The following is a 144,179-nucleotide window of genomic DNA, read 5'->3' as shown; positions in this document are numbered from 1 at the left end:
ATCCCTGTGGAAAAGGGCCACGAACACCCGATACCCGCCACACGTAGCACTAATAGTGACTCATAACTGCCCTGTTATTCACGTAACTCCCTCATCCCTGTGGAAAAGGGCCACGAACACCCGATACCCGCCACACGTAGCACTAATAGTGACTCATAACTGCCCTGTTATTCACGTAACTCCCTCATCCCTGTGGAAAAGGGCCACTAACACCCGATACCTGCCACACGTAGCACTAATAGTGACAGCGGTAGTGACACATACCTGTGACTTTTTACTTCACATTGATAAACAGAGCTGTGTTACCTACCTTTCTGTTTGTAAAGTAAACTCGATAGATAGTGATACTACCCGTGTCTGTAAGGAACACCCCTCCCAGGCTGCTTCCCAGATCGCCATGTACAAAGCAGGAATCCACAGTAAAGGTGGCTCATTAGATTTTGTTGTGCCATTTTATTGTCCCCTTCTTAGATCATGTGACTGATTAGCTATTTATAAATGTAAGATGATTTACTTGTTATAATCAGGAAATGTAATGTCCGCTTTGTCCAATCACCAGTTTTACTTTCAATTCATATTTAGTGGGTGTGAAATGGGGTTTGATAATTAAATTTTATTTATTTTTTCAGGGATATCATGTCAATTTATAAGGAACCTCCTCCTGGGATGTTTGTGGTACCAGACCCTCATGATATGACAAAGGTAGATGTTCCTTTTACTGTGATGTTTGAAGAATGCAATGACATTTCAGAAGATGATATTTGTTCAGTAGTCTACATCAAGAGATTTGTTATGCTTTACATCAGTACACAAGGTTAAAAACATGTTGTAGGTGTAATGTTTTATTACAAGGCTGTATGACTTCAGAGATCTCATGTGCTAGGTGGTTTTCCCAATCTGAATGCCTGTAAGTTGAGTTTTCTCCACTGGAGGCTGGTGATCTGTGCTCTAGCATGAAGAGCCCCCTTCCATGTCCTCCTACTATCCAGATTGAAAGTCATGGTGCAATGAACTGTTAATACTGGGACTTTCCAATCTGCTGCTGATGTGTCAGCAGTCAATGCCTGAACAAGTTTAGACTGAAATCAACAAATAACCTAACCTAATAAATGCCTAAAAAGTTGAATAGGAGGTACCTATGGGCAATTACAAAGTGTGTGATTCCTTCAGTTACCAAGGCTAAGTCCCATTATAAGACTATACTGAGGAGGCAAACTCAAGTTACAAGATGGCAATATTCTTGTTTTTCAGATCCATGCGCTTATCACAGGCCCTTTTGATACACCTTATGAAGGCGGATTCTTCTTGTTCTTGTTCCGGTGTCCTCCAGATTATCCCATTCACCCACCTCGAGTAAAATTGATGACAACTGGCAACAATACTGTGAGGTTTAATCCCAATTTCTACCGCAATGGCAAAGTCTGCCTGAGTATTCTAGGGTAAGGATATACTTTGACTTCTCTCTATTTCACAGTCCCTGACGTTTATATTTTAATATAATGGTCAAGAGATGTGGTCTCTAGCCTGCGGATGTTGTTCAGCAACATCTCTAGAAGTCCCATGGTGGTTTGACAGATGCACAGAGCCTTAGGTTGTTGATCCTTGGCCTAGTGTACAAGTCAGAATCTTTACCAGTGCTATTTATTTTCTTCCAACACCAGTACTTGGACAGGACCTGCATGGAGTCCAGCTCAGAGCCTGTCTTCAGTGCTCATCTCTATCCAGTCCCTGATGACTGAAAATCCTTATCACAATGAGCCTGGCTTCGAGCAGGTATTAGATTTTTTTTTTCTATGCCCCCCATATTTTCCTTGTATCTAGTACTTCTTTATAGTGTCTTGTCACTCTGCGTGTAATATTTACCCTTTCCTCTTCATCAGGAAAGACATTCAGGAGACAGCAAGAACTACAATGAATGCATTCGTCACGAGACCATCAGAGTGGCAGTATGTGATATGCTAGAGGGGAAGTGCCAGTGTCCTGAGGCCTTACGGTAGGTCTTTCTGGGCTCTTTTACTGTAAAAAATAGCTTTTATTATAGGTCTTACTCAGTAAAAAATGCTCTAAAGCCATATTTTCAGTGCATTATCTTATAAGAGAAAAGTAATAGCTGTTTCTTTAATTTGTGCCTGGTTGTCCCCTGCTACTTGGAGACACTGCAGTATACCTCTTTTGGTGGTTCTTGCTTCTCTGCCTCCATATTTATTACAGTATGACTTGACAGGCAGACACTGCTACATTTCTTTTATGTTTTTAATGTTGCAACTCTCTGAAAAACAGTTCCAGAGAGGATGATACATTTAAAGGGAATTTACACGGATTTAATTTTATTGGTTTGAACATGTTTTCCTGCAATGTTTACATTGCTTTAGCTTTATGCCTTCCTTTTGTGTTTTTCACCATAGCCTTTATATGTACAAGGCAGAGTTTTAATTTTCGTTACCCTTTTGTTATACTACTCTTGGATGCTGAGCGGTGTTCTAACGGCAACCCAAATAAAAATGAATTATCCGAAGGTGGATTCTCCTCTGTTTCTTTTCAACCATAAGGCAGTACAATGTTTGAACATCGTCTGATGCGTACTGCGTACTTCTCATATCACAATGACCGGCGTTTACGCCAGCACTCTTTATAGTGGAAGGAGCAGGGTCCCCCAACAGCAGTCGCAGTTTGTGGCTCCCAACTTGTCTCCATTATCCTCCTCACATCTTGACAATTACAATTCTCACAAGACAGGTTGCTTTGCCCTTACAAGATCAGCACGTGCATCTCCTGAAATACTCTGTATTGTTTTGAGAACTTAGATTGTTGGTCTGATTAGCTGCATGTTTGTCTATCCTCACCCATATAAAAACTGGGGACATCCAAATAAGTAGGATATAAAGGTTGAATAGAAAAAGGTGCTCCTGACCCTAACTAAATGCACTATAAAAATATAGTGGATATTATTTGAATTTTTTTTTTAATATAAATGAATATTCTGCTAATCTTTATGTGGAAAAATAGGTGCTATATGAACACCTCCTAGCTAATCATCATCTGTCAATGTTTATTTTAGCATTGATTTGCTTCACATTGCCTATAACCTTAAGATCCTTTTTAACACAACCTGATCACAAGTAAAATGGAATTATTTTTTATACCTGGTTGACTGAATGACAGTCGCTCCTCATGCATTTGGAGACAGTGTTATGTCACAGAGGTATTTGTAACCATGCATTTAAATATGGATGAGCCACAGATCTGTGAAACTGTTCATGTTTGTCGCTTCTCAGAAAATCACTAGCAACAGCAATGAATAATAAATGGCTGGAGAAAGCAAAATAGGAATGTGGCATAGCCCTAAATGTTACATGTCTTCACCTCATACTATGTAATGTTTGTCAACTGCACTTACTTTGTCGTGTGATCTATAATGCACTATATGACCCACCTCACATCTCTGTCTGAGTTTTGTTTTCTATGCAGTACATTGCAATAATGACACTGGTTTGTGCACGTTTATAGTGCACTGTTCACCTACACACAAAATGGTTAGTCCTATTCTGTGAGCTGAACCAATATTCATGACTATAGCTTTTTATTAGTGGTCTAATGAAGCATAAATGCTTAAATTATGTCACTGGTCTCTAGAGAATTGATAGGCTGCATACTTATGAGTATTGTTCACTCTACACAATGGCTCCTTACACTGTGAGGTGACCGATGTACTGTAACCATAGATTATATAACATCAATATGTGATATGACCGTAAGAAGAGAGCTCATTACCTCATTTCAATGACTTTCTCTCACTTTGTTACAGGAGTGTAATGGAGAAATCCTTTTTGGAATATTATGATTTTTATGAAGTGGTTTGCAAGGACAGATTTCATCTACAGGGACAAAGCATGCAGGTAATGTGATGTAATGTGCAGAGCTCCTCATTATGAGTGATAGACCATTAATATATACTGAAACTCAAGGAAAGGAGGTACTTGTTCATTTCAATTGAAGAGGCTAAGGGAAAGGTGTATATGCTATAACGAAGTCGCAGCCACTGGAGCTGTATGTAATGGTCAATTTATGAAAACACTTCCCCTAACAAAGAGGAGGCAGCAGTGGGTTGCCCTGGGCAGACAGTAAAATGTATCATTGAGGGGGTAAGGAAGTTCAGTGTGTCTGTGTCTGTGTCTGTGTCTGTGTCTGTGTCTGTGTCTGTGTCTGTGTCTGTGTCTGTGTGTGTTAGTCCCAAAGGTGACAGAGTATTTGAAACTAGACCTCCACTGAGTGATAGACAGAGACTGGATACTGTTCTAGTATGTAAGTAACTTCCAGTTCAAAGTTCTTTTGTATTTTATCAATTATGCAGACAGTGCAAACATCTTGTTTATTTTTTGGGGTGTGTTTGCCTTTTTTTCTGTCTAGGTTTTGGTTACTTGTTATGGCTCTGAATAGCTCTTTGGCGTATTAGCAGTGGAAAAACAAACAAATCCATTTTTAGTGCAGGCAAGCATCCCATCCCCCTGTCCTCTCATCGGTTATGACATCCCTAGTGCTTAATTTTATAGTATTGCATAATAAGCAATCACACAAGCTTTAGCAGAGAAGAAAAACACACATACACAGTAAATTGGATCACCAGTCTGGTTGTGTTTGACCAGATATCACAACCTGTGGGTGGGGGCCAGGTCTTTTATTTATTTGTTTATTTGTTTGGTGGGGGCAACTGTCGTGTACACTATATGGACAAAAGTATTTGGCCACGCCTGTTAATTATTGAATTGAGGTGTTTCTATCCGACCCGTTGCCCGATGTGTATAAAATCAAGCACCTAGCTATGCAGTCTCCTTGTGCAAACATTTGTGAAAAAAAATGGGTCATTTTGAAGAGCTCAGTGACATCAAACGGGGTACTGTGATAGGATGCCACCTTTGCAATAAGACTGTTTGTGACATTTCATCCCTGCTGAATATACCACAATCATCTGTAAGTGTTAGTATTAGAAAGTGAAACAACAGCAACTCAGCCACGAAGCGAAAGACCACGTAAAATCATAGAGCGGTTTCAATGAAAGCTAAGGCGAATGGTGCATAAAAGTCGCCAACGCTTTGCTGATTCCGTAGCTGAAGAGTTCAGAACTTCCACTGGCATTAATGTAAGCACAAAAACTGTGTGGCGGGAGCTTAATGGAATGCGTTTCCATGGCCGAGCAACAACATGCAAGTCTCACATCACCAAGACCAATGCCAAGCGTCGGATGGAGTGGTGTAAAGCACACCTACACTGGACTGTGGAGCAGTGGAAACGTGTTCTGTGGAGTGACGAATCACACTTCTCTGTTTGGCAGTCTGATGGGCAAGTCTGGGTTTGGCGGATGCAGGGGGAACATTACCTGTCTGACTGTATTATGCCGACTGTGAAGTTTGGTGGAGGAGGGTTAATGCTTTGGGGCTGTTTTCAGGGTTTGGGCTAGGCTCGTTCTCTCCAGTGAAGGGCAATCTTAATGCTTCAGCATACCTAGTCATTTTGGACAATGCTATGCTTCCAACTTTGTGGCAGTAGTTTGGGAAGGCCCTTTTCTATTCCAACATGACTGTGCCCCAGTGCATAAAGCAAGGCCAACAAAGACATGGTTAATGTGTGTGGTGTGGAAGAACACCCCTGGGATGAACTGTAAGGAAGATTGCGAGCTAGGCCTTCTCATCCAACATTGGTGCCTGACCTGATAAATACTCTATAGAATGAATAGGCACAAATTCTCACAGAAACACTCCAACACCTTGTGGAAAGCCTTCCAAGAGGAGTGGAAGCTGTTATTGCTGCAAAATGGGACCAACTCCATATTAAAGTAAATGTATTTGAATACAATGTCATTACATTCCCTGTTGGTGTAATGGTCAAGCATCCGAATACTTTTGTGCATATAGTGTATGGAATTCATTTTATTAGGAACTGCCCCTTAAGGGTTGCCAGATCAGTGTGGCACTTACACTTCTAATCCCATAAGCATTGCAGTTTTAGACCAAACTCAACCTTATAATAGCTCTGATTTTTGTCAGGGCTGTCCCGATTCGTGGGCACCCCAAAGGAGGCAGGGGCTATTGGAAAGTGGTTGCGGCTTCACAGATGTGGATCAGGGGAGGGTTAGGGAAGATTTGGGATGCCCCAAATTTAGATTTTTTTAAATGTTGGAAGATTTGCCAACTGGCCACAAATCGTTATGTTTGCATCCCAAATGGCTGGCAAGCCCATTCAACATATGACTGATTTCTCTTTGTATCATTCGAAACTTAGGGGAAATGTGTTCCGATGATGTCGCCGATCTAACACTGTGTGAGCATTGGCCCACTACACTTTTTGCATACCATAGGATTCAGACCAATGTGTATAGTTTGGCTGTGCAGGTGTGTTACGAAAATTGGCTCACTTGTTATGAGTGTCCAGATCTGACTTGTATGGACCTATTTAGAGAACTAGCTTTCACAGACTACAGAGCAGAAATGGGGATGGCGGGAAAACAGTTGGTCGTATAGTACCTCCAGTTCTTCTAGCATGTCACTAATAGGGGTCATTAAGATGAACATATACTAACATATATGAAATGATCTGTAGAACCTGATTTTTCTGTAGAGCATGATTTGCATATGATGATTTTCCTGTAGTGTGTTCTGTGACAGTAAGGCTACTGGAATGTTTAGATTACAGTGGGTAGGGCTTAGCCTTGGGCACTAAAAGTTGTGTGTCTACATGCTGACGAGTCTCTAGTCCTTATTACTGGCTGACTATTTGGATGGTGGCAATTATTTCTTTAGGGCCACACATACTGGAAGCTATCTGCCATTTTTAAGTTTCATTATGACATTCAGTTCAATTTTTACTAGTATGCCCAAGAAACAGAAGCTTGATGCCTACACTGGCATCTGTCCAGTTAGATGGTAACAGCAACCTAACTTCAGCGCTGTTCATATTCAGACTCCATAGGCATGTTCTGCACAATGTGTGGAGCAGTGATGGCCATCCTGAAACACTTTAAGGCTGCTTTGGTGCAGCCCTCTAACCTTCAGAATGGTAGCATTTTACCTTTAATCTCAGTAATGTTAATACATTTAATCAAAGAAAGAGACATCTTTCTGTAATAACATTTCAGCAGGCATTTTAAACAAGTGTTACGAGCTATAACAAATATGACGAAGCGGGAAGGAGTTGGGGGACGCAGGTGTAGGCTCGGAGGGCCGCATGTTGCCCATCACTGGTGTGGAGGAACAGGGATGTTTTCTCTGGATTTCTGCTTTAAGTTAGTGACCTTTTTGTATAGTAAAAAGTTTGGTGTCTTACATGGGTTGTGCTTTGATTTCAGGATCCATTTGGTGAAAAGCGAGGACATTTTGACTACCAGTCTCTGCTCAGCCGTCTGCAGCTTATCCAGCAGAAAGTACGGGAGAAACACCGGCGGGAGACTGTGGATATAGACTCAGAGTCCAGCTCTTCTGAGACAGAAATGGACGTTCAAGGAAGTTCAAACCCCTAAGTTGTGGGAATATAACATGTAGAGCATCGAGTGTCGTTACTTCAGACAGTAACCGTAGCTGAGATATCCTGGATTATGCTGGACAATAAAATACTTTGTTTTACACAAAGCCAGTTCTGCTTTTGGCTGCTGTTTTGGAGGCAGATTTAATCGATCTCTGCCAGTACCAAGAGGAGACGGCCTGTGGCCATTTTATAGGTAACAAGGCCTGGGCTTGGATGGATGGGAGCCTAGATGAAAGATGAAGGCAGCACTTTGTCACCAATACTTTCTTTCTTGGTGAGATGGTCATTTAACGGCCCAGACAAGCCAAAGAACTTAATCGCAAGTGAGCCAAGCCTTGGCCAGCTACAGGATTAACCACAACAGACACCATTTTATGTTCGACATGAAAGGAAACTCCATCTTTTTATTTGACGTTTCCATCCTTCAAAAGCGCACTTTGTCTTTTACCTGATGGGTACTGTCCATTTAGCTGTTATTACACGTTTGCTGCAGGAATAAATCAAGGCTTCTATGTATATTTTATTTTGTAACCTTTTATTTGTGATGGCTGTAAATCAGGATAAGCAATGTGAATAATTCTATTATTTTACTTAAAGTTGTAAGAAACATAAAGAAAGTCTTGGGAAAGGGAATGGCTATAATAAAAGTATTTTCTTCATTATGGCTCATTCACAACTATGTGTTTAGGTTATCAACCAAACACACCAGAAACACATTGAAAAAAAACAAGACCCTTTGCCATGAGTTGAGCAGGACTCGATTCAGATGCATGAATGAAAAAACTTGTGCTAATGACACAGAAACTGGAACATGGTGCTTTGGAAAATGGACAATGTAATGTGAGATATGGTTAATGCAAAGATATGTATACAGCCATAGAAATTGGTGAGGGACATCTAGAAAAACTGTTCAAAAAGTAATTTATTTTCTTCATGGTTACCTGTGGAATAGTTTTGCTAAGTGTCTTCCTAATATACCAGCATCTATGACTGAGGTTGTAGTACTCTGTATTTAAGTAAGTAGGAAGTAGCATTTGGACACCTTCACCGTAATGGTGGAAGAAAAAAATTGACACTGATTTATTTTGTTTTGTTACTAAATCTGCTGTCCCCCTCATTTATACTTTGAATTATTCAATGTTACAAATAACAAAACAATTGGTGTCTGTCTGTGCAACAAGCTTTGTATGGCGAGATTATATTCAACTTTACACTGAGGTAATTCTGTACTGGTGGTTCTTTGCACTTGAATACTTTCCTTACTCTTCAGCACAGCTTTGTATTGGGTCAGCTACTCCACTGCAGTAAATTGTGATTGAAATGGGATTCTTGTAGACCAGACTTAGGAGTATATTTACTAAGCTGTGGGTTTGAAAAAGAAGAGATGTTGCCTATAGCAACCAATCAGATTCTATCATTTATTTAGTACATTCTACAAAAAGACAGCTACAATCTGGTTGGTTGCTATAGGCAACATCTCTACTTTTTCAAACCCGCAGTTTAGTAAATATACCCCTTAGGCTCTAAAACTGTTGTGGAATTATAAATCCCAGCCTTTGCTGGGAGCTCATGGTAGAAGATTTAATTCTACGTCTGCTGGAAGCTCGCTGGTTGGCTGTCTCTGAAGTTGATACATTAATAGAAAGTTAACTAAAAATAGAGTAATTGGTAAATGCAATGATGGGGGGCTGCATATTGTGGCGATGAATGGAAGGAAAGTTTGCAATGGCGAATATATTTAAACATGTTCTATGGGAAAATGCTAAAAGAAAAATAAGCCATGGACAATTTTGTTTTTAAAATTATTTTAAGTTGTGAGTCAGCAGTTTTGTAATTTAAAAATTCGCAAGCATTGCGCATGTTTTAGGAGTATGGGGTGGCACAGGGGTTAGCGGAATTTGTATATTCTCCTCACATGGTTTTTTGGGTTCCTCCCACAGTCCAAAAATACATGGTAAGGTAACTGGCTTCTAAAAAATGAACCAAGTGTCTCTGTATTTCTGTGTCACAGAACTTAGACTGTAAGCTCCACTAAGGCAGCGACTGATGTGAATGATTAAACATTCTTTGTAAAACGGTGCATAATATTGTTTTATAAGAACTAAATGCTGAGGCCAAATCTGTTGGTAACTGGAAGGTGCCCTGGAAATAGAACTGCTTATTCAGAGCCCATTCCCAATACAGTAGAAAAGGGGAGACAAGTGTAACATGGACTTCTGGTTGACAGGGTCCCTACATTATTTTATTTTTTTTAACTTTTTTTTTCTACTTTTTTTTTCTATGCCTGATGGGTGGTGGTTTATTATGGTGTGACTGTTTGCCTCCCTTCTATGATAGCAAAGGTTCACATGTTAATGGAAGTATGTGTGGCTGGGTTTAAAACGACTGCTAAACCCCAATATTTTTTTTAAAAAAATATGAACCATGGAGTTGAAATACATTGTTCAAGGTTAAGCTGTCTTTCCTTTGCATCTCTGTGACTTTGTCCCCAGACCACTCCAACCAGCTAATGCTCTTACCGCATCTTTAGAACAGTGTTCTGATGGGATCTCATGCACAGCAAGTCTGAGAAACCTGTTACAAACATGCCCTGCTTGGTTAAACACCTCCCTCCTAACATAACAACCTGCTCTAGAGGAGAAAGAACATGATGGACAAATTTAGTTAGGTATAAACACTCCAGTATTTAACATTTTATCCAGCTCAGTAATACACAGCCTTTGAGAGATTATATATAAACACACATTTTAAACGAAGGCTTAACTTGCTTTTTACTGAAGGAAACATACAGCTAACATAATTTATGAGTATAGTGGTCAGTCATCTTGGAACTGTATTGTCTATCACAACATATTTGAAGAGCTCTCTTTAACACAAGATCAGGGATAAAATGAGTAACTGGAGTGTTTTTGATGATTCCAACATGGAATTAACGTTCAAAATCAGCCATGTCAATAGGGGGACCTGATACTTTGTTAGTGATGGGCAGGTGGATCAGAGTACAATAGATGTTTTCATTCACACAGGCTAAGTGCCTGTATGTAAAGTTCCCCAACACAGATAAAATACCCATTTAGGGTATACCAAGGTCAGTATGATCAAGGCCAACCTGTTAGCGACCAATTTGGCAAAAAGTTTGAGGTTTACGTTGAGTAATGAGATAGGCCTATGGCTCGAGGATAGAGGTGTTCTCGTCTGTCTTTGGTAATGACTACAATGTACGCTCTTTGTGGTGGTCTCGTCAACTTTCCTGCTTTATTGAATGGAGTTAAATAGATCAAAAGAAGGGGCGTGAGGACTGGGGTATTTGTAATATACGGCCAAGAAGCCGTCGGAAGCCGCTGTAGATGAGTTCTTAAGCATTTTCTCTTTAACACAAGATCAGTGATAAAACTAGTTAATGTGGAACTTCGTCCATAACTGTGGGGTGTTTTTGATGATTCCTTCATGGAATTAACTTTCAAAATCAGTCATATCAGTTTAAGTTCCTCTGCAGTTACGTCAACTTTGAAGGCAGATTTAATTGTTGTTTGGATCAGTTTCCTGAGCTCATATGGCAAGCTCACGTTCCTGTGAGTAATGTTTGATCTTCTAGCTAAGGTACTAGGAGGGGGGGGTCAAAGCAAGTGCAAATTGGTCTCATTAGGCAGCTGCGAGAAGAAAAAAAAATATCATAACCATATGTAAAACAGTAAGTAACCAGAAACCAGGCTTTAAGTGCAAACATAAGGAAATGAGAGAGGGAGGGGAAACAGTCCATGACAAAATAAAAGCAAAAAAAATGGGAATGGGGCATACTAGAGTCCTCTACGAGAGGACACTAAAGAGCATGGCAAAATGGGAGGTTCTCGGTGCATCTATCCCTGTTCTAATAGGGCTAAAATGGAACCAATGAGTAACACAATCAACTGGGAGGAGCAAGGGTGCAGCTACAGAACCAGTAACAACAAATAACATAAATAAGGATAAACCTGTGTGATGAGGATCAATATTCATTTTGAAGAATTGCTTGAGAGACTGCAAATTTCTGTGGGTCTTGTAACGTGGAGGGAGGAAAAAGGTGGAAGAAGGTCCACAGTAAAAGAGTGAGTGGGGAGGCTGAAGACAGTCTAGTCAATGAGTTGCAGGCTGATCCTATAGAAAATCACGCTTGGAACCAGTCTGAGGGGGGAGGCGGACTACTATGTCTCTCGTGGTTAATCAGAAGATGGTTTGTCTTAAGAGCACTGTGATTCTGAGAGGCATTGTCGGTATAGGCCTGCAAGGTATTTCGGAAGGGAGTCCATATCAATTGATCCAGGGATGTTTCTGAAACATAATTTCTTCACATGCGATTCTCAACATCCTCTAGATCAGGGGTCAGGGAACTTTTTTACCTTTTACCCCCAAATATATTTAGATACACCAACGTTACACCCTTGATTTGAAAGGAAGGAAATAATATATTATTAATTATTGGAATTCAAAATTTTATTGAATCTATTCAAAATTTCTTTGAAAGCTTCAACTTCAAAACTTCAGGTTTTGGAGAAATGATGTTGCTTCATTTTTTATACAAGAGCATCAATATTGGGGCATTTTGATGTCAGAGCAGTCTTCAGTGTCCAATTGATTTCTCTGCTTTGTTTTTATGTACGTAAGAGTGGAAAATCCTTGTTTGCAAAGGTAGGTTGTTGCAAAAGGCAGCAACTTTTTGACTGCCTCCTCATGTACAATGTTGAATGCCTTTGCAGCTGCTGACATCCAAAAATATGACAGATCTGCTTTGCTTTCTAATGCAATACATGCTTCATTATTGCATCAAAGCTCAAGAAGTGCCTCTGCCAACCCTTAAGGCTCTTCTGATACAACAGCAATTTCACATTTAAAGGGGACTACAATCCAACAGACAGCATGTGAATCGGCAGCATTACCCCCAGGAATTTTATTTTGACCCCATTTGGGGTAATTTACCACTGTTCCCTGACCACTGCTCTAGGTGTTCTTTCAAGGACTCAAGTTCCGTGCAAATAGCAGTGAGAGTGTTTATGCGAGGGCCAATAGAAGATATGTCTGCTTTGAGATCTTGTAGAACAGCTTGCATTTCAGATTTAATTGTTGTATGGGTCAGTTTCCTGAGCTCGTGGGTGAAGCATATAACTCCTGGAGTAGGCGATTCCTCAGTGTAGTAGACATAGACTGGTGCTGAGCTTGCAAGAGAAGCTGAATCAGTCATTTTGGCCCATTTTCTGAACATAGGAGTATGAGGAGCAGATTTTTTGTATTTCTGCGATATGGCTGATCTCTAGGAATCACAAGTTCTCATGAGTTATAGACAAAAGGTCCTATAGAGTCTAAAACAAGCCTAGGGCTGGGGGAGAGCAAGATCCACATCTGGGCATGGACCTAAAGGTAGGTTAGCGATGAGCACACATAGTGTGGGGAATGGCGCTACTTGCGTCATAAAGGAAAGTAGGTTGCATAGGTGACAGTACTGTTATGTAAGGAGGTTGTCAGGGAGTTATTGAACTTGGAGTTTTATCGGTAGTACAAAGATATGTTGAAATCTTCAGCACTCTCACATCAGCTACAGATATTAACTTTAAAGCTGTATTCTCGTAGGCAGCCACACGAGTGCAGTAGAGGCACAGAGTAGAATACAGTTAGCTGTTACCCCCAAAAGGATATATATACCGGGTTTCAAATCAGAGATATAATGCCTAGTAATTTTACTACACTGAAACATCACCTGAACCTATGTGACAGGGAAAAAAGGTATGTTTGAGGGAGTGGTATTTGTGGTATAGTACTAGGGAACAAAGTATGGTCAGTAACCAGGTAGGATATGATATTCAATAAACAGTCACAACAGTCTCTTGGTAAGCGTATCCCTCAAATACAAGATGGAGTCTTGTCAGATATGTGGCAGGAAACCAGAAGCAGAGTCCAGGAACAATATCTGGAGTGATAACACAGAAGCCAAGTGCTAGTGATGAGCTAGACAATGTGAACAATAATCAGGAAGGAAAAAGCCAGGAATGACCAGAGGAATAGGGTTAGGGAGACCACCAGAGTAATGTGGGGGAGCCAAGAACTCCACAGTTGATTTAGTAAGCATTCACCATTGTGCTAAGTCCCTGGAGGTGAGTGTCTTATTGCTTGCCACGGTGAGTAAGCAGGATGCAGAGGTGGGTCGCCCGATCCGCTAGATTGGCAGAGGAAGCAGGTGTGATATGGCGCCCGTTATCTCCTGGGAGAGCAACGCATTGAACTCGGCTATCGCTGGGTCAGAGTCCGTGCAGACAGGTGCTGGTGTTATGATTCATAGTGAATTCAGGATGCGGCAACAGAAGTAGAAAAACCAAGTGTCTTTATTTAGGCTAAATATGTGAACTAGGATTAAGTTCATGGAATATGCTGATTTCAGGTAGCAGAATTAATAGGTATACTCCAATACACAAATATGAGCAGGTGTGATGAATAGCCGGAATAGTTCACAGAAGCAACAAGTTCCAAGTAATGATTCAAATGGCAAATACAGTTTAAAATGCAGGAACAAGTAGAGTGTTACCTAATTGCCAGGAGGCACGAGGCACCAGATTAGGGAGGCCGGGATAAGGACTCCAGTTAGCCAGAGGCACGAGCCAGTCCAGGGACGCAGGACTAGCTGAGTCCAGTGACCAGGCAGAGGTCAGGGCAACAAGCGTATAAGCAGAATCCTGTAGCCAGGCAGAGGTCAGAGTCACAAGCAAAATCCGATAAACAGGCAGAGGTCAGGGTAAGAGGCAGGCAAGCAGAGTCCGGTAATCAGGCAGAAGATCACAATGGGAGATCAGACAGCAGTAAAGCAAAACTAGAACAGGGTATAAACAGGAGACAAGCAGCAGCCAGGTATAAATGATGAACTGCACAGAGCACAGATAGTGGCAGGTACATGAAGCCATGAAACAGGCGCTGGCACAAATTAGGTAAAGAGATTAACTATTACAGGAGAGGTGCAAAGTTCAGGGGAAAACAGCAGCACCTCTGGTGGAATTGAGATACTGCAGCCACATACAAAATACAGGCAGAGTCCTAACAGTTGGGGGAAGCATGATGTCCGAGTCCCTGCATTAAACTGCGGGTCGCAGGTGGAAAATCCCTAATGGGTGATTAATTATATTTTTGATGCAGAGCTCTGGTGAGTTGCCACCTTCTCTGATGGCTGCCAGGCCATGCCCCACATTTTTGTTTTATGTACAGAGTGGCTCTTTATTAGGAACTAATAGTGAGTTGATTCTCCATTTGCCTTCAGTACAGCTTTAATATGTCAGGTCAAGGACTCGGCAAAGGGAAAGTGTTACACAGGGATTTCAACACGTCAGTTACACAGTGTCCAATCATTGTTGCAAATTAGCCAAAGGTGGATCTCTACTCCAAATAGTTTGTTCCATCTACATCCAGAGATGCTTGCTTGGATTGAGAGCTATATTCACTCATATTCCTGGACCCATTCATTGGTTTTCCTTGTGGGTTGAAGCATTATCTTGATGGAATGCATCTGAATGTAAAAGTATTCAGATAACATAACCGCCAGTGCAGCATGCATGCAATGACAAATGCCAGGATGGACCCATCGTATGATTCTTTTCCACATCCTAGTCCTGAAAAGACAGAAACTGGTATTTCTCAGACCAGATAATGTTTTTTTTTCAGTTTTTCATGTTTGTGTTCATTAGCTCACTGCAACCACATTTAATTTTTCACTGACATGAGTGAAACTTTGTTGAATTGTTGGTTGCCATACCTCATAAGTAACAAGACATAATCGGTTGAAAATTATGCCTTTCTTTGCACCACTGTTGTCTTAAGCAGTTAGTTGACAGACTGCAGCCTCTGTGTTACTCTGTAGAAGTCATGCCAGCTGCCATCTGCCCTGTTCATAAACAGCCTGTTTCTGATCACAAGACCACAGTTTTCTTTAAAGTGCCTAAATATTTTGTGTTGCCAGTTTTCTCACACATGAACCTTGGTACCTATCTACGCTCATAAATATCAGAGTCTATACATATAATGCAGGCACTCACGGAGCAGTTAGTGATATGGGAAGGTCAGGTGTACCTAATAAATTGGCCATGCATAGTGAGATGATAAAACAAAGGCTAGCTCTACAGGAGTGATGTATGAAACATCTCTAGTATTGTATGCAGCCAATCTGCCATTTTTAAATGGCCCTCCTGGAGAACCCATGTCTCACAGTGACAACCATTAAAGATGGTAGCTGTGCTTCATTGCTGGACCCTACCCCATGCTCAATGATAGCCTAGAGGCCCAATTTGGGGATCAGGAAAAATTGAATATGGATTCTCACCATGATTGCTGCATACAGTGCTCAAACTGAACTTGTTTGTTTCTAATGTGGATTCACCAACCTTGGAGAAAGTTTCTTCTTTTTCCAGTCTTCTCTTGTGTTGTCTCAATAAATACACACAAAATTAAAGTATATTTCTGTATTGAGAAAGTAAAAGATTTATGAAGTACAGATAATATTGAGGAACAGTGACTTGCATGGATAAATGAATAGTTTTCCAGTGGTATAGTAGATATATTACAGCATGATTTCAACAACTATTCATTTACATTAGCATTATTACTCAAATGAGACTGTTTCAAATATAATATAATTGGTTCTCAGAACAGTCTCTAATTATCCTATTATAATATACTAGAAAGTCTCCGTATTTAAATATTCTCCTGCAATTACAAACTCTTTGAATACTATTACACTTTAGGCGTTCAATTAACTTATTTTCAGTTACATTTTTCCTTTATACTACATATATCAGTCGAATACTCCTTCATAAATACTAAAGAGTACATCTTCAAAATACTAAAACCAACATTATGGGACTCATTTAACGTTGGAATTACTGAAATATTTTAACATATGCATTTGCGTCCCCATGAGAGGAGGAATGGGGATGGGCAAGTGTAGGCATGGAAGAGTAAGGAAAATTGTAATTAACTAATTACAAATTAGTGATGGATGCATCCCCAGATACAGCTCTTAGGAGGCGTATCTCTTGCTGGTACTGGGGAGCTGGTATAAAAATACGCAATGATAACAATGAATATCGGCAACACTAAAGAGGTTTGAAACCATCCACATTTGCCAGTGGGCAGGATAAGGAGTATGATGACACCCCCTGCCCACTCATGGTAACTGGAGAAGACTCCAAGGCGGCTCCATTAGGCCATTTGCATCATCAAAGGGGCCGGGCACGCTGTAAGACAACACAAATTTCATCATTACTCCCCTGCCCACTCAGTGTTCACTGTGATGGTCGTGGTTTAAATTGCAGACAGGTAAAAACCCTTCCGGGAGTTCTTGCCGTTATCCCTGGAGTGCGGGAGGTCTCACTCTAATCAGGCAACTATGGGCTAATGTTACCATGACAACCTACAGAAACAAGTATTCTAATATACACATGAAGCTATTTGAAGGCACAGTACATACATATACATTATATATATATATATATATATATATATATATATATATATATATATATATATATACACATACACAAGTTAACCCGTGCATGATACTCATGGATTCTAGTCTAATCAAGCTACTTAAGGTCTTAAAAAGGTTCTTGTGATGCATTTGGGCCTAGCTCAGGCCTCCTCAGGGGAAGAGCGTTACTTCCCGACGCAAGCGCACTTTTTAATGTGTGTTCATGAGGTAAAATTACCTCACAAAAATGAGTTTGACCCCTCAACTCATAAATTTAGCCTTTAATACCCCTCCCACGGGGGGAAGGAGGGGATGATGGAAGTTAACTGACTTCACTATTCTAATTTTTTTGTCAAATAATGTCAGTATACCAAATTTCAGGTCAATTGGATGAGCCCTTTCTGAGAAAATAGTTTTTTCCACACACACACACTAACACACGCTGCTAGGCTTTTACTTTTATATATTAGATAATGCTTAGAATTTAGTAGGTCAGTGTAGTATATAACTCCGCCCAGCAGGTGGCGCTGCAGCTTGAGCACTCTGTCACCCGGTAGTTTTTTCCACACACAGACTAACACACGCCGCTAGGCTTTTATATTATAGAGATATATATATATATATATATATACACACACACAATATCCACAAAAGTTAGAGTAAGCCCAGATTATTTGTTTACATATTATGCAGAAAATTAATCGGCATCATACACATATCTTCATCTACATGGAGGAAACCTACATATTTGCAGCTTAGCGTAAACTAATATGTTTACACTACATTATCACTATTTTTGCCAATGTATCCCTGTATATTATAATTTAAATAAAAATATAGTTATTGTAATATGCTACCAAAGAGAGCCCTTTCTTTTAAAAATCATATGTAGTCGGCAAATTAAAAATGAAAAGATATTCCTGGACACATTCGATGGCTAATATGTGAAAATGGGTCTGATGGTACAAATGTTGCTGGTCATTAAGGAGATAAGGACAAATTACTAACATATACAGAATAAATACTGATAGCACCATAACATTAACAACACATAAGTTAAATCAGATAAGTAAAAAATTACAAAACAGATAAAGATAGGTTCCATAGAGATCTCTAGTTTATAAATCAAAAATGATATAGAGCAACTAGTACATAAAACGCAGTCCCACCTAAATATGAAATATGTTTCTTAGAATATACACAGGCGCACTTAAAAACAGTGTATGAGCCGTACATATCTTAAGATGTGCCCGCTTTACACCAGGCATACGGCACAGACACTTACATCCCACTTATGCACATTTGTTTTATGTGCACAAATACTCACTATTAGGCATCAATACAACTTAAAAAACTCACCAATAAAGCAGAAACAACTCCCAATCTGTATTAAAGAGAAAGAAAAAGCATAATATATGCCCGATTAATTAAATAAAAGCACCAAACAGCAAAGTAGTTCACTAGTGCCAGAGACTGTCATCATCATCCGCTATTTGAAATACAGGATAAAACTGCTCTAACCTTTATGACTTGTATATGACATACCTAATTCTACTGTGTGTGATGCACCTGCTGATTGAGTAGTGTACTTAATATTATAATAAAGACTAAGTGCTACTTGATATAATAAATGAACTTAAGCAAGAAATTGAACCAATAGGGTATATGTTGTCCGTAATGTATTAACAGCCCAAAGTTATTTAGTTCCACAACTTAGATTCCTAAAATTCCAGATAGTCAATCTGATGCCAGTTTTTCCAACTATTTTCTATGACTGTTTCAGAGTGGACACCTCTAAACTCAAGCAGCTCCTGATAATTAGACGTACCTGGAATAGGAGCAGTGATCTCAGAATTAAATCCTGTTAAGATCATCAGCTATTTGCACCTAACCCTGACAACCCGCCAATATGGTTCTCTCAGGTGTATATGCGGCGTTTTCCTGGTCTACATCTGATGGCGATTGCATGAACACACCCTAACTGTACTCGGCTTATGTCCTGCTTCTCCAGGCGCAGGCTGGAGTTAGTAGCAGAATTACACACATCCGGATGGGTGCATATATGTGCACCCACTTTCTAGGCATACAGAGAGCAATTTTTGCACAATATAAAATACGCAAACTTGCCTAGTACTCGCTCAACACGGGCCAAAGTGTCTACACACAACATCCATTAAATAAATTTATATTTTAAACGAACAAACTATTAATATTTGCTGTTAAATTCAAGGATAGGCTGACACTATGTGTATAACACTATACATTACCACTCCAGGGAAAGAAATTGCGAGCCAGTGTAGACCACCAGTACAGGTGGAATCCATGCCTCATTCAGTCGGTGTTTGTGAACTTGATGCCGTTCCGATACAGGACATCATAGGTGAAGAGCACTGACCAATCATGGCTCTAGACATATAAGAAGCATCTGTGTCTAAAGCTCTAAATTTCAAAACTCTCCTGTCATCTGTGGAAGGAAAATCAACTGTGATTGGTGCTAAGTGCGGGATGAAAGAGAGCTTAGTATCTTCTGTTCTGGTTCTTGAGGGAAGGGGCTTTACCATTAAAATATGTGCTTGAGTGGACATCTTGTAACTAGAGGGGACATAGATATATAGTGCCTGATTCGTTAAAGAAAGTAAAGCAAATAAAAGGAGTGGGAGGTAAATTTAATATGTGGGGACAGATTTATAGTTGGGGTAGGACATGTGCTAGATCAGTGTTGGCTAACCTGTGACACTACAGGTGTTTGTGAAACTACAAGTCCCAGCATGCTTTGCTAATATATAGCAGCTTATTGCTGGAAGGGTATGCTGGGACTTGTAGTTTCACAACACCTGGAGAGTCACAGGTTAGCCAACACTGTCCTAGATCAACTTTAAATTTCAGTGTACAAATAAGCCATCAAGTATTTGTGTGCTACATGAAAAACAGTATTTAACTTATGTGCAAAATAATAAACTAATTTGCACCCCTTGCATTGTAACCTGGTCTGTCCAGGAGAAAATTTACTCCCTTTGTTTTGCCTTACTTTCCTTTATGAATCAGGCCCATAGTGGACAGATTCAACCAAATAGTCACTACTATATGCTATTTTCCACTGTTTGAAAAGAACATATATTTGAAACTTCTGAAATAGATACTGAAAATAATCTTTATATAATCTTTACTTTGAAAACAATGTATATTTTTTAGATCTTCTCTTGATTAACCTGGCGTCATTGAGGTTGGGTCATAATGACCTGGTACATTTTAAATTAAGTTTATCTTTTTACTTAGTTATGCAACATTGCCAAACCTCTCAGTAGCGAGTTAAGACCCCTCCCTACCCATATTCCGCTACCCCTCAGTCAGGCAGCGTCAGCGCAGAGGACTAAACCTCAATGTCGGTGTAACAATTTCATGCCATTTTAGTGTATGTGATGTTTTATTTATTCCTTTGAGTAGATGTTGCAGACGAGCTTTGTTCCACATATGTGAGCCGCAATTCAAGAAAACGGCTGACTATTTTCTATTGCACGCTAAATGTCTGGAAACAATGTGATCACAATATATCTGTATAATAATAATAGTGTGTCGCAAAAACAACGTAAATTCACCAAAACCTTGGGTCTTGCTTTTCTAAATGAACACTTGAGCATCCGCAAAGATGTATTTAGGTTACCAGGATAAATGTGCAAAAGAATTAAAGATTTCACTGGACAATCTTCAGAGGCGCCACCAGCCAAAGTACCAGGAGTTTGAAAAAGATGCCACGTGTGTCCTGCTAAAAAAATTGTAAGACAACTCATACATGCCAAGCGTGTTACAAATTTATATGCCCAGAACACCTGATTTCATATTGCAGTGATTGTAGTGATAAGCTGGGTGAAACTGATAAGTTGTAAGACTGATTTTGTTTTTGTATTGTTTTAATTTTCAAAGATCTCATACTTCGTTAAACTTTTTCATTGAATTTTAGATGAAAAGTTTAATTTTTGTTAAGATATTAGCAACACAGAAATTGTCTATTTTGGGGATTTTTTGAAGACTACGTAAAAATAAAAAAAACAAACTTTCCCCCGTAATCACACTGGGTTAATAAAAACATATGTCACCAGTTTGGTTTGGGTCTGCCACAAAAAGACTGAATGGGGTGATAGTCTACACATGCCAGTTGCTCTCTGTGATAAGGGGCTAACAATGGGCACAAGAAGACACCCCTGTTGAAGTACTAGTGGATTGTAAGAAAATGAGTTGTTCCCTTTAATAGGTCCTATGTTCTATTACATTCTGTATTGATTACAGAGTTCAGTTCCTCTCTTGATTTATGTACTGGTGGTAAAAACATGTATGGTACACAGAATAGGAATGAATGTGATGTGACATCTTGAACTTACTGATCCATAAAATATTCCAAGATTTTATTGGTAGAAAGTATAATATATTAATACACAAGATTGCTCTTTGTTCAGACTGGTATATGCCCCATAAGTCCATGTTGGTCCAATATTACATGTCTGTGTGCTCCTGGAGACTTGATAAGACGGAGAAGGGATACTTCAGGTAGCCTGCACCACTGTATTCATGACATAGTTGTGGTTAAACTCTGGCAATAAACTCCTGTGCTCAATCAGCATCCACCTTGTCCACACTCACACCTCTCCTTGGTTTAGTAGGAGAGCTGTGGAAAAGAATGGGAGCTGGGGGAAGAGTGCACCATTCAGAAAGAGATACATGAAGGACCGAAGCATTAAATGAAGGCAGGAAATACATGGCAAATATATGTTCTCCAGTTCACATGGGAGGTAACCCAACACAAAATAGAATGACTTTCCCTCAGAGGCTTTTTTGCAGACAGATTAGTCTGAGGTAGTAGAGACTTCCTTTATTAGCTCCAGGTGTCAGGGAGGTCCCTCTCTGGACTCCTCCGGGATAATTGGTTTAGAATAAAGTTCAGTAAATAGAGCTGGCAGCCAGTACTGGGCCTCCCCTGCAGCTTGCGAGTCCAGCCATGCCAAGCCCTCTTTCAGTAGATGTTCCTGTGTGGTCACACAAATAATGATCATTGCACCATTTCTTACCAGATTAGAAATAAACACATTTTAATACTGTTATATGCTTGTATTCTGCTGATGTGACTATTTTAGTAAAAAGTCCCCATTTAAGATGACATTTACATTCTTAAAAAAAAAAAAAGAGCCAGTTTTTTCTTGATTATTTAGATTACTTTAAGTTGCACCCCAATGACATGAACACCTGGCACTCCCAAGTCTTATAATATAACCAGGCCGGTTTATAGTGGCAGAAGTGGGCCAGATGTATATGAGAGTAAGCACCATCACTATTACATTGCTGTTATATAAGTTGAAGTACCAATGCTTGTTTATTATATTAAGAAATATTTTTTTCAAAATAGGACTATTGCTGCAGCCACAAAAACCTTCCTACAAGTATTTAAAGACTGTTCCTATATATAGCCAGCGTGTGCATGTGCATCAGAAGTGCAGTTGGTGGAGACTCATTACAGATGGCATTCTGTTCTGGCAGCATGTATAATTATGCATAACTATACATATATAAGGAACCCACAATGATGCTAATCATTTCAGTTACATGATGAAGCTGGAAGTGAAATTTTTATATAGTATGAATGGTTTATTCAAACATGCAGCGAAATCAATGTTTTTGGGCGTACTGCTCCTTCATCAGGAAATACATGTTTGGATTGTATTTTCACTATACAAAGACTGTATCATTGTGTCTTGTTGCTAGTGTCTGGCATTATACAAGTTCAAAGATGGGTACAATGGATTTCCTTGATGCGAGGACCAATGACTGACCAGAAGGAAGAATGTAGTTGCACATTCTGAAGTTTGGCCATATATTTCAGAACATCGACAGTACCTAATTTTACATAATTAGCCTGGTAATAAAAGCCAGGTAAGAGGTGGCAGGACCACTTTAACTTGAGGAGAACATTTCAACAGGTGTATACAGAAAGCTGCTGGATCTTTAAATAAAGAGCTGTCAACCAATGGGCTATACATAAAGGCCCAGATATATTAATCTGATATCAAGCTATTATGATTAATAGTTTAATCCGTAAAATCTACCTATACATGTTTTATATTATTTGTCCCAGAAATGCTTACTTTTATTCACCTTCCATAATAAAAACAGAGGGCGGAGATATTCAGCAGCAATCTACTGTGCTACGGTAAAACTAAATTAATAAGGCCATTATGGCTTAATTTTAGGAGAAGATAAAGGTAATTACAACACACTTCACATGATATACAATATTAAGACATTTAAATGCTGCACCAGATTTTTAAACACTCACCAACACATGTATAGCTCTTTCTTTCTCCCAGTTCAAACTTGACTTAATTTCACTAACTGTTACATAACCATTTTTCTGCAGGACAAAAAACAAAACAGCAGAAAGCAATTATAATAAAACATTTCTGAAATACAAAATGTCAAACTATTATTTTCCAAGGCAGAGAATCAAAACTATAAACAAGTCAGTCGTTTTAGGAGCTCAAAAAACATATAAAAATGCAGACTAGTAAGTAGTTCACTAGGAAGCCGTGACCTCAATGACACGAGATCCAGCCATTCCGATCACTTCCGGAGTCCCTGAAGCATACGCAGGCTGATAGGAGCTATCTGCGCTCATATTTCAACCACATTATCTAGCACGTCTGATAATGATCCTATAGTTTTAGGACAAGCTACCATAAGTTGTCTTCTGATTTGCATAAACATTTTCGGAGCAAATTTGTTTCAGAACGGAAAAACCATAAATGACCATATAACTTTACCAACCTCTGCCAGCTGTAAGACCACTGTGTGATCCATGTTCAGCTCTGCAGGAACTGACTGCACCAGGTAAGATCCGCCCACAGGGATGATCCCGAATCCACTACCTAAGACTTTTAATTTTTTGATTGCTCTGATGATATCATCCCTAAAACAAGAAATGAGGACAGTGACACTGCTGCATCTGCAGGTTACAGCTCCATGACACTTGAGGGATACTCACTGACTGACATCCTGAGCGAGCTTTCCTCTTCCCTTCAAAACCTGCTGGTGGAGCTCAGACAAAGTTATTAGACCTAGAAAAGAAGATGGAGAGGAAATGGTTGAACCCATAAGCTCAGGCTTGTGTGGGTTCTTATGGTCAATTAGGGTGACTAGGATACGCATCCAGCCATTTGGAGAGATCTGCAGTGGTAATAGTTAACCCTCTACAGGGAATGCTTACTATACAATCTACAAACACTGTACAGCTCTTTAGAATATGTCATTTAAAAAAAAAAATTACGATAACAATGATATTGTTCATATATTGATTCTGCATATGGAGATGAGCCTGCAGTGATGGGAGAAATTTGGTTTTGGTGGGGGGAAAAAAAAAGAAAAAAAAAAAAAAGTGATTGACTTTTTCAGGGAACAATTGATCACCTTAATTTTGCATGACAACCTATTCACACGTGTGTGTGGGACTCTAGTAACCTAAAGTGCTGTCTTGCAATAGTTTTTTATTGTTTTAATGACTATTACTATTATGTTAACCTTATTTAATTGTAATATTGGTTATGTTGATGACTCTCTCCTACTGCTATTGCTAGTACCCATATTAAATAGAGAATCAGAATTAAAATGTTAACATTTCTTAGAAATAAAAACTATAATCATCTATACATGAGAAGTTTTGATAATTTTTAATAAAGTTTGATGACCAATTAAATAATATGCAATGTAAACTGATACACATTAGTTGTCCAAATCTGATTTAATCCTCAAGGCTTATTAATGATAAAGATGTTAATATGGAGCGCTACGCTCCGTCTCCCATCTTGGTAGTGGTGTCCCCTGTGATCTAGTGAAGACAGAAAGTGGGGCAGCCTCCAGCCGTCTGCATCGCTCTTATGAGCATGCACCGAACTCAAGCTGCATGTGTATATGTATATATCATCTGTTACAATAAGTTCTGATATAAAACCAACAAATTGGTTAAGTCGAAAAGCTTCTTGTGGTTTAACATCTACAACCAATGCCAGTGACACCTATTACATATAACAGCACAAGTGCCCTGATAGTAGGTTTCTGCCAACAGGTTATGGGCCCAGGTGAAAAAAGCGCTTAGATGTAAAGAATAAACACTTCACCAACATTCAAAAATAAAATGAAAAAGCTATCAAATATTAGGAAGCACAGGCCTGCCTACATTATAAATGTGGATGGATCATTAACAGGAATGCCTAACTCCATATGAAGTGGTTGATCACTTATAGCATTTTCCCTTCCGTACCGCAAATAGGGGGTGTCCATCCACAAGAAACCCTGATTACCTGAAGCTAAAAGCCGGACCACAGAACACTGTGCATTTTACCTGCAGCAGTGCATTGACTGCATTACAAGCTGTCCATAGCTATATAATAGCTTCCAAACAGCTTTATTGTGAGCTTTGCAGCTTCAGATAACAGGTGAGAGTGTGAGGGGAATCCTGACAGGGGAACTTGCAGTACAGAGACTTAATTTTGTTTGAGAAGGGGTTGTCCAAAACTGTCCTACAGCCTATACTAAATACACTGGTCTAACTTTTTGGTTTCATTATGTGTCAAAGCTTTTCTATTATTCATAATTGTTTATATTCATTATGCCTTGAATTATACTCCGCTAAATACACACAACTGTATCCATGGAGCTGTACTGTGTCTAAGGGCGATGAAAATAAACAACCCTATCTGGATGACATCAAGGTCTTAGGTAAAAACCCAGAGGAAACAACATAGATAAATCAACTGTATATAGGAAGAGTTGAAGGAGACATACACAAATCAATCATTTTTGTTGTATACTTTTTCACTTATGCACTAAACTTGAAGTGTTTATAGGAGTTATGCTGCTTCTACCTATGGAATATTTATCATTTCTGACCTTGGAGCACTAATCCTGAGTGATGATGCTTTTTAGTGTTGTCTCCTCGAAGAAGTGACTTCCATGAAAAGATAACAAAAATGTAGCTTAAAGATAAAAAACTGGGTTAAAGAATATTTATGTGTAAACAATGTTCTAGCAGCTGAAATAAGATAGATACATAATCAAGGGTGCGAAGATGGTCTAAATGTGTTTTGTCTCTGCCTTAGGTTTCTAATGGTTGCTGTAACAATGTTCTGATCCACACACAACTAATCAGAACCATTTCTACAGCAACCATCAGAAACATATAGAGAGCTATAAAACACTCTTATCACAGCTGTTTGACAACTGAGAAAGTCAGAGACACTGAAACACATTTTGTACATCCAAGCACATTTGATTACCTATCTCATTTAGCCACATTTAACCTGTTTTACTTTTCATGGAACCCACTTATTTGAGAAAACTAAAGAGGCTCACCTTGTATCCAATAAATGAACATTTCTGATGATGGACAACTCCTTTAACAATACCTTTAATTTTGTGTTCTCAGTATCAGACAGCTGACAAGATGAAATTAATGGAAGGTGCTGCGGAGTATGCTGGTGCTATGTAAATGTTAAAAATAATAAATATAATAATAAATATTATAATAATACTAATGTAGCTGAAAGATGAACAAGATCCTCTACTGTTGTATTGTTTCGTACAAGATATACTTTCCATTGCAAATCTAGGACCTAACACTCACCTCCATTGTGGTGTTTCAGCGCCAGACAAACTTCAACTATCTGCACTCCGAGCTCGTAATAAAAGTCTCCGACACCCAACATTTCTGACCAGAATCCTTTACCAGCTGAGAAAGCAAGGAGCAATATTTACTCAGGAACCGTCTTGTTCAAGATGGTTAGGAAAAAATGGCGGATAAAACATTCCATACATTTTTATGGTTACTATACAAACCTCTAATTCTTTGTAGGGACATCCAATGACATAATAGGGATTATTGCCAGTTATAGCTACACATTAAGGCTTCCATTAAGAAGGAATAATTGTAAATCCTACTTTAATGCAGGGACATCAGCAGTGCTATGGCCAATACGTTTTGTGACAAAGCAATATACTTATACATTTTAACTAAGAGATTGCGTGAACTACAGTTAATTAATCTGCTAAATTATAATTTCTTGAAAACAAACCACTTCTTGCACTGGAGACAACTGTCCATAAACTTACAGGCCAGAGGATCCACTCCAATTGTTGAACACATATCTTGAAACTGAACTCTGAACTGGGGATTCTTGCGAATTTCTTGCTTGTGTTTACTGGCAAACTCTTCTAGGTTTGTTTTGAACATTTCTAACTGCTTAGACATCTATAATAGAGATAAAAACAAGTTCAGATGAATGTACAAAAGCATTTGTTTAAATCTAACAGGCATATATATGAATGCACAATTTCTTTTGCAAGCAAATCTTCAAATTGATTATGTATATTAGGCTTGGGAAACATTTGGCTTATGAAACTACATGTGCCAGAAAAACCTTCTATCCTTTGCAAGCCGATATCTTAGTGTGTCTTTCATCGGGTACCACAAACAGTCAAGAGGTTCTCAGTTACAGCGCATAATACCCTCCTTATGTATCACAATATAACACAACTCAACCTGTGTTTTAAGCTAGTGTTCTAAAGCAGGCTTCAGCAAAAAACTTTGACATTTCATAGGTCCTACATTTTAGACTTTTAGATTCTAAAGTATTTATTGAGCCCTGATATAAGGTCCTGCATATTCTTATCTGAGCAAAGCTGGTAGGCCCTGCGAACAGATTGGAAACATATCAATGAACTGTAGTCCTCTTCACCTGTACAAGCTGGTCCTCAGCCAAGACAGTCCCGCGCTCCTTGTACTTGGCCTGAAAAGAGAGACATTCAAACTTTGGTATGTGCAATCAATAAATAGTATCAATATCAATTACTTTCTTGTGAGTCTTTGAGGGATACTTGGTTACTTAATATAATGTGCATTAGTAGAAATATGTTAAAAATGTTTTATTTGTTTTGTACATTCTTCTTTTTCTTCTTCAAAACTTTCACCATTTTGATTTCCAATTGCTTTCCAAAGTTATTCTGTGACACCTCAGTGGAGGGCATGCAACAGCCCTCCCCAACTATGAATGTCAATTTGTAATTATAGTCCAAACAGCCCTTAAATGACATCATTTTATACAATAATACATATTAAACAGATAGAGAGACCCAAATTTTAAATCCTGCTCATGCAACACTTTATTCTACTCCAATTACAAGTGTTTTCATATAAACAGATATTGTATAATGGAAAATGTGTGTCCCTTTATATATAGAAAAGGACCATGCAAAGGAGTGCATATTCGTGGTTAGATTGTGTATTTCTTCTGGTTAAATGTACATATTGAAATCAGGATAAAATAAATCTCTCTTTCTCTGGCAGGGTAGAATGGGGTTGTAAAAGTCCGGACTGAGATAGGTCACTTAAAGTAATTATCAGGTAATAGAAGAAAAGATCAAGGATGCCTAGTTTTCTCACTATACTCCTGGGTGTATTATAACTCCCGATAATGGCTTGTTAAAACATATTTAAGTTGCTGCAAATCCACAATATCCAAGATATAAAACAGCTTTTTGTATTGTGCTTTAAAAAACATTGTAGTGACATGTTTTTGACTTTAGTAAATGTACTGCTAGAGTGTGCCTCAATAAAACCCAACCCTCTTTACCACCAGAAACAGTACACAGTTATAGCAACTGAGGCCAACATAGACCATTTGGCATTACAAATATGCCACTGTCTCACTTTATAAAACATGTCTATTAGTGTTTCCTTACTTAATGTATACTTTCCTTATTCACAATGTAAATTATGATGTAATTTTACAAAACTTTCACTTTCTTCTGTGACCATGAGAACAACACTTTGTTTTCATAATGTGAATACTGGTAAATACAGCAGCTTCAATACCAGATTGCACAATTTATTAGCTTTATAACTTAGTTTTGCAAGATTTAGGAAACATTTTTGTACAGGCAGTTGTGCACTATTCATTTGTACACTTTGTTCCACAGCTAATGAAGAAGACAAAGCAGAAGTCATGAAATCTGAATAGGGCCAGAAATTTGTACTGATTCTACACACTGTAAAGTAGCAGCAGTCTTTGGGCTACGCTCCAGCGGCTGTGCAACTACATATCCCAGCATGCCCTGCTGACCAAGGGTTATGCCGAGATAGACAGTTTCACAACAGCAGGGAAGACTCAGGCTGCCCACTTAGTGAGTGGGGAACACTGGGTACAGCAAGAGCCCCCCTCACTCTAACACATAGAACATAGCAGGAGACCTCCTGGACTCGGTTATTTATGGGCAGCCCGTTCACCTCCGCCAGCTTCTTCTTGGCTATCGCCCCCGCTCCCACCCCTCTCCGGTGCATGTTGGAGCTTCAGAGCAGCACTTCCGTGAGTGGACGTCACCAGTGTGTGACACCGATGTCATCCACCGAATACATTCACACTGGACTCCTTCTAAACACTAGGAGATGAAGTGTTTATTAAATACTGTCTTTTGCCAGGCTTATGAAATGAAACGGCGACGGCCATTTGTTCGGAGACCACCTAATGTTCTCGCTATTCATAGCATTGCGGCCGGGTGGCGCTACAGGATGATTGTATAGTTCAGTAATGCTTACATTTTTCAGCCGGTGTTAAAATAAATTCTAAGAAAATAATTAAGACAGAAAGCCTTCAGGGTTAATGTTTGCCTTACATTAATTATTTGCATTTCTTTATACACATCACATGCATTTGCTAATAATCATGCTTGGGTTGAAGAGTTTAAGTTGGGATCATATACCGGTTATGCTGCCTCCTACAGTGAGATAATACTTTGTACTAATTGTAATACTTGTCATACTTGCCTAATTTTGAATTCTCATTACAGGGAGATTGTACAAGTTACACATAGCACACAGTGTCGGACTGGAGCAATGATAGGGGCCCATGAAATAGTTTGTGCGACATTGCAAAACCTGAAGGGGTCTGCCCAGTCACCAGCGCGGCGGATGGAAAGTAAATTAACTGCCCCAGTGACCTCTCCTGAGCGATTCTTCTCCTTCTGGCATAGTGTCAAAAAACAAGGATCATCACACAGGTGACTGGGGCAGTGATTCTGATGTCCTTCCAATGCATAGGACACATGATGGGTTAAAAGTGGAGGTAGGGTGGCGGCAAAAGATTTCTACAGGGGGTTTTCCATGTCATGCTACCAGAGTCGGCATGATCTACCATCAATGGCTATCATTTTAGTCTGTGTGAGGTTGCTTTCCAACCCCTTCCCATCCACTTCAAATACATTGGCAATGCTATGTGCACTACTGTGTTAGTTGCCTGTGATGTCAAGTATATATGGAAGCTCTTCAATCAGCTGGAGAGAATAGACACAGACCAAATTCTGTATACAAGGAATATTCTCTGTTTATTGATATCAAGATAAGAGGCTTTATAGCCTACTGAATATACGAATCCTACGTCATAAGCATACAATAGTCTATGGGATGCACTGCGGATTAACTATCTCACGTATTCTTGAGGTTTTTAAGTTTCTCCCCCTTCTCAGAACAGATATGTCAATTGTTCTTATCCCAAAGGGGGCTGGAGGTTTATCTCCTGTCTGCCATATGCAACGTCATGGGCACAGCTTCCACACTACAAGCTGAAAATGAAACTACCTATTGTTCACAAATCTTGCTACATTCTTACAGGAGTTCTCTGTGTCAGCTTAACCTCAAGGCAGTGGGCTTTCATCTTGCAAAACTGCATTTCAGCAGAAAATGAATAATCTCTTTTAGCAAATAATATATCTATGCAAGTTACAAAAATGGCTAAACAAAGCCTTTATGAGGCCTTAACAAAAAATCATATTTAACATTTTCCATCTTTTATTAAATTTTCTGCTTACCTCCTGCAATCTATCCTGCCTATCTCCAGAACCACATTCTTATTGTCGATCATGCAGGTGCTAATACACATGTATCCTGCTAAAAGGCCACATGTATAAGGTTGCTCCCCTTAGAGAGTTGTCAACCAATCAATAAGCCTGTGATCCTCCTTGTCCTAACTTGATTTATGAGGAGATGCAATTGCAGTGAGCATTTATCTAGAAAAAAGTCTCTTAATAAGTAGTCAATGAATTTATGGTAGTTCTGCAAGTTTTGCATGTTCTTCAGTCTTTAGTTTCTTGTTGCAAACTGTGCAGTTCTTTAGCTTTGCTAGTGGGAATAATTCATGATGCTTATCGTCAGGTCTGGTTTCAGCGGTAATTTCTGTGATCATCAGAGGTTCAGGATTTTCAGTGGTTCCCTTTTTGGAGAGACAAAAGTCAAGTGTCAGTAACTTCTTAATCAGCCATATAATTAGTTTCATTATCACATATACGATAAACAGGATTGCCAAACCCTTTGCTACTAATGCCAATATTCCCAATATCCAACATGAATCATTACTGACAACTTTCCCAATGAGGTTATGCATCTGCAAAAAGGCATATTTAGAGTTTACTCTCCTATGAGTGCAAATTGTTGAGCACTCCTTCCCCTTCTGTTTCTGACAGTGGCATATTTTTTTCTGAGTACAGCCAGTTTTTGAGACTCAGAAGAAACTGCACAGAGCAAGAAATATTCGTAGAACAATTAGAGAAAATGAAACATAATTTTTCCCTAAGAGGATATGACATCAAATCCTTAGAAAGCGCCCAAATGAAAGTCTTGAAAATCACTAGAGATGAATTAATATACTCAGAAAAAAAGATACAGCCATCCAATAAGAAAAATGACTTATTATTTATTACAAAGTATAATTATAATTACAAAAAGATAGAGAAAACAATTCAAAAACATTGGGGTATCTTATTGAAGGATCATATTTTGGCTGAATTTCTTCCTGAAAAACCAAAGTTTGTGTATACAAGATCTTCTAACTTGAAAGACCATCTTGTTAAAGGCACTTTTTTAGGACAGAAATTAAATACGAATAACAATAAGGGTTTATATCGATGTGGCACCTGTCAGGCTTGTAGAAATACCACTAGAAAAAATCCCAAAAGTAAAATCACGGAGTTAAAGACTAATGGTCAAACATTTACTATAGATCATTTCATTACTTGCCATTCTACAAATGTCATCTATATTTTAGAACGCAAATGTGGGTTATTCTATGTTGGTAAGACCACAAGGACATTAAAAAAAGAGAATAGGTGAGCATTTATATAATATTAAAAGAGGATTGGGGTATAGATTCCATAAAACCTACATGGAAAGATAGGAATATTGATAAGAAGTTATCTCAGATGGAGATGCAATGGATTTTCCTTTTAGATAGTCTCATTCCAAAGGGTCTCAATAAAGACTTTGAAGTCAAATGTTTTTTGTAGAAAATATCTGATAGGAATTTTTATATGTAATAGCTATTTAACCTATACATTTATGATGTTTAATGACATTAGGATAATACTGTGGGATGGTGCAGAATGTATAAAGGTATCGTTAGTGTTTGTTCAATTCCAGTTTTAATTATAATTGAACCCAATAGAGAAATGTTATTTTATTTCCGAGATTTATACTCCAGAGGATTTTCTTTATTAAGATGGGTTATGCTTATAAAAGCATTTATGACTCCATGCATTATTGCAGTCTGATGGATACTTACCTGGAAAAATTATCGTACATTTAAATGTGATATGATATTGATGCCTTAATACAAATACAGCTAGCAACTAACAGTCATTGCTATATGTATCACTACAATGGTTAATTTTCAGTTTCAATTTTAACTGGTGATAGAAACGAACAACGATATGTCATTTCCGTTTTTGGGTAACACGGAGCAATATTGTGCCTTTAATTGGAACGTTAGTTATATTGTTATGCACGTTTTGTCGCTATCCAATAACGATTGTCGAATCTCGATTTGTGTTTCCAACGCACAAATATTTATTCTCAAAAAGTAGCAGAATAATTCAAGCAAAATAATAATAAGTACAGCCGTTACTTATCGCAGGCGCTCTGGATGCAGTGAACAGTCATTCAGGTCTGAAGTCTGTGGTCAATGTGACTGAACACTAGATGAGAGCTACTGCTTATATGCAGTCAGAAATACAGTAAAACAATGCAGATGGTGTGGCTTGCTTCTATTGGTCCAGGTTTCAGGAAGGTCCAGGAGGTTGTAGATCATAGGCTAGTTCAAACTAAAGAATCCAAAGGTGGGGGTCATCTCTCGAGGGGATGTGCTCCGATCTTCCCGCCAAGACTCCAGTTTCAACGAGTCCATTAGCATTTTATAGTCAGTATCACATTAAAGGTTTATTCCCTAACATCAATAACTGGAGTATGCAATGTGCGATCTATTCACCGAATGAACCGGACAGCTGCTGATGTAAAGGGAATTAATATGATACCAGACATGATACATTTCCTTTAACCTGTACCATATTTATTACTAATATGCATATAATTTATGATATTACACATAAACACTACTATATTTCGACATAAATAACTATGTGTTGCATCTACAATTAATGTGTATTATTTACAAATGTGTGTGTTTGTGCGACTCTATACAAAAGTGTAAAAACTGTTATTGCCACTTGTTGCGGCTGTACACGCCCTTCCACGCCATAGCGTGCTCTACGCATATTTTCAGACAAAGACAACCAAGTTTGCTTGATATTAATTGAAATGACTTTATCCAATTTGCTGACTTCGACAATATCCATCAATGATCTTGTAACGATACGTCATATCCGGTTATCCGATTATATAGTTCCAATTGGATTAATAAGAATCTAATGATTTGTAAGAATATTAAGTAAAGATACCTTTTACGCTATGTATTGTTCTTGTAAGTATTTTTAACACCAATGTATTTTGTTTGATGTTCATTATTATATGCTAATTCTGGAACTCCAATTGGAGACATCCGGTTTAAATAGGACTCCGTTTAGTGTGTCAATCTAATCTCCTTGAGAAAGACCGCAGTAGCGGTTGAAACGCGTTGGAAGCTCTAAATTATTATTATCGTTATTATTATTGTTTATTTGTTAGGCGCCACAAGGTTTCCGCAGCGCCATAAGATTGACTTATTAACGGTTTGGAATACACCTGGATACATCTCTGAAACCTTATCCATGGACATGGAATGAGATCGAATACTTTTTCAGCTATTGGATCCATAACATGCACTTTTGGTCTGCCTTTTTGGTAGCAGTATTCCCATATACTTTATTGTGATTTTATTTGCTGATATATGTTTTTAATATAGGCCCTATATTTTATGGGATGCATTAAAATTTTATCGTAACAATATCACGCTAGATCGTTTTATTTTTTATTCCTATGACCATACATGTTCTTATTGGCTAAGTGAAGGAAAATAAACAGAGATAAGAGATCTATCTGATTACTCGTGACTGCACATCTACTACCCTATCAGAAAGGAGAGGAAGGAGAAAAGTGCTTTAAAGGCTTATGATCTGACAGTTTCTGGTAGAAACCCATTTCACACTTATATTCCTCGGTGATGGTGAGGTGTGAGTCACATATGAAGATTACACTTGTTCTATAATCACTTAATTGTCAACATCTAAGAGGACTGTATACAATCAATATTTTGGACTATTGAAGAAATCTTATGATAATTTATCAATTTGACCATTTGATATATGTTCTTTAGACCTTTGATAATTTAGCGCTGAATATCTTGTATCTTGTTATTATCTTTACCTATCAGCAGGGCCGGATTAAGGGAATAGAGGCCCCTGGGCCAGGGCCGTAACTAGGGCTGTGCGACAGGGGCGACCGCCCAGGGTGCAACGCTGAAGGGGGGCGCAATTTAGGAATATTTTAGGTTAATTTGGTTAAAATTGAGGGCTAGGGGGCGGCATTTGTCTTTCTCACCCAGGGCACTAGAATTCTAAGTTACGGCTCTGCCCTGGGCTAAGGGGGCTTCCATTCCCCCGTGAGGGCCCCCCCCCCCCCGTGATCCGAGCTGCCAGCGCCTCCCCCCGGCACTTACCTCCTTCTCTGGCGCGCTGTACGCGCTTTACTGAGGAGATCTCGTGAGAGTGAGACTCACGAGATCTCCTCAGTAAGGAGACTACAGCGCGCCAGAGAAGGACCGCAGTGAAAGTGCCTGCCGCCGACTGATCAATACTGCTGCTGAGCACTTTCAAGGGCCCCCTGGATGCCATAGGCCCCTGGGCTGTAGCCCAGTTAGCCCTATGGTTAATCCGGCCCTGCCTATCAGCTGTTCTTTTATTTATTCCAGTGGCCACGAATGATATATCTGTCTTGATACCATCCACTCGGTGTCTCTCCTGGCTCTCTCCTGCACTTCCTTCTCTACGGCCTCGGTAACACTATTTCCTGGGTTCTCCCCAGCCAGTGCACATCTCACGACCCTCTGTTTGTCTGCAGCCAAGCCTGTCCCCACCACTAGGGGCAACAGTGAACACCAGACGTTTGGAGCAGACTCCGGGTTTTGCTTTACTGGCTGAGGGGTTCCTAAGAGGAAGAAGGAGCAGGATGGAGAAGGAACTAAGAGGAGTTTGAAGGAGGAGGAGAATGATAAAGAGGAGGATTAAGAAAGGAGGAAAGCGGAAGAAGCAGGAGAAGGAGAAGGAAGAATGAGTAAGAGGATGATTAAGAAGAGGAAGAAGGAGGAGGATGGAGGAAGAAGAATGATCAAGAAGATGAATAAGGAAGGAGGAAAGAGGAAGAAGCAGAGACAGGAGGAGGAAGAATGAGAAAGAGGATGATTAAGGAAGGAGGAAAGAGGAAGAAGCAGGAAAAGGAGGAGGAAGAATGAGAAAGAGGATGATTAAGGAAGGAGGAAAGAGGAAGAAGCAGGAGAAGGAGGAGGAAGAATGAGAAAGAAGATTATTAAGGAAAGAGAAAGAAGCAGGCGAAGGAGGAGGAAGAATGATCAAGAAGATGAATAAGGAATGAGGAAGAGGAAGAAGCAGGAAAAGGAGGAGGAAGAATGATAAAAAGGATGATTAAGGAAGAAGGAAAGAGGAAGAAGCAGGAAAAGGAGGAGGAAGAATGAGAAAGAAGATGATAGAGGAAAGAGAAAGAAGCAGGAGAAGGAGGAGGAAGAATGATCAAGAAGATGAATAAGGAATGAGGAAAGAGGAAGAAGCAGAGACAGGAGGAGGAAGAATGGGAAAGAGGATGATTAAGGAAGGAGGAAAGAGGAAGAAGGAGGAGGAAGAATGAGAAAGAGGATGATTAAGGATGGAGAAAACAGGAAGAAGGAGGAGGATGGAGGAGGAAGAATGAAAAAGAGAATGATTAAGGAAAGAGAAAGAAGCAGAAGAAGGAGGAGGAAGAGTGAGAAAGAAGATGAATAAGGAATGAGGAAAGAGGAAGAAGCAGAGACAGGAGGAGGAAGAATGAGAAAGAGGATGATTAAGGAATGAGGAAAGAGGAAGAAGCAGGAGGAGGAAGAATGAGAAAGAGAATGATTAAGGAAAGAGGAAGAAGCAGGAGAAGGAGGAGGAAGAGTGAGAAAGAAGATGATTAAGGAAGAAGGAAAATGAGGAGGAAGGAGGAGAAGGAAAAAGGAGAAGGGTAACTGGGCCTTAATAAGTGCCTTCCCTGGTGCAAATGGACTGATCCAATGTAGTAGAGAGAAGAGGCAGGTGATGCCATGCAGTTGAAGCAGAAAAATAAGGCAGCTGGTTTCAGTTACCTCATGCAGGTAAGTAGCTGTGTGGATATGTAAACCGCTCTCAGGCATGTGTTCTGTGTGTTCCTCCTACCGTGGAGGGATGAAAGGAAATCTGTGTAAAGTGCAGCCGGAGCACAGACTGTACAACAGAGAGTGCGTTTGTGACTGTGTATTATATGGCTGCTACTTTGATGCTCTTTGCATTTTGTTGTGGTCACTTGAATGATCTATATATAAATATAAAGCAGTCCTCTAGAATGCTCTCTGCATTGTATATAAGTACCTAGAATGCTCTCTGTAGTATATAACAGTAAATAGGATGCTCTCTGTATTGCATATCAGTCACTAAGATGCCCTCTGTAATGTATGTCACTAGTCCTGGGCAAATTAATATTGCTATATATAAATATATAAACCTTTGACTTACTCAGATATTTCTCCTTGAAGATGCATGTGCAGTCTCCTGTCTCTATTGACATATTTTACTCCACACTAATTTGATTGATACCATTTTTAAATACACTCTCCTATTTCACTTTCCTCAAATACTGCACCAACCAGTAGTAGTGAATGCATAATGTAAGGAATAGTATGAGGATATAGAGAGGCGGTTGGAGGGAAGCCGTAATCATGCCCTACATGATGCTGCTCACAGGCCCTCCGGCAGTACACTGCTGCTCATAACAAGCCTTTCTTCATTTTCTGCTCATTAATGTGGCTCTGTCCATACTATGTGCCTGGCCACAGTAAAATATTATAAGAGACATAAATTGCAATAAAAGAGCCCTTGTTAGTCAAATTATCACGGTAAATAGCAGGAACAATTGTTTTTTAACAAAGTGCCATTGTCTTACTCAGCAACAGGTAAACTATTGTTTTCAAAATAACCACTATAATATTACTGCATATTGGACTTTTAAGCTGCTGATGTGTGTCATTATTTAAGCAAGCCGAGTAATATATTTAGTATGATTTCAATAGAAAAAAACTGCTTTTGCCTGCACACAGTGGAGAAAACCATTTTCTGGCTGGAACAATATATATGGGAATGCAGCCTATTAACTCACTAGAAATTAATGACATCACCGAGAATGCATCCTGTATATTTTCTAGGACCCAGTGACATCACTGAGGCTCTTCTCATGCTCATGAATATTGATTTAGTACACAAAATGGTTGCCTCTATGTGCCCCATGATGAGTGTCAGTTACTTAAATGTGTCCTTACTGATTTTATAGACTACATTGAAATAAATGTAACAATGCTTTAGCCCATATAATGGCTGTCTACACTGTGTATGTGATTAGTACAGTCTATCTATGGAATGCCCTGAGCCATTGCTATATAGCTTTGTTTAGACTTTTTTTGTGTTTTCTTTTGCTATTCCCCATATACTTGTCAATAAATACAACAGAAACCACATTTATTTCTCATATGTATGTTTTATTGTTTGCATTGTGAATACATATTGAGCGCTGGTCACTACTCTAGCTTTAAACGTTTCTACCGCCTCTCCAGCTGCCATTACTGAAGTCTGATGACTGTGGTTAGTATCAATAATTATGGGAATCTGTGGAGACAAAATCATGTTATCAGAAAAAAGAAAGGCTAGTGGCAGACCCAATATACTTTTCTCTTCACATATAAGTGATAATATGATGAGTGAGAGAAATCCATGATAATGGAAATGCTTATATCTGCTAATTTAATGGGCAATGTAAATGTTTAAAGTCCAGCATTAATTACTGCTAACACTGCAATTTAATTATAAAACTTAAGTCAGTGACTTGGGACATTGGGAATACTTTCTGCAAAACATGGCAGAACTAAGTGAGCAACTGGTAAATTTCTGTTTAAAAATAGGTGTTAAGACGCACAAGAAAGAGCATTTTTCTTTCCTATTCCTCCTTAATCGGTCAAGGTCATCATCAGAATTGTTCCTGATCTTCATTCCCACTGTACTGCCACTGTCTCACCCCTTTAAAATCTTTAATTTATTTGAAATTATTATTAGCGAACTTTTACTTTCACTTTTTCCCTCTTATTGCTTGGTTATTGACTTGGTTGGGTTATCTTCAAACTTGGTAAATGTAGATGTGTGAATTGAAACTCACCTAGCATTGCACAAATCCATTGCCATGAGTAGATCTAAGGTTTCTTGACATACCGCTACCTTCACATCATTGTGGACGCTGCAGAAGATCAAACAAGACCATAACAAAGGAGTTATACCCTATGTAGAATGTAGATTTGTGGAATGTGATGTGTGTAGAGAGGGCTGAAAATTTCCTGTCTCCCAGTGTATCTATGCTCCAGAATTTAGGACTGAACTTGGAGCTGTGTAATGTACCTATGGTTCAGGCCAGATTGTCTAGGAAACCGCATGTTACTGGAGCTACCAAATGATGTTGATCTCCCAGAGTGTTTCTCTCTTTGGGCCTCATTTACAATGTGTCACATTTTGAACATGAACATAAGTGTAAAAATGCTGTCGCAAAAAATGCATACCTACCTGGGTATGTTTAGTCACATGTATGTCAAGTGACAAAGTTGCATTGTCCTATTTGTGCACAATATAACAATGTAATGGAGCATCATATACACAAGAGAGAATTTTGTCATGACAGTGTTGTTAATAAAAGGGAGTCTATTTTTCCATATAAATTGTAATGAAGTACAAACACCCCACATCTGTCGGTTACCATTTCATAAATGAAATGGGAATCTTCTATCCTGCTGTGGTCCAAATGGAAATTACAAATAAGTCATCCAAGTAGACAGCCACAACTTAACATAACATAGCCGTAACGCTGATAATCTAAGTACTATCAGCTGAAGGGGCCAATAGGAAAACAGCCAACCAGAAGCAGCGAGACAGTACTACTTGTGTCATTATAATCTGTATATTTTTGTCAGGTTTTCCAGTACCCAAAAACAGTACTCCTCCTAAGAGGTGTATGTGGGGGTGCGTCTGAGTCTCATTAGTTCGCATCACCAGGGGGAGTGGTACACTTAGATGTACACGCCGTTACTGTACTTCACTGACAATTGCCTCTAGTGCTCAATTGTAGGTAGGGACCAGCTAGTGTCAATTGTAGCTATGTGCCAGGCAGTATGTGAGTGTAAGACTAGTTTAAGATCTATGTGTGCTTTCCATAAAGACTGGAGAGAAATTGATATAGAGTTACAGCTTAACTGTACCTGAAGAGAAAATCTACCTAAAGGATCATCTTGCGCACTAAAGACTATCTGTTACTACATGTTTCATAGTTAGATGTAGTCAATAGGCCTGGTAGAAGAAGTGCATGTATTGAGTCTAGCTCTCAACACAGTTACTTGTAGTATTGTTTCAGATTAGCTTGTGTTCATACAAAAGCACTAGAAGAACACCACTAACAAGTCTTTCATATGTACTAAAAATTATAATTTTATATTTGTTGATGTCAAGGTTTTGATCCGTACCAATATCTTGAGTAATACTTGATAAAGACATTGGTGCACTAAAATGCATTCTTGGCACCAGGCTTTCCACTGCACACCTTCTCCAGCAGTGCCACATGTGGACGTACTTGGCAGACTGTCTTAGCAAAAGGGTACATGAGTATAATCATAGCAGACTCAAGAACCAATTTACTTTAGGGGAGAACTGGAGGTCTTACCTATGTTGTAATAAAATATGTTTGTATTAAGCCTTATTGCCTTACCTATTCATGTGTTTATTTTTCAACAGCCATGGCACGAAGTTCCTGTTTTCTTCAGACTCGTCCATTGTGTCTTTGCCCAAACTGAGCTCTGGGAGTTGGAAGTCCATCTGTCGCTTGGTAAGATCAGACATGTTGCTATGGAACAGAATAATTATTGGTTAGACAATACAGAAGCTTTCTAATAGAACAGGATGATTTTGGTACACAGTCACAGACTTTAAAGTACTGTAACCTAAATAATGATTCTCTTAAGTTTGACTACCACAGGGGAATATATACACAAGATATACTTTTATGTAATCCTTCTGTGTAGACTTTGGATATACTAAGGGGATAATCAAAGCTCAAAAGCATTGAGGAGAGCTTTAGGAGGAAATAAAGGAATTATGGTGAAGAGAAGAGCAATAATGGTATCTGTACTGAATGGTGAACTCTGCAAGCAGATTAATTTAAATGAAGTTTGTGGTTCATTATTTACGGCTTATGATTGTGCGCCTAGTATTTGGTATATTCATTGTGTAAAATAAAAACTCGGCAACATACTCGCTTTTCTTCTCTCTTCTGCCTAGCAACCAGTCCACAAAATTCTTTTTGAGCATGTTATCAACCGATCTGCTGTAGTCACTGGCGAGAATAGCCTCTGAGTATCGTCTCTGCATGGGCTGTGCTACTTCACTGCTAAGTGACGATCTGGAAGAGACCAGAAGTAGTTGTAATCACAAAGTTATATATTTAGATGGTTAGATTAGCCTTCAAAAGGTCTAATGGTTCCAAGACCAGGTTTGTCAATAGACCCAAAAAGTGTCTGCTTGGGACACCAGTAGAGCTGGACCGAGTCATCCAGTCTTGTTATCATGGCTTTGTTGCTGACCCCACGCACATGTATATATCTATACATGTAGTTTAGGTTACCCCAAAGGTACAAAGAAATCCTTCTAACCATCTACTTTAACCTCTCCATTACCTATAATAATGAAATTGCCTATCCCGAAACACTCCCAAGTTCTTTAATGTCTTTTTGTAGACAAGTATTCAAAACTGTACCCTATACTGGAGATGTGGTCTAACTTGTGGCTAGTAGAGTGGAAAAGTTATATTTACATCATATGCATTTATTCTCCTTTTTGTGACTGTCTAGGATTTTATTCACTTTAGCAGCAGCTGCCTGGCACGGAGTACTGTTACTCAGCATTCTGTTACTAATATTCCTAAATCCTATTCAGTCTTCACTTTACCCTAATTTACCGCTAGTCCGCTTAATATGTAAGTAGTACAATTGATACTATGGCCTAGGTACCATTATTTATATTAAATTTAATTTGCCATTTCCCTGTCCAGTTTGCCTTTCTGTCCAATTCCTTCTGTAGTGAATTACTATCCTGCTTTGGGGTAATAACCACAAAGTTTAGTGTCATATGTAAAAATGGACCCCTTACTTTCTAGACTATCTACAATGTCATATTATTTGCTGAATTAAGACTGAATATATTCCTCTGAAGAAGATACCTTATCGGTAAGGAAACACGTCAGGTAATCAGTCACTCTGACTAACTCAATAAGATCCAGAATTTGATTTATCAATAACAATCACAAAAAGACTGCTTTAAGCCCTATTTCCAAGCAGCAGAATCCCAAATAAGAATTTTCCCTGCAATACTGGAGCTCTCTGGGAGAGATCATAGAATGTGCTTATTAAAAAACAGTTGCTATCAAACTGCTGGAATGCGTTGAGACCGGCCCCCTGAAGGACAGCCCTAACTTACTATTCATCTACACAAGGAAGGTCTTTACAGGAGCCCATGATTGAGTTCCATTTTGCATATGATAACAACATTGGGTAAGAGCTGAATATATGCAGTATATTGCTGATTATAACTGCTGAACATTTTTCCATGCTGGGACACAAATAATATCCATCTGCTTTGCGGCTATATGTCCAGACGCTCCAAAATTATTATTATTATTTTTTTATGATTAACACAGAAGGACTGAGGAGATGGTGCTGGATTTAAATCTCCATCTATAAGCATAGAGGTTTCATTGACTGTTGCCCATTATTATATGGTCTTTATAAGAGTGCTAGTAAATGATTTTAGCACAGAGAAATAATCATTACTATCTGAGTGTGGCATCATTATATGTTGGATTATATGAAAATTACAGCAAACTGTGTCTCACTATTTAATATTACTTTTTATACAAATTTTTATTATGTGTTTATATTATAAAATAATTTTATTCAGTATTAAAGTGGGTCAACTACAGCACTGTGTTCTGTTTTGTCATTAATAAGAAAAACTGAAAAAGTCAAGGCCCTTTAGTACACAGTCTTCTCTTTTTTTTGTACTATACAACCAGTTACCTAACCATGTTTCCCAAGTCCTAGCACTTGCACCTCAATTTCTGCTGCAGTATTTCCCAGTTTTACCTGTGTAACAAGTCTGTATCACCTATAAACTATATTGGCCTCAGACCAATTCCCGATGCTGGTAGCTTTTTTTTTTTTTGCTGTCCACTGTATTGGTACATTTATCATCATCATCATCTATTTATTTATATAGTGCCACTAATTCAGCAGCGCTGTACAGAGAACTCATTCACATCAGTCCCTGCCCCATTGGAGCTTACAATCTAAAGCCCCTAACAGACACACAGACCGAGAGAGACTAAGGGCAATTTAATAGCAGCCAATTAACTTACCAGTATGGTTTTTTTTCGGACAGTGGGAGGAAACCCACGCAAACACGGGGAGTACATACTAACTCCATACAGATAAGGCCATGGTTGGGAATCAAACTCATGACCCCAGTGCTGTGAGGCAGAAGTGCTAACCACTAAGCCACCGTGCTGCCTTATCATTGTTTTTCTTTTGCCATGTAATATATAGCATCAGTCCACTAGGATAGTATTTACTACAGATAGGGTTTTTAACTCTAGACCCACATGTCCAGTTACCAGCTAGATTTACATAGATTGCTATCACTGCTGCACATGGCATCAAAGCAGCAAGTACCATTGTGCACTCCGGAAATTGGAATGAAGTCGATTTGTAAGCTTCTTTAGCACTGACAGCCTAATATGTAACCACCTGCCCTCAGGAGCGGACTGGCCCGGGGGGCAGCGCCCCCACGGGCCGCTCGGTCAGGCCGCTACTCGGGCTGGGGGGGTAGGCCGGCCGGCCGTCCCCCTGATGCAAAATACAACACTTTCCCCCGCGGCCGCATCTGATGAAATCAGATGCGGCTGCGTCAGCGCACAGGCGGCCACATCACATGACAGGGGATGCGGCCGCATCATCAATGACACGGCCTCATCCCCTGTCATGTGATGCGGCCGCCTGTGTGCCCCCCGTGCTTCCCTCTCCCAGCCCGCGCCTGCCTGCCCTCGTGCCCCATATGCTAGAAGTGATATAGAATTTCTCCATTACCTTGTATTAGTTTCTTCACCACCTACGGTGTTGAACACTATAAGAGTGAAAAAGAAAGCTAAACATTTTGGAGTCATCATTTTCTTTGTGAGCTGTAAGAAAGAAACATAAGTAGTTAAATGAGAAGTTTTTTTTATCTGTGTTTATTTATTATTAAGGTGACTTTATTGTTACTGGGTTGGTATATTGTTATTATGCTTATCACAGATTCTGTTATTATGTGTTTTACCTTATGTAATAAAAGATAATTGCTCTTAGATAAAAAGGAAAATCATAAAAACTCTTAGGGGTATATTTACTAAATTGCGGGTTTGAAAAAGTGGAGATGTTGCCTATAGCAGCCAATCAGATTCTAGTTCTCATTTATTACATTCTACATTCTACAAAATGACAGCTAGAATCTGGTTGGTTGCTATAGGCAACATCTCCACTTTTTCAAAACCGCATTTTAGTAAATATAAACCTTAGTGCATATATGGACTATAGAGGTAATGATATACCATGTATATGGCAATCAGAACTGTTAGAACTATTTTTAGAATCATGGTACATTTTTGGTCCTTATTTTCTATAGCTCAATATATATTCCGCAAATTGATCCCTGCCCCAGTGGAGCTTGTAATCTAATTACGTTACCACAAATACAGAGGTTTAGTCAGAAGCAAATTAACTTCCTAGTATTTCTAGTATTTCTTTGGTCATAAGATCTTCTGCAGATTGTATATATTAGGATCCAATGCTACCCAAAGTGACACTACATTATATATATTGAGTAAATCAAGTCAACTCTATCAGTGCCGTGTGTCATAGGCAGTTATTCAATAATAACATAGTATTTATGCGTTGAAGTTATCTTTAGTGATTGCAGAAAACACACAGCTTTCATTGTTGGTCATCTACAACTCTCAGTAGTTGTTACTTTTGGTGACATTTCAATGCGGGAGTTGTATGGCACCCAGCAAGCATACTTTGTCCAGCAATGCGCTATAAGTTATATTGTTTTCTGTGGAACAGTATATTACATGGCTTATTAAAGTCATTTAGACTAATAGAGTAATGCAAAATAATAAGTCATTGTGTAAAGACTCTGGGGAGAACTTACAGGTTATCATAATGACATACACATACAACATACATGTTTAACATGTAACTTTCCTGAAATGTCCACCCTGACCCACGTCCACCGGCTGTAAAAGGCTTCATTCCGAAGCTTTCTGGAGACACATAGTTTCTACACTCACAGCGTGCCCCAACTCATGCACATCAGCCAGGTCTATACCTTCTGCAATTGGAAGGCTTTTAATGGATAATTTATATATATAGTGTTGATAGGTACCATCTAACCCCCCACATTATATGCCTGAAGAGTGCACTCTTTGGGTAGTCTCCAACCATACACTGCAAAAGCCATTGAACCATATCTTGAACTGATGATTTCTAATAAGACTAGGACAAACAGTGCAACTTTAATTGATGACTCTGCACTTATGGCTATATTAGTGTTAGAAAGCAAATCTCTACCCTCCTAGGGCAAGGTCTAATTCACCAATCTGCTGCCGTAAAATACTGGCTTTGAGAATGTGAATACTTTTTATTAAAATGTAACAATCTTAGTTATAAAAACTGCACAAAACACTTTTACACCTTATTATATGCACTTTTACAAATGCCTAGTTACTGTAAAAACCAAAGAAGTCAGATGGTTTTCATGATATACTTAATTCTGGGTCTTTAGAATTATTACAACTCTTTTATTAGCCCTTACTAATTTCTAGATAGTTTTGGAGATTTATCTTATTATATATCTATATTTTTGATCTTTATAACAGAACCAATAGCAGTGTTTTATATTTTTAAGGGGGATAGAGGTACTTATGAAAATATAGAAGACCTAAGCAAGAGAACAACTGCATATGTCTACCGTATAACCAAAAACAAAAATAATAACGGCAATATACCACTTACCGTGACCGGTGTCTTGTACTTCTGACTTTCCTGGTGGTTGACAGAACTTTATATACTCTGTGACAAAACCCTATTGGCTGCCCAGAAACATGCTAGCTGTACAAGGACTAAACTCATTATTCCTGCTTCATTCGGGCCAATTGAGTCACTCTTCCATAAAACATGGGGTCTAATGGACAGTTAATTAAGGTAATGTGAGTTAGCTGATTGTATGAATATTGTGTGATGTTTATAGAAGGGTGTTTTGAAACTCACATATTACAATAAAACGGTTTCCTAATCATACCAGTCCATTAATCAATAGATAATAAATATGTGCACTTCATTGGATAGATAACAGCTGTTTATTACATCAGAGGTGTATTTACTGTACCCAACATCCAGTCTTCTAGAGCAAAGCATAAAATGTCCCACATATAACAAGAGATATATTATAAATAACTAAAGACATCATGGAAACATTTATTGAGATATTGTACAAAACACAATTATTACATCCCGATGTCATTTCAGAAACAGAATGGTTTATTAATCACCAAAAACGAAAGGACTTGAAATAGTATAGTGACCGTTTCATGAAGCTATAAGAAAATCATTGGCCACATTAGGGAGTTTGTGAGTGCTGTAGATAGGACACTAAGTAAAGGGGTCTTACAGCTGTCTAACAAACAACTGTAAAAAAAAAGATGGGTGCATTGAGATTGGTAGCTTGACATGAACAGTTCAATTGAAACAAAAGCAAGAAAAACTCTGCATTTTAAACTTCATGTAAAATACATCAGTTCATAAATGCTAACATGAAAATGGGTATATTTTACTGACTAACATTTATGTCCACATTTTATTAACAAAGCTGCTGCCATTGTGATCTCCCCCAAAATGAGTATTAGCATTATTTAATGAAAACAATGATTAGAAATAATGTTTTTCTGGTTTAGCTCCACTTAAAGATGCAAAATATGATGTGTTCTATGAAAACAAATGGATAAACTAAAGATGGAAGTTAAAAGCAACCTAGTTGAGATTATGATGGCGGAGTCCAGGTAAATAAGTTCCAATGGGGCAGGGGCAGGTGGGAATTGTACATTTTCTGTATATGGCTGCATACTATGGTGGCACTATACATACATACACACACATACATATATATATACATATATATATACATACACATGCATTCACACACATACATATATATATATATATATATATATATATATATATATATATATATATATATATATACACATGCATACACACACACATATATATATATATATATATATATATATATATATATATATATATATATATATATATAGTAATAATGATAATAGCTGGATGGAAAAGAACAGTCTGTTATCATTGGGATACACTAGGAGGACAGGGCTATTAGCAATTAGTTAGGCTCTAGTCCGGGAATTGGTGCACCTCAAGAAACAGCAAGAAAGGGAAGCTGTCTAATAATTTATTAAATACTAAACTCATTATGCAGGGTCATCATTACCTTCTGTTTCATGTCAATGTATGCTATGTGTTTGTATGATGATATCCTCAATGTACGGCACTGAGTAATATGTTAGAGTTTTATAAATAAAAGATAATAATCCTACTACTAATAATGTCCCTCCAAATACGAAAGAAGGAGCCAACAGTTTCTAGAACAATATGTTAAAGTTTAAAAATTGGATGAAGGTGGTAATTAATAATTTCTGTACACTACAATCAGTTGCTGTGTGATTCATACGCAACTTAGTTATTATAATCACATTTAAATATGTTTAATGTATTTTCTATCTTTTAATGTAAAATATATTGTGGCTAATTATCGTTTCCATCATTTAAATTACAGCAAGTTTGGTAAAATTGTGTTCGCAATTTCATGGGAACCTTTCCGGTGTTATTCCTGTGTGAACGCTAGTTATAAATAATATCAGTTTTCATACACTAAATGGCCAGCTCACAGGAATCATAAAAAACAGTTTATACAGGTCTAGAGGGGGGAAACTGGAGAAGGACACCTGGCAGTTTCAAGGAACAATGACCAGAGGAATCCACCAATGCCACGTCGAGTTCCTGTGAGGTCAAGACCCTTCAACCTATGAATGAAGACCTTAATACTGTAACTGTGTATCTCTGTGATGTCACTGCCTTTTACAAGTGTACTGTGTATAAATTGTTCACCTCTAGCTTTGGAAACCAGAGCGTTCTGATAGAAGCTTAATGTTAGTGCTAACAGGCGCATGCGTATGCGTACCAAACCTTGTCTTATTATATTGTGAATAAAACCTGTGCTTTGGAACCACAGCGATCACGTCAGAGAATCTTTATTGGTGACAATTGTTAAGGACGTAACAAATATTACCTGCAGGTTAAAAAGAATAGGAAAGTTAATGCCTATGGTTTTCATACACTTTTGGGCTTGGCCTCAAATACTGACTTTCAGCACTATTGTGTACCATTAAGTCCATATTATACAGCATATATTATTGTAATATTCTCAGGTTGAACCTGCTGTGCACTTATGTGGGTGACCAAAATGTCTAGTGTTACTCATGCTCCAGGTGATGCTTACCTGAATCGACCGCAAGGGCACAGGGTACAGATAATATAGTAAGAAGAAATATTTTCTGTATCGCACCCATTTTACAGCATAAATAGAAAATTCTTCAACTCATATTAATAGGCCCAAATATGTAGGTATCAAACATGGCAATATTCTGTCTTTTTTTGGGTGCATTGAAAAGACAAGTATAAAAACAGGAGACATAGTTTACTTGTGTGTTGTGCAGTCGCTACATGTTTACTGCTTTCTGTAACTCTGCCTCATTCAAAAATAAATATACATGTGCTGTGCAGTTGTTTTACTCTGCTTTGTATCATTTCTGGAGAATTGCGGTAAAACCCCCCAGAAGAGCACAACATCCATGATGGATAAACTAAAACCAACTTACCCAATATTGTAATTATTGTGTAGTCCACACATTCAATGAAAGATAATAGTAGATAATATCAAAAATATGTTTAGAAACATAATATTTGTTTTATTATTGCAAGTTGCAACATCATTAATAATTACAGCAGTTTGCTGGTTTTGGCTATTATTAGCCATTATTAAGCTTGATCCTTTTTGTTTATTATTTTAAGTAATATTGTCACTCACTGATTGTGGGATTGCAAAAGGATAATATCTGTCTCTATATAGGATAACTTATGCACTATTTGTATATATGATAACACCTAGATTTAACAAAGACTTATGTCTAACAAAAAAAATAACATTTGCTTTGAATGAGTGCTGCTTATTGTTTAAGTTCACATCCACACATGTTTAGACCATGCTCTATCAGAGCTGGTATAAGTGCTTTATTGCCCTGTTAAGTGCAGTGATAAGGTTCTGCTTAAGTGGATAGATTCCAGCCATTAAAACAAGGTCTGGTAGCAATTGCAAATCTACCTGTTCATGTGGTGTGACAAGGCAGCAGGGAGTATAATAAAACTAGGGACGTTACAGTGTTATGACTTGCATTAACACCCCCACAATATGGAACATAATTTGTTTAAAAGCCTTTAATTGTGATTTAAACAGATAAAAATCACTATTCGGGCGAAATTTAAGATTGTGTCAATACAAGAACCAGAACTGGATCTTGGTCATAGTAACCAATCATCCCAAAGGAAATGTCCACTCAAAGTTGTTGTTTTTTTATTATACTTCTACCAATTGATTATGACATTACTTTCAACCATTTTTATTCATTTTTTGTGCTTTAGTATGGTTGGAAAACAACATTTAAACATATCGGGCCTGATTCATTAAGGAAAGTAAAGCAACAAAATGAGTAAGTTTTCTCCTGGACAAAAACCATGTTACAATGCAAGGGGTGCATTTTATTTTATGATTTTGCACATAAGTTAAATACAGGCTGTTTTTTCAGGTAGCACATAAATACTTGATAGCTTTATTTTGTACATTGAAATGTAAAGTTGATCTAGGACAGTGTTTCCCAACCCTAGTCCTCATGTTTTCCATATCTCTCTGCTGGAGCACAGGTGTAATCATTACTGACTGACACATTTTGAAAGATCCACAGGTGATACTAATTATATCACTGGTCACCTGGAAAACCTGCACTGTTAGGGGCAGTGCTGCCATCAGAAACTGTGGGGCTTAGTACTAATTAATCTGGCGGGGCCCCCCTCCCCATACATGTGCCCCCCTCCCCATACATGTGCATCCCTCCATCTTCGCCATACATGGGCCCCCTATCCCTCATCACAGTACATTCCCCCCCACTCCCTCATCACAGTAAATGTCCCCCTCTCCGCAATCACAGTAAATATACCCCTCTCCACCCCACAGCTAATGTCCCCCTCCCCCCCACAGTTAATGTCCCCCTCTCTCCCCCCCACACGGGTTAATCTCCCCCTCTCCCCCCCCCCAATCACAGTTAAGGTCCCCCTCCCCCCCACAGTTAAGGTCCCCCTCTGCCCCCCAATCACAGTTAAGGTCGTCCCCCCACAATTAAGGTCCCCCTCTCCCCCCCTTCCACAGTTAAGGTCCCCCTATCCCTTCCCCCTCCACAATTAAGGTCACCCTCAACCCCCCTTCCACAATTAAGGTCCCCCTCTCCCTCCCCCCTCCACAATTAAGACCCCCTTTCCCCCCTTCCACAGTTAAGCTCCCTCTATCCCTTCCCCCTCTACAATTAAGGTCCCCCTCAACCCCCCTTCCACAATTAAGGTCCCCCTCTCCCTCCCCCCTCCACAATTAAGACCCCCTTTCCCCCCTTCCACAGTTAAGCTCCCTCTATCCCTTCCCCCTCTACAATTAAGGTCCCCCTCTCCCTCCGCCCTCCACAATTAAGATCCCCCTCTACCCCCCTTCCACAATTAAGGTCCCCCTCTCCCTTCCCCCTCCACAATTAAGGTCCCCCTTAACCCCCATTCCACAATTAGGGTCCCCCTCTCTCTTTCCCCTCCACAATTATGGTCCCCCAGGCTCTCTCTCTCCCCCCTCCCTCTACAGTTATGGCCCCCCAGGTTCCCCGGGCTTTCCCTCCCCCCCTCCCTCAAAAAAAATAATAGCTTATTTACTTACCTTCTCCTCCGCGATGCTGCAGCTCTGCCTCCCGGTCACTGATACACTGGGAGTGCGGCGTGCGGTGACATCACCGTGCTGCGGTCCCAGCCTATCAGAGTCTGGGAGGCAGAGCTGCAGCATTGCGGTGAAGGTAAGAAAAAAAAAAGGGCAGGCACGGTCGGTGACTGCAGGTCCCGGACAGTTCAGGGAGTCTGGAAAGACGGAGAGGTCTGTCCGGGTCCCTTAGTCTGTCCGGGCCCCTGACAGCAGTACTGGCCATACCCCCCTGATGGCGGCCCTGGTTAGGGGTACTTGAGGACTAGGGGCCTGATTCATTAATGTTCTTAACTTGAGAAACTTCTTATTTCAGTCTCCTGGACAAAACCATGTTACAATGCAAGGGATGCAAATTAGTATTCTGTTTTGCTCATAAGTTAAATACTGACTGTTTTTTCATGTAGCACACAAATACTTGATAACTTATTTGTACACTGAAAGGTGCGAAGTTACTAATTTTTTTGCTTTCCTTTCCTTAATGAATCAGGCCCATTATCTTCTCTGTAGCAGAAAAAGTATGTTCTTTTTCTTAGGTTGGAGATTTGTTGAGTACTGACAACCCTCGACACTCAAGACACATTAAATGTTAGAACTGCATGTATGCTCCCCCCCCCCTGCCCTCTGTGTCAGAACATTGGAAGTGGTGCTTGCCTCGTTCAAGCTTCCACATATGACTAAGTAGGAAAAGCGCAAAAAGACCACGCACAAAACGCTAAAAAGCTTTTAGTGTCCAATGGGGAGATTGTTACCTATGTAATATACAGTGTAGTAATATTGTTGCAGCAAAGCAAAGAAGCAACTCAAGTGATTGCGATTGTTTAATAAAATATTCTTGAAATAGTCTTGGATCAAAATGATATGAAGGTTCAATTCAGCAAAAAGCCATTGCCCTTATCTGACATACAAGTGAAGGGATGGAAGCGCAGATAGAATCTAATGCCACACCTAAAAATGCTTTAACATATATATTTTATCAAAACAGGATATACTTTTGTCACACTAAATATAAACTTGTATAAGTCTTTTCTGGATGGAAAACTCTTTAGAAAAAACAAATCCATACATGGTATAAGATCAGTTAACACATGCATCTGTGTCGATCATGTGTCGTTTCCTGTCTGTAAATCTAAAGACATTTCTTTGTGTCACGTGCACACTTTTAAACAATAACATATTCCAAAGTACAGTATGATATGGCTGCTAATCAAAATGGCTACGATATAGCAAGCTCAATATTATTACTTTCACACCTGTCAAGTTCTAGGGCTAGATTTACCAAACTGCTGGTTTGAAAAAGTGGAGATGTTACCTATAGCAACCAATCAGATTCTGGCTGTCATTTTATAGAATGTACTAAATAAATGAAAGCTAGAATCTGATTGGTTGCTATAGGCAACATCCCCACTTTTTCAAACCTGCAGCTTAGTAAATCTAGCCCCTAGTGTGAGGGGGCAGGGAGTCGGTGCTTGTGAGAGCCCAAATTTGTTTCTTTTTAAACTTATTTGCGATGAAAAATACAAATGGGTACAGGTCTTTGTGCACTGATGAAGTACACTGTAACATTGAGTAAAGTACTTTCAATGTATTCACAAGTAAAAGAAATTACTTTTTTGGTCGGCTTCATCTATATTATTATGTTTCTGAAGAAATGGGGCAGTTCTACGAGAAGCGTTGAGCTAGTTTATATATGAGATGATGTACCACTACTGTAAATGATAAGGATATTATAAGTAACCAAAGTGTTTTGTGACTGCATAGAGGTGCAATCAAGGATTTCAGAGGTTTTCTCTAATATTTATAATAATTTGCAGTAGGGGTTGCATTATTCCATATATTACACTTGTTTTCCAAATGAACACTGATGTGATGAAATCAGAACTCACCAATCATAAGCAATGACATTAGAATTCATAGTTTATACACAAGTGCATATGTTAGCATCACTCATGTATTATATTATCCTATATAATCAATAACATTATTGATGGCAGGGATACTTCTGATCCACACAGCCCTATGAGAGACATACATGCTTCCTTGACATCTTTCTCCATCTTACATACAGAATACTGGTGAGGATTCCATAATGATAATAACATCTGGAATGAAATCGTAAATCAGAGGGGACGGGATAGGATAATTAACCTTGCTCAGAAGGGAGAATTCCCAGAAGAGTATCTTGTTTTTCTTCCCATATTAGGAACCAAGAAGTGGACAACTGCAGAGGATATCAGAGTTTTACAAGTGGACCGGATGCAGAAAACGACAGATGGGTAGGACAAAGTAAAAATTTCAAAACAACTGATATTTTTTTTCTTTCCTACCAGATACATGAGATTTAGGATCTTAGATTTAATTGTTGAGGGATAATTTACAGGGGCGTACCTCAACATGTGTTGATTTTTTTTCCTACTGTAAATAAATAAGACAAAGGTTTTTTCATTGGACATGCCGACGTGAAAAGGACCTTTAGCTTCTCACCCCTTTGTTACTTGATATTCTGTACTAAAAATTGCATTACCATAATTAATTCCAAACTCAACTATATATATACCCTATTGATCACCTGTTCTAAAACACAGTTGTCTGTCAGTCTAACTGTAATGATAGACAACTAACATCAGGGGGAATGATGAAGAGTATATGGGGCATATTCAATTGTTGGCGGTTTCCACCACGGAAAAAGTATTACTGTTATTACGGTAATACTAAGCCGGATTTTAGCTCGCGGCTCCCTGAGCCGCAAGCTGAAATCCAGCGTGAAATGTACCGTAATAACGGTATTTACGTGCACTATTACCGTAATGATGATAATAGTGCGTGCGCCGCGTTACTTTAGGCAGTAACACCAACAATTGAATATGCCCCTATAAATCTATTATTTTATAACATAAGAACAGATTCAGCCACAATAGAATTAGAAGGTGACTAGGCACAAAACTCTCCTCCCCCCCACTAGAAACAGAAGGTTTGTGTAAGTCCTCATCATCATCATCTATTTATTTATATAGCGCAACTAATTCTGCAGCACTGTACAGAGAACTCATTCACATCAGTCCCTGCCCCATTGGAGCTTACAATCTAAATCCCCTAATATACACACACAGACCGAGAGAGACTAAGGGCAATTTAATAGCAGACAATTAACCTACCAGTATATTTTTGAAGTGTGGGAGGAAACCGGAGCACCCAGAGTAAACCCACGCAAACATGGAGAGAACATACAAACTCCACACAGATAAGGCCATGGTCGGGATTCGAATTCATGACCCCAGTGCTGTGAGGCAGAAGTGCTAACCACTAAGTCTTGAGTAGTTGGTTAGAATTGACATGTGAAAGGCTGTGATCTGTTTCCTGTGGAAAGGTATTATGTTATGTAGCAAAGAGCACAAAGGCTCTGTTGGTTCCTTGCTCCCAGCCTGATAAGACATGCAGACACAGCTCCTGGCTAGCAGGAAAAATGTTAGAATGGAGTTTTGAATGGAAGGTGGTCGAATCTGGATGCATGACTGTAGAGTATGTGAGAATGAATGATTATTTGTCTTTGGTCTGAGATATGGAAATTTGTATACACATGGTAAATGTAAATGGAATAAAATGGTGAAATGGATAAAATGGTGTTAGTGTAAGAGTTATTTGGAGCTTGTGTTAGTTTCAACTTTGGTTTGGTGTGGATAGTGTTACATAACTGCATGTCTTGTACTAGTATTGCAATGCTGTGTAGATATAACATAGGTAATGGTATGGTGTTAGTCTGATTTGTATGTGATTATATAGTCTAATAAGAAATGGGCCCTGTTGCTATTAAAAGTTGCATTGGCAGTAAATTAGGCCATTACAAGTACATGTGGTTATGATGGCTGACAATGTGTTGACTGCTGTAATTCTGTACAATTCCTGGAGTTTCTGTTATATTTGGGATGGATTGTTGGTTTAAATGGTAGCATTTGTGACAAAATATATTTACAATAGATGTCTTTTGTGTAGTATGTCTTGCTGGCTCTCACTAAATAGATGTATTTTGTGTAAAATAGATGTCTGTGATGGATATACAAGTATATTACTAGAGGTTTAATAACTGGGCCCTGTTCATTGGTAGTCAATTAAATATTGTGAGCTATTTCAGTTCTTGGAAAAAGGCTAATGCAAATTGCAAATGCTGTGTAATGGAAGTGTATGGTTATAGTTTGTTGTTTAGTGTAAAGGTGCAGTAAGTGCATGCAAGATATGCATGTTAAATAGAACGGTTGTTTTGGAAAAGTATTTAATGGGAAAGTGAAGAAAACTTGTAGATGGTATACTGTTTATTATATTACTGAGATTTTGATTTAGATGAAATTGGAAAGCCTGCTATGCTACCACTGAACAGTGTGGCTGAAATCAGGAGTTAGATGCATAGCAAATGATTGGATTGTTCAGGAAGTGGTCAGAATGTAATATAAAGTTTTGTTAACATGCGCATTTCCAGCTTAAACAGCAATCCCAAAAAGTTTGTGCAATTTGTTTTTATGGGCGCAGTTTCAAAATCCAGAATGAGGGCGTGCTGTGAGTATATTTGCAACGTGGCCAAATAAGTGCATATCATTTAGTTGCCCCTTCACATTTTCCGGCCTCTCGGCACACTTATAGTGGCAGAGTGACCTCTAAAAAGGGAGTAGACCTGCACCTTGATGTGCGTTGGGTGGATCATTTAAAAACAATTGGGCAAATTTAAGTTTCTTTGTAGAGCGCATTGAGTGCACTTTATAAGTAAAGCCCAAGCTGTGTAGGCAACATGTACTCATTAATACAATACTATGTAAAATAATGCTTCTTTGTGGTATTTACAATTGTACTTCTTTTGTTAAAATATGCGCACATAGTATAGTGGAAATAAATAATTCAAAGTCTCATATTTTCACAATGTGAAATTGGATAGATTAATTGTAATTATTTAACCTATATTTAATTATATTTACATGAAATAAAATGACACATTTTTAATGAGGCATTAATAGTTGGTGTATATTAGCTGGAAAATATAAAGCTTAAGATTGATTGTCCTCAATTTACTGCATCTTGTATTTTGTAACATTAGTTTTAGAGCTTCCTTAATAGTGTTTTTTTTTATGGTTGATTGGTTGGTTGTTTAAGTGATGCATAGTAAATTTGTGGTGTAATAAAGAAGTGCTAAATTACACTGTAAAGTAGCAATGGGTCCAGAAACCAAAAGGTCTGCATGTATCAGTGTATTTATATAGAACACTGAATATTTATACAAACATTCAAGAATTCAGTAATAGAGAAACATACAATACAAGTAGATAAATAAAACTGCATAGAAGACATGTAAGAGACAGAAAGGAGAGGTCCCAAGCAGGGCCATCTTAACAACATTATGGGCCCCAGGGCAAAGCAGTGCACTGGGGCCCTAGATATAGATATAGATATAGATAAATAGATGTATACAGATACAGATATAGATATAGATATATAGAGATAGATAGATGTACTTGCTCAGTGACCCTTGAAGGTTTTTTTTGCAGGTGTTTTTCTTTTGCAGGATTATTTATTCTCATTAAGAGCTGTGCCTATGGGGCCCGCTTGCCCGTGGGGCCCCCGGGCAGCTGCCCATCGTGCCCAATGGAAAAGATGGCCCTGGTCCCAAGAGGCTTACAGTATGAGAGTTATTGGAAACCAAACAAACAGAAAGTGACTTTTACACATAGATTTACTAAAGGGCATTTCTTTGGGTGATTTTAAACCACAGCACATCGCTGGTGGTTCAGTGCTCCAAGCCACTGCTTTTACTAAATGGCGGTTTGAGACTGAAATGTTAAACAGCCAGTAAACTGCAGACTGTTTAGTCAAAACCGCCAGAAAAACCACCAGAAAAAAGACGTTTTTTAGATCTGTTGCTACACGCTGTTTGAACTATCTTGCCAATCACAGCGTAAGAGGAGGCACCATTATCTTAATAATTATGGGGTGAAACATTGCTTTATTGATTAAAAGGGCAAAATGAATATATAATTAACTTATAGGGGCCAACTTAATTTTTCATTATATTAAGATACAAAATTATAATAATACAATATAATGAAACATTTAATAAAATTAAAGTTTAAAGTTAAATACGAAAAAAAGACAATGATGCTCCTCTTGTTTTCTGAATAACAAGATGGCTCAAAAGTATGAGCTATTCCTCTAATGCAGGAATCTCACCTCTCACAACGACCTGTTTTTTTTCGGGCTGTTTTTCTGATGGTTTGTGAAACTGCATTTTAATAAATTTGATGGTTTACATTCTTATCATGCTAAAAATTGGGCCTGCGAGCTGTAATGTGACACCTGTGGTTTTCTGGTGGTTTCTAGTGGTTTTGCCTTCAGTAAATATGGCGTTTTTTTACCGCCCTTTAGTAAATCTACTCCTTAGTGTACATGTAAACTTGAGCCAAAAAGGCCACAAGCCAAATGGGTTTTAAAAATGCGCGTGGTCAAGATTTTTGCGGGCCCCTCGGGAAATATGGTGCCGATGCTTGTGCAGAGATAGCATAGCCTTTGTCATTGTGCGACTGGAGACAGACACAACTTGACTACCAGTTTGAATAGGAACATGAACATATGGTCACTATTTAAAGTGCACCAATTACAGAAATTGCAGCACTATTTTTAAAGATGTAAATCACAGGGAAATGTGAAAAATGCAATGCAAGATTCCAGGGGGTAAATGTATTAAGATTAGAGTTTTGCGGCGAGATTGAAAAACCAATCAGATTCTAGCTATCATTTATTTTGTACATTCTACAAAATGATAGCTAGAATCTGATTGGTTGCTAAAGGCAACATCTCCACTTTTCAAACCCTCAGGGAAACTCTCAGCTTGATACATTTACCCCCAGGAATCATAAGCAGCAATAATAGGTGTTGTGGTAGATATGGGTCCCAAGGTGAGGGAGTCCGGAAATGTCAAGTAGACGCTGACACCTGCTGGTGAAACCAGTAGATTCTGCAACATTCTCAAACTGGTAAAAAAAAAAATCACCCTGCCCCCCTATTAAGTCCTGCAGGTTGCTGAAATACGTTTTTCCAGGGCATCTTCATTTCATAGCAAATGTTTATAAAATGATAGATTAAATGGCTGTGAGTGGGAGTAACAATAGAAAGCTTATACAGACTATATTCAAAATTTCTCCCGGTGCGATATACTTAACAATTTTACCAACGACTGAAGAAACAAAAGTATCGATCATATATACACACTATACACATTTTACATGATTTACCTTCTGATCTGTGCTCTTCATCTGTCATTGGCTGAAAAGATCCTGACTCTGCACACTCCATAGAGATCTATGGACACTGCTGGCCATAAGTGCATACACACTGCAGAATAGGAACAACATCGTTCCATCATTGAATGAGATTTTTAGTATGGTTTAAAAATCGAATCATATAATACGATGTGCTTTGGAACGATAATCGTTCATCATTGCAGTGTATACACTAATGCGATATCGGGCCGGTCGTTTATCGTGTAATTGGCCAGATAATCAGCTGAAAACTCTGTAGTGTGTACCCAGCCCAAGTGGTCACCCCTGTCTTTGCAGTGACACACATTGCCTTGGCTTTTAGCTGGGGAGATGATCGATGGAGACCCATATCTGGAATGTAACTTGGTACAAGGGAGTAAAATGCATGGAACGATAAGAGGAGAATTTTCAGGTATCTATGACATTTTGACAAGAGACTGCTGAGGCACTTGAGTAAAGAGATGACTGATACAGCATGATCATAAATGGTTAATATTACATATTAAGTAGTGCTGTACATTGGGGGGCCTCATGATACTGTGAGAGTTTGAAAAATAAAATGATATATCCATATAAGTAATCATTATGTTATAGTTTTAAAAGAAATTAGTAGATATTATACTCGGAATGAGAAAAGACAAAGATTAAAGCTTTGAAAAATGATGCAAAAGATGTTCTCAGAGAACATGGACAAGCCAAGGATGCACAGCTGAATGTTTTATGAAAAGTAACATTAAGACAGGTGGCAAAATGCCTGAGAAGATAAAAACATAAGAAATATTTGTTTAAAACTTACAAATTGCAGAATACGCATAATGTATCATTAGCTTGTTGTATTCATAATTTGCTGCTTTCTAATTGGTTGTTACGCTTCTATACCTCTAAAACTTCTAATTGGTTGTTACGCTTCTATACCCCTAAAAACTGTTATGTATAATTATATGATTTATTTCTGGAGTAAAGCAGTTTCAGTTTGAAAACCAGACACTTGTGTGGTCTCTTATTCTGTGCTCCGATCGATCGTTACTATAGATATCTGATAAACTGCTGACTGACTTATTTAATTACAGGTGGTTATTCTGTCAACATAGGTAAAGAACCCCAACAATACCAATACATAGCATAAAGTTACATAGATCACACAATTTCATCTTTGGTTTTCATCCTTCCTAATGATGGGACCCTTATGAGAGCATTCAAATATTAGGTAGGTTTATTGCATGTGCTTGCTATGTTATATTACTATTATTGATTCAGAGCAGTATGCATTATATTACTACTGATGATGTATGTCTTACATTCCCCCATATTATGCAGTGTCTATTTTCATGAGGTTGTTTTATATTGTGAACAGTTTTAATAAAAATTCTGTTTGTTTATTAAGCTAGAAGCCCTTTTTATGTGTTTTTTACTGCCATATTCTACAGTATCTGTTGCTTAATATTTTTATTTTGAATTTTTGTGCCTGGCAGGGGCAAACGCTGGACTTGTAGAGGGGGGTTTCCACACCACGCCGGCGGTGGGTGTGACCAGCATGCATGGGGGCGTAGCTATAATTTTAGACAATGCTTGGCTGCTCTCCATCTCTTCCTATTCCCATAATATACATGGGCAATGCTGTGTGCACTACTGTTAGGTGCACGCAGCTCTCCCTTTTCAAGCAGAGCTGTGTGAAGCGGGGGCAGGGTCCAGTCACCTCAATTATACAGTGCCCCAGGCTTGGTGGGGAGTTTCCAGGCACTAGGAACCCCCCCCCCCCTCGGTTTGCCTATGCCTGGTGCTCCTTTTTATCTTTAATTCATGCAGATATGCTGCTGCAGGAAAGACACATTTTATTAAAGGGATAAATAACAGATGTGGAGGTGTATTTATTTATTTTTTAATATGGAAAATGCAACTTTCACTTTTATTAATAAGACATTGTTCTCCCTGATACATCAGACCACATTACCATATTTATACACAACATCATAATGTGTTAGAGCATACTTTTATGACATTAAGGGGGAATTCAATTGGCCGCATTACTGCCGAAAGTAATGCAGCCTGCGCTCTATTACAGTTAGTACGGTAATCTTCAATGCTGATTTTTGTTCATGAATCAGGGAGCCGCGAGTAAAAGTCTGGGTTAAAATTACTGTATTAACGCTCATAGAGCGCAGGCTGCATTACTTTTGGCAGTAACACGGCCAAATGAATTCCCCCCTGTGTTGTCAAAAAATAAGTTAATGCTACTTCTGTATTGAGTATTAACACACATGCCTAACATTTGCGTTTTCTACACTTCCTGGTGTAAGTACTTTTCTGTTTTGTGCTATTTGATTGGCAAGATGAGTCTCACTTTAGATACGGACGCTTGTTTTCCTACGTACGCCAAGGCTCATATGCAGCCGCATCTTAAGGGGTTTGACTTTCATTTAAGTAGGTTTCTATTCTCAACCTTGATGCTCTTTCAAGAATACATTTTCCCTTTAAAGCAAAGTTTATGAACAATATGATATAACATGGACCCTTTCTGGGTAGAAATTGAGAGGAAAACCATAAAATGTAATTAACTATAACAACACCACGTTAGTCATGTGGATGAAACTCAGCTTTTATTGTAAATTGGAAAAGCTGCAAAACTGGGAACAGGTTTAATAGGGGGCAGTTTAAATTACCCAGCAGTTGATTAGCTTCAAGGGTTTATCAGTAATGCACAATCAACTTAATTTATATAGTCTATTACATTACAACTTCATGTCTCTATAAGTATAGGCACCTCTGATCTTTACAGATTCTATTTCCTCTGGCTAGGTGCTTATGGATTACTGAAAAACAAAATATGGAACCTATATTTAAAGTGTAAGTTGCCCTAGTAACTCTAGGCCTGGGTTACCAACTAATCCCTTTATTTACTACTACATATTGGTTCTGAGTGGTCCGAGGAGTGCTCCAAAACAGCGCTCCACATACTGCTAAATGGGGTATGACGAAAATGCCTTCACATAAAATAATGACAAGTAAGAAATACCTAACGTTAGAAACAGTGACGGTCAAGAAATCCCAACACCATAATAACCTATATGTAACAAATGCTAACACACATAAAATACTGACAATGTGATTGCTGACACTTAAAATGCTGACAGTCTCACTGCCGGAATTAAGGGGGCAATGCGAGCAAGTCCAGTGGCTAAACAGCTGTCTGTATACAGTAAAAATAAAATAAAAAAGAGAGCGTGGGGTCCCCCCTATAAACACTATTAACCCTAGTGCTGACAGCTTACTGTTGGTTGCGACAAAATCTGTGATAAAATGTGTGTGGTCCCTCCAATTTCTCTGCAACCAGCACTAGGCAAACCGGCCTGGGTGGGTGGTATTATAGCAAGGGGACACACAGCAGGGGACCCCTGCCATAATGACAACCAACCCAGCCTGTTCAGCACTGGAATGGATTCTCTAGAGAGTGTGTTGCGCAAAAGAATTGTGCAGGCCCCCCTCTAGAAATAACCAGTCCAGTACTTAAAGCAGGGCTCTTCCTACACCCCTGGGGTGGTGAGTAGGTTAATAAAGGGAAACAATAGAACACAAAATTATAAAACACCATTTTAGTTTGTAGAACTACAAGTCCATACCAGCCTGGGCTGCCATTAACAGTCTGGGCATGCTGGTGCTTGTAGAACTACAAGTACCAGCATACCAATGGCTGTCAGGGCATGCTGGCACCTGGAGAACCACAAGTGTCACCATGTCCTGACACCCAGGGCTTGCTGTGACCTGTAGCACCACAAATTAACACCACAATACTTAATAATAAAAATAATAAAACCCCTAATATAAAACACAACACCCTCTTTATAACATTTGTTTATTAAAAATAATAAAAACAAATACTTACCATCATATGTCTTCATCTGTTCTTCTAAGCTTGCAATCCAATAATACTTGTAACCATGTCCAAAACAAACCATAATATTCCCAAAGGTCCTGTAGCTGTCCAAACAAAAAATAATTCCAGATCCAGGAGCAGTTCAAAAATAATAAAGGCCAAAATAAATTATACTCCAAAAGTCCATGGAAATAATCTTCTTTTCTTCGATCTTTTCCTTCTGTATCCAAAATGACTTGAAAAATCAAAGGACCCTTTAATATATGAGTTTTTATATTTTTAATAAACAGATGTGGTTATAAAGAGGGTGTTGTGTTTTATTTTTATTTTAGTGGTTTTATTATTTTTATTAAAGTAATGTGGTGTCAATGAGGGTGTTATGCTTTATTTAACATTTTATTTTGTGGTACTACATGTCGCAGCCACAAATAATCTCCAAGTGCCAGCATACCCTGGCAGCCTTGGGTATGCAGGTGCTTGCCCAGACTGTTAATGGCAGCCTGGGCTGACTGGGACTTGTAGTTCCACAAACTAAAATGGTATTTTATGTTTTTTCATAATATTTTTTCACTTCACCCACCACCCCAGGGGTGTAGGAAGAGTCCTAGTGCTTTCAGCACTGAGCTGGGTATTCCTAGAGGGGGGATCCGCACAATTTTTTTGCAGACCCCACAACCTAGGGAATCCAGCCGCGTGTCCCCTTGCTACAGTGTCACCCATCTTGGCTTTTTTGCCTAGTGCTGGTTGCGGTGAAATCGGGGGGACCCCACACATTTATTACCACAATTTAGCTGCAACCAGCAGTAGGCTGTCAGCGCTAGGGTTAGTAGTGTAGCCACTGGACCTGCTCACATTGCCCCCTTAATCACCAGCAGTGTGACTGTCAGCATTTTCAGTGTCAGCGATCACGCTGTCAGCATTTTACGTGTGTCAGCATTTCTTACAGGTTTTTATGGTGTTGGGATTTATTGACTGTCACTGTTTCTAACGTCAGGTATTTGTTACTTGTCATTATTTTATGTGTCTGGATTTTTATGTCACTGTTATTGGTGTTGTACATCTGCTGAATCCACATCTATCCCAATGGTGGCACACAGATTGAGCTCTTTCTTGAACAGCTTGCACATTGCACTCAGTTCCGCTTCAGCACACTCTGTCCCTCTCATTACACTCTGCCCCATTTTAGCACACTCTGCCCCCCTCATTACACTTTGCCCCGCTTCAGTACACTCTTCCCCCTTCATTACACTTTGCCACGCTTCAGCACACTCTGTCCCCCTGAGAACTCTCTCTGTCCCCCTTCTGCACGCTGTCCCCCTACATAAACACAAATCATTTCTAACCTGGGTCCTGTCTTCTTTTCTTCTGTCGGCAGTCAGTTCCTCTCATCGCAGCTCCTCACTGACATCATCGGGAGGTGATGATGACATCATGCCCGACAGCCAGTGAGGAGGGGGGAGGGAGGGAGGAGGAGAAGAGAAGAGCGGGGGGGGGGCATCAGCATCAGTGTGGTGTCGGCACAGGTGAGCAGAATCAATAATAATAGTAAACATTCACTTCTCTTTCCAGCTGAGCCCGCTTCCAATTAGAATGTAAGCTCTCTCATGAGCTCCCTACCCTTCGTTTTCTAGACTGAATTTATTTTGTGTACATTGTATGCCTTTGTTTTTCGGATGTCCTATTTCCCATACTGTACGGCGCTGCAGAACACTGTGGCACATTCCAAATCTACAATAATAATAATACTGAACCTAGGTTTTGCGGATTCATAGCTCGACATGTACACACATATTTCATACTTGCCAACTCTCCCAGAATGTCCGGGAGACTCCCGCATTTTGCGAGAGTCTCCCGGAGTCCCGGGTGAGTGTGGCAATCTCCCGAATTCTGCCCACTTCACTAGGAAGTGCCCACTTCCTAGTGAAGTGGGCAGAATTAGGTCCCAAACGCAGCGATTCCCGCTGTCAAATGACGCGTTTTGCGTCATGCCGTCACGGGGGCGGGTCCAAAATGACGCGCATTTTGGAGCCCCGTCCCCGTCACGCCCACCTCCCATGACAGGCTCCCGGAAACCAACTATTCAAAGTTGGTAAGTATGACATATTTCCATGACAGTTTGTGATTACCCTCATAGTTAACTATTTATTCTTAACAGCAATTATTGTAACCAAGTTTACATATACAGGGCCTGATTCATCTTCGGAAGTAAGTCCCTTTGCGTGCCGTGTCTTGTGTGAAATTTCTCTGCGCATGCTCAGAAAGGGACTTTACACCAATGAACGCAATTGAATGAAATTCATATGTGAACGCAAATGATACATTATATACATTGACTGTACAGAGAATTTTACCACACACTCCTCTGTCTCTACACCACTAACATGAATAATTTCTCTATCACAGACACACAAAAACATATAACACACTCAGGGCCAGCTTAAGGGCCACATGGGCCTGGAGTTGAAATTCCCATCTTCCCTAATATGAAGCACTTAGCACTAACTGGTTCATGCAGAATTTAAGGAAAATGAAGAGAGAGAAATATGTCCCAATTGTCCCTTACGTTGGAACAACAAATTTACAGAAAAACAGTAAAATATAATATGGGGGTCACATTTCACCCCTTAACAATATGGAAGGATTGCCACCAGTTAATAAAGAATCAACTTTTAATCCATCAATTAAAATGTAATAACAACCAGTAAGGAATTAAGTTACTTATAATTATTACAAACTAATCATCAAGTGGAAGAGAATTCTTATTTGGCCAATCAAATCATGAAGCATACCAAGGAACTCATGGAGAAACTACATGTAAATGTCAGCTGACATTTGTGTGTAACATGCTCGTATTGTAAAACCATGTATATGTTTGTTTGTAGTAATTAGAGAACCAAGCCCACTCGAACTTCGGCGATCCGAGTACCGAGCCGGCTCGGCTCAGTACTTTCACGCGCCCTCGGAAGTGAAAACGAGGCAAAACATCATTGTTGCGTCATCCGATCTTGCGAGTTTTGGATTCTATAAGTACCGCCCTCCACAGCAATCCAGCGCCATTTCACAGACAGACACAGTCTAGGTGGCATTGCTCCATTGCTAATTGTCATTGCTGAAATAGAAATAGTAGGTCTGTCAGTGTTTTTCAAAATCTGCAGTCATATTGTACTGTGTTATTATAGCTCACACAGAAACAGGAGAGGTCTCAGTGTTGTTGCCAGTCTACATTCGACGTGGCATTGCTCCATTGCTAATTGTCATTGCCGAATTAGAAATAATAGGGCTTTCAATGTTTGTCAAAATCTGAACTCACATTGTACTGTGCCATAGCTCACCCAGAAATAGGAGACGTGGCAGTGTTTAGTGCTGAAACAGAAATTCAAATAATAGAGCTGGCAGTGTTTTTTGAAGTCGCCAGTGACATTCTACTGTACCATAGCTCACCCAGAAATAGGAGAGGTGGCAGTGTTTAGTGTTGAAACAGAAATTCAGAAATATTAGGGCTGGTAGTGTTCTCAAAAGTCTCCAGTGACATTCTACTGTGCCATTGCTCATACAGAAACAGGAGGGGTGGCAGTGTTGTTGCCAGTCTACAGTCTACATGGCATTGCTCCATTGCTAATTGTCATTGCTGAAATAGAAATAGTAGGTCTGTCAGTGTTCTTCAAAATCTGCAGTCACATTGTACTGTGTTATTATAGCTCACACAGAAACAGGAGAGGTCTCAGTGTTGTTGCCAGTCTACAGTCGACGTGGCATTACTCCATTGCTAATTGTCATTGCCGAATTAGAAATAATAGGGCTTTCAGTGTTTTTCAAAATCTGAACTCACATTGTACTGTGCCATAGCTCACCCAGAAATAGGAGACGTGGCAGTGTTTAGTGCTGAAACAGAAATTAAAATAATAGAGCTGGCAGTGTTTTTTGAAGACGCCAGTGACATTCTACTGTACCATAGCTCACCCAGAAATAGGAGAGGTGGCAGTGTTTAGTGTTGAAACAGAAATTCAGAAATATTAGGGCTGGTAGTGTTTTCAAAAGTCTCCAGTGACATTCTACTGTGTCATAGCTCATACAGAAACAGGAGGGGCGGCAGTGTCCTTGTCACTCTCCAGTCTTCAGTAACATTGTTCTTGTCACTCTCCAGTCTCAGTGCTGTTGGTCACACAGAAACAGGGGTAGCAGTGTTCTTGTCACTCTCCAGTCTACAGTCACATTGTTCTTGTCACTCTCCAGTCTCAGTTATGATGATACTAATCCCTCTACATCATGTGCTAAAGTCTATGTTCAAGTGCATATTGGAAAGTCAGGGAAACAAAACTGTAAAAAAAAAAGCTTGTACCCTTTTTTTTTTTCTTTTTATTAGAAACATCTTTTTTTCAGTAAAAAGAGGGCATTACAGAATATCGAGAGGTTAATAAAAAATAGATAACACGTGTTTACATACAGCAAAACGCAGGAACACTCTCATACAAGCTTGTACCCTTTTAAAGAAAATAACACCTCTCTAATAAATGTGAAAGCTTACCAGTGGCGGATCTAGACTTTTCTTTTAGGGGGGGGGCGCTTTACCGATGAGTCCTGACTCCTCCCCCTCTCCAGTCCTAACTCCTCCCCCTCTCTAGTCCTAACTCCTCCCCCTCTCCAGTCCTAACTCCTACACAAACTCGTGGTAGTGGGACCTATATATCAGTCAGCCATTTTAAATCACATGGAGTCATCATTGTCACACAAATTAAAGTTTTCTATCTAATATAGATAAAGACAACAAAGCAGTTGCATTTTATAAACCCTGGAAGCACTATCACTACTTTAGGTCACTATTTTATATTTCGCTATAATTTACAAATCAAGATTTATTTACATTTTTTGACAAATAAATAATAAAGATTTATTTTTTCCTTTTTAAATGGTACACTTAAATAAACACACTGATGCTGCAGCTGCCATGGAGGATACACAGAAAATCACCTACAGCTCAAACTTCATAATCCACTCTCCTGCTTGCCCCCCTTTCTAAAGAAATCAGTAACACACCATAATTTACAGTGCTCTCTCTGTGATAAGCCGCCCCAGACCCCCCAGACAGACTGTAATAGAGTGTAATAGTGTAGTGTGATAATGCCTGCTGCTGCCGCCGCCCAGCGTGAATGAATGAGAAGGCTGGTGATTCACTGCTCCCAGTCTGCTAGGTCAGCCAGCCCAGCACCTAGGTGTGTGAAAGTGGAAAAACCAGTCCATGTCGTGGGGAGGGGGCGGGGCGGGGGCGGGACTGCCCGCACAATGCGTCCTGTTGGCAGTGAGTTTACAACTCAAACTAAATGCAGCAGCAGTGTCTTAGAGTGTCTTAGTGGGGGGCGATTGCCCCGATCGCCCCCCCCCCCCTGGATCCGCCCCTGAAGCTTACTGTAGAAAAACATAAAATTGCCAACATGCCATTCTACCCAAAAAATTACCAAGCATACCAGCATCAGCTAGATCCCAGCACCTGCAATCTACACTGTCATCCTCACCCTCATCAGTGTGTACATCATCCTCACACAATACTAATTCATCCCGCTGGAATCCACCATTGCAGAAGTCTCTGTAATTTGATGTAATTGCCGGTAATGGCCTTCCTCGTGGAATTTGTAGTTCATTTTACGACAGAGCTGTCACGATTTTTGGGCAAATCTTTTAGACCAGACCAAATGTCAAAATGTTGTGCTGACTCTTCTGCATCACCACTGGGTATCTCGGGAAAGCTAATTTTTTTCCTAGCAGCAGTTGCCAAAGAAACTGAGGGAGGATGAGTCATTGTGTCATGTACCTCTTGAGCTGTCAGCTCGCTGACCAGGAGCTCATTGCATCTCTTGAGATCTGGGTCAGCTGGAAAGAAAGAGAAGACATAGCTCTTAAACCTAGATTCATGCACAGTTGTCAATATGTAGTTATCTTATTTTAAGATGTGGATAACTCTCGGATCCTGGCAAAGCAAATTCAGTACTTGATCTACAAGTCCTACAAAGTTAGCGGAATTGCTTAGTTTCATCTCCTTCTTCAATTTCTCTAGCTTCTTTTCCAAAAGTCTAATTAGATAAATCACTGGACTTAAGCAGTGTCTGAACTCACTTCACAGATGACTACTTAGCGTGGCTTCAGCACCTTGCACAACATGGAAAGTATTATCCACTGCGCTGGACTAAAGTCCATTCAGCCTCAAATTCGATTCTTTTTGCAGCAGCTGCGAGATTGCATGCTGTTAAAGAATGCTGAAAATGACCCGGCTTCACTAAGAGGCATACCGATAACAACCTGTTTGAAAAACTAAGGGATGTCATTGCAACATGGCTTATCCCGTTTGGACTCTCCTGAGGATATGTCATTTATGATAATGCCACCAATATTGTGAGAGCATTACAGCTTGGTGAAATCCATCATATTCCCTCTTTTGTTCGCACAATCTACTTGGTAGTACAGAGCTTTTTGAAAAATGACAGTGATGTGCAGGAGATGCTGTCTGTGTCCCGAAAAATTTCAGGACATTTTCGGCATTATGCAACAGAATGTAGGAAATTGCAGTAACTGCAAGAACAATTATTTTGCCCTGCCACTAACTGAAGCAAGAGATGGTAACAAGGTGGAATTCCACACTTTATATGCTTGTGAGAATGGAGGAACACCGAAAAGCCATCCAGGCTTACTCCACAAGCCATGACATTGGGAAAGGAGGGGGAATGTATTTTAGTCTAGCGCAGTGGAGAATACTTTCCGTGTTGTGCACGGTGCTGAAACCATTTGAAGTAGTCACCTGTGAACTGAGTTCAGACATTGATAGTGTGAGCAAAGTGATTCCCTTAATTAGACTTTTGGAAAATCACCTAGAAAAATTTTAGGAGGAGATGAAACAAAGAAATTACGCTAAGTATGTCGGACTTGTAGATGAAGTACTTTAATTGCTTTGGATCGAAGGATCGAAGAGTTATCAACTTCTGGAAATCATATCACTACAATTTGGCGACTATGCTTGATCCTAGGTTTAAGAGCTATGCCTTCTCTTTATTTCCCACTGTCCTAGATCACGAGAGATGCAATGAGCTCCTGGTGAGCAAGTTGACAGTTAAAGTGGTACCTGACATGACGGCGTCCCCATCTTCAGTTTCTCAGGCTACTGCTGCTAGGAAAAAACTAAGCTTTTCTAAGAAACCCAAGAATGATGCAGATGATTCAGCAGAACATTTTGACATTTGGGGGTAAATGTATCAATCTCCGGTTTTGTCAACTCGCGGGAGTTCGGCGAGATGACAGCTTAAATTTAAAGCTGCGCTGCCTTGTAAAGGGAAACTTCACTTTACAAGGCAGCGCGGCTTTAAATTTAAGCTGTCATCTCGCCGAACTCCCGCGAGTTGACAAAACTGGAGATTGATACATTTACCCCTTGGTCTGGTCTAAAAGAATTGCTCAAAAATCGTGACAGCTCTGTCAAATGTAAATGAACTACAAATTCCACGAGAAAGGCCTTTACTGGCATTTAGATCAAAGTACAGAGACTTCTGTAATGGTGGATTCCAGCGGGGATTCATTATTATTGAGTGATGATGATGTACACACTGATGAGGGTGAGGATGATGACAATGTAGATTGCAGGTGCTGGGATCTAGCTGAGAGAAGAAAGTTAGCTGATGCTGGAATGCTTATTAATATTTGGGTAAAATTACATGTTGGCAATTTTATGTTTTTCTACAGTAAAGTTTCACCTTTATTAAAGATGGTTTTTTTTCTTTAAAAAGGTAAAAGCTTTTTTTTACATTTTTGTTTTTAACATTTATGTTACAGAGACTTCTGTATTGGTGGTTTCCTGCGGGGTTGAAATATTATTGTGTTAGGATGATGCACACACTGATGAGGGTGAGGATGAGGCTGAAGGTGATGACAACAACATCTTGCCACTGTAGAGCGCATTGACAGCACTGTTACCTTAGCTGCCTTAAGCCCATTGTTACCTTGTTTTATGGGGGGCCCAAATAAACTTAGCACTTCAGCCACAAAAGTTGTATTTCTTGTCGCTAAAGTGCTTGGTTTGTTAAAGTGTGCATGTCCTTTTTAAGATCCATTATAAGGATGGGTGGTAGGGTCCCAAGGACAATTCCATCTTGCACCACTTTTCCTTTCAGCTACCGCTGTGTGCCAGTGTTACCTACATGTGCTATAAGTGCTGAAGTTTGTTTTCAATCATCCTTTCAACTGCTTCTCTCTCGTACGTGTGATCACATACTTTGTTTTTCACTGGGTTCACCATCTCCAACTGTGTTGTAAGAGTGCGCTGGGTGACGGCGATCTCCTTGACTTCATCTTCCAAATCTTCGTCTGCAGGGGTCAGTAACACACCCATTTGTTTTCTCAAGTCTCTTAGCTGTTCTTTAAACTGGACATATTTATCATCCTACCTCAGGGCCTCCTCTGTATTATTCTTCTGAAGCGCAGTGTATCTCTTGTGAACAAGCTCTCTTAAATCTGGGATCTTATCCGGTGGGTCAAGTTTTAATTTAGGTACGGTCTCCTCAACTCCATCTATATATTGGTTTAAATCTCTGTTCAATGCAGCGTATTCCAAGATGATGGATTCCATGCTGTCCACATGTTCCATGTCACAGTCTGTCTGAAGCAGATGTAATGCCACTCCAGCTGTAATATCCATTCATGTGTCTACATAAGTATGGCAGTTCTTCAGGTATGAATGGGAGGTATCCAGAGAGGAGAAGGAGATTAAAGACGCAGCACAAGCAGTCCTGGTTTAATAATGTAGAGTTCATTGACAGCACTGTTGGGCTTAAGGCAGGTAAGCTATTGGTAGCTTGTTTTGTGGGGGCCCAAACAAACCAAGCACTTCAGCCACAAAAGTGGCGCTCCTTGTCGCTGGAGTGCTTCCTTTGTTAAAATGTACATGTACTTTTCAATATCTTACATAAGGGGGATGGTAGGGCCCAAGGACAATTCCATCTTGCCCCACTTTTCTGTTATGCGACTGCTGTGTGGCAATGTTTCCTAGATGTGCTATGAACTGCCGTGTGTTTGTGTCGTTGCTCTGTCGCTTAGCATCTAGGTCGCTGCATTCTTTGTCCGAAAGTGGATGAAAATAATATTGTGACCTGTGAGGTGGTCATAATTGACTGTAAATTAGTGTTATTGAGGTTAATAATAATGTAAGAACAAAAAAAAGAGCAAAATTATTTGATTTTAGCATATATTAGCTATTTTTCTAAAAAATACAGATCCAAAAGCAAAACACGTAAGGGCGGTTTTGCCAAAACCAAAACCAAAACATGAACTTAATCCAGATCCAAAACCAAAACCAAAACCAAAACGGGGGTCAGTGAACATCTCTAGTAGTAATCTGACATTGTATCAGTTCTGGGGCCTATTTATTGAGCCTTAAACCACACGGAAACAGGTGTTGTTTTTTTTTAGATGTTTGGTAAATATGGTAACTATATGTCCATCAGACAGTAGATAATATTATTTCCAAGTATTGCTATTCATTGTTACTGCTATTACCTTATATACAAAATTGTAAAATATTAATTAATACATAAAACACACTTCATTCTGCAAACATATTAAAATGTCATTACATTAAAATTCTACATTCAAAGTTAGACAAATTGCGCCGTTCTCTCTTACCCGATCTTGCAGCGTAGACTACCTGATGTCCTCTCTAGCTTCTTCTTGGAGCGTTGTTGTCAGCTAGCTGGCTTATGGAAACTTGGAGTCATGTATTGAAAATGTGCAAAAATTGTATTATAATGCAAATTGTTAACAAACCTCCAAACACAACACTCCATTTTGACCAAATAAAACAACCCTCTAGTACAGGCATATGTAAACAATAATATATATAAAAATTATTTATAATCATATACTAACTTCTATGTGAAGTGTGTCACAGCAACAAGAGAAGGAGTGAGGTGTGTGTAGAAATCAGAGTCTGCCGAAACGGCCGAGTGTATAGAGGAAGAGAGGGATACCCAATCTATGCAAAGAGAAGCTGGGTGTAGATTTGCATAGAGAGGTCTTGCAGAAAATCCAGTCACCTAAGCAGCCTGAGGGAGATTATACAGCAAAGTGAGCCTATGTGCGAAGAGGGAGACTGTTCACATGCAATTCGCTAATAGTGGCAGAGAGGGACAGCTAGCAAGATCAGGCTTGCTGTTAGTCCATGACCCAACAGTGGCTAAGACTCCCATCTTCAAAGGAGAGAGATAAGTAAAAAGAAACACACCAAACACTGTGATACTATTAACATAGCACAAATATCAGAGACTGTGTTACCTGTCAGATATATAATGAAAGTTACCAACGTTTCAACAGGTGCACCAACGTTAATTAGTTAACCTCACAAACTATTTAATATTGGCAGGATTATAACTAATGTTAACTTATATTTTCACACTGTGTGTGGGTGCGTTATGGGAGAATTTGGGGCGCCAGTGAATGTATGTGTGGGGGACATCTTGTTGTTTATTTATTACTGCACTGTTGCCTTTGATTAATATCTTACCTGCTATCCCATTTATCCCGTTCATAATTTTTCCCATATTTAAATCTGACTCTCCCATTTATTTTCCCCAAAATAAACACCCAGTTGATTGTTTGCAACCACAGTGTGTGGTACATTATTATTTAGAAGGTCAGTGTGGTTGGGTACAAGGGGCTTCCCGAGTCAACATCTGGTGGATTCAGTCACAGTCCAAATCACCATACTGTGCAGACTTGGGTGGAGGCACTGAAGAGAGAAGAGAACATTTCAACACCCCTTTCATTGTACTAGGGAAAGGGGTGCTACATAGAGACACAGAGCGTGAGTCATTAAGGAAAGTAAGGCAAAAAAAGGAGTACATTTTCTCCTAGACAAACCATGTTACAATGCAAGGGGTTCAAATTAGTTTTTAATTTTGCATGTAAGTTAAGTGCTGACTTTTTTTCATGTAGCACACAAATACTTGATAGCTTTATTTTTACACTGAAATGTAAAGTTGGTCTATGCCATTCCCCACCCTAAATATGGATCTGTCCCCACATTTTAAATTTACTTTCCCTTCCAATGTAACATGGTTTTGCCAAAGTGCAAAGTTACTACTTTTATTGCTTTACTTTCCTTAATGAATCAGGACCACAGTGTATGAAATACTAAGCCAGATACATGTCAAAAGCCAAAATACCACCAATTTTGTTTACGCATTGTTACCAACATTTTCAAGTTTGTAGATTGGGGAGGGAAGCAACGGAGGAGAAGGAGCAGGAGGGAGGACAGGTAGTCACAGATAGAGGACAAACCTCAAAATGTGAGGCAAAAGGCTCAATCTGTGAACGGGGGTGGTGGGTGTCCGGACACAGGGCAGGGGATAGATGTCATACAAAAGAGAGGTATTAGAGTTAGATCACAGTTAGAGGTATGGTCAGGGAGCCCAGATCTGATGTAATTTGTTTGGTTTTTCTACACAATACCTAGGCCCAGGACTTATTTGCCTGGATCATTGAGGCTTTTTGTCTTGTCTGAACCTTGAACCAGGTTTATTAGTGTTCACTTCAACTGACCTTTATCTAATACCTTGACTGTATAACTGTATATCCAATCAATATATCCTGGACTGCCTTTGCCTTCACACCATTCCACACATTAAGATATGAAGTGCCCACACATATTCACAGTCTTGGATACAACATCTTTGTATATTGTTTGTCATTTGTTATCTTTTGTTACCTTCATTTGTGCTGGTTTATTTGTTCATTGAAACATTCTCTATTTCATACTGTTGGATGTGTTTGGGTGTAGTGGCGGAACTACCCATGTTGGTGTGCTTACTTCAGCTACGGGGCCCCAAAGATGAGTGGGGGCCCATATCCGCCACACGCCATGTAACAGTGGTAGTTCTGCCACGGCCTGCACCTGTATTCATGACAGTGAAAGCACAGGGACACCAAAACCAGAGGGGGAGGAAGGACTGTGTAACCCTACCCCTACCCCTGGCCTGGCAATATAGTGTCCTGCCCCTTTATAGATGTATGCCCTCAGACCTAGGATTGTATGCTATGAAACCAAGGGTACCTTACCATGCTGATTTGTTAAGGAGAGTAAAGAAGTAAGGAAGTGACAGATGAAATTTCTCTGTGAATTAATTCACACGGGCTGTGATTAGAGAAGCTGCTGGGCTTTAATTTGATTTGCTTGTTAATGTTTGGATTGTGAGAGAGCTGAATTTAAGCACAACAGAATATATTTGTAGTGGAGAAAATCATAAAGAGATTTGTCCACAGCCATTTTGCAGAGTGAGAACAAACACAGAGGAAATGTTTTTGCCCAATAAATCAATGCTTGGGGTTTGAGCATGAAGAACATTTCAATTTTAATGGAGCAACTTTGTCAAGACATATTAAAACATAGTTATAGTTTTCCAAAAGAATGTTTACATCACAATGATTAAGTAGAAGAAACGGCAGACTTGATAGTGCAGAGATATTGGATCAATAGAACACAAGAATTATATGATAGGAAGGGAACATTAATATGGCAGTTAACGACCTGTTAGGATATCACAGAAATAATGATGTTGATGATGTAGTAGTAGTAAAAGGTATTATGGAGTTTATTGCAGTATCAAAAGCAGATAGGAAAAGCACAAACTCTGTGGTAATGCAGGGATGAGTAATTTGCCCCAAGGTAATGCAGGAATCATGCAGTAGTATTCAATCTTTTGTTGCAACAGAGATATAAACAATATCTTTGGAGAACTACTGGTGTACATTTGTACAGTCTGAGGCAATGTAAATATGAACAATGTGTCACGAACACGTTCCCAGCTGCCTTGACTTTGGGGTGTTTGCTGTATGAGGTCACACACAATCCCAGCTCGCAGTCTCTCTCTACCTATCACACAGGTTATAGACCTACTGAATCGCCCCCTATACACTTCAGGTTTTGCCACCACCTATTGAATAGAGGCAATAGGGACCCAATATACTGTCCCACAATGGCACACAAGGCTTCTAGCTACCACAGGCTAACAAGGCCCCCACCAGCAAACAAAGGGTTAACTTTTCACACCTCCAGACTGTTACACAAATGTAAATGCAAGCACACAGTAAGCTTGTTAATCAAATGTATCAACAAATCACACACTGGCATTCAAAGGGTTAACTTGGTTGAGCTATTTCTTCTTAACAGGCTAATGGATTCCTTAGAGTATCAAGGATGCAACATATTAAATTATAGATTTAATATACATAAGTACAGGGCATTCAAATATAAAATAACAATTAATAAAAGTAATAAATAGTCGTAACATACACAAGCAAAACAGTTTAAAATAAAAAGGATTAAGTATAACTTACATTGAAGTGGTATATTCTGGCCAAGGGAAATTGGGTTTGGAAGATGGACAGCTTATCAGTGTGAATTGATTTCCCAAAAGTCTGACAATTTGCTGTACCTGGTCTCAGCCTTTTAAAAACACTTCCACATCTTTTCCTACCCCCTGGGGTTGTGGCCTGTGACACTTTTTTCAATCACCATTTTCATGTTGCCTGAATTACTAACCAATTCTACTATGTGACCTAACTTTTCTGTGGAGTGTCACACAGATCCAATTTTATTATTACTAAATCCCCTATGAACTTGCCCATTTTTTTATATCAAACACGCCCAGATACAATGTAGTCGTAGAGTTTATACTCATTCCTTAACTTCTCTGTGGGGCAGAATTCTGAATTTGACATATGAGCTGCCCTTCATCATGCTATGGAGGAATATGTGGTTGATCACTACTTTTATTGATTTTAAGTGGCATATTTTAAAACTGAATTCTATTTGTCTAAATAAAGTATAGCCAAGTTAGCAGATGGGCTCTGTGATCCAGACATCATGCTGAGCGGTTCCTAAAAGTCTATTCAGGTATCAAACTCCATCCCAGGCCAGGCTATATCTCACAGCAGGGGCTCTTTGAAGCTGCTACAGTTGACACTCCTATCTTCTCACAATGGAACATACAACAGACTTTCTGTCTTCCCGTTTTACACTTTAATAGCTCAATTTATCAATAGATTCATTTGATATAACATATTTACACTGCAGTTATGATTTATCCCTTAGTCCCCACAATTATATGATGGGTTAACCCTTATAAATAACCGTAAGCTCTCTATGTTCACGACACAATGTCTCTGAAGTAACTCTGGTGCAGGTTTATACAGTCTAAGGCAATGTAACATATAAAAAATGCTCCTGAAGAGATGCTGGAGCAGGTTTACATAGTGTCAGGCAAGGCAAGATAATAAACAATGTCTCTAAAGCAATACTGGTGCAAATTTATCCAGAGTCCAGTAATCACTACAAAGCCCCAAAACAGAGCAATAGATAGTTACTGCAGTCTGTGCCTGGGGATATATTAATACATGTAGATGCAGATCAGAAAACAGGAGTTGGGAGACAAATATAAGCAGACCTAGGAAACAACAGACTTGTATGAATCTATTCAGGTATCAGAAGACAAATATAAGCAGAGCCAGGAACCAGCAGACTAGTATGTTGCAATCCAGGTAACAGGAGACAAATAAATGCATATTTATTTGTCTCCTGTTACCTGAATTGCAGGAACAACAGGTGCAGGGTCAGGTACAATTAGAACACAGGTACAGAAACCAGGAAGTTAGCTGTTCAATGCTATCGCTGGCAATGAGTGCATGACAGTCTTCCAACCAGCTCATAGAGGAAGACACAGCTGTAGTGATATGAGTTCCCAGCAGGATGCAAGACAGATTTAACCCTAATAACACATATGGGGAGATTCAATTCAGCGCAATGTGTCTCCGGAACCTCCACGGAGACACATCGCTCCAATGTTATGGCAGGAATCTTGCACCCCATAGAGGTGCGCAGAAAAATTAACGGAGATTCCTACTGTAATTGCAGGCAATGTGTGTGCAGTCGGACATTGCGGTGATGTCTGCACGGCACATCACAAGCAATTGAATCTCCCCTTTAAATAGGAAGGGAAGAGGAAGATAAAAAATTTTGCCAAAATTCAAAGCAGGAAATAATGCTGGAATAAGTGGGAGAATGTGGAGTTGGTGGACTATAATTAAATGCAACACCAAATGGAGATCGAGCAAACAAGCATAACATGTGGACATCCAAAGAAGTGAAAACTTGCATTAACAAGAAAGAATACCTTCACTCCTTCCATGAACAGAAGAATGGGGTTTGTGCAAGGACAGCCTGTCATAAGACAAAGCAGCTCCTGGTGCACTGTCAGTGGCGCACGCAGGGGGGGTTTCTGAGTCTCCAGAAACCCCCCCTGCGCTAACTAAGTGGCCGCTATAGCTGGACTGTCCTATACAGCAGCCGCGGCGCTGTCAAAGAAGCGTCCGCGGCGGTGCTGTAGTGCCACGGCTGCTGTATAGGACAGCGCTAAAGAAACGCATGCGCAGCAGCTCTCGCGGGGGGTGGGTTTTTTCGCCCCTGACTGTTAGTTTGCCAGCCAGGTCTCAGTGATAGCCAGTGGATGGGAGGTAAGATCTCAGTGACAGCCAAGTGAAAGTGAGATCAAAAAGTCATGCAAAATGACTATCTTATTAGCTAATGAGCGGGTACTTCAGAGTGCACATGAGAAAGGAAGAGATGGATTCACAGAAGAGAATAGTTATTCATTTTTTAGGGTTTGCTCTCTTTCCTAAAGACATCCAACATGAAATATGAGGGCAGAAAAAAGGGGATAGTGTGGGTTTTAAGAATTGGACATTGGCTTTAAAAGGTTGAATGGAAGAGTACTAAAAGTTGTTGTTGGTATGCAGCAAACTAAAAAAACAGGCAAGCAAAGTAAGTACTTGACGTATTTGTTGAGAATTTAAAATTTGACAGGTGTAAGTACAAATTAAATGGACTTACCAAGAAAAGACTAAAACGGACACCTTCAATGCAAAATTCCCAGATCTTTAAGAATTCGAAAAACTCACAGGCCTGTCCAGACAGTTGAATAGCACCATGATTGTGATGATATCTGGGTACAGACAGACTATCCTCTATGGTATGATTGTGGCTGAATATACCTATCAATGACTACTGAGTGGCTACTCAACTGATGATCTCTTATGTGGAACTTTGTTATCAGGTATCTTGGGCACCTGAATGCATAAGGAATCACTCAGTAAGTAGTAAAGGGTAAAAATAGCAATGCTTTATGGTTGTGGGGAAGGTTCCTCTCAGTTAAATAGCAAAGCTAACAAATCAAGATAACCACACCAGTCTCAGTAGACATACACATAAGGATAAATACACTGATAAGACATAACATTAAAACAACTGACAAGTAAAGTGAATTAAACTGATTATCTCCAAAATTGATTAACGGGATGTTCCCATTATGCAGTGGTTAGGTTAGTACCTACCAAAAGTGGTCCAAGGAAGAAGGCAAGCCAGAGGAGGCAGTGTGATGTTCTGGGCAATGTTCTGCTGGGAAACCTTTGGTCCTGGCATTCATGTGGATGTTACATCTTATAGATTGTAAGCTTGTAAGCAGGGCCTTCTTACTTCTCTGTCTGTATTACCCAGTATTGTTTTAATACTGTGTTTGTTCCCAATTGTAAAGCGTTACAGAATTTGTTGGTGCTATATAAATACATGATAATGATATTGATGATGATGATGACAACACCACCTACCTAAACATTATTCCAGACCAAGTACACCCTATCATTGCAACGGTAATCTCCGATGGCAGTGGCCTCTTTCAGGAGGATAACGTGCCCTGCCACACTACGTAAATTGTTCAGTAATGGTCTGAGGAACATGACAAAGGGTTCAAGGTGTTGACCTGATCTTTAAATTTCCTAGATCTTGATCCGATCGAACAACTGTGGGATGTGCTGGAAAACAAGTCTGAGCGATAGAGGCCCCACCATGCAACTTACAGGACTTAAAGGATGTGCTGCTACCGTACCAGATCTAACAGTACACCTTCAAAGGTCTTGTGGAGTCTATGCCTTAATAGGTCAGAGGTAATTTGGAGGCATGAAGGGGAGCTACACAACATTAGGCAGGTTGTTTTAATGTTGTGGCTGATCGTTGTACAGCACACTAAGTGAGATTGGCTTTACTTATAACCTTGGAATTTCTATATTTTTTCCCAGTCCATCTCCTGTGTGCCTATATTCTGCTTCCTGGCATAGGAGGGATTAATCTCAGGTGTCTTCCTGCTTTTTTTGTGGGCCCACATGGGCAGTTAGCTCTAGAACTGGTCCAGATTGTGCTTAGGCAACTTTTTTGATATATCTCCTGACTGTTGCTTCCAGTGCTTCAGTCCAATGCAATCAAATGACAGAATATTCCAGACCTTCCTTTGATTATGGCCAGGAAGAGCCATCTTTATTTTAACACACATATATTAACTGAGGCAAAGACACTCACCACAACTACTATTAGATTCCTATCTGATGTGTTTTCTTTTAATGCTACAAACTATAAACAAGTGCATAATCTGTATTATATGGCATCTTCTGATTAGACCATGTTTGTGTGTAATATACAAAAAACATATCCAGGTTTACATGCTGTACCACCATTTTACCACATGAGGGCCTACAGAGAAAGAGAAAAGAAAAATGTGTTGAAAGCACAAGCACTGTTGTAGAAAAAAATACATAAATGTAATATCTAAGCTATATCAAATTGCAGAAAGCAGAATTTGTTATTTAAATGACAAGTTTGTAGCCCCCTTGAATTTTTGTTGCATTTATTTAATGAGACTAACCTGTCGGGTACTCATTACCTGATTAAAAACTATTTGTGTTGGGGCTCTCGCTACTGATTAAAATGCAAATACTGCTGTTGCGGTGAGTTGACTCCCTCAACAATTATCAAAGGAAAAAAATTATGTATGTACAATTTGAATAAGCTATGTGAAATTAAATAAAAATTATCAATGTTCAGTTTTAAACGTGGTACAAAGATAGCTTTTAGACAGAGACTAAGGGCGATATTTACTAAACTGCAGGTTTGAAAAAGTGAGATGTTGCCTATAGCAACTAATCAGATTCTAGCTGTCAATTTGTAGAATATATTAAATAAATGATAACTAGAATCTGATTGGTTGCTATAGGCAACATCTCCACTTTTTCAATCATATCCTAACTGTCTATATGCCAATAGGCCTCTGTGTCTGGAAATAAAGCTGATGTTTTTATCACTGAGAAAAAAAAATCCCTTTTTGCCACAATTTGCAAAATAGTACCCCAGGGCAATTGAGCTATACTCAGCTGCCCGGCGATACAGGTGGTAAGGGTCAACCTACCACTTCTCCATGCCAGTCTCGGCAGATATATGCATAAGTGCAGTGGAAATTAAAATTCAGATTTGGGCTTTAGGTTCCACTAATATAAAAACATATATATTTTAAAGCCATTACATATTAAAGAAAAGCTTTATTCAATGAATAAAGCATATTCTAATGCCTTTCATCTGTTATCACCATCCTAAGATGGCAATAACAGAACAGGCGTTGCGGTGGTAAATAGGCTTCACCATGCAAAAGCAAATGATACTGCGGACGGGGCTTGCCGCCGGCGCTAGCCCTTTCATGTAGTGGTTGAAATAAAGAAAGCTCTATATCATGCGCAAACTCCTACTTTCACCCACTGGCCAATCAGCACCTATCATCACCATTTATTTATATAGCGCCACTAATTCCACAGCGCTGTACAGAGAACCCACTCACATCAGTCCCTGCCCCATTGGTGCTTACAGTCTAAATTCCCTAACACACACACAGACAGACAGACAAACACAAAGACTAGAGTCAATATTAGCAGCCAATTAACTCACTAGTATGTTTTTGGAGTGTGGGAGGAAACTGGAGCACCCGGAGGAAACCCACGCAAACACGGAGAGAACATACAAACTCCTCACAGATAAGGTCATAGGGCCTGATTCCTTAAGGATAAAGAGGTATCTTATTTCAGTCTCCTGGACAAAACAATGTTACAATGCAAGGGGTGCAAAATAGTTTTCTGTTTTGCACATAAGTTAAATACTGACTGTTTTTTCATGTAGCACACAAATACTTGATAGCTTATTTGTACAATGAAATTTAAAGTTGATATTTGTGTGCTACATGAAAAAACAGTCAGTATTTAACTTATGTGCAAAACAGAAAACGAGTTTGCACCCCTTGCGTTGTAACATGGTTTTGTCCAGGAAACTGAAATAAGATACCTCTTCATTTAAGATCCTTAATGAATCAGGCCCATGGTTGGGAACTGAACTTGTGTTCTGTAAGGCAGAAGTGCTAACCACTTTGCTACCGTGCAGCCCCTAAACCTCTATCAAAAACCATAGCGACAGGAACATCTGCAGTGCATATAAAGGTTGTACAAAATGGACTAAACCGGTAAAACTACCGTAACAAAGCTATATATTCCACACAATGTATTTTTCCTGATGATATACAAGACAAAGTTCAACAATATTTACATTTAAACAACATATTGTACATTTGCTGGATATGAAAAGTGACAGACAGACAGCAATAGGGACCCTGCTAAGCTATTGTAAGGTTATAACCAAACCGAAAAGAAGGTGAAAAAATTAGATAAATATATTATTCTAATAACTTACATTTGCACATCATATCAAATCAATTTAAGAATTATTTTTTGTCTGAATGGTTTAACCTGCAGTAAATTATATGTGCGATAATAACAGGTACAAGCTAGAATCTCATTTAAACTATTAAACAAACTACTAGTGACAGATGTTATATGCCTAGAGGGAGATTCTATACAAACTGTCAATTCCTGATCTGTGCACAATTATGGCTCCCCCTAAGTAGCGCCTTTACTGTAGTTCTGCTTCACTGTTCTAGGATAATTGAGGCTTGATGTTTGACAAATCAGCAGTGGAATATTCTGTATGTAACTCCATTAATAGTATATATATAGCAAGAGCTGCGAAAGGTGCAAAAGTTAACAACTGATGGTAGAAGCTAGGTAGATTTGGGATTTCCTAATAAAAGGCGATCAGTGTTCACTCATGCAGCTCGTACTGCGCCCATGTGTAGAAAGTTATGCTTTATTTTAATGGGATAAGACTTGAAAATATGGGCAGAAAGGAAGCATTTCTTGGAGGGGTCCCTGGACATTGCCACATAGCTTCTCCTGCTAGCCTGCAAAATGAACGCTTATGAGTCATGCTATACTTTCAATTTATGCCTTTTATACCATCCAGGTACATGTGGGTAATCACGCATATAAGGGGAGAAAAAGATGGTTTTGAAAATAATGATTACAATAACAACAAATAAAAGCAATACCTGACTTACATTGTAGACACTAATAAGGTGCTTGCAGATATGCTAGAAGAAGTTTGGGTATGTCGTTGCTATGGCCGCCAATTACCGGAAACTGGAAGTGACATGTGCGGTTCACCTGAATAAGAACATTAAGTTAAAATGTGATCACTTTGGAACAATACGTTAAAGCACATGGGGGCTTGCACATTATTAAATTATCCACACATGGCATGGCAAACAGTACATTTATAATTGAATGAAATTCCATTTCAGAAAACTACCCACAGAAAGCCTCTTTTGATGGAAATGGGTTCTGTATCAAAAAAAGGGAGGGGTGTATATATAAATACACAGAGATATATAAAACATCAATTCAAAGGTGGGAAATACAACTAAATAAATGGAACATAAGACATTAAACCAGGATGAAGTTTTAAATTTATCATAATTAGAAATAACCCAGGATGGAATCCACTTTTTATCCGAGTTTTATTGGAGTTAAAACTTTGCCCTTTCAAAGTTACCAAATAATTTTAATATCTTTGTGGTTTACAGAAAATTAAAAATATACTACCAAACAATAACAAAGAATAAAAAAAGATTACTTAAAGGAAGAAAAGAATAACATTAACTTCAAAGTTAACTTAATTAATTCATAATCATCCTTTTACTCCCATTGCCAATCCGGTGTTGTTAACTGTAGATTCCTTTTTTCAGGCCTTGGGGCTCTTGTATGATGATTCTGACAAAGTCGCTTCGGCAGAATCTAAACTTAGATCTTTGAAACAGGGACATCATTCTGCTGAAAAATACTGTACAGAATTTTGCAGATGAGCCTCAGATTGTGGTTGGAATGACCCAGTTCTCCGCAGTCAGTTTCATTTGGGTCTCTCTGAAGAAATAAAAGACATATAGGTACAATATCCAGCTCCTGATTCTTTGGATTCCGTTATGTGTTTGGGAATTTGCATTGACTGGCGAATAAGTGAAAGGAGACTGGAAAAGAAATCTTATCCACAGAACTTTTTCTCTATCCTATCTCAAGGTCACCTAAAACAGGGGATTCTGAACCCATGCAGACAGCTAATTCTCGTCTTACTTCTGAAAAGAGAACTAGGTGCATTCAACAACGATTGTGTATATACTGAGGTGAAAAAGCCATTTGTGATCACTTTGGAACAATACGTTAAAGTTAAAAGAGTACATGGGGAATTGCACTTTATTAAATTACCCACACATGGCATGGCAAACAGTACATTTATGACACAGTTTGAATATATGCCAATACAACCCTCTTCCAAAGGGTATGATCTAAACTATTCATAACCTATTAGTAACTGCAAACCAGTCAACTACTCCGACATATCTCTGGGGGGGTCTCAGTGCCCCGTCCCCTTTTTATTTTCTAGCAAGTGTGGGCTACATGTCCCTGTCGGTAGAGACCAAGCAAAGGAAACTGCCCAGCCATTCCGAGTTTAATCAGAACTGGGGGACATATATATAGTGTGCGGATGCAATCCCGCACCTGCTAGGGGGAGGGGATGATTGCCCCAATCGCCCCCTTCCCCCTTGGGTACGCCACTGATTTGCTGCTGACTAAAATGGACCCAAGTGTGTGCATGTGTTGTAGGGAATTTAGAATATAAACTGCATAATGTGGTGGCGCTATATAAATAAATGACAATTAATAATAGTAAAAAACAAACTGAAATAAATATCTCTCTCTCTATATATATATACACACACATTACATGTATAATTAAAAGTCTATGCAAAGTATACACAAGGTGTATGTAGATAATAGTACTAGATATGAGAATGCTAATACATGGAGACAAGTTAAAGTGCACCTGCCAGCTCCTGACTACTACACAGGAGCCCGAAGCTGTTATCGACAGCTGGGTTCTAGGCAGGGATACAGTTCCCGCCATAGCAGCCGCATAGGGCTCGGCAGTGTTTATACAAAGCGAAGGCCCTCGTTCTGCTCTTCAGTGCTTCATACGTCATATTTTTTCACATAATACAGCTCTGCTGAAAAACAGAGCAGAGCTGACCTCCCCAGAAGCGACAAATGGATTTTGGAGCAGGGAAGGAGTGGCGCAACACTGCACATGGTAATGATGAGTCTCATTACCTTGTGTGCACATCGTCTCATAACTCCTGCTTTAGTGACAGATGTGTTAACCATTTAATTATCTCACAGCACTGTAGCCTTAGCTTTCATTTCAGGTGCTATCTGTGTTTCTTCCTGTGTTCACATGGGTTTTCTGCCACAGTCTAAAAATAAACTGATTGGTTAATTGGCTTCTCACTAAAATTGGCCCTTGTGTGTGCCTGTGGTAGAGAATTAGATTGTAAGCTCCACTGGGGGCATGTCCTGATGTGCTGAATTTGCACATTGTAAAGCACAGTGTAATATGGTGGCATTATACAAATCCCAATTGTAAAGCGCTACGGAATTTGCTGGCGCTATATAAATAAATGTTGATGATGATGATGATGAAAGGAAAACAATAAAAATAACCAATTCCATTGATTTACCTGTCTAGTTTTGTCTATTGATGATTCTACGTTACTGTGAGACATTTGATGTCTAAAGCTAAAATCGTCAATTGCCCCACCATTAGCTTTGTCAATATATATTGAATTTGACTAACACTGTAGCATTGATTGCTACATATATTGTTCATGCTGATGGGTATATTTTGTTGTGAACACAATTGTCCTTGATAAAATGTAACAAAGAAAAAACAATATAGGTTCAGCCTTTATACTTTATCTCCAATTTAAGCCATTATTATTTTGGACTTGAAGTGGTAGGTTCCAATATTATATATTATGAAACATAGCACATTACACTGGCAGAAGAGCTGTATGGAAATGCAGGTTTGCAGATCTGTGACATGCAGGCTAGAGCAGTGAGATTACTGGTGTCAATACACCATCAATTTGTCTCTGGTTCACCAGTTAGGTAAATGTATATAAAACTACAAACTAATTTACCTTTATGAGGGGAGTGGGAGGTGAGAAATGGGCAGAAGGGAATAACAAATATTTTTTTAACTGTACACCCTCATTAAACTTTTTCCAGTCTTGTGTATTTACTGGCCATATGTCTTTTAGTATGGGATTAACATGAGTGACAACACATGGCATATTAGGTAATTCTGAACTCAAGCTTTCTTCAATATTTGCCAGATCACAGAGAGAACCAATAATGCCTGTGGCCACAGGTCAAATGCATTTTCAGTCAGAAACTATGAAATTCCAAATTAATTTTAAACACTTTCAGCTGTCTCCAGTGGTGAGTGGGGACCTACACACCTGGGGGTTTCCAGTCAATATAGTCTAAATCAGCCAACTCTTGTATGGGTTGTCCTTATGTTTCCTGGGACCTCCACCATTACCAGAAGCCAAGAACTAGACCGCAACTCTTATGAGAAGGCCACCACTGCATTTGACAGAATTCTACTAATTCAACTCCTCGTCCTCTTTTGACCTGTTGAATTGGCATGGGCAGAATTAATTCTAAGCTGTAAAGGTAAATCTTGGGGTCCCAGGAGGCAAAAAGAGAAGAATGGATGCACAATATTGGACATCTCTTCTAATAATACAAAAAAAAATCACAGCTTAATCACAAATGACTATTACAAATTAATGGTTACATGTATATTAAGACCATTAGCCCAAAATGTAAACAGGGTAAAAAAAAAACCTAAGCACATTTTTTTATGGCAGAAGAGGTGGTGTGTTCTTACTTAGTGTTTGTTACTACTCTAGTGAGAATGGTAAGAGCGCCCAGGAATTATTTCTCTTCTCTTTTTTATTTATTTGCCGCATTATGGTCTATTGTACTTAGAGTTGGATCATAGGTGGCTCTTACCTGATGCATTACTATTGGACCAAAATAGTCATTCAATGAAATGCTGGAACCCTGACAAATGCTTAAGCAAATGTAATCTTTATATATATAGTGCAGGGAAGCAGGAACTCTATAATGGGCACTAATTCTGGATTTTGATTTGGTTAGCCGGTTTGTAAGGATTCAGTTAAACTTTTTTTTATTTAGCTACAATCCCTTAGGTTTCTCCCAGATCTCCAACATAATTCTGGATTTTGATTTGGTTAGCCGGTTTGTAAGGATTCAGTTAAACTTTTTTTTATTTAGCTACAATCCCTTAGGTTTCTCCCAGATCTCCAACATAATTCTGGATTTTGATTTGGTTAGCCGGTTTGTAAGGATTCAGTTAAACTTTTATTTAGCTACAATCCCTTAGGTTTCTTCCAGATCTCCAACAGAATTGGATTTGGTGCATAGCTACCAAAAAGCAATGGGAATATATAGGGCTGTTGGCTAATGCAGTAACAGTGATGACGAACAAGTTATTACCTAGTGCATTAACATATAGAATAATGTACCCCCTGCAGTAAATTATAAGGATATTAGAAGTTGCCCAAGTGTTCCATGACCATATAAAATGATTTTATACAGGTTATAGGACTCCAAGATGACTTCAAATATATGTCCTAAAAGGGGTGTATATATTATTCCTTTTAATGCACATGTAATTAAAAGAAATATGTGTTCAGTATCACACAGATCTACACTGAAACAAGGATTCGCCCTGACACACAGACTGATACGCAGACTTGCACTGTTGTAATGAATCACACTGTCACAACAGTCCTCACCACCACTTCTTACCTTTCTTGCTGCTCTGCATGAGATCGATGTGATGCTGCTGTCATCTGCACTCCTAATAAGGTTGTAGCAAGAATTGAGCCCAAAGATATAGCCTGTAGGAAGATTTCCTGTACCTTACTACACAAGTTGCATCCTTGGGCTCGGTAGTTGCTGTGGCCATAAATTGAGCTCATGGGAAGTAACAGTAATTATTAGTAATAGTGATAACTCATAGTCACTGTCTTGTCTCTGGTAACCACCTCTCACTCCCGCCTAAAAGACTTCTCCCGTACTGCTCCCCACTTACGGAATTCGCTACCACGCTCAATCAGACTTCAAATCTTTAGACGCTCTTTGAAAACCCATCTCTTTTTTAGAGGTGACCTTATCCCCGATAACACTATTCACACTAATGCACCATCACAACTGTCCCAATCTCCACTCTGAACCACATTTACTCCTCTTGTTTCAGCTGTGCCCTCTTCCACTTAGAATGTAAGCTCTCTAATGAGCAGGGTCCTTTATATTCTTTGTTTTCATGTCTGCTTTATTTTGTCTACCTTGTATATCCCTGTTTTATGTATGTACTGTTTTCCCTACTGCACAGCGCTGCAGAGCACTGTGGAGCCTTACAAATCTACAATAAAATAATAATAATTGCCCAATATCAATTTATGGCATGGGTCATAAAAGGTAAAACGCTTGAAATCTCTCTTTATGGTTACATCAATATCATCAGTAATATGCAATATACAGATCTCTCACATTTTGTGATGTTTCTGAGATATCTCAGGACATCTCAACTGCGGGACAGATGAGCTGGGGTAAGTGTGAATGAAGGGAAATAAGCACAAAGGAAAATGTCATGTCTGGTATGTAAATGCAGGGCAACTTTTGACTTGTGTGGAGGTAATATTATATTTGTAGGAAATTCTGGTAAGGAGATAGGTCAGTGTAAATAAACTCTACCTTGAATTGTGTTGCATTTATACAGACTTTCTAGGTCTGACATCACAGTGAGGGGTGGGGGTGGGGAGTGTTGTGGTTACCTGCAGCATCTTTAAAATGTCCTGTAAATCTAACAGATATGTACACTTTTGAGAGTCAATTTCATATTAAGAAGTATCCTGTTATTCATGCCCTCCAAGCAGACAGAAAACTGATCAATCATGAGTTTACAATTTCTGCTATTTCTTTTTATTTTACAAGAAACTATTGTATTATATCGTTGCATGTAATTTTGTTAATTGTTTTTCATCTTAAGCATTGTGGATTTATTTTCCATATTATTTTACACTTAATAAGTTTAGGTCTCTGTGTTCTTACGAGTTCACATGTCAGACTTAACTTGATATTAGGACGCTACATAGTTGAAACAGAGGAGATTATTTGGTTTAAATAACTGATGAAAGTAAATTTTGATAGATTAGTTTAAAGGGAGATCCGAAGGCTTCCTGAGTGAGCTCTTCAGAAAAATACTTGGTGGGGCCATAATTGGTAAGGCAAAATTAGTGTGTGAGTTTTAATAATATTTAAACAGACCAGGTGGTTATTTTTGATTAACCTCTTGTCACACACACACATCACACAGGCTCAAGTGACAGCCGTGACACTGTGCAACAAACAGTAGGTTTTCATGTGGCTTCCGTCATTGCCAGTTTCCTGACTATTGTTAATGTGTCCTAGTCCTGCTATTAGTCATTTATGCTACAACTGTTTACCCATCATTAAACTCCAGAGTTAATTAGAGTTTTGGATAGCAACCTCTGCTGTTATTAGTTAATAGCAGTTCAGCACCTGGCTTAGTACCTGATAACATGAGAGACAGCATCTAAGTAGAAGAGATTAATGTGGTCACTGGGGCTGGATAGCCATTACATTCTTTCAGTTTATCCATTCTGAGCCTGATTTATTAAGGAATGCAAATTGCGCTTTTCTAAAATGGACACAAAATGCAAGTGTGCACTTGCCATATGAAGACAGACATAACACAATGCAGGTTACTTACAATGCCTATTTATATATAAAGTCCCATCAGAATGCAGACAAAGAAGCAAAATAAAGATTAAATTATTAAACACATTAACACCTGTTAATAATATAATCATTACTGAAAATATATTTTTTTTTAAAAAAAGTTTTTTTTTAATATAATCTTTTTTACATGAAATACACATGAATGCAGGATTCAGGATGTTAATGCCTACTGTACATAAAATGCATTTCTACAGTTGCCCTTGATTTCAAACACATTTTTTAGCATGTATATGCGACCGTCATCTATCACTCACCACCTAAACGAGTCCTGTAGCTGGTGCAAGTAGCTGAAAATCACGCACCTAAGAGATGTCCAGAACTTTAATCTGCGTGTGCTCAATCTTGGCATGCCCTTACTGTACATTGACTACCTGCATACTCCCCTTCCCTGGTGTATAGTCTCTGGGCATGTGCAGATCAATATTACACTAAATACGGCACGTAGAAGCATTTGCATTCCTCAATGAATCAGGCCCTCTATCTTTAACTTTACTATGAGGCCACCAAAGCAATTTTAACCTATACATAATGCAACATAATGCACCATGCAGTATGGGTCAAGCTGGAAGGCATGGCTCACATTTAAACTATTTACCTTGAAGTCAGTTCTGAATGTTCTTTCCTGGGGTTCCCAACAGTCACTGACTGCTATAGGCAACATCTCCACTTTTTCAAACCCGCAGCTTGATAAATTTACCCCTAACAGTATGTTAACTACTTTCGGGCCTTAGTTGGATGCACAGGGAATGATGACACTCACCTCAGCTTTTAGAATGAGCCTTCATGAAAAGATTAAGTATGAGTTAGCCTCTATGGACTTACCAACTGATCTAGAATTCCTAATCACGATACCCATGCATCTTGTATTCAGGAAAGGTATTCTGAGAGGGAGAGATCAAGAAGTGTTCATCACCTAACCCCAACTTTCAAAAAGCTCTATTCAAAATGTCTTCTTTTCATCCAAAAATATTCACATGCAGCTTAAAAATTGGTGCCCAAATACATTGGACCTTGCAAGAATCCAAGTAAACTCTCACATGTGTAGTACCAATTAGAATTACTGCATAAACAGATCCTTCTGTCTAAGTCTTTACAGTCACCCCTTTTGGTCAGAGGTAAAGATGAATTTGACATTTTCAAATCCTGGAATCCAGATTATCTTGATAACTGTTAGATTTCAATGAACCTTCATGAATTTCCACAGATATTTTCCATTCAGGCATGGTTTCAATACATTCTGGAGTCACTTTGTGAGAAAGTGAGTAATGCCAGATTTAACATTGCTTGGATCCTCTCTCTTGCCAAATTAACCACACTTGACTACTGCAGTATCATTCTGTTATCAAGTGATGCTGTAGGTCTCCAGGGGTCTCACAGCCTTGCTCAAGTTCCCTTTGTTTTTTTGGTGATTCAGGTTCATCCTTAGATTTTGTTGCCTGGTTCTGTTTTCGAGTTGTCTGCAGCCTCACTCTCTCCACTGTACCACCTAACAAGTTTCTGATGCCCCAGTCTTACTTTCTGCAATACTCTACATTCTTATCTCATTTTTAGCTACTGCTGTGTTGAACTCATCACTTTCTCCAGCTTCCATAATAAACTCTACTCAGCACCTTCCTGTATCAAACTGTAGAAGAACCTTGTTGCTTTTGTGGACTAATTTTCTGTAGAATTCTGTACTCCATGGCCCTGTTGCACTGCTGAAACTCAACATCTTCATCTGTATCTATTATACTCCAGAGCCGCTAAATAATTGTGAAGATAATTGTATTCTAGCAAATTCTTAAATTTTCTTAAAACTCAGGCCTAGTGTGGACTTGCTGTACTCCTCAACCAGCTGTCTGCAACATGTGCAGATTCTTATAGTTTTCCTCTGGATCTTCTGCAATAGGTAGGCTGTACTTTACACAACCTAGTAGTCCAAATGTACTGACCATGAATGATGTGGAGAGGCACTGGAAATTAAAACATATACAGTAAGCAAAAGTGTCGTAGTTGTTTCCTGGTATGAGATTGATTACAGTTAAAATGCACAGATACCAGTACAAATCCAATTGCTACCCTTTGCAGACCTCATTGCACAGGTCCCATTGTCTCTTAAAACAGATATTGCGGTGTTTGGTCTCAGTTACTATCTAGCTGGAAACACAGTTCCAATCCTCATCGTGTGATGAATATTATATATTGTATCATTCTCTATGCTTTTCATCATCATCATTGTTATGAATGTCCAGACTGTCTCAGATACAGCAATCTGAACAGCTGGCCGTGACTTGCGTCACCTTAGTCACTTAGCAATGAATACACCTTTTCTGCCACCACAAAGGATTTATTGTGGTGTCCTTACGTTCACCAAAACCACTTATTAATGTTTCATACTTAAATCACGTACACATGTAGCATGAGCCTTCCTGGCCTTCGTAATTTCACAAAGAATCACGGAAAACACGTTAGATTAAATTTATTTAATCTGCAAAATGTTTCCAAGGCTTAGTTACAAAAATTAATAACAAGACATACAATATGTTGCACAAATAAGTTTCAGAAAATAAAATAGGAAATTAAACCAGAGTCACTACTTACTAAGTTAAGTGTGTGTGTGAGGGAACACAGTTGAGAAATATGGGACATTGCAGACCCCTTCATGGAAATGCACACATTATTGCGTAAGGCAGAAGATTTTAAACCTTTCTCCACATAGCTCTGACGCCCCACCTTTGGAGTTTAGCTGTCAATAAGGACAGATTGATCTCCCAAATGCAACAGGGCTTTCGAAGTGAGCTAGGGATGTCCTGAGCTCTGGAAGGTTCACAGGACCTGATTTCTCACCTCTGCTCGTTCGACTTGGCTGGTCAGGTCCACATCCTCTGCATACCAAAATAAACTCCCCAGAGCTGCTTATCTATCTCTGGATAATTTCAAAAGATTAATGACACTTGCATAGGTTCAAACTCATGTCATTTAGCAAAGCACACGTTGAGATTACATTACAAGGTTACATAAAATATTCACATTGTCATACATGAATTCAACAGAAAATAACAATCAGTCATTAGATATACTACATAATCACCACAATCATCATCATCAGCTATTTATATAGCGTCACTAATTCAGCAGCGCGCTTTTTCGTTATTCACTATTGCTCTCTTTTGTTTGCATTGAGGAAGATATTTTCACGTGTCATTATTTTTTAGATTTTCCTTCTGCAATGGAGATAAATACCTTTTATGTATCCCCTACTCCACTTGGTCCTTCAGTGCACCTGCTGGGGAGATAAATCTTTCTCAATTTCAAAAACGTAGTGCCTCCACTTGGGTTATGTTTATCTTAGAGGTTGCAAATTTTGGGTTGACTCGGGAAACCATTGCCTAACTCCGTATAAATAATTTGTGATTACTCACACAAACTCAAACCAGGAAAATGGGGATAAGCCGTCTGCAACGTTTAGTAAAAGTCTGTGTAACTATTCACTAAGTGAAAAGTATTCAATTTCAAATTAGGCTGCAATCCATGTAACCATGAAATTAAATGACATACAACGCTACAATGTCAGAGCAAAAATTGTTTAACTGAACATTGGCATTGAATATAGACAAGCGAAAATGACATACTATGGCAACAGTATTAGCATTGGTCAATTAGCAGGTTCAAGATGACAATGCTTCATAGTTGCCTACTCCTGCGGAATGTTCGGGAGACTCTCAAAATTCTGGGAGTTATCCCCGACTCCTGGGAGAGCAGGGCAACCTCCCGACTACTCCACTTTCTCAGTGAAGCGGACAGGGTGCAGGCTTTCGTGACGTGATTTACAGCGAATCATGTCATCTTGATGCTATAGACCGAAAATGGTGTCATTTCGCAACAGTGATGCTATTCCTCTAGCCACCCCCAGGATATGGCAGTGAGATCTCCCCTCCCGGAGGGGAGATCTCCAATGTAGACAAGTATACAATACTTCCAAATGACTATTTGTTTTAGGCTAGACCAGTTATCTAGGCTCACAGGATGAGGCTGTGTAGCAGCAACAAGTTAACTGTCACACTCTTGGCTAATATCACTGGGCATAGGCTTGAAGAGGGCAAGATTCTTAAATAAACTTATGAGCTCACACCTTGAAATGAATAACATCCCATACAGGCAATATGGATGAAATGGAACAGCTAACACTCTCTGAGTTGTAAAAGATAAAGTAGCAGCATAGATTGTTGGATTAGTATAATAATAATAATAATAATAATAATAATAATAATACACCAGTATAAATATTCATGTAGCCATAATACACCAGTATGCTATTATGTCAATTTACTAATTGAAGGTTGATCTGTTGACACACTAAACAATCTACTACTACATACTGTTAGGTATATTTAATATCAGAATGCCAACAGTGCATAATATCTACTTTGTAATAATATCTACTTTGTACCACAAGATTCCAGGAATCCTCTGGAATACCCTGTTATTATTGCTGCTCTTGCAACTAGAGAGCGGTCCTACTATCGCTTATAAGTCTCTTGCTATTGACGACAATGAAGAATATAACTCTCACTCTGAAGATTACTATAATGGGAGTTGTAATCCAAATAATAACAGAGATAAAGACAATGACATGGATAGTATTCCCAGAATATTGTTAAGGCTCCAAGTATGAATGCAATAAAAAATATTGATAGTTACTGCAAACAGAATGCATAGGAGGGTCAGGCAAGCCAGGGGTCAGAAACTATTATTATTATTAATTTTTATATATAGGGCGCCACAAAGTATCCGTAGCGCCGTACAAGGACAAACAATGGCACAGTACAAGGTGAAACAGCACAGTACAAGTAACAGTAAGCACTATAACTCTGGGGGCTCAGGCACAGCATGAAAGAGAGGGAGGGAGGGAAAAAAGTGAGTATAAACAGGTAACTATGGCCCAAGAGGGTGGGCACGGATGACAGGTTGAGAGTCACTGAGGGGAGCGGAGAGAAGCGAGAGGAGACAGAGGGCAGAGGGACCGAGAGGAGGTGAGCTGAGTAGCTGGAGAGCGCAGTTAAAAGTGATGGAAACAGAAGGTAGGAGAGCCCTGCTCAAAGGAGCGAACAATCTAAAGGGAGGGGAAGACAGACAGACACATGGATGAGATGGAGAGACAGGAGAAACGGAGACGGAGTCGAGGAAGGGGGAGAAGGGATGAAGGGATGAGAAAGAGAGGTAGCCGACCGGTGGGAGTTTAGGCATGAGACTGGAAGGCTTTAAGGAAAAGGTGGGTTTTTAATGTTCGTTTGAAAGAGGACAGATTAGGGGAAGTTCTGATGGAGTGGGGGAGCTTGTTCCAATGGAGGGGAGCGGTGCGGGAGAAGTCTTGGATACGTGCGTTAGAGGAGGTAATCAGAGGGGAAGAGAGGCGACGATCGTTGGACGATCGCAGTGAGCGGGAGGGAGTGTGAATAGAGATAAGGTTAGAGATGTAGGGAGCAGTGGAGTTGGCGAGGGCCTTGTAAGTCAGAGTGAGGAGCTTGAAAAGGATTCTGTAGGGGAAGGGGAGCCAGTGAAGGGCTCGGTAGAGTGGGGATACAGAGGTGGAACGGCGAGAGAGGAAAATAAGCCTAGCAGCGGCGTTAAGTACAGATCTAAGGGGAGCGAGATGAGAGAGGGGGAGGCCGATAAGGAGAAGGTTGCAGTAGTCCAAGCGGGAGATAATCAGAGAGTGGACGAGAGATTTGGTGGCATCCTGGGAGAGGAAGGGCCGAATGCGGGCAATGTTGCAAAGCTGGAAACGGCAGGATTTGGCGAGAGAGTGAATGTGAGGGGCAAAGGAGAGAGAGGAGTCGAGGATGACACCTAGGCAGCGGAGTTGAGGAACAGGGGAGATAGATGAGTTGTCAACAGTGATGGAGAGGTCAGAGGGGAAGGAGGTACGAGAGGGAGGAAAGACAATGAGTTCAGTTTTAGCAAGATTGAGTTTAAGAAATCTAGAGGACATCCAGGAGGAGATGGCAGAGAGGCATGCGGATACCCTGGAAAGAAGGGAGGGAGAGAGATCAGGAGAGGAAAGGTAGAGTTGAGTGTCATCAGCATAAAGGTGGTACTTGAGGCCGAAGGAGCTGATAAGTGCACCCAGAGAAGAGGTGTATAGTGAGAATAGTAAGGGTCCAAGGACAGAGCCCTGAGGGACCCCGACTGGAAGGGAGGAAGAAGGGGAGAGAGAATCAGAGGTGGAAACAGAGAAGGAACGGTCGGCAAGGTAAGAGGTGAACCAGGAGAGGACAGTACCGGAAACCAGGAATTCCACAATGAAACTAGGGAGTAAGCAGGAGCAAGGTCAAACGAAGCTGGAGTCTTGGGTCACAGTCAAATGTGCAAAACGATGGAACAGGCAGAAGTCATATAATCAGGAGAACAACAGGCACAATAACAGGGGAGTACTGACAGGGACCAGTAGCAGCAAACAATTGATGAACTGCAAGGAGCAATTTTGGAGGCAGGTATATAAAGCAGTGGAACAGGTGCAGGTGATGATCAGGGAACGAGGCTAACTTCTGCATGCAAGGTGGAAATGTCCAATGGCCAAACAGCAGCACCTCTGGTAGCATAGAGGAACTGCAGGCCAAAAACAAATTAGAATCAGAGTCCTAACACATATGAGGGCAGATTCGATTCCCTGTGGTTTTTTAGAACAACGCGGGCCGCACTTTATTACCGTTGCAAAGGTAATTTTAGTCTGGATTTTTGCTAGCAGCTCACAGAGATGTGAGCAAAAAAATCAGCAATGAAATTACTGTATTTAACGGTAATCATGCACAGCCATTACCGTAGTAAAGGTAATAGTGGCCCGTGTTAGTTCTTTAGAACAAAGTGGGTAACTGAATCTGACCCATGAAGTTCTTGGCGAAGGGTAATGAAGAGTACTCACTTAAACAAAAAAAAGGATTGATAAGTGAAAAGGATGAGAGGAGAAGTCTCAGCAATTCGAGACCAAACCTGGGGCTATAGTATTCCACAGTACTGGTGGTTAGCCCCATGTATGGTGCTGAGCAGTATATAGTTGTTAATGTTGTGTGCAAAGCTTCTGTCACATACCATTGCAGTTCCTTCAGTTCTCAGTGCCTAAAGCACCGCCACTGCCCTAACTTGCTCTTCTGTCCATGATCCTCTAAAGGTGTGCGCACCATAGTACAACTTATCGTGGGGCTGCATGTGGATATCGCTAAGCCTATTTAAGACACTTTAAGACAAATTATCATGTTCTTGATCAACAAGGTATCCTGTGCTTGTCTAGGCCTTCTATCCATATAATACACTAATAAACTATTAATAATAAACTATTGTTCTAATTATCCATTACTGTCATAATATGGTTTCTGATCATCTATTGATAGTGACCCTGATGACTTTGATAGTAACTCAGAATCCGACTGCCTTTTCAGCTTGTCTTCAAATGCATCTTCTGTGTCGAATCTCGAACACAACCGTTTCCTTCCATTTCCGACAGTTGCCCACTAAGGCTATCATGGAGGCTGCAGTAAAACCCATTACCAGCTCCTTTAAGGGGAATTCCCTTCCTGCACATTATTTCCTCCAGGAAGTCTGTTATTATATGTTTCCTTTGTAACACTGCTTATAAGCATCTGTAAATTTTGCTAAATACATTTGCCAAGTACTTAAACTGCATGGGGCACTTCTGGAATTAATGTATTAGTGAAATACCCTCTGAGGTAATTTTACTGAAAGTTAAATTCAAAGTCATTAATAGCATTAGAGATATTTCAAAATGATGAATAAGATGATATCAGACCACACAGTGTGCAGTGACTCAGTACAGTCATATCTTGTGAAAGAAATTACTTCAGTCAGTCTTACCTCATGAGAAGTTCTGTGAATGTGAAAAAGATGACAGCAATTGCAAAGATGACATCCCTGATTGTCCTTCCCTCAACATTGTCCTGGAAACCAGTGGATACAACTGTTATTTCCGAACACTGTGAATTTCTTCTAAATACAAATGTGCTTATTATTAAATCAATAGTCTTGCAATCACCTGTGTGTTTCACACATGAGGGGATCCATTCACCTGTACCTCAGATTAACTTGACTGTTAGCTTAAATGAGCCCTGTAGAATGATGGACACAATAAATCTATTGGTGTGCTTGACAAATTTTCCTGTTTGAAACACATATCTGACTTTAAAAAACAGCATTCAGTATAACATTGCGTTTTAAGATAAACTACAGATCTGCCTGAATTTTGCAAATTACACCAAAACAAGTCATAAATGGTAATTAGGGTGTTCTAAATTATTCCAACACCTTGGACAACATGAACCAAGGATAAGAGAAAGCAGTCTTCCAGTTTGTCTATTGTGCTGGTTTAGGACCCTAAACTTCATTGGGGCAGCATGATGGCTTAGTGGTTAGCACTTCTGCCTCACAGCACTGGGGTCATGAGTTTGATTCCTGTTGATGGCCTGTGTGGAGTTTGGATGTTCTCCTTGTGTTTGTGTGGGTTTCCTCCAGTTTCCTCCCACACTCCAAAAACATACTAATTGGTTAATTGGCTGCTATTAAAAATTGACATTAGTCGCTCTTGTTCTGTGAGTGTATGTTGGGGAATTTAGACTGTAAGCACCAACGGGGCAGGGACTGATGTGAGTGAGTTCTCTGTACAGTGCTGTGAAATTAGTAGTGCTACATGATGATTGATACTAATTAAATATGTTAATTGAGTTGTTGCTGCATACATATATAACATACTAAAAATAAAATATATTAATTGCTAGACTCTAAGTTTAAAATACATATTTTGTAATCACTCCTTGGCTCTCTCTCCACCCCTCACTCCTCTTTTATTTCTCTTTTCCTCCCTGTTTTCCCCACCCTCATGAACCCCCTCCCTATTGCCACTTGCCATGTCTCACCTTTCATGCGGACTCCCTTCACATGCTTGCCCCACCACACCTATTCAAATTGATACAATACACTCAATGACCTCTCCCCATTTCAAAATAACCTGCTATATGTATTCACCATACAAACATCAAATCTGCTACATTAATTTATGTAAATTAACAAAAACTATACTATGATATTACCTGTTAGGTATATGTACAAATGCATTCTCCAGTCACCGCACAATATGTATTGATTTGTAAACGCAATGGTACCTGTTTGATTTGAAAAATAAAATGTTAAAAAATATGTGCGAAAAGGGATATAATATTCCAAAATATGCAAGCAAATGGCTAAACCTTCACACAACTTTAACTATTCCATAGTTGTAAATGTTAGTCTGTATAAACAGCAAAAAGCTAATGGTACAGCAACTGTAATACCACTATGGTGGTCGTTTTTCATTCTTTTATGTAGGAGTCGACCAAATTACATTATGCTAGAATTACTCAATAAAGACAACTTTATCATGGCATTTTTATGCATCTCTACATACTCTTTCGTAAAAATGTAATGTTTTATGACTATAGGAAAATGATGTTATTGAAGACTCGAGCTATATACACACCTAGACCCCTGTGACCTCACCCCCTCTGCTCTACCACAGTGGTACTGCTGATAAGTAGATATATCTGTATGTTGCTAAGTGGGAGTAAATCTTAAATTCTGCTATCTCTGTTGCTATGGCACATCTCCAAGGCGATGCTACCCCCAGGCAAGGGTTAAAGAGCCGCGCAAGCGCAGTATGACTTCAAGTACTGAGACAGCAGCCTGTCGCGGGCCAGTTCAAAAGGCATCAGGGAGTGATGGAGAGGAGTCAGTGCTGATGTCCTAGCTGTCCTGGGCTCCCACTGCTGGGCGGGTCATGAGTGGGTGTGGGCGTGTAGGAGTCAGGTGCACAGGGGTGGACACGGCGTTGGTTTAACCCAGCCCAGACTACGGGAGCTTCATCTCTTCATCACTTGTAGGGGTCCCGAGGATGAGACTGAATGCAGGGGGTCCAGGCTGCCCAGCCAGCAGGGACACAGGCCTCTAACTAGCACCTGCAAGAGGTAAGCTGAAAATCTATCTATCTATCTATCTATCTATCTATCTATCTATCTATCTCTCTCTCATTATCTATCTATCTATCTATCTATCTATCTATCTATCACTCTCATTATCTCTCTCTCTCATTATCTATCTATCTATCTATCTATCTATCTATCTATCTATCTATCTATCTATCGCTCTCGTTATCTCTCTCTCTTATTACTTATCTATCTATCTATCTATCTATCTATCTATCTATCTATCTATCTATCTCTCTCTCATTATCTATCTATCTATATATCTATCTATCTATCTATCTATCTATCTATCACTCTCATTATCTTTCTCTCTCTCATTATCTATCTATCTATCTATCTATCTATCTATCTAAGCTATATGTAATTCTGAACTTGTACATATATTTAGTATTTATTAGGAATATTCAGCAGTATATACTTACAGTATTGGCAGATCATATTCACGCTAGTTATTATCAAATTATTAGCCAAATATATTTGCAATAAAGCGGATGCTCTGTGTTTTTTTTTTATAATGCACAGATAATGTACTTAGTATTGTAGACAAAGTTGTTGTCACATTTATTCTAAAGTTAAAAAGTAATTACTTGTTGGTTCTAGGACAAACTAGGGACTACCAAGCTAGCTTCATTGCCATCTAGTCACTGTAGAAATATTTAACATAGATGTATAATATATACGTTTTAGTTAGTTCATATAAGGTAAATCATTTTCTCTAAAAAAAAAATACTGTACGTTAGGGACACATGGTGGATGTTTAGTGTATTTGTGAAACTTTTGTTTACATGTGAAATAAATAAAACATAGGAAGAAACTAGTATTTTGTATGATTCCGAAGAATATCATGACAACTATTTTCTTCTGAATGTAAATTGAGACATTTTCACCATCTAGTGCTTTTCTGTTATTTCAGATGCCACCGATGGCCTGTGGAGTTGGCTGGTGTTAGCCCCTGTGCAGTCAGTGGCAGTAGAATGTGATCATTCGCAGGTTAGCCTTTGAACGAATGTCCAGTTTGATGTTTAAGTCCGGTTTGTCACAATTCCTACACAAAATGAAGAAGCAGAATATACGGACTTTATCCCTGATCCTCTGCATGTTTTCCTATCTTTTGGTGGGAGCTGCTGTTTTTGATGCCCTCGAATCAGAGTCTGAAAGCTCTAGGAAAAGGATTCTAGAGGAAAAGAGGACTGACCTAAAAAAGAAATATCATTTTTCTGATGAGGACTACCGAGAGATAGAGCGAGTGGTTTTGCAATCTGAGCCTCACCGTTCAGGCAAGCAGTGGAAATTTGCTGGCTCGTTTTATTTTGCTATTACAGTAATTACTACGATAGGTAAGAGTTGGTGTTGTCATGCAATCACTTTAATTCCAGCAGGACTATAACATATATCACTCCCATTCCATGCAGCTCAGGCTTGCATGCTGAATTACATAATACAGATTTTTTTCATTTCAGTATGAAAAAGCTTTACCGGGGAAATCTTTCAAATGAAACCTCATGAAATTGTTTTCAATTGCAGTGCTTTCATAGGTGATTCTTGTAGTTATAACATGTGTCAATATTGAATAGTCAATATGTTTTGGTTTATAATACTTTGTATTAGTTGTGTCACCCAAAATAATAACCTATTTACCTCACAGTATTTATTGCTGTATGGTATAGACTGTGGTATAGACCTACTTAGCCCACTAACCCAATGACAATGTGTCACAGGCATTGGCAGATCAACCTAATTGTGTTATGTTGGCACTAGTTCCTATCTCTTGTTGTTACTTCTTCTTAATTACAAAGTTCTATATATAAAGGGGGTTATATACCTGGCAACATTCTGCAATGTATTCACTTTATTATTTATATAGGTTTTCCCACTACACCCCTTACTTTATTCTGCAGAAGGTGAACATTTTAAAAATACTATTATAAAAGTGAAGTGACCATGGAAACAGAGTTTCTTTAATGACCAATAAGTAACTTCCCTCTGCTACTCTAGCCCCTAAATGTTAGGATATTTATGTGATCCAGCACTTTCTAAATGTACTGTACTGTGGTTGAATTTACCCTTGCAACATTTTATATGTTTTCATATCCCTTGTTTAGGATCTGACTTTTCTGCAACTGATTTAGTATGAATACTGATAACTTACTATAACACAAAGGGGCATATTCAATTCTTTTTTTTTCCCTCCGCGTTAAAACTACTACCGTTATTATGGTAATAGTTAGCTGGAATCCAGCGAGAAAACTACCATAATAACAGTTTTTCGAGCGCGAGATTTTCGGCGTTTCCACCGACAATTGAATATGCCCCAAATGGTTGATGCTGGGCAGATACCAGAGAGTACATTTTCCTCACATTTTACCCTCTCTCAAGTAAAGAGACATCAAGTCTAGACAGGCAGCCATTATAAGGGTCACATGTTTAAGGGATGAGAGTAAATAGGCAGGGGCTGTCGGCTGTAGAAAAAAGTGAGAGTTGGGTCAAAAGAGATGCAGGATTTAGGCAAATAGACTGAGCTGTTAGTTAAATCTATATTGCCTGCTCTTTACAGCAGTGGTGTCTATAGAGAATAAGTGTGGGGCTGGGGCTAAGGTAGCTACAGTATGAATGGTTCAGAGAACTGGAGAGAAGTAATAGACTGTAAGGTGTACTGCTGATCCCAATGAGCCAAACTGTCGGTGTCCCAGACCACATTTCCAAGCAGTGAAGGTGCCTACTCCATTGTCCCAGCCTGGGGGGTGGCAAAGGAAACTCCACCTCCTCAACTGACTTGCAATGCCTGGATCGATTGTTCCATCCCACTCTCTCAATACCCACTCCAACTAATCATCATTCATCCACAACTCCTATATTACTGCACCATGCACCTACTCAATATATCTTCTGTACCTCTCCAACTCACCTTCTCAATCCTTCTGTATAAAATATTATTTTTCCTTCTCCGATAATTATTCTCCCCTCACTTCTTCGCTCCTCGCTTGTCTGCACTCATCAGCTGCTCTGTTCATTGCAAGCACCTCACTTACCCACCTACACAAGCAGAAATGAGCCCGACATCAAAATAATCTTTCATGCCCTCTCTATTTCCCTGCTCCTTCCAATGCCGGATGACATCATCTTACCACATCCTGGTCCCTGTGCTATTCCGACTATCTGTTCACGCTCCTCTTTTCACAACAAAACTTCCCATCCACCTTGTACTTACAATCCCTCCGACTTTATCCACAGCTCTCCAGTATCCTCCCTCCCCTTTTCTTGTGCATATTGGAAGGATTCATTTCAAAATCCCTTAACCTCATTTCCATTGGAAAAACCTGGCTTAGCATTATGTCCCCTGCAGCTCTCTCCTGCAGAGAACTCTCCCTCATCCACACTCCTGGGGGTATATTTACTAAACCGCGGGTTTGAAAAAGTGGAGACATTGCCTACCAATCAGATTCTAGTTATCATTTATTTAGTACACTCTACAAAATGACAGCTAGACTCGGATTTGCTGCTATACGCAACATCTCCACTTTTTCAAATCCACAGTTTAGTAAATAAACCCGCTCGATCCAAGTTACAAACCAGCAGTGTAGGCATCCTACTTTCCACTCTGTATCTTTTGAGTCATACCCCGGAAGTCTTCCTCTCATTCTCTTCCTTTAAAGTCAACACCATCCAAATCCACACATGCACATTGATACCTAAATGCTCCTGGATCTCTCTGCGGCATTTAACACTGTTGACCACTCTTTTCTCATACAAATGCTACAATCCCTAGGTTTTCAAGACACTGTCCTATATTGGTTCTCATCCTACCTAATCGCTCTTTCAGTATTAATTTATCTGGATCTACCGCTGCTCCACTTCCTTTATCAGTAAGAGTCCCACAAGGCTCAGTCTTAGGTCTTCTGCTGTTCTGTATCTATACCACTTCTCTTGGAAAACTAATAAGCTAATTTGGATTTCAGTATCATCTCTATGCAGATGATACACATCATCATCATCACCACACACATCATCATACACAAATTTATCTATCCTGTCCTGATCTCTCACCATCTGTGCTGTCTCGCGTTACTGACTGTATTTCTGTCATTTCATCCTGGATGTCCTCTCGCCAACTCAAACTCAATCTTTCAAAAACAGAGTTAATAATATTCCCACCCACCAACAGAAGATATCTAGCTGACATTTCTATTTCTGTTGAAATAGAAATGTCGCTGCCTAGGTGTAATCCTTGCCTCTATCCTTTGTTCCCCACATCGACTCTATATCTAAATCATGTAATGTACATCTAAAAAACGTTTCCAGAATACGCACATATCTCACACAAGACACTGCAAAAATGTTAAATCATGCACTTATCATCTCCCACATTGACTACTGCAATTCCCTCCTTACTGGCCTTCCCCTAAACAGACTCAAACCCCTACGATCTATTTTGCACGCAGCGGCACCATGCTCTCTTTCACTCCTTTGCAGCAGGTTGCCCTGTTAGGAAAGCAGTACTTCTCTAACACAGCAGACACAAAAGCGATTGACATCTTGACAGACTTGCTTGCTCTGTTTGGATTGGTTAATTCATGCACAGGGGAAGGGACAGAGATGTCATAGCAACTCAGATGACTGCAGTCTCAGCTGTTTGACCTTTATCAGATCACATTAGGACACTGCCCTACAGATGTGTAAGGAGCTTCAGATGTCTGAGGAGGGTGGGAGTGTTGCAGAGGAATGTCAGATTAACACAATTCATTTTACCTTGTTTATGTCTGAAAATGTAAAATTTGGGATTTAGTGGTTTACTGGTCCTTTTACCTCAGTACCAGTTTGTTAGACAGATTAATCAAAAAGTCCTATTACCGGCTTCATCATACACATGAAAGTCTTACAGCCGGCGATAACGCTGCTATCGCTGCCGGTATAATCCGCCAGCCTTCATCTATATTTCACCTATTTAACGACTGTCATGACGGTGCTAGCACCAACTACAATCACAGATGAAAATCATTTTAGAGACGCTTTATTCTTTGAAGTTTTGTGGGGTTTTTTGTTAATAATTTTATCTATTTATTATTATTATTATTTTTTTTTATATATATATTTGTGGAACTGAAAGCCGATATCATGTGCATGCATGAGCTGGCTAGCCTGGCTGACGCCTGCACGTATGTACAGAGACTTGCCTGGCGACATGGTACGTTAACCCTTAACGCTTCTGCTCAGCTTCTTTTACAAATTGCAGCGATAAGGGATTTTTTTATTGCTGTGGTAAGCGGAAGTAAAAATTAGCCTTATCACTGGAAAAAGGACTCTATTAATAAATAGACCCATATATGACATATACAAGCACAAAACACTATAAAGTGTTAGGTCTACAGGAAGTCAGTTATTAGACAATTTTTTATTCCAGACCATGACTTTTATTCTACTGTTGCAGTAAGTTCATACTTGCCTACGTGAATGTGCCTCATTAAGCTCTGACACCTCTGCTAGGCAATGCTGTTAATTTGCCCATTTCCCAGCAGGGGACCATAGGCAAACAGAGGGGGGGTTTCCTAATGCCTGAAACCCCCCCCCCCCTCCCAGCCTGGGGCACTGTATGCTTGAGGTGGCTGGACCCTGCCCCGGAACAAGCCACTTTGCAGCTTGTGTGCAGATCGTTTCTGTCTGCTCTGTTCACAGGCATCTCAGCCATCTCTCCCCAAGTATTGAAAGCAGTAAGAACAGGTGGGAGAGAGCAAGACAGTCTGTCAACTGTTCTGATACACTAAGTTAGGACTTTGTCCTGATTGTAGGGACAGTTGGGAGGTATGTCCTGCTTCACACGGATCTGCTCGAAAAGAGAGAGCTGTGTACCCCTAACAGTACTGCAATCAGCATTGCCTGTGTATATGATGGGGATAGGAAACGTTGGAGAGCAGCCAAGCGCTGTCTAAAATTATAGCCCCACCCCGAAGCATACCGGCCATGCCCACTGATGGTGTGGCATGGAAACCCCTCTGTACATATCCTGCGTTTTCCACGGTGACAAAATGGCGCCCCCTGATACAGCTGTCACATGACCTCCATTCTGTGGGATCACTCGGATGAGAGGTTTTCAAAAGTTGGCAAATATGACTTTAATAAACGCTGTTCACATGTAGTGGGGGCAACAGAGGGAGCATATACAAGAAAAAAAAGAGTACAAAATGCTTCTACCCACGGACCGGCATTCTCCCTGCTTTGCCCGAATGACTGCGTGAATGTCATAGGGATTAATAATCCTTTCTTAAATCTCTCTCAGTGATGCATTCTGTTACATCCAATTCTAGATAAATTGAATGCCACTCAGGCAAAGTGGACTGACCACCAGCCTTATAGCAAAATAATCTAAGCTTTTATGTCTACATCCCTTTTAAAATGTATTTTAATATTGTCTCCCAGACGTAAGGCTCATCTATACTGCTTATACAGTCTATGGATTTATTTTTTTGTTCATATTAATCATATCCTAATTCTTCTCTAGTACAAAAACTCCTATTTTGGGTAATATTTTACTGCATAGATATTCTATCTGGCTTAACCATTTTTTTCTTGCTCCCAAAATATCCTTTTATGGTCCCATCTGCTTAATTTCTCTCTGTACTTGACATAACCTTAAAATGGCTCAGTGGTGCAGACCAATCATTCCCCTTTTCTTTATATAAATTGCTATGTGGAGATGTCAGAGGGTAACAGCAGACCTATTTTTGGACATAGAAACTAATGTGACGTTGCTGAATGTATCAGTCCCCTCAAATGTGCACCCTGACACTCATAAAAGAGTTGTTGTTGTTGGATTTTTTTTTCTGTTGACACTGTTCTTAAATACTAATCTTCTGTGACCGCTAGGAAAGAAGCAGTCAGCCAAGACAGAAAAAAATACAAGAAATAATCAAGAATACACTGTCATGTTATTGTCTATACTTGCCTACTCTCCCAGACTCCCGGCAGAGTAGTCCATCCTCCCTTATCCCGCCTGGTTCCTGCCATGATGATGTGATTTGCATCAACTTGCTTCATCAGGTCCCTGACTCCTAATGCACGATGATGTGAATCACGTCATTGCACAGTGGGGGTAACGCAAATCTCATTGTTACAAACCCCTCAGCTAATAGCTATGGGTAACACCTTCATCCTTTCCTTTTCAAGTGTTTTTGTAAATCTACCCCTAAGACTGTCTTAAACTTTTCACTTTTGTGTGTGAAAGTTTTTTTTTAACATGGTTTGAGTGCATTTAAATGAGCCCTAGTGTAGATGTGCCACTGCAAAATGTGCCCCACTGAAAGTATAGGTCAACATACACAGAATTGTCAGCTATAATAGAGACATATTGACTGATGTCCTCTCACTTCATAATTAATATAAGCCATAAATTAGACTAAACCAAGCGGTATTATAGGTGTTGAAAGAAGTGGTACTAAAGTATAGTATAGATTTTAGATGTGTTTCCTGGGAGCAGAGGGTAGGCATGTAATTTGAATTGTGCTGGGAGGACCATCTGGGTGCACCGGTGTAAAACGAAGGCATTTTGCAGTGCACATCAGGTGCGCTTAGCAAATAGACCACATTGTATTGTACCTCCCAACATTTTTAGTCACAATGGGTTTATGGCCACGTTGCAATGGGGGCGTGGTTACACTGTGATGGGGCGTGGCCACGTTCCCAGGGGGCTGCCTAGCGCTGTAAAGCTCTGTAAAGCATGAGGCTGCCCATTAGAGATTTCCCTGCCCCTCCAAACACTGCAAATATTATTGTGGTGTACATGTGAGATCAGTTGCTTTTTAAATTAATTCAATAAATATTATCCGTTTTTTGGCGCACCCTGTACATCTGTTTTATTTCACCAAACACTGCAGTACCTGGTACGCTGCACCTCTTCACCGCTGCTGTGCTATGCAAAGCAGCTGTGAACAGAAGATACCACCCCACGCTGTGGGACAAAACACTAATATCGGGACTGTCCTGTTGAAATTGGGATCGTTGGGAGGTGTGTTGTTATATTTGCTATGTAGCGGCATTGCTCTGTTCTCTGTTATCAACTGTTTTATGCAAAAGGTCACTAGCGTCCTTTATTACTCACAGGAATTTATTAATTGCATCACTGTGTGTATCAAAATGCCACTCTCCATAATCACTCCTTTATCTCAAATATCTTAATTTAAAAAATGTTTTTAAATGCATTGTTGTTATTTTTTAACAGCTTCTGACACAAGTCAGTATGAACATCGCAATAGAAGGAGAGAGAAGGAAAGCTGGATCTATATCGGTGGAACACAGAGCACTTTTGTTTAGTTATGAGTGTGTTAAACATAAAAATCAATGTTATAAGTTAAAATGTAACCTTTATTTTAATCAACAAATAAAATTCTTCTTTAAAAGCAGCAAAATTCATGAGTGTTAAAGTGGAAATAAAAATAATAAAGATAATTTGCCTAATACAGTGAAACGCGCATCAGCCGTTTGCTGAATTCTGTTAATATTAAAAGATTAGCTATCTGATGGATTATCCGTAACTCAACTAGATTGACTTTATTGTGCGAGTGTCACAATGTAATACTGCCCAATTCTGAGTTAGAAGCAATACAGGCAGTGAGCAAATCACTCCCCGTCACTTTATCTCTTTTCAAACCAGAGTAACTAATCGATAAGACTATCAGCATAATCTTGACAGGGACATTTGCCAACTAGAACCTTTTTTATATTAAGAGATTTATACAAGAATCTAATTGAACATCTCTATTATTGAGGATCCCTGATAGATAGAAAAATAGTTTCCAGTTCAGTGCTACAATTGGAGACTAAGGGGTATATTTACTAAATGGCGGGTTTGAAAAAGTGGAGATGTTGCCTATAGCAACCAATCAGATTCCAGCTATCATTTATTTAGTGCATTCTACAAAATTAAAGCTAGAATCTGATTGGTTGCTATAGGCAACATCTCCACTTCTTCAAACCCGCAGTTTAGTAAATCTAGCCCTAAATATCATATTATAACATTATTGACAACTCAGAAACTAATAATTATTAATAATTATAAAATGGAAATTTTTTCCTTCTGATATTTTGGGGTTGTTTGATCTTATTAAATGGTATGAACAGTCAACCTGTAATTGGATAATAATATATAAAATAAGACATGCATAAGTTTCCCAAGAAGATAGTGAGATATATTTTTTCAATTCATTATTTAATAATACCCCGTTTTTTCCAACACTGGTTGGGAAAACCCGGGTTATTGACGACCCGGGTCTAGGTCGGATCACCCAGAATTTACACCTAGGTCTTTTGCAGGGTTATTCCTGAGTCCGACCCAGGTAGATGTCAGTCTGAATAGTGAGACCTGGGTTTTTCAACCAAGTGTTAAACAGTAAAGAAAAAAAAAATAATTCAAAAATAAAAATGAATGAAAAATGTCCACTTAAAGTTATGCTTTTAAAGCGGCAATAGCAGACCCCACGCCTGGATTACATTATACAAGCGTGGTGTCCACTATTGCCGCTTTAAAAGCATAATTTTCACCCTGGCTATTAGAGGTGACTTAATTTCTTCCTGTAGCTGCTGGACATTCAGTGTGAGAAAATACTACCTGTCTATTAAATGGTAAGTGGACACTTATCATTTAATGTGAAAGGGGTATAACTCAGCATATATAAAGAATGTGAGTCACACTCAGCAATTTTAAATTCATGTTTATTTTCTCTTATTACTTATGAATTTTACTGCTTTTAAAGAAGACTTATTTGCTGTTTAAAATAGAGGTTACATTTTAACATATAACATTGATCTTTATGTTTAACACACTAATAACTAAACAAAAGGCGACTGTGTTGTGCACCGATATAGATCCAACATTCCTTCTTTCTTTTTCCTTTTATTGCAGTGTTGATTTTAGCTGGAAGTTTGTACCCCATTGGAATCAAACCATGTAGAATGGGTATAATACCTAGAGACAATATATAATCTTAACATAATATATTAAAAGGGTCAACAGTCCGTTTATTGTTACTAGTGCAACAAGAATCTTTCTATATAAATAAGTATGAAACAATCATTTATCACTTTTACGTCTATGAATAATAGGTGTCCAACACACTCACACTTTCCCCACCAGATGCTACAATTGTTAATCCCCAGAACTGGTGCTACCACTGAGGGAACTCGGTGGCCGCCTAGTGAGCCAAGGTTTTGGGGGTACCTCAAACACAGGATGAGTGATATAATGTCACTCATCCAGCATTTTTATTTTCTCCACAGCTCTGGGGATTTAAATTAAATACACATCCCTTCCTCATTGAATGACAATGGGGAAGAGGGGTGTAAGGGTAGTTATTTACCCCCCCCCTCTCTTTGCCTCTCCTCCTGCTCCTTTCCATGTAGAGTAAGTGGGCAGATCATACAAATCAGACTGCTGCCCCTCAGTGTCAGTGATAGGGTGGAAGCATGGTTCCATGAGGTGACATCACAGCGCCATGTTCCCAGTCACTGACATTGAAGGACAGCAAGAACCGGTGTGATGTGTACAACACACCAGAGCCTAACACCCCCTCTACAAGCAGGATTAGTAGATGTACTTGTTGTTTTGCCAAGAAATATTTTTTAATTTGCTATTCTGTCCCAGTTTCAGCACTCAAGATCCTTCATAAAACCACACAGGATAATAATCGTTCTTGCACACAGTTGTGTTCAGCCTGACTTACTCTACATATTTATACAAGAACAGAAATAAATCTGCACAAGGTTGAGACTATCCTCATTCTTATAGTACTATTCATGTTGTTCATATATGTGAGGGGTGCTCTTCCAACTTTTAAACATTGTAAAGAAAAAAGGGAAGTCCAGAATTGGAAATACAGTAAGGTACTCCAGTCCAATCAACACAAGTAAAAGCTGTAACGAGTGAAACGTACGTTGGGTAACTGACGTCATTGGTGAAAGTGGGGCAGGCAAGTGGCGGTGCTGTGTACTCATTAACGAATAGCTATATGTTTATTTCAAATATATCAACCCGCAATAGATTTAAGGCAGATTCAAACAATACTAATAAGCTTTAAGATCATCTTGTCTGTGGATTAGAAAACATCAACTAGGTGGTTAAAACCACAGAGGGGATTACAGGCATATACTGGGTAGGAGAGAGTGGGGACTCCATGACTAAGGTAGACATTAAAGTCTATAATTGGGGGATAAGATGTTACATAACATATACCCCATAAAAGGAGAAAGATTGGTACTGACGAATAATGAAGGACCCACTACATTAGAATTCATTATTTTGGATCTAAACTGTCTAACCCTCTATGAGCCAAATTTGATTAGATACTAGGAGTCAATGTGTCTTAGCTGTTGCGGACAATTTGTTTGAATATAAGTATTAAAAGAACATACTTTATGACCTGGGTGAGATATATACTGTATGTAGCTGTGGGAGGCAGTTTAGAGGTCTATTAGAAAGAGAAATTAGAGATAAAGATTTATATTTTTATATGTTTAGATGTTTCTCAGCAATTCATATACACACCTATTTACTGTCAGAGAATTGGAATGCATTTTCCATAAGATTATGAGACATTTCAGTATGGAAATATGTTATATGTGTGCTCAATGAAAGAATAACATAAAAACACATGAGGAATTCAATCATTTTTTATTTAATATAACTGTCAATATATGTGCTTAACAACAAGCATAGACCTCCCTAGCTGGCCCCACCTAGGAGTTAAAAAGAGTATTTTAATTAACACATTATCTTTCTACTTACACATTATCTATATTTTTGATAATAGTTCACTTTCAATATGGACCAGGGTTTATGCTAAATTATTTGGGATAGTTATATTTTATATGATACATTTTTTATGAAATAATTAATAAAGGTATAAACCATAAAAAAATGAAAAATAAATAAATAGAATCAATTTTAAGATAATTTAAACTTTTTCTTGTGTTGTTTGGACTGGAATGCCTCATATTCCATTTCTCGTCTTCCCTTTTTTCTTTATTCTACATATTATAAACTCTAGGGGGTAAATGTATCAAAGTACGATTTTCACAAATCGCCGATAATCGGCAACATTGCCGACTAAATTTAAAGCGGCAATGTGATTATAGGCAAGTTTTGAGGGGGGGAAAATTACAGGGAAGGGTGAGGGGTTAATAACTAGAGAACGGAGAGTGGGTGAGTTGCAGGAAAGAGGTAGGGGGAATTCATTACTGGTGAGGCTGAGCGAGGGTACGTACACTCAAAAGACATAAATAATTAAACAGCACTCATAAATTTATACCTAAAAATATTTTCAATGTGGCAGCTTAAAAAACACCAAAGGAATGGCTTAAAACAATACATTTTATTTAAAAAACACTTAACAATGAAAAATTATACCGTATGTAAAAAAGATCACTTGTGCCAAAATAGAACCACAATCATTAGTACTCTTCATATAAATAGCAAAACATGATCCATCACTTACACACACTTTCGGGCATGTGCAATCAGTTAGTTATACATGGGTTGAGCCCATGTATCAGGAACAAAGACATTTTTAATTTTAATATAGCAAGAGGCTCTCAGAAACTTCAGAGTGCCACTTTATCCTTCAGATTCATAGCTCTCAATATTGTACAGTATTACAGGGGTTAATCCACCCTTTGTCCCAAATAACAGAGGGGTGTGTACCTTTAAAACTCCAAGGTGGCCACCTTTAATCAATAAGCAAATAATCTCCTCTTTAATTATTAAATAAACAGCGCTGAATGGATTTTCTCCCTACACATACATGCCAGTTATAGATCTGCGCTTCTTTTGTCTCAGCTCCACTCTTACGTGCTTAATCAGCTCCCATATTTAGGCTGCTGACGCGTTTCGTGTTAACTTTAAGACTTTTTCAAAGCATGTCTCCTTGCTAATGTGGTTCCTATATATAGAATTATTCTGAATATTAATCAATCAGGAACTCATCCTCTGATTAATCATCTTCATGCTGTGTTAGTGCAGTATCATCCAATGCACTTTGTAACATTGCTTCCCAATAACACCAAATACAATTATAATTCCTATGAGCACAAATATAAAACATAAGAAGAGAGGAATATGAATTACTGTGGAGGGAGAGGGAGGGTTAATGAATTCAAGGGGAAGATGACAATAGGGGAGAAATTAATTACAGGGGATGGAGAGTGTGTAGAAATGAATTGAGGGAGAGGGTGGTATGGGAGGAATACATTAAGAGGGGTTGGGGTGAATTATAGGAGAGTGTGAATGATAGAGAGAAATTATAATAAATGCATATACACTGATCAGCCATAACATTAAAACCACTGACAAGTGAAGTGAATTACATTGATGATCTCATTACATTGACACATGTCAAGGGGTGGAATATATTAGGCAGCAAGTGAACAGTCCGTCTTAAAATTGATGTGTTGGAAGCAGGAAAAATGGGCAAGTGTAAGGATCTGAGCGAGTTTGACAAAGGCCAAATTGTGATGGCTGAGTCAGATTATCTCCAAAACAGCAGGTCTTGTGGGGTGTTCCTAGTATGCAGGGGTTAGTACCTACAAAAACTGGTCCAAGGAAGGACAACCAGTGAACCTGTGACAGGTTTGTGGGTGCCCAAGGCTCATTAAAGCGCATGGGGGGTGAAGGCTAGCCTGTCTGGTCCAATCTCACAGTAGAATTGCTGTAGCTCAAATTGCTGAAAAAGTTAATGCTGGCTATGATAGAAAGGTGGCAGAACACACAGTGCATCGCAGCTTGCTGCATTCGGTGATAGACTGGTCAGAGTACCAATGCTGACCCTTGTCCACTGCTGAAGACGTCTATATTGGTCACGTAAGCGCCAGAACTAGACCATGGAGAAATGGAAAAAGGTGGCCTGGTCTCATGAATCACATTTCCTTTTACATCATATGGATGGCTGGTGCGTGTGCGTCATTTATCTGGGGAAGAGATGGCACCAAGATGCACTATGGGAAGCAGGAAAGCCGGACGGAAATCCCAACTGTCCTTCTTTTGGGGGACTGTCATGTGCAGTCAGGACTATGGGGCAGTTTTGGCTATAGGGCTTTTTTGTTTTTCCTAATATGTGAAAGGGTTATCGATAACGCATATCAGCAGTAAAATTTGCCTATTTAGCTACATTACTGCATTACCTGCACAGCTTCATACTTCACCTTCAATCTGTCCAGACTGGCTTTCAGCTGCTGAGGCTACTCTAGAATGTAAGCCTTCACGGGCAGGGCCCTCTACTCATTGTCTTGTGTGCGTCCAGTTTGTCTTCCTTGTTTGTCCCTGTCATGTCTGATGCTGAATTGTTTCTGTATGTCATGCGATTTGTTTTGTTTATTGCATCCATGCATTTATTATCCTGCTCTGCACCCATGTACTTGTTATGTATATTGTTTTTATATGTCATATTTGTACTGCTATATCAGGTGCTACGAAATCTGTGGCTCCAAACAAATAAACAATAATATAAATAATAATAATACTGAGACACATCTTCTGAACTGAATATACAATAACCTCTGTAAATGTGACTGTGTGCAGTATAGTACCTCTTTCAGACATATCTTGTTATAAAGTCTTCCAATACTACCCCAGCTCCTGCCTCTGCTCTCCAGTTTTATGACATCCTGATAATCTGGGAAGTATTCTGGATATACCAGGAGAGCAGACAACTATGCTCAAAGTACACTCCCTTTATTCCTTTTAAACCTTTCTCTTTTTTCCTGACATATTGCTTGGTCTAGATTAATTTGTCATGTGTGTTCAATTAATAATGAGAGTAAGAGGACATTAGAGCTGTAATTAGTACATGGGTCACTTTTGTGTGTTTGAAGCTTTTATTGCATTGGTTGTTGTTCAATTGGAAGCTGCAGAATGCATTCCATTGTAATGTGCCCTCTCCACCCCTATATCACATTTGAATAACACTGTACTTTACAACCTCATTCCTCATAGTGCATATTTAGGCACTCCTGTACCTAAGCCACAACTGTCAGGGGACAACCTCCAACCTCTGCCTATCAGCCAGGGCTATCTTTGTAAGATATTACGGTATCCTCGCTCTTCTTGTCCTTCAATATCATCATCATCATCATCACCATTTATTTATATAGCGCCACTGATTACGCAGCGCTGTACAGAGAACTCATTCACATCAGTCCCTGCCCCATTGGGGCTTACAGTCTAAATTCCCCAACACACACACACAGTCAATTTTGATAGTAGTCAATTAACATACTAGTATGTTTTTAGAGTGTGGGAGGAAACCGGAGCACCTGAAGGAAACCCATGCAAACACGGGGAGAACATACAAACTCCACACAGATAAGGCCATGGTTGGGAATTGAACTCATGACCCCAGCGCTGTGAGGCAGAATTGCTAACCACTAGGCCACCGTGCTGCCCCAATAGACTATTTGTTTCCTTTATTTAAGTCAGTCTCAAACAATTTGTCAGGTGTCTCCTTCTCTAAATCTCTCACAAAACACAAACACTTAAAACATTACTATGGCCTTCTTACAGATATTCTGCTGACTTAATAAAAATAGAATAAATTTAATATAAAATCATACTTGCCTACCTTGCCGGAATATCCGGGACTCTCTTGGTAGCTCTCCCGGATCTGACCTACATCCTAGTGAAGTGGGTGAGACAGTGTTCACAATGACGAGATTCGCAGTGATTCGCATCATTATGGGACAGGGCCAAAATTCTGGAATTTGGTGCGGGATACCGCCCTGTTCTTACCAGTTGTCCCAGAGGAGAGAATACAAAAGTTGGCAAGTATGAATAAAATGTAGAAGTGAAGTAAGTATATCTAAACAAAGTACATATGTTTTCTCCCCAGGGATCCTCCCTGATCTCACAATCCTGGAAGGAATCTGGCTAGGCAGGTTTGCAGTAGGTAGCAGTGGAGCGTTAATTGAGTCAGAATTGGAGAATCCACCTGTTTGCCATTCTATAGTCACAAAAACAGCTTATTATATTTGGGGGTAAGTTTAGTAACTTTATGGAGATTTACCAATTGCTTAAACATATTATGGGTACAATCATTTAGGGCTGTGTTGTTGTTTTTTTAAACCTGTTTTACCCAATGCAGTGCTCAAAGTATATAGAAATATCAGTATGTTATTAAAAGAAAGTTATAGATGTCCCAAATAAAAATATGCAATGCATATAGAAAGAGTATGAAATGAAAAAGGTCTTCCTGGTAAACTAAAGACATTAAAATTCTGATCATTGAGGGTAAAAACTATGTATAGGAAGGGATAATTTTTCTGTTGCTTATTTTTGCTATCTTCCATAGTAAATTATTCTGCACCATTATTCCCCTGTAGTCTGGTAAGAACATATATATATACACAAATTAACCCGTGCATGATACTCATGCATTCTAGTCAAATCAAGCTACTTAAGATGTTAAAAAGGTTCTTGTCATGCATTTGGGCCATAGCCCAGGCCTCAACCACCAACCACTCCCCACTGTCACCCCCGGCAACCACCAACCACTCCCCACTGTCACCCCCAGCAACCACCAACCACTCCCCACTGTCACCCCCAGCAACCACCAACCACTCCCAACTGTCACTTCTCCTTCAGGAAATATATATATTTTTTTAAAAAATCTTTATAAACACTTTTAACAATTAACAAATTAAATTAACAAATTAAAAACATCTTAGTATACCAAATTTCAGCCCTTTCTGAATTTTTTTTCCCACACACAATAAGAATTTAGTAGGTCAGTGTATAACTTCGCCCAGCAGGTGGCGCTGCAGCTTGGTTTTATTTTTTCCACACACAGACAGACTAACACACGCCACTAGACATTTATATTATAGATATATATATATATATGTATATATATATATATATATATATATATATATATATATATATATATATGTTATGTACAATGCTATTAATAAGAGATTCTATTTGACTGCAGAAGATCACACATCACTTAGTATGTTAGCTGATCTCAAGCATGAATATCATAACTTGACACTGTATTAGCAATGGACACTTGTCAGCAGCCAGATGCATTAGTTGACCCCGTGATAAAGTGGTAAGTCATGATAAAACCTATCTAGAAGATATGCTTAATATTTGTGCTGTTATCACTTTTCTGGACACAGATTTTACACATATTTGCCATGTGGAGGTCAGGTGGCAAAAGAAGGAGGGGGCATGCTGACGACACCGCGTCACCATGACCCTGCCCCTGCTATGTAATGCAGAGATTCACGGCATCACATAGCGGGGGAGTGGGGGGGGGCTGATGACACAATTTTTTTTTATTAAGCCCCTCCTCCCCAGAATTCAGGAGCCTACCGGAAATTCCTGAAGAGCAGGTAAGCTTGATTTTACACAACATATTTCACTATGTTAAGAGAGCATAGAGTTATATATTGAAGTTTTTCTAAGGTACCCATAAAACACAAAGGGCTTCATTTACTAACGCACATAGAGCCATATGTTCCATGTTGGAGCAGAGCAGCACTGTCCAAATTTTGATGGCTAGATGACTGGGTCAGATCCTGTCCCAGACAGCAGGTCTTGTGGGGTGTTCTCAGTATGCAGTGGTTAGTGCCTACCAAACTGGTCCAGGGAAGGGCAATCGGTGAGCCACACTGCAAAAATTGTCCAGGAATGGTTTGAGGAACATGCCAAAGAGATCAAGAGTTGACCTGGCCTCCAAATTCCCCATATCTCAATCCAGTCGAGCATATGTGGGATGTGCTGGAAAAACAAGTCCGAGCCATGAAGTCCACACCTCGCAACTTACAGGACTTAAAGGTTCTGCTGAGTCTTGGTGCCAGATACCACAGGACACCTTCAATTGTCTTGTGGAGTCCATGCCTTGATGAGTGAGAGTTGTTTTGGTGGCACAAGGGGGACCTACACAATATGAGGCAGGTGGTTTTAGTGAAAATACAAATAAGATAACACTATCCAGCGCTGACCAAAAAGAGAGAATGCTAAGATGATATATATAAAAAAAAAACCAAAATATATATATTTTTATATATATATATATATATATATATATATATATATATATATATATATATAAATATAAAAAAAAACATATAAACATATAATCACATCAAAATTGAATATACTCACTAGGGCTGAAAGAATAGAATGGAATGGTTCATATAGATAAAATTTAATAAAACATTAATATATACAAAAAGGCAAAAAAATAAAAATTCAAATAGAAATGATTATAATGCTAATATATAATATAAATATATAAATGATTGAGCTTAACCAGAGAAAACAAAATAATACATCAATAAATTAAACAACACAAAGTTAAAATTGATTCAACCAGGTTTTAAGCTCTAGCGCCATTATAAAAATAGGCTCACTCTAAACAACATTCAATTGTTGTAAGGAATAGAAATAACGTCCATATATAACAATAAATGGACTAGCAATGTCCAATAATAGGATTGCAATCACCCTCTCTGAATCCAAAGTTTATAGCAGTATAAGATGAGACTGAGTTAATCTCCAAACGTTAGTGGCAGAATGAAAACAGATCATTAAATAAAGCGTATAGCCAGAATTCACATGAGTGTTAGATATGAGACACAGACAGATCTGTATGTAAAAGTTGAGTGCTCCAAATTATTAATTAGCAGCACAGGGTTAATAAGCAATAGTTACGACTGTAGTTGTATGTTGATCACCCACGTCTCTCCGGGTGCCTCTGACAGCCGTCAAGCAGTTGTGGTAAGTTGTCCAACCTTTCTCCTGTATCACAATCTCCGCTTCAGCACTCGCACAGTTACATGTCACAAATAGATATGGTCAAAAGAGGTAAGTTGTGCTCAGATGAAAGGGATCCATCCGTAAGTGGCCACAAATCTTAAATGGATCCATGTAGTGGATAACAAAAAGGACTGACGCATTTCGTCTATAGGTGGCTTTAATGTTGTGACTGATCAGTGTATATATGTATTATAATTTCTTTTGTTTTGTTTTTTTAAAAATAAAGAAATGATTACATATTGCCCCCCCCATCTCAAGTGCAAAGAAAAGGGGACACCTTTATATTAATAAGCCTGGTGAATTGGTAGCTGATGTTTCAATATGTATAATTTTTTATAGGAAATGTTTTTATAAGAACATTTTATGTATATGGCACCCCCATCTCCTATTGAACTGAGAAGGGGAACCTTTTCATTTATAAGCTTGGAGTCACCATTCAGCATTAGGGGACTTTCCAAACTCTTTTCTTGCACTTTGTGGTCTAATACCACTGCTACCTCACACTTCTGTAATATGATTCTCCTTCATAGGAGAAGTGCAACTGCTTAGAGTTTCATCCTTACTGCTAATCGATCTATTGGGAGATGCGGAGGGGAGGTATTAAAAGAAGAGATGGAATTGACATTATTACATCATCACCAGGTAGGTAGGGCAAAGGGTATGATAACGCTAATGTTGTCATCATGCACCTGCCCACTCACTCTTCATTAAGGTAGGGGAGCTTTAAAAGGCGATTTGCATCATCATGGCACATCCCCACCCACCTTGCCGGCAGGTATCCATCCTTGTAGGACATTTCCCTGCTCTTATAGGAGTCTGTGGGTCTCCCAGACATTCCAGAAGAGTAGGCTGCTCATTGCAGTGGTATCTGAGTCTGTTTGGGGATGCCCTTGGGATTTCTCTCCTAGCGCCCTGATGTCACTGCAACTAGCAGTGATGATTTAAAAGGAAGTGGATGCTCTGCTCATTATTTAGAGGTGGATTTGTGCATCGTAAGTTTGTCTACTACGAAAATTTTGTCGCACTGAACAAGCGCACAGTTTGCACCACTTTTTGGAGCTGCACGTCTCTAACACTTGTAGATCTTTGTGCTATAAGATGGGGGGGCGTTCACATGCAAGTGCATTACAGTAAGGGCATGAAGGCGCAAGTTAATCATGCAACCCCTGAACTGTGCATCTATTTAGTGCATGCTTGCCCTCTTTAGAAGCCTCCCCTCCGGGAGATCTCGGAGCAGAGGTCATGTGACAGGAGTATCGCCATTGTATCATTTTGGCCCCACATTGGCTAGGAAATGCCTAAATTAGCGGCATTGTTTAGCCCCACCTCCACCACGGTCCGGGAGGATGCCTGCTCTTCTGGGACTCCGGGTGGACCCACCCAAAATTTGGGAGCTTCCTGGAAATTCTGGAAGAGTGGGCAAGTACGATTTAGTGTTAGATTCCGTCACAGATGTCTGTTTTGTAGGCTTATTTTTTTGCTTCTACACACTGTGGGCTTGAATCATCCTCGAACTCAATGTGATCGCAACTTGCGTTTTAAAAAAATTGCACGTAACTTGCACGCGCTCCCCATGTTTTCAAGTACAAGAGATCTCAGGGCGCGTTTCCATTTGAATATGGGTATGAGTACGCTCTGTCTATACGCTACCTGCTGTATACAGACAGACAGAACACTTTTCAGAAAATGCAAGATGTGCATTATGAAGTCCCATGTGAATGCATGCCAAAAAAAATACTATTATTCTATCATTCATAAAAAAAATATAAAAAATGTTTTTTATTTTATTTTATATTTTTACATGAAATACATATATCAGGATGTTCAAAATGCATACTGTACATAAAATGAATTTTTGGGCCCGATGCTGAGAAGCACAGGCTTTTATAGAAGGGGAGAGAGGTTTTTTCTTTAACATTTTGTATTTATTTAATTTTACACATTCTGACAGGCCAGGTAGCAAAAACAGCATGCAGTTTTCTGGCGGGTCTTCTGGGGATTTGGTAAACCACAGCGTCATACATTGCACTTGCAATCAGATTTCAGGCCTTTTCAGTTTTCACCATTCCTCCCAACTTTCCCAACTTCAGCGGGACAGTCCCAATATTAGTGCCCTGTCCCGCTATAACCACCTGGGAACATGTTTGTCCCGCGGGAGGGAACATTGGGAGGTATCTTCCATTCACAGCTACTCCAGAGCAGTGATGAACTGATGCCGGAATGCACCTGCTAATGGTGCGTGTTGCTGTGTTTCGAGGGGAAGAGAGACTAAGGGGCAGACTAGTGCTTTTTAGCTCTAGGCAGGCCGCTGAGGGCAGGGTCATATCCCCATCAGGATGTATTCACGCCCCCTGCCCTATGCCGTGTACTGAAATGTTGAAGGTATGATTTTAACTGAAAATGCTAGAGTGAGTTTTTCAGTCTTCTTCGGTTAATACCAGAATCCCTAAATATTAGCATTATTTTGTACAAAGCAATAGAATAAGTACATGTGTGATGTGAAAGATATCCTTAACTTTGTCACTCTCTGACATAATTAGGCATCAAAGATAATATCTTTCATTATGTTATGGCACCTATACCAGAGAGTAACAAAGACAGTATACATTTTTTCATTCACTGCAAGTCAAAATGTTTGTGTCAGTACAAAAAGAGCTTTAATCCTGCTGAGTTTATTGAAATGAGAAAAAGGGATGAAGTGAGTGCTTTCCTTGCCATGCAGAGCAATGGCACACAATAATTTCTGCTCTGCAAAGGGACTTGAATTTTTAACCATATCTTGGGTCCTTTCCTATACTTTTAACGATAGCTATTTTGGGCTTTTATATTGTAGAGCAGCAGGTTCAGGTGCATTTCTCAGCACACCCCATGCAATGTGATAAAAAGCTTCAACACTAAAGTGGAAGGAGAGGAGGTTGGACTTGGATGTGATGTTTACACATTTGTGTGGTCCGCCTCTTGAGATTTTTCAGATTTTTCTCTCAGCACATGTATATACACTTTCCGGAGGAATTTCCCAAGAGTGGAGAATAGGCATCCACCTTGGTGGTCATTGAGGTGCACCAGTGCAAAACAAGGAGTTCTAAATGAAGCCCACTGTATTTGAACAATACTCACAGCTCATCTCCTTCATTCCTGTCTTTCTGCTTTAAATTTATCACAGCCATACATTATAATGCATGAAAAACACAATATATCCCTTACACCTGCTTTGACTTTTGGGTAAAGGTAATAGGTGTAGTCAACACAGATGATCATACTCAAAACAAATATGCTCTAGCGAAAGCAAAATGTTTCTTAGTCCTACACCTATGTTCTTATTTGCTTTATATAACTATGAGGAAAAATGAATAACTAAGCCTAATCCATGAGGTTTTGAACAAAGATACACCTACTTTAAAACCCTTTGTGTTCCACCATCTGTCACACAATGTTACTAGGGTAAGATGTGACATGAACTTGTCCTTTTGTGTTTGTATGAAAACCTTTCTAATGCGCAGAGCCTGCATTAAAATAAGTGGGTGTCATCTACAGATGGTATATTCATGACTGATGTCTTTTTAAGTTGACACATGTAAACAGTTTTGGTTGTGTACATAGGGCTGAAAGTGATTCTAGTCTTTCTAGTTCTGTACACAGTAAAATCACTGGGTTTTCTTAGCTTGTGCACACTCATTAAACCACCTGTATTTCCTTAAAGAGACATTTCATTTGTACAGTGCTTATCCTCAACATGTAATATCACCAGCCTGGATCTACCAGTGTTTCTATGACATAAAGGAAATCTATTAGTCATAGGTTTCCTTATTAACTGCAATATGTAATAAAGATAGCTTCACCCCCTCACCACTTATGTTCTATCTGTCAACTCTCTATCCTCTCTACAAAGGTTTATCCTGCTTACCCTACTAAATGTATGCCTTCCCTCAATATAAATGCACCTAAGCTTTAATGACAGTATTCTTCAAATGTACAGAAAACCAAGACGTCAAATTACTGCATTTCCCAATTACATATAAATCAAGGGATCTTTAATTTGAAGTGAGTACAGTGACAGTGTAGTAAAATGTACAACTGCATCCACGAACCATCCAACAATTATAGAGCCTGTTGTGAGTCCAATTACAGCACTTTTCATAATGGTCACTATGTTGACAAGCACTGACTCTACATGCAGTGTAGGGTAAAGCACCACGGGTAGATATACAACCACCCCTTAGTATGTACCCTTAAGACTTATTTAGACCTTTAAATTATTATTTTACTTAAATGCTAACTCCACATATATTGAATTACTGATATTTAAAATACTTAGACCCCAAAAATCATCTATTTCTAATGCAATAATCTACTTGGCTCCTTTCATTTACAAGATATATTTTCCATTAAAGTGTATCGCCCCTCTGGACCCCAACAACAATTTCTGGAACATTTCTCTGCATGGCTCCCTCACTTCTTATCTTCTGACATCCCCACCATCATCCCTATTGCTAATCCACATTACAATGCTGCATCAAAACTGCTCTCTCTAACCTCACTTGACCTCTCCCAGTGGATTGAATCCGCTACTCATCAGGATGGCCACTGTCTTGATCTTGTTTTCTCTAGACTATGCTCAGTTTTTAATTTCACTCCTTTCCCCCTCTCGGATCATCAACTTATTAGTTACTCGCTCACTCCCAGTTCTTTAGCCTCCCTGCTGTCAAACTCTTCCAAGCCTCCTCATACCCGCAGGGATATTAACTCTTGATTTTCAACAGTTTTCTACCTCTCTCCAACACCTTCTCTCCCCAATTTCTACATTCTCCTCCCCTGATATGGCAGTTCCTTATTTTCACTATACCCTAGCAACTGCCCTTGATCAAGTGGCTCCAGCGACTTTTCATACTTCCCAGCACCCTCTGACACCCTCTCTTCATTTGATCCCACAAATGAAGGGGATATTTCTACTTTCTACTTATCTTCCTACTCTACCTCCTGTCCTCTTGATCTCATACCCTCACAAATTGGTAGGTCCTTGTCTTGTGTGCTCATTCCACCTCTAACTAAAATCTGTAATCTATTTCTCTCTAGTGGTATCTTTCCATCACTATTCAAGCACGCAGGGATTACACCTATTCCAATAAAAACAAAATTCTGACCCAGACTCTCTCTCAAATTACCGCCCCATCTCTCAGCTCCCATGCCCCTCTAAACTTCATGAGAGAATTGCCTACACTTGCCTCACACGTTTCCTTTCTGCAAACAACCTGTTGGATCCTCTTCAATCAGGCTTTCACTCTTAACACTCCACAGAGACTGCGCTGACCAAGGTTGTCAATGATCTGTTCACAGCTAAAACTAAAGGTGATTACTCTCTTCTTATTCTCCTGGATCTCTCTGCTGCATTCAACACTGTTGACCACCCTCTCCTCATACACACAAATACTTGATAGCTTATTTGTACACTGAAATTTAAAGTTGATATTTGTGTGCTACATGAAAAAACAGACAGTATTTAACTTATGTGCAAAATTCTAAACTAATTTACACCCCTTGCATTGTAACATGGTTTTGTCCAGAAAACTTAAGTAAGAAAACTTACTAAAATTCTTGCCTACATTCCTGAATTAATCAGGCCCATAGTCATTAATGGCAAAACATTAAAAAATAAAAAAGGTTTTAATCCCCCCCCCAATATACATTTATTAGGACATTATTAATGTCTTCTGTACATAAAATACATTTTTACAGTTGCTCCTGATTGTTATGTTCTAGCAATCAGTATTACACCAGACCTGTAACTGGTGCAAGTGTTACGACTGAAAATCACGCACCTTTGAGAGGCCTAAAGCTTGAATCTGATATTGCTGCTTGCGCTTGACATTCCCTTAGTGCACATTGACTACATGCATACGTCCAGTCCTCTCCCCTTTCCGCCCATGAAATCGTAAGCTGCATTAAGGATTCAAAGATGAATTGGATGTTTCTGCATTCTCTGGCGTATGGTTCAGGTATGGGCATGCGCAGAGTAATTGTGCGCAAAGCACGCAACGTATCACCATGTACACTCCTTAATGAATCATGGCCATAATGTTTTCCAGCAGTTTTAACAATACCATAGGTAGGACGAGCGGATTGCACAGCTTATATTAGTGGGGCTGAGAGAGGAGGGTATACTTTAGCTGCTGACCAATCATTATTCTTGAAGCATAATATTTCAGAGCTTTGAATTTAAAATTCTTTACATTGGGAGTGTGTAGAGAGAGATAAGGGATGATCAAAAGGAGCCACCTATGTTTCCATATAACTAGTTGGAAGGAAAGGATGAACTTATTTCTGGCCTGCACCTTAAGGTGTATATAAAAGAATAGGCCTGTGACTGGATCCCTTATAAATAACCTATGGTATAAATTTATTTAAAGGAAATAGCGCAGGGCGCTTATTTATATAATTACAAATGTACTTATTTTTGATATTGTGTGTATTTTGGTAAAGGAAATATCTTTATTTCTGAGACCAGGGGAGGAAATTCATTTTTGTTTTAACTGTGCTAGAGGAAATACATTATTTCTGAGGTATATATCTGATGCAATAAGCATTTGTTGAGGAAGTCTTTTGTGCATTTTGGTGTAGAGAAATGACTTGTTTGGGGTTTTCTTTTGGAATTCTTTGGGAATTCTCAAGTGGAGGAAATGTGTATTTTGCAACTGTCTGAAGAAAGGACCCATGTTAATCTCATGTTAATTAGACCTTTTGATTTGTGATGTCCAAACACACCTGGAGGCACAGGAGGGTTTAATTAGACTTGCTGTTAGATTTCCTCTGTGTCTAAAACAAAATGCAGGAAATCACAGCAAGTTTTAGGATATCACAGATAAGTGTAAATATTGTTAGCTTTGCATTGCATGTAAATCCATGTTTGGGTAAACATATTGCATCCTGATACGAAAAATAACTCAGACCTCAGGGGGCTGACTTACCCTGTGAGGCTGTGTCCAAAACTGTATAAAAATGCAATGTTTGTATTGAATTTTTTTTTTCTTTTTTCATCTGATCTGCTCACTGGTACCTTCAACTAGTGTGAGCAAATGAACATCACTTGATCTGCTTGGAAACTTGTCTATCCCTGTGACCTACAGATTAGACCCAACTCTAATCCGTTCCCGGCTGTTCTGAGGTTTAGACCCAGCTTTCCAGTACCACCGCTCTGCCCGCTACCCAGCAGCTCTGGCCAGTGTGATAGACCAGGGGGGATCCATCCACAGCAACCCTGATCCATAGGAAGAGGTCAGGGGTACCAGCCCAGGTTCACCAATAACGGGGTACACTGGCAGCATCAGTTACCCAGAAGAAACCCTGTACTGGTGGCCGATAAAGAGTCCAGTGGTGACAGCATTTGTAAGCCCCTCCTACTGCGGCTAGAGGGGCGCATCTGGGATACCGAAATGGAATGGTGGCAAAGTGAGCCAAGCCGGTTCCCAGCAACAACAGACAAGGTGGCATAGGCGGTCCATGCTGTCACAAAGCCCCCTCGTGGAAGGTTATGCTCCTGCAATAACTGTTCATAGGAATCCATGACTTCCTTTTCAAAAATATTCTCCAGGAATTTAACTTCATGTGTTTTCCAGAATGTTGATTGGGCACAGAATGAGCTTCTGGAAAATTTTCCTGTAACGGTGTAACTTGACGGTAATAGTAATTCTGTAGTTTCCAAAAACAGAACCATCATAAGATTATCATCAGAGCACGGAATCGCTGTGTCCCGTAGTAGTTTCAGGGAGGACCCTCCTGAAGCTTCTGCTTTGCTTTTCTTAACATGTGCGGTATGAAAAAGTTTAGTAACAATTAAATATTCTTTCCTAGATATTTAAAACTGGCTACCCATAAAAGCTTATGGCCTTGCTTTTTTTAACAGAACAAAGGATAACAGCGCTAAATGACACTCTGGGATAAATGATGTAGATAGTAAAAATAATCTCAAAAACCAGGGCAGAATGAATAAGTACTTCAAACATTTAATAATGCACATACATGTATTGAAATTCAGCAATATAATAAAATAAGGAGATAATACTCCTAAGGTATGTATAAAAAACCGCAATAAACTTGTCAATTGAACACATAAATGATTATTGGGCCACATTGATATGCAAACCAAGGCCACAATCACATATATATATATGGATAAGAATAGAGAGCATGGTAGAACGATGATAATGGGTACTAAAATCAATAACCGGAGTATGGAGTTCAATTCAAATGTCCAGCAATAGATAGGGATAGCGAAAACCAGCGGTACTCAAGATCCTCTAATCTCAGCTCAGTTCACAGCTCTCCGGATTGAATGTTGTTACAGCTGTAGGCTGTTAAATGTCTACCATAATCCAAAGGAGGACAAAAGATTAATGACCTAAGTAAGCACTCCAGGTACATATAAATAGTGATATAATACATATAATTTTTATTGGTATAGATTAAAACAGGGGTATAAACAGATATACCACACTAATAAAAAAGCGAAATATAAAAGAAAGATTGTAGTGTTGAGAAATATAGAGTTTAAAAATAGAAAATTGACCCAGTGGTGGAGCCGATCAAAATTTATAGTATTTCCTGAAGGAAAATCACTGATATAGGATCTTACTGTGGGAACATACAACACAGATTAATCCATAAGTGTCGGACTAGAGTAGCAGAGATTGGCCATATTCTGCCTAATAACAGCGTATCACTTTTGTAGTTCTCAATATTTAGTATTATGTATAATATGACTACTACATGGCAGAATTGGCCCAATACTTTCTCCACATATAGAGATTGTATTAGATTATCATGTATCTTAACTAATATTGGAGATTCATAAAACACAGGCCCTAATTATTGTATCACAAAGTAGCCAAAAATCTAATGGCTAATTATCATTTGTGTACACCTATATGGGCTGATAGATAGTGTTTCTAGGAATAGTTAGGTAACTCTCATTGAATAGATTATCTCTATAACGGTGGTTTCCTCATTGAGGCACTAGATTGCTAATAGTATGGTATTTTATTAGTCTGCTGTGTTAAAATGGCAAGTATAATAACGCTGATAGAGTATTTATCAAGGAATCTAGCTTAGATATATTCTGCCTAGCAACAGCATTGTCGCCTATATAGCTCTCAATAATTGGTATTATATATGGTTTGGGCTATAGATGGCAGTATTTGCCTGAAGTGTGTCCCACGTACAGAGATTATAATAGTCTCTATATCATCTAATCAGAACGCTAAGTCGCTAGTAATATGTTCCCTTATGCTAATGCATAAGTCTATTGTGCTGGGTAGCGAGTCTGAATAGCGCTAATGAGATGTTTGTAGAAGAATCTATATCAGTTGTGGATTTGTGTTAGCGGCAGAACGCCGCGGTCGGCTCCGCCTACTTCCGGGTCTGACGTCACTCGGCGTGACGTCACCCGAGTGACGTCAGACCCGGAAGTAGGCGGAGCCGACCGCGGCGTTCTGCCGCTAACACAAATCCACAACTGATATAGATTCTTCTACAAACATCTCATTAGCGCTATTCAGACTCGCTACCCAGCACAATAGACTTATGCATTAGCATAAGGGAACATATTACTAGCGACTTAGCGTTCTGATTAGATGATATAGAGACTATTATAATCTCTGTACGTGGGACACACTTCAGGCAAATACTGCCATCTATAGCCCAAACCATATATAATACCAATTATTGAGAGCTATATAGGCGACAATGCTGTTGCTAGGCAGAATATATCTAAGCTAGATTCCTTGATAAATACTCTATCAGCGTTATTATACTTGCCATTTTAACACAGCAGACTAATAAAATACCATACTATTAGCAATCTAGTGCCTCAATGAGGAAACCACCGTTATAGAGATAATCTATTCAATGAGAGTTACCTAACTATTCCTAGAAACACTATCTATCAGCCCATATAGGTGTACACAAATGATAATTAGCCATTAGATTTTTGGCTACTTTGTGATACAATAATTAGGGCCTGTGTTTTATGAATCTCCAATATTAGTTAAGATACATGATAATCTAATACAATCTCTATATGTGGAGAAAGTATTGGGCCAATTCTGCCATGTAGTAGTCATATTATACATAATACTAAATATTGAGAACTACAAAAGTGATACGCTGTTATTAGGCAGAATATGGCCAATCTCTGCTACTCTAGTCCGACACTTATGGATTAATCTGTGTTGTATGTTCCCACAGTAAGATCCTATATCAGTGATTTTCCTTCAGGAAATACTATAAATTTTGATCGGCTCCACCACTGGGTCAATTTTCTATTTTTAAACTCTATATTTCTCAACACTACAATCTTTCTTTTATATTTCGCTTTTTTATTAGTGTGGTATATCTGTTTATACCCCTGTTTTAATGTATACCAATAAAAATTATATGTATTATATCACTATTTATATGTACCTGGAGTGCTTACTTAGGTCATTAATCTTTTGTCCTCCTTTGGATTATGGTAAATGTTTGTACACATGACCTTAGCACCCCCCCACAATATAGGATATCTATTAGTGAGGTAGGGTACTATCCTGTGCGGAGCGGTTACTCCTATTCTCCTCTCCCCTTTCTTTCCATGATATAAGGCTGTTAAATGTCCACAATATCCTGAGAAGCGATGTCCCCTTAATCGTATGTAGCAGCTCTCTACAGCGTACGGCTGTCAGCACATGGTAATGTGTGCTGAAAAAATCTGCCCGGGCAGAAACAGGGAACCAAATTTTCAGGTCCCTCTCGAATTAGGACCGTATGTCGGATATGTGTTCAAAACTCCAAGTGATAAGCGGTGATATGCTCCATAACAATAGGCGTTGAGGTGAACCTGAAGTTGGATAAATCTTTGGCGCTTGGCTGGACGTTTTACTAACACTCCTTTCTTTCCTATTCCTTCCCTCACACCCCCATAGATCCTTTACTTTTACTTTTTACTTTTCTCTGTCACAGTGTAAGCGGTATTTCTATATCTGTGGTATAATGTTGATTTAGCTCTTTATGACCTAGGTACCCGCCTGGGTTGCTTAGCTACCTGATCTTCTAATTTTGTACACGTGACATCATCCTTCATTTATATTCAGTTGTCCGCGTTTCTTGCGGCGTTAAAAGTATTACCGGTATTACGGTAATTGTAAGCCGTATTTCAGAAAGCCGGCGTTAAAGGTACCGTAGTAACGGTAATTACGCGCACTATTACCGTGATAACGGTAATAGTGCGCAAGTCACGTTACTTTTGCAAGTAACGCTGGCAATTGAATATGCCCCAAAAAGTCTAACTATATTAACTGACTAAACACAGGTTGGCATATATTGTGGATTCTGGGTTCATTGGCCAAGGTTTTTTTGTGTTAGGGGTAAAGGGGAGGGGGGGCACTGACAGGCGGCAGGGGAAAGGAAACATCAGACATCAAACATAAGATGGGCAGAGGAAAGGATCCATTATAGTGTATAAGGTAGTTGTACCTTTTAGTTAATTGCCCAACACTCCAGTAACCCATAGAAAGGTTTTAACACATGGTCAATAATGCATGTTATGTATTCCATTTCATGGGGCCAATTTAATTCGTCCACATTATGTTAGGAATAACGTGACCTGCACATTTTTACCATTACTATGGTAATTTTACACTGATTTTTGCTCACAGCCCTCGGGTTGTGAGCAAAAATCCAGGTTAAAATTACTGTATTACCGGTAATACAATTAGCGCCACGTTATTCTTACACTAACCTTGGCCAAATTGAATTCCCCCAATATGTGCACCATATTCTGTTTATTAATGCTGAGACAAAAAGAGCCATAGGGGATTACCAATCTGCGCTACCAGGTGGCAGCCGTAATTTCTTCTTGGATTGGTGTACGTTAGCTCCAGGAGGAGCAAGCAGTAGTAAGTCCTTTCCAGAACCTATCTAACTTATTTTGGTAACATGCTGTGTAGTGTGACTGGAAGGTATAATACCAGTGATATAGGAGCTAATACACATTCTGCTTAATCTTCATGCAGATAGATCTGTGGGTTTCCTACCACACTCCAAAAACATACTGGTAGGTTAATTGGCTGCTGACAAAATGAACCCTAATGTGTGCCTGTGTGTGTTATGGACTTTAGACTGTAAGCTCCAATGAGGCATAGACTAATGTGAATGACAAATATTCACAGAACAGCGTAAATATTAATATATTTTTAACAATGTGATTCAAATGTTGTGAGCAGTCTGACAACAAGCTGCTCTTTAAGTGCACTATGAATGAGCCTGAGCTGCAGGAACTGATTAAAATTTCCCTAAGGGATGTGGAATTTTGTTTGAAGGTAAATACTAGGGCCTGATTAAGGGTTTCACCCGCCCTAGGCTAATACACCGGGTGCCACCCCCAGGCCACCCACCACCAATGTATAAACAGCAGTCAAAGTGGAAATTCAGAAAGTTTTAGACTGAAGAGAGTTGAAGTGGCGCTATGGTATACAACCGTCTACCAGCCCACTTCCACCACTATGTATGTATATATATATATATATATATATATATACATACATACACACACACACACACACAAAACATTGTAAAATATTAATACATAAAACACACTTAATTCTGCATACATATTAAAATGTCATTATAGTAAGATTCCGCAGTGAAAGCTAGGCAAATTGCGCTGTTCTCTCTTACCTGATCTTGCAGCATAGACTACCTGATGTTCTCTCTTGCTTGTCCTTGGAGCGTTGTTGCTAGTTGGCTGGATTCTACAAACTTGCAATCCTGTATTGAAAATGTGCAAACATTGACCAAATAAAACACCCCCTAGTACAGGCAGATATAGACAATAAAATATATGAAAATTATTTATAATCATATACTAACATCTACCAGTCCTGTCTGTCTAGTATTTAGCATTCTAGTGACCGATGAGACCACAGACAGCATCCACTTCACCGCCACACAATACAGGAATCATGGCCCCCACAAGCTATTTCATCATCTACCCCAGCCATTTTTGTAAACCCTCACCAGAATGTTTGACACCCCATCCATACGATCACCCACCCAACCACTCATTTGCTCACCCCCCAGACAATCACCTCACCTTAACCAATTCATTAACCCTAGTTAGCCAATCCATCAACAGCCCCCCAGCTAGCTAATTCATCAACAGTTGCAGGCAATTCATTAACCCACCCTAGGCAAATTCATCAACCTGTTGCAGCCAATGCATTAACCCCCCCTCCCCACACACACACAGAATCAACCTACTGCAGACAGTTCATTAACCTCTCCTCCACAAAATCATCAACCCTGTGTAGGCAACTCATTACCCAACCCCCCCCCCCAGCCAATTCTCACTGCTTAGTGTGGTCACCTGAGATGTGATGATCTCACGTGACCACACGAAGCAGCGTACAGCATCGGATTTGCTGTTAGCTGCCTGCCTGAGCCTAATTGAATCCACTGACAGTTGGGGCTGCCCCCTTGAGACCAAGGGCAGCCCCGAGATTGGAGGAAGACGAAGATCGCCGGTATTTGAAAATAAAAAACAAGAAAATATAAAAACAAATATTAATGTGCCCGGCGCTGCACACCCCTTGGACCCAGCGCCCCAGGCTGCAGGTAAGTGAACTGAGGACACTCACAGTTCTTGAGGAATCTAATGCCACCTGCCAGCCATGTGCCAAATAACAGAAAAAGTGGACCTGTTTGGAGTTCTGGGTAATCAAATATGGGTATCACACTGTGTGGATGAGGGGTCGAGAATATGCAATTTATTTGCTTGATCACACCCTGCCAAGGGCAGAACTACCACTGAGTGAGCTTTCACTAGTCTGGAACAGTGCAGTCTTGGTAGCCAGAGAATTGAATAGAGCAGGGGTGTCCAACCTTTTAGCTTCCCTGGGCCACATTGGAAGATGATGAGTTGGTTTGGGCCGCACATAAAATGCACCAACCCTAAGGATAGCTGATCATCGAAAAAAACATAGAAAACATAGTTAACATATTAAACTTACTTGGAAATGAAGTTAGTAAGAGTTAGGAAACCTGTTGCAGAATCATGATTAAAGCAGTAGTCCCATTACCAGCTACAATTGAACTTACCTGCATCTGCCCCTTAGTGGGGTTCGGGGAATTAAATGCCAAAAACTTTTTTTTCCTCTCTTTCTGCACCCATGAATCATTTTTTTTATTGACCAGTTTGAAATGGTCACCGATATAGGTAGCATCAGGAGGACTAATAGAAATCTACAGAGATTTAAAGATAGGGTGGCAGGAAAAATGGCTCATGGAGCAGCCTCCAATGAGGGTAACAGTGGGTGATATTTTCACCCTACTCAGCACTGCACATTTAAAATGGTTTAAAATATTAAAAATACAATCATCTCTTAATATTTATATTAGATACATACAGAGAACACAGCTAGTTCATAATTGCATGGTGCAGAAAGTCCAAATTCAGAGTAACAACAATAAGATACTGGATAATCTTTCACTGCTGCTGATAGTTCGCGTGGGTGACTCCCCTGTGCTGCGCTACGCAATGGATGTCGGGTGTGATGATGTCACCCCCGACATTCACTGCGAGCACCACACGGAGTAGGAGACCAGGGAGGGAGCCGGAGCGCCAGCTGACGTGACCGCAGGGTAAGTATTTTCTTTTTTTTTTTTTTTTTGCAGGATTTTTTTTTTCAGTGTTGCCCCCTTGCCACAACCAAAACTCCTGCTGGGCCACATTTACAGGCATGCTGGGCCGCATGCGGGCCACGGGTTGGACAACCATGGAATAGAGTGTAGTAATTTTGGTGGTCTTCGACTAATATTTGCCCAGACCTTAGAGAACTGAGGATTTCTCCATTTAAAGTTCTGGGTGAGCTGCGCCTCCATATAGTATAATTTGAATTGTGTTATACTCAATTCCTCATGTTGTGTGAGCTGCTGTAAGATCTACAATCTGAATCTTGGGTGTTTTTTTCCCAACTGAAGGAGAAAGTAATATGCTGAATGAATTTGATGTGTGAGGGGGGATTCATGTAGGGAAAATCCTCAAATCTTTTCTTTGAGACCATTGAGGTAAACAGGTAGAAGTAATTCTTGGTCATTGTTGGAATGGTCCCAGTCCTTACTAGTGCATTTATGTAGGGTCTATTATACAAAAAAGAGGGAACAATTTTTTCAAAGACCGCATATATCAATGAAAAACTTAAGTAGCTTCAGTAAGGTTAAATAACAGTTTGTTTAAAACAACCAGGATTAAAAGAGTTGACAGGGACTCAGGAATTACTTATTATAATTCCCTCTTTGCTTTTGGAGTTTATTACTAATGTTAATGTTGAAATCCTGCTGTCTAGCACAGCCACCAAACAACCAGGTCAGTGATCAATTTGGATACACACATGGATGACTGTGTTGCACTGATTTGATTCCTCAGGCTTCACATTGAACAACTGAAATCCAAAGCTGCTACCTTCTCTTGTCTGAATTCTCTAAAGTGGTGATGGACAACAGCAGGCCCTAGTACAGTATTCACCTGCAGCCCACAGCTCCGTCCTGCCAGTTTTCAGATTTGTTTGCTATAGCTTGTAAAACTTGTTTAAAATGTCTGCTGATATGTTAATACAGATAGGTGTCTCTTTCTTTGATCAGATATATCGTTTTAACTTATTAAAAGTAATGTGTTGCCCTTTTGAAGGTTAGAGTGCCACACATAAGGCCCCTGAAGTGTATCAGGTTGCCTACCGCTGCTCTAAAGAATAAAACAGACAGCACGCTGGATATATTTAGTTAGTAATAAGATGGGACCTCAGAGATGTTTTAATAGTGTTTTAGAGGTGTCTTGTATGTCAGACCTTTCCACTGAATAACCTTGATTTGTGTGAAATTGTGTCAACTTTGCTCATAGTATAATGTAATAAATACAGACACCTAATATGGTGGCTAGTATACAAAACAGGCACACCTTTTTGTTGGTTAGTCTGTTAAGCAGTCCCCATTTCTGGTTTGTAAAGCAGCTACACTACCCAGTATGGTGGCTAATTGGTGTCTTGTATAAAACACAGACCCCAATATGGTGGCTAGTATAGAAAGCAAGTGCCATTTGTCATGTTTCTTCTGTAAAGTAGTGTCACATTCTGGTTACTAGTCTGTAAAGGCTTCCCCTGATGGCAGGGCTTGTATTGAAAGGCAGACATACAATCTGTTGGCTGCTGTAAAATACCTTTTCATTGCAAGCCCCTGTCCCCTTGCAGGTCCTCTGTATAACCCTTGATTACTGCCCTTATGTTAGTTTTGTTGTCTGTTTTGTGAGGATATAATATTGCCCCAATGTCATTTGTTTTTTCATGGTGGATCTTTCCTTACTCCCCCTGGCTGTCATAGCAGCATTATTTACAATGTGGACACGGCCAAGTCATTGGGAAAGTCTGTCCCACTCCTCAATGGGTCATTTACAAACATAAAAAATGCGGAAAATATTTCTATTAGTCCATCTGGTGCATACATAGGTGTAAACAGACTTTCTGCTTTAGGGAACTGCTCCATGAAATCACTCTGTGATCCAGCTGGAAATGCATAAGAATTTTAACAGTCACTGGCATAGTGACACAGATTCTGCAAGGTGGTGGAATGGGGGATGTATATTGAAAATATTTTTTCTTGGTGTCATAACCCCTAATAAAGGTGGAGTTAACCTTTAAAGCCTCACAGGATTAGGCATTAATGTTGTTTTCTTTTATAAGCACCATTTTTATTTTCATTTCAGCAAGATACAAGCACCCTTAGAAATGTTGACTGGGAGGAAAGAACTTCCTAAATAATGAATGAGCTCTGCTCACATATTTCAGTAATATTTAACAACGGCATTCATTATGTATTAAATAGAAATGCTCTGTGAGAGATTTATAGGAAATGTTTTCCCATTTGCATTTTAAGTAATAGGAGGTTAAAAGCAGAGATAATTTCCTCTAAACACAGGCCCTTTATCTCATCTGTCTGGCACTCAGACTGAGCACTTATAATAAACCAGAAGATGGCACTCACAATGTCATTCTGTGTCCAGGAGAATGATAATTAGCACTCAGCATTCTCTTTCTTGTAAAGAGTTGGTTCTCTTTGTAGTGTCTCTACAGACTAACCACAAACAGCTCAAAGCATAAGGAGTGTACTGAAATATCCAAAGTACTCTTCAATGTTTCACATTCCTTGGAAAACGTTTGTATTCATTTAAACCTAGCAATTATTATTTTTATAATTATATGACCCATAGGCAGTGTGTAGGCTGACCATAGCCCTCATAGGATGTGACCTAGCAGGAGAGGTATAGCTGGGTGTTACCTAATTTGTTAAAGGGAACTGTTGGAAGGTATGCACCAAGCCAATTACTGTCTGGACTAAGAAGTGCTTAAGAGATGGCTACAGTTTATACAAGTTTAGGGAATTAATACAGATAGTGAAGTGGGGGCATTATATAGAGGGAGTGAGGTTATAACTGGTCTAGATGACAGTAATAGCTAGGACATGTAGGCTTCCTTGAAGAAATGAGTTTTCAGGGACTCTTTAAAACTTTGAAGGCGAGAGGACTGTGTAGTAGAACTAGGGAGTTGTGAGTTTCAGAGCAGTGCCCCAGAAGTCTTGAAGGTGGGAATGGTAGGTGGTGCCCATACATGGTCACTCAACCAGATTCCTGAGCAGCTTTATTCTTTTATCATATTCGACTATACTATACATGCGTATGGCCATATTGGAAAGATCTAGCTACCCAGTGCGAATGGCTGGATTGGACAGGGAACCATACTGTGATCGAACGACAACTGCCTATATGGTGTCATATGGTTTTTGCCTCCACCGCATTTGCTATCCGCCTGGACTATCATTGGATGGTGCCCCATCAGATGCTGTTCAGATTTTGGTGGTCTGTTTTGGCCCATACATACTGTGATCTGTGTAGGTCTAAATTGGCCTAATTGGCCAAAGACAATCATAGGAGCACCTATAGTTCTTGGCAGACTGAAGAGTAGAGTTAGGTCACACTTGCCAACTTCATTTTGGTCATGTCTGGGAGGGCGCTGCAAAAAGACTCTAAACATGTATTACGTCATTTGTGCTAAAATGACGTGATTCCCATAGAATCATGCTGGCTCTAATCTGCCCACTTCCCTAGTGAAGTGGGCAGATGCAGAAGGATGCCTTACTCTCCCAGCATTCCAGGAGACCTACTTGGGGGGTAGTTAGGTCCATTAGTCACAGCTTTTTTCCAATGTTGCCTACTTCATTTACTTGCATTCACCACATGTGAACACATTGCTGCCCCTTCCTTTTCACAAGCTGTAAATAACCACTTATGCGACACACAAATTGAGTAAGGGACGTTAAGCATATATATATAGAGAGAGATGAGAGGAGAGATAAGCATGTAGCATTTTGACAGTGACAAGTAATTTTTTTAACTGAATCCTGATGAAAACAGTCTGTCAATGCAATGACTAGCAAAGTATTTCAGCATTGATAAAACTCCAAAGACTAAAATAGCAGTCAGATTAGACCTGCCAGCTCATAGTAATAATATGTATCTATCCAGTTCATGAAAATGCTGGACTGCACCAGATTATACACAAGTCAGTAAGGCAGCTACCTAGAAGGCTGCTCACCAGTAAAACTTGGTTAGATATCAGGAGTAAATTATACATGTATAGCTGCATTAGCGTTCCTGGTACGTTCCCCAAAAAGGGATTACATTGTAAGTTACTAACAATATAAGTATAAGTGTTGCATTTGTTTCAAAACTTACTGCAAGTCATTTATAAATTGGGATACTCCACATGGACTGATTATCAGTTACTATCTATTATTTATATAACACCAACATACTTCCATACCTCCCCCCAATCAAATCAAATCCAATAACCCAGTTGGCAGAACTACCACTGGAGCACTATATGTAGTGAGGGGGCGCGGAGCACTATATGCGGTGAGGGGCCACCCATGCAGATCCGCCCACTTCGCAAGACCATGTTAGCATGCTCAGAATGGGTCCTAACAGTAGTATCACATGTCAGTGCTGCATGCAGTAATGCTGCGTGATGATAATACTAACCACTATGCCAAACAAATGGATATAATGTAATTAATTGAATAGCAAAAACTTATCTCATGTGCCATGCTCCATAGAACATACTCCTGTCACCAACAAAGTAGCCTCTGTAGTGAGGAATTAAGAGGTATACATATTTCTGAAGAATTTCAGGTCAAGAGAAATTACCATATTTCCCTGCAAAGCCTATGAGACCTGCTGGCATAAGAAGGGGAGGCAGAGAAGGGCTTTGTCTGCAGGAAGGCATCTGCTTTATAAGGACCATGTGGGCTACAGACACTTTAAGTAAATAAGTTAAAGGAAGCTGACAATATCGTAGCATGTGTGGCCCCTAAAAAAAGGTCCAAGAATTGCTCAAGAAGAGAACATGATGACACTGCCTGCACAAGATATTTCTGTTTCTATGACCCCATTAGTGGTTGGGCCAGATGACCAAATAACAAGGTTTTGCCAGTACATCCTGTTTCTTGGTCAGCCATATGCAGCGGAATTCATCAACTGACTAGACTTTCCATTGCTTAATCGAATGTGATCTCACTGGATCAGATTGTGATTGTATAGAGGGAAAGCTTGAATCTATTGGAGCTTCATTTTCCAGCTGAGAGAAGAGATGGTGCTTGTGGTAGTGAGAGAAGAGGTTAGATGGGGGAAAGTGAAATGAAATCGGTTAAAAGAAAACCTGGAGGGAGATTCAAATCAACTGGGTACTTAAAATAGTGTTCTCACATAGAATAAACAACTCACAGGGATTTCTGTCTGTGGAAATAAGTAGAATAATTACTGACTCAGCCAGGTGGACTAAGTCATCTGTACATGATTAATGACATTCTGAAAACATTAGCTGTTGGGAGTGAATGAGGACTGGAGTTAAGAAACAGTGACTTATAGGGATACAATAATTATATAGGTAGGAGATTACATACAAAATAAAGATGAAAACTGTGAAGAGTTCAGTTATTTTCATTGGGGTGATAGGAAATACCAATTGTGAGATAGGGATGGACACACAGTTATACATGGAGACTTTCACAAGAAAAGGATCAGGGACTGACATGGAACAGAAGGGACTGTGGAAGAGACTGCACAGAACAGAGGGAGCCACAAAAAGCCAGACAAAGACAGACAAGTCGCCAGATTGAAATGTCTTTAATAGCTTGGTGGATTGATGTAACTAAAATCATGGACTGAGTTCAAAGGGTGAGGGTGTCTTCAAAATCATACTCTGGGGCCCACTAACAATGGGTCTGTTTATCAAACAGAGATATTGTAATTTTACATAAACTATTCATTTTCGTTTGCTTATTTAGTAAACTATATGCCATAAATCATTTCACTTTAATGTCTCTTTTTAAGTTTTGAAGTCTATTAAAGTGTATAGTCCTCGTTTATTTCACAAAACATGTGCGTAGCTTTTGCAAGAAATGGTCAAATTGGGATTTATTGTGCTTATCACAATCATTAAATCAAACCTGTTTTAATAACATTTTAACTACAAAACAAAGAGGTTGTCCATTGCTTTCTATGAGAAGTTCTTCCAAAATTCAGTATGGTGCAAATTTATATGTTTGATAAATAAACTGCAATGACAGCAAACAAAATATATACCTCCCGTCACCTATACATAGCCAGCTACCTGTCCAACATGATTAGCCAGCCCCTTCAAGTGTAATCACAGTGACAAGTACATCTGCTCTGTCATGTCTGCTGAACATAAAGGTGAATGCTCCGGACATGATGCTGTGTGGGCAATTGAAAAATTGTGTAGTGCTGAATCACAGTAGTATGGTGCTGTAACACATACCATGACAAGTCGCTTACTGCTCTGTTTTGGCACCATACCTTTGTCAGCCAGAAGGTTCACTTGCAGGTAAAATGCAATACCTTTGGCTTAATAGTTAAATGATGGCCTTAAGTAAGTAACTGGGATGATGTTACCTGAGTATACAGACAATTGCAGAGGACTTGGAGGTGCTGGGATTTCGTTTTTCTAGCCCTCTTTTCCATAATGTTGTGGGAATTCAGCAGGGCACTCATCTCTTATCCCTAGTACAGAAGGTGTTAACTGAGCTGCTATAAAAGTGGTCTTACATTGGGTTCACTTGATACATGATATTGAAAATATAATGGAGAGTGGACATTGGGATCATAGAATTCCACCCATAGTGCAAAAACATACTGGATGGTTAATTGGCTGCTGACAAAACGAACCCCAGCTTATATAAATATATATATATGTATGTATGTATGTCATACTTGCCCACTCTCCTGGAAGATTCCCAAATTTCAGGTAGGTTTCGTGTACTCCCAGGAGTACTCACTTCCTAGTGAAGTGGACAGGATCAGAGTGAATAGCATCATTTTGGCTACTGTCTATTATACTTTGAGGCTAATATTTATTATAGATTTAATAAATATGGACATTTAAAATGCAAAATATTGATTAAAATTACGTTCAGCAAATATGTGTAACCTATGCAGAAGCAAGATGTCCCTGGAAATTATAAATGATGTTATACATTTACAATTATAAAAGTTTTTTTCTGCTTGTCTCTGCTGTGGCACTTGTTGGCAGAGCATCATGGGGATTGCAGGATAAATCAGATGATAGGTTTCACACCTGCTTACTAATCTCACACAAATAGCATTAATGTGTGCACGTTTCTAGGTCTGAAAATAGATTTGCTCACAGCAGCTGACTTTGGTCTGAGATTTGGAATTCCAAGGTACTAGTCAGGTCTGTGAGGAAATACGTGGGAGATATGCGTAAAGCCCAGACAGTTTTCACACATTTATTTCTATGTATGGAGTTTATTTTAGGAATTCCAGATAGAGATATTGTATTTTTGCTACATTATTACCGGATTGTAAATTGTACATACTTTTGCATTTTTTGTCTTCACAAAATCATGTAACCGCTCTAAAGGAGTATTCTACCTCCAGACAAGTTAATGTATTGATATCTATACACTCTTGTGGAACGATTGCTACATACATTGCTTTATCATTCTGGCTTCCTTCTGTTTATTTCAGAAAGGGTTTCTATTATTTAGGCAGAGTTGTTTGTTTTGTTGTCTCTGAATATGACACAGCTCAGCTGTTTACTGTATATTGGATACAATTGTGTACACATCATCATCATCATCATTTATTTATATAGCGCTACTAATTCCGCAGCACTGTACAGAGAACTCACTCACATCAGTCCCTGCCCCATTGGAACTTACAGTCTAAATGATCTAACATACACAGACAGACAGACAACACAGCAGTTTTGTGTAAATAAAACAGATCTGTCTGATTACATAAACACTTTGATGAAAAACATAGGGGGAAAAGCCAAAAAATAAAACAATATATTAAGCAAAAGTCACAATAGAGTGTTTAAAACAATAAAGTCGTCTGGACATGGATGAACCCTTTAAAGGGGATGATTTTCTAAAATGGAAAGCTTACAATATAAGCGCTGTCTGTTGGGAAGATAGATTGTAAATTGTTGTAATTACTATTCTGCAACTGTATATCAGTTTTTCATAGTTTCCTACATTGCTGCCCAGCTCGTAAGGTGCACATATACATGAAGATCCAACACTTAGCTTGGTAGGACGTTGAACAAACAAACATCACATGCGGTCATCAGCCGCATTTTCTAGTCATCCAGAGCGACTGGAGAATCCCTGTCAGATATTGATCAGGTTTGCTGGTCATTGTTGGCATATACAAAGAGCACGTTGCAAAATAAATGGTGTAATTGGCCTGCAGAATTGCACATGAAGTGATCTAAGTCTTTATAGACAGGGGACATAAGGTATAACAATGCACCTTTCTTCAGATCATTCATCTCAGTGCCATCACACCTCCTACTATCTACTTAATGGGTTAAAGCTGAATTAAGAAACTGCTGTCTGTGCAGCCCTTCCCAAGGGTTTCCATAACAACCTTCATTTTTAACACTGTTATTTCCAAAAGTCAGAAGTGCGAATGCAATAAATATATTGAACTCTTAGCACCCAGATCTGTTTTCACATGTAGATGATCAAATTGGGTAGATCATATAGGGTGAAATTAGGGGAGCTGGCTGATATCCGCACACTGGCTTAACGTAGTTATTTGACAGGATTTGTCGGCAGACCAGATTGACATTTGATTGATCCAGATCAGGGGATTGATTTAGCAAGGACCACAAGAAGAACATATTGTGCATATTAAAAAAACAACAACAACAACACCACATATATTGGGTATACGCATGTCCTGTGTTCAACGAGGAGTGGATCTGAAGATACTCTGTTGATGAATACAGGTCTAGGTCCGCTGTGTTCAACAGACAAGACACTGCAGGATAGGTCTAATACATATGTGCAATATCAAGTCGCTAAACAATGCACACAATAAAAAATTCAATTAATGTCACCTGTTAATAATATAGTCATTTTAAAAAAAGTATTTTTTTAATATTTTTTTTCTCCATAAAATACATCTATTAGGTGCTTATTAATATCTACTGTACATAAAATACATTTTTACAGTTGCTTCTGATTGCAAATGTTGTAGCTTTCATACACAGCCATCTTCACTAGTAATCGGCACTTATACCAGAGTTGTAGCTGGTGCAAGTGTTACAACTGAAAATCATGTACCTTTGAGATTCCCAAAGCTTGAATCGGACATTGCTGCAAGAGTTTGAGCTTGGCATATCCTTACTGTACATTGACTATGTGCATACATCCCTTCACTCTCCCATTTTCGCCTCTGAAGTCATAGGCTGTTCGGGTTCATTACTGGTCATGTGTCGAGCGATTTTACGCAAAATATGGCTCGTATCGGCATTTACATGTGAATCAGGTCCCTGCTGTCTATTGGAACTGCTAGTCACACATACAGCGGTTTGGCACCAATTCAAATCTCTGTGGATGGGCAGCTTTACGGTACATTTGTATATAAATATACACAACAAACTTTATACAAAGAGGTGTATGTTTTCTTTTATTGAAATGTCCATTTTTACAATGTTTGTAAACATTGTTTTCTAAAAAGATGTTTATATTAGGTGTTTCCTGTTCAGGGTGTGATTTACTGTAATGCTTCTGTGGTAAATTACACTTTGGAGCAAAGTAAGGGATGTCATGCTGCAAGTGGATGGGGCAAGGTTAAGTGTATCGGAATAAACACACAAATCAGGCTAGGTGACACTAAAATATCCATTTTAAGTCTTCAGATAATATCACTTTACAAATAGGATAAGAAGAGACTCTCTAGTGATATTCCCACAGGTCCATAATGTTATGTAATATTCTTTATTTAACAATTCTGTGTTCTTCCGCAGGTTACGGCCATGCTGCCCCAGGAACTGATGCAGGGAAAGTGTTCTGCATGTTCTATGCTGTCCTTGGGATTCCACTGACCCTGGTCATGTTCCAAAGTCTGGGAGAACGCATGAACACATTTGTCAGGTTCTTATTAAAGAAGCTGAAAAGATGTTTTCACATGAGGAAGACTGACGTGTCCATGGAAAATATGGTGTTAGTGGGTTTCCTGTCTTGTATTGGTACACTGGGCATTGGAGCAGGTGCCTTCTCATACTTTGAAGGGTGGACATTTTTCCACTCCTACTATTATTGCTTTATTACACTTACAACCATTGGCTTTGGAGACTTTGTTGCCCTACAGAAAAACGAGGCTTTGCAGAAGAAACCACCCTATGTGGCTTTTAGCTTTATGTATATTCTTGTGGGACTGACCGTAATTGGAGCATTCCTTAACTTAGTAGTCCTTCGCTTCCTGACCATGAACTCTGAAGATGAAAGACGTGATGCAGAAGAGAGAGCTTCCCTGCGTAGAGCGCAGAACAACATCAGTCTTCAGTCCAAAATGGATGCCAGAAGTAGGAGTTCCATTTATCTACCAATAGGAGATAGGACAAGCCAGATTAACCTCATACCTCTCATGCAGGATGATCCTGACAATGGGAGACGGAGGTCTTCAAATGCGACCTCAAGAGCAGGGTCTTTTTGCACATGTATGTGTTACCGGTCACCTTTTTGTGACAGCCCCGCCATATCGCATCATGAGACACTAAGCTGCCACACAAATCCAGTATATTATAACTCAATCTCTTACAAAATAGATGAGATATCATTATGCACTCGCAATAACACCGGCTTCTCTTCTCCTGACAGTATTTTTTCACCGGACTACCAGCGGTACACAAATCACTTCAGACTGAGGAGAAAATCTATTTAACGCATGACTAGATCTATACAGTATCTAACACCTATATCTTTAATATCTGCATATGAACTCATATTGCCTTGATGTAAGTCCAGATATTGTATTGTTGTACTGAAAGGAAAGTATAGATCCAACATAGCAGTTCAGAGTGACTAATGTACAAGCGAAAGGACTATCATACTTTGTGTTTGTTCTATGCATGACACATTGTGAGGTACCAGGCCGACATTTATATTTACATGTACATGTAATTTTCTTTGTACTGCATAATGCTTCCTATGTACATAGCTCTTTGCAGCGCAAACCAACAGAATACATTAATAGAATATGTGTTTCAGATAAAAAATAAACTTTATTCTATGTGGACCTTGCTACCAAGAAATTATAAAATATTATTGATTAGGGGCGGATTGGAAACTTAAATTTGCCTTTAAAAAAATATGAGAAGTGACCCCATGTTGTCCTAGCCATGGTGGTGGGCATGCCCATGGTGGTTCTCTTAGCCAAGAATAAGTTCCATTCTCTTAATGCTTCTTGGGAGCAGGGTGGCTTTCAAACATAAAAAACACATACTTTAATAAATAAAATTGTGATTACTTGTATCAGCAATTTAACAGATGTTTTTTTTTATTGAATTAAACAAAAAATAATCCAATAAATGTGCCATGCAAAATGTATTGCAAGCAAGACAAAGCAGGCATGATATTTTTATGTATAATAATTTGCCTAGTATTCCTGATAGATATGCAATACAGAGAGCATTCTACTGACATACTTTACAGAGAGCATCCTAGTGAGTGCAGCACAATACAGAGAGCATCCTACTGACATACTTTACAGAGAGCATCCTAGTGAGTGCAGCACAATACAGAGAGCATCCTACTGACATACTTTACAGAGAGCATCGCAGTGACCACCATACAATACAGGGAGCAATCAAGTGACCAAACTATAATGCAA

The 144,179-nt window shown here is 39.3% G+C and overlaps 4 protein-coding genes and 1 long non-coding RNA gene across 9 annotated transcripts in view; 2 read left to right on the top strand and 3 right to left on the bottom strand.

Annotated features, from left to right (window-relative positions):
- Positions 1-77, bottom strand: part of LOC142094628 (uncharacterized) — a 4,107-nt gene extending 4,030 nt beyond the window's left edge. The window contains exon 1 of the long non-coding RNA XR_012677687.1: positions 1-77. This exon is cut by the window's left edge and continues 605 nt beyond it. This is a non-coding gene — a long non-coding RNA (uncharacterized LOC142094628).
- Positions 1-8,732, top strand: part of UBE2Z (ubiquitin conjugating enzyme E2 Z) — a 9,256-nt gene extending 524 nt beyond the window's left edge. Inside the window, exons 2-7 of the mRNA XM_075176966.1 lie at positions 630-702; positions 1,252-1,439; positions 1,662-1,773; positions 1,881-1,993; positions 3,806-3,896; positions 7,340-8,732. Of these exons, the coding sequence (XP_075033067.1) occupies positions 630-702; positions 1,252-1,439; positions 1,662-1,773; positions 1,881-1,993; positions 3,806-3,896; positions 7,340-7,510 (748 nt within the window). The 3' untranslated portion in view covers positions 7,511-8,732. The remainder of the gene's footprint in view (positions 1-629; positions 703-1,251; positions 1,440-1,661; positions 1,774-1,880; positions 1,994-3,805; positions 3,897-7,339) is intronic.
- Positions 8,733-21,375: 12,643 nt separating this feature from the next.
- On the bottom strand, positions 21,376-29,419 carry SNF8 (SNF8 subunit of ESCRT-II). Its single transcript, XM_075176964.1, has 8 exons — positions 29,310-29,419; positions 27,763-27,813; positions 27,137-27,275; positions 26,652-26,756; positions 24,018-24,090; positions 23,801-23,942; positions 23,313-23,387; positions 21,376-22,008 (listed from the first exon to the last, which is right to left on the bottom strand). Exons 1-8 carry the CDS (start codon positions 29,361-29,363, stop codon positions 21,871-21,873), a joined length of 777 nt encoding a protein of 258 aa, XP_075033065.1. The 5' UTR covers positions 29,364-29,419; the 3' UTR covers positions 21,376-21,870.
- Positions 29,420-38,076: 8,657 nt separating this feature from the next.
- On the bottom strand, positions 38,077-98,867 carry GIP (gastric inhibitory polypeptide). 5 transcript variants are annotated; one of them, XM_075176961.1, is made up of 11 exons: positions 98,589-98,867; positions 98,164-98,235; positions 97,113-97,185; positions 96,935-97,017; positions 92,309-92,351; positions 82,396-82,501; positions 43,786-43,877; positions 40,902-41,048; positions 40,359-40,493; positions 38,769-38,846; positions 38,077-38,224 (listed from the first exon to the last, which is right to left on the bottom strand). In XM_075176961.1, exons 7-11 carry the CDS (start codon positions 43,863-43,865, stop codon positions 38,215-38,217), a joined length of 450 nt encoding a protein of 149 aa, XP_075033062.1. In that variant the 5' UTR covers positions 43,866-43,877; positions 82,396-82,501; positions 92,309-92,351; positions 96,935-97,017; positions 97,113-97,185; positions 98,164-98,235; positions 98,589-98,867; the 3' UTR covers positions 38,077-38,214. The 5 variants fall into 5 exon arrangements, with proteins under 5 accessions (XP_075033062.1, XP_075033063.1, XP_075033061.1 ...); XM_075176962.1 differs by having other exon boundaries at positions 92,309-92,348; XM_075176960.1 differs by lacking the exon at positions 92,309-92,351 and adding an exon at positions 89,847-91,038.
- LOC142094624 (potassium channel subfamily K member 9-like) lies at positions 98,756-143,590 on the top strand. The gene is made up of 3 exons (XM_075176958.1): positions 98,756-99,072; positions 100,004-100,427; positions 142,315-143,590. Exons 2-3 carry the CDS (start codon positions 100,097-100,099, stop codon positions 143,229-143,231), a joined length of 1,248 nt encoding a protein of 415 aa, XP_075033059.1. The 5' UTR covers positions 98,756-99,072; positions 100,004-100,096; the 3' UTR covers positions 143,232-143,590.
- The last annotated feature ends 589 nt before the right edge of the window (positions 143,591-144,179 follow it).

This window comes from Mixophyes fleayi, chromosome 6 (genome assembly GCF_038048845.1).
Source record: "Mixophyes fleayi isolate aMixFle1 chromosome 6, aMixFle1.hap1, whole genome shotgun sequence".
NCBI classification, from domain to species: domain Eukaryota; kingdom Metazoa; phylum Chordata; class Amphibia; order Anura; family Limnodynastidae; genus Mixophyes; species Mixophyes fleayi.
Note: the sequence above shows the minus strand (reverse complement) of the source record. Positions and strands in the feature narration are given on the sequence as shown.

What these genes read in the sequence shown, in the direction of transcription:
- SNF8 (XM_075176964.1), bottom strand. Translation starts at nt 29,363, where the DNA reads ATGCACCGGAGAGGGGTGGGAGCGGGGGCGATAGCCAAGAAGAAGCTG. An exon ending in CCAAGAAGAAGCTGGCGGAG is followed by an intron (nt 27,814 to 29,309) that starts GTGAACGGGCTG and finishes CTCTCTTTTCAG; the next exon opens with GCCAAGTACAAGGAGCGCGG. An exon ending in CTCGCTCAGGATGTCAGTCA is followed by an intron (nt 23,943 to 24,017) that starts GTGAGTATCCCT and finishes TTCTTGTTTTAG; the next exon opens with GGATGATATCATCAGAGCAA.
- GIP (XM_075176961.1), bottom strand. Translation starts at nt 43,865, where the DNA reads ATGATGACTCCAAAATGTTTAGCTTTCTTTTTCACTCTTATAGTGTTC. An exon ending in GGTGAAGAAACTAATACAAG is followed by an intron (nt 41,049 to 43,785) that starts GTAATGGAGAAA and finishes GGTCTCTTCCAG; the next exon opens with ATCGTCACTTAGCAGTGAAG. An exon ending in AGAAGAGAGAAGAAAAGCGA is followed by an intron (nt 40,494 to 40,901) that starts GTATGTTGCCGA and finishes TCTGTTCCATAG; the next exon opens with CAACATGTCTGATCTTACCA.
- LOC142094624 (XM_075176958.1), top strand. Translation starts at nt 100,097, where the DNA reads ATGTCCAGTTTGATGTTTAAGTCCGGTTTGTCACAATTCCTACACAAA. An exon ending in TACAGTAATTACTACGATAG is followed by an intron (nt 100,428 to 142,314) that starts GTAAGAGTTGGT and finishes GTTCTTCCGCAG; the next exon opens with GTTACGGCCATGCTGCCCCA.